Raw genomic sequence first — 144,179 nt, forward strand, 5'->3', positions numbered from 1 at the left:
TGAAAGGACGGTGACGGACTATCCACTGAAGAAACGTGGGAGGCCTGGTCACTTGCTGTCTCAGCATGGTTATTCAGAACCTACCTCTCAGTGCAGACAGGTTGTGACATGTTGAGTCTAACAACCCGCGTTCGCAGGGACTCTCAAGGAATGCACACACTGTGTGAGAGTGGGCACAGGCACCAGTGACCATCATGCAAATCCAACTGAGAAGTTCCTTAAGCAAGTGGGATAACTATATCTGTTAAGGGTGTAGGCATGTTGACAGTGGGCAAGCATCTAAGTACACATTTAAAACAGTAAGCCATTTATCTAGCATTGCTCGGCATTAGACATCATTTATATGTTTTTGTAATAATCCAATTTCTTAGAAAACTCCTCAAGAGTACGTATTCATGAGTTAGAAAAGTAGAATTATCTGACCTGTCACAAATTGGAAAAAGTATTCCAAGATTCATGTTTTGGAAACTACAGTCCCTGGCTTCTGAGTTCAGAGTGCCTTTAACTGAATAAAAATCAGGAGCATCACTGGATAAAATTGATTGCTCCTGAATCCTGCCTGTGGTAGAGGGAGGGACGCAGGTGTGGAAGGCTCGGTCAGGTTGAAGGAACAATGTCAGCACACACTGAGCAGTCAGGCTGTACTCTGACCGCAGTGGAGCAAACATGGCCTGCTCCACAGCACCCAGCGAGGGGTCATTTCATTAAGGCAAGAAAGTCAATACTGGCTTGTGAGACAAATCACAGAAATGACTCACTCAAAGATGCTGCTCACTGGTGCTCACTGGACACAGCTGCCTGCAGTGGGGGAGGGTCTGGGAAGTGAACCCGGGTCCTGTGAATGTTAGAGAAACACTCCACCACTGAGCTATGGCCTCAACCCTGAGCCTCATCTTTAATTCATTTCCTACTATGCTGTCCCTTCACACAATCCCAAACCCAGAAAGTCCTTTCTAGCATCAGAACCTCTGTGTGTGCCTTCCTCACTGCCTAGAACTTTGCTCCTGATGCGTGTGTGGCCCGTGTTTGTAGTCTCTTGGGTTCTGGGTTCCAATGACCTTGGGCAGTGAGCATGACCACACGGTGTAAATTGCAACCACACACTACCCTGTCTCCTCTCCTCTTGACTTCTCTATTTTCTCTGCAGCAGTTATCACTGCAGCAGCTATAATGTCTATACATATACACACATATATACACACACAAACACATTATATACAACATATGATGTACGCACATATATACATTCATATACGTATGTTCTATACATGTATGGTACACACACACATATACATTATATAATACACAATATGTACATATATGTAAATACTATTTACCCATATAAAATACATGCAATATATGCATAAATTATATACGTACACATACATGTTTGTGCGTGTGTACACATGTTTTGGTGAAATTTGTGACCTCTGAGCTGGCAGGGAGCTTTGACTTCCCTGCTGCAGGGGTAAAACAGCATGGTTGACACAACTTAAAGAAGAAATTATTTTGCGTCATGGTTCCAGACGGTCAGAGTCCATGATAGTAGGGACAACATGTCAGCTGGTGATGGGAGAGCTCACGTCCTCAGCTGACAGCACAAATCAGAAAGAGATCACACTTCCTCCAGGATGGCCACACCTCCTAGCCCTCCCAGAACAGCACCGCCAAGTGGAGAGAAATCGCTCAGATGCCTGACCCCACGGGGCTACAGGGCCCCGGATGTTTGTTCACTGAATGAATGCTGCCCGGCCCGATGCTAACTGTGCGGGATACAGCTCTTCCTTCAAGTTTCCATGGAAATACCGTGTATATTCAGTTAAACAAATATTGACCCCATAATGCACATGATAGTACAGCCCTCGGTGCCAGCACAGCACTGAAGATGAAAACCAAGTCCTTTCAAGGAAAGTAAACAGCCTATCACAGCACAGGGCAGCAGGAGGATTCAATCCAAGGTGTGTGTGTGTGTGTGTGTGTGTGTGTACGCAATATAAGATGAGCACTTACACTTAACATAAGTGCAATGTGTGAGCACTTACACTTACATGGTCCGGATCATGAGGTGTGATCGGCAGGTGTGAGCTAACCAAGTAAAGTGAAGAGGGTAGTGCACTGCAAATGTGTATGACCAAAACATAACGAAGAATCATTATTAACAAGCAGATCACTTTCTATGCAACACAGACATTGATGTTTTTGGCAACTCACCATGGATACATGTTAGAAACAGATTTTCCGTGTATCTGACACTGACCATCGATTTGGCAAATGCCACTGTTCTGGTTGTCAAGGGTGATCATGACCATGACTCCTGATCTTACCCGTGTGCCATTAGCTGAGAGATGTACCCATATTTTATGATGCACAGAGAAGAATATCTGGAAATGAATGCTTTAAAAACAGAATTTCTAATTTGTATGTATGAAGGGGTTCTAGTGAAAGTGTTTAAACTTGCCTTTATTGATCATCCCTTAAGGTCTGACTTAAACTCTACCTCTAGATTACTGTTTAGCTCCTTACTCTGCACAGTGACTTTCTGCGAAGGATAGGGTGTAGGAGCTAAGGTCACAGTGTCTCCATCTCAGTGCTATTGGTGTCTAACTTTTGAGATATTGTTTTTTGCACCCTTGGCCTCCAGCCAGTAGGTGGCAGCACAGTTCCATAGTTGCGGCATTAGACTCTTCAGACCCTCAGCAGGGAGAGTCACCATTATGACGGAAGCCCTGGGTTAGAGGTCTGGTTAATTGATGGATGAAGGGCTTCTTAGCGCATCCACGGCTCTAATCTCGCAGTGGGTCGGCAGAGAAGGGTTTATGTAATCGACACAAGTGTGTCTTGGTATAGATTTCACCCGTGAAGAAGGGGCAGAGGGGAACTATGAATCATGCCGGCAGATGGGGGAATAAATAGATGGCATTGCTAACACTTCCCCGCTGGACTTATGCAACATGCGAGTTCATGAATTTTTCATTAATATCGGAGTTCCAAAAAGGGTTTCATGACACTCTGACTTCTAAGTAGGCTACTGTGACAAAATGGAAGTAACTATCAAAGGTCAGCATTCTTGTCAGCGGGAAAAGTCAATGATTCATACTCATCCGATTCTGTGCTCGTTCACAGAACTCGGAATGCATCAGCAGGCAAGCATTCATACAGCCAGGAGGGGCACAGGCTCCAGGACGAATGTATGCTGGTGACCTTGCTGACGCAATATGCTGGGGAGTGGGATATCCTCATACTATTGCCTTAGTTTTAAGTTTTTCTTTTTTATATATTTAAAACAGTCTAAGGTGAGAGAAGAGAGTAGATATAATTAGAGGTGATAATAGTATGGACTAATACCGAAGGTGAAACTATCCCCAAGCTAGCAATTAAGATCTGGGCCTCTGGAGGAAGAAAAAGAAAGTCACCTGTCAGGAAGATGCACACTTGTCTGTCCTGTTATTTGTTTATACATCGGCTCTTTCCTGACATCTGCTTCACTTGTTTCGATATGCTTTCGTTATACTTGAGATAGCTTTGATTTAGAAACATTGAATATGCTTACTCGTCGCCCAACTACGCGCATTCTAGTAACTGACTGTGGGGCTGCCTCTGTGATTTGGGTTCCCACAGGATCTAGCTCCCGTGCTTAGAGAATTATGAATGGCGAGTTGCTGTATGGACACGTTTAAGATCTAAGCTAGCTAAGGTGACCAGACCCAAGCCACGGTAGACTCCACTTTTGATTTGTATGGTTGTAGGCTACAGTGGTGATATCGGGTCCCTACGAGCATCATTGTTGGTTTACAATCCTTTAGGACATTACTTCTTCCTCTTGCTCTCCGCCCATTGCCAGCAAGTCACCTTCTGTGTGGACATTTTCCACGGACCTTCAACTGTGCATGGGATACTTTTTGAGGAAGCCGGGTTCATGCAGTACACTCTTACCTTAATGTCCACCACATCAGGCCCACTAGTGCAGCCTCCAGCTGCAGGCTCCCCATCGCCAGGGGGCAGCACACTCTGGATAGAAAGCAGTACACCTTTTGTCTCTGTATTAAGAAACGGTTTACTTTCTACCCACAGCGCACTAGTTCCAATACTCTGTATGAAGCCTCTCTAGAAATGTACCCCAAACTTGTCTCAGAAATAACCGGGCATACCTTATGTACCCCCACAACACTTTAGGGTTTATATGTATCTGTTTCCCTGTGTTTTCCTAACTGATGATGAAACCCATCGGATCAAGGCTCTTTCTTGTATCTTCAAAACTCACGTTGCACCTGGCTCATCATTTCTTAGTGAATGGATAATCAATGAATGAGCCTTCTTGTAGTCTGTCTCCATGCCTCTGCTCTCTCTGTTTAAGAAGTTCACATAGTTACTACATTTTTTTGTTCATTCCTTGCTTTTAAAAATTGTTTCGTTTCTTTGAGACAGGGTCTCGTGGAGGCCAGGCAGGTCTCAAACTCCCTCTGAAGAAAATGGCCTTGAACTTTCAATTCTGCTTCCATGTTTCCAGGTCTGGGATAGGATGTGGGAGCTAAGCTCATTACTAGCAGCTGACGTCACTTCTTGCTAGGAGCACTATTTGGAAGCAATCTGTCCTTTGCTGTTGTGGCAATAAATGACTCTAAATTCATATCATTCTTGCCCTTTATGTAGCATTCTACAGAAAGAATGGAATTTCTCCTCCCCACAACACACACATACACACACACAAACATGCGTACACACACGCACATACACATATGCAGTGCCTCAGTTATCTGTATAGAAGTTAGGTGCCCAGTAAATGCTTTGATCAAACAGAAAAATAGAGTAATCTTCAGGCATCTTTCTAGGATCAAAGTCTAAACTTCAATATCTATAGTGTTAGCTTGTTTCTGTCCCAACTATCTTTTCTCCCATCTCTAAATGTCTTCATTTTGTTAGGAGCAAAACTTGTAGTGACAATAATAGGAGTTAACTGAGTGCATAGTTATTTTCAAGCATTGACAATACATGCGTTTCACATGTACTAGAGTATTCCAGCCACCCAGTAAAGAGCCACTATTAAAAAACTGTAAGCCAGACACACTGAAGGGGAAGAAAAAGATATTTAATGAGAATGGAATAAAAATACATGTAGAAATTCCTACTATACTTGTATTCAATAAAAACAAGTGTTATGTAAAAACTATAGAAAGAGACATAATGCATCATTCTATGATGATTAAGGCTGCCTTCGCTGGAGAAATATAATAACTGCAACTATATATGTGTCCAGCATTGGGTCATTTAATGTTCAAACTGCACTGACAGATCTGAGGAGATCCTGGTGTACTACCATGGCTTCGGTACCCCATTTTTAACATCATCCAAACAGGAAGTCAGTAGGAAACTTTGGCCTTAAACTACACCTCAAGTAAAAATGGCATGAGGTGGATACACAGGACACTAGTCACCAAAGGGGGAATGTATATTCCTCCCAAAAGATCTGGAAGGCTCTCAAGGGCACAAAGAGTCTTGACAAATGTATATCAGGTGCTTCCCCACCACGGTAGGATGGAACGAGGACATGGAATTGTGGTGACTTGCTTCTAAAGAACCAGCAGGTGAAGAAGAAAGTTAAAGGTAAACCACAAAATGTGACGGGAGGTTCAACCCTGAAGACAAAATGTGCCAGTAAAAGTGTATCTAAGAGGCGAGTCACTGAAATAAAGAAGTGAACAGAAACCTCAAGTGAATAGGCAATCAGAAAAGTGCCCAAATAGTCTGATGAAAAATAGGCAGATGTCTTAAGTAGAGACATTTTGAAAAAGAACATATAAACTACTCATGTATACGACACATGAGTAGTGGATAGCGTGGGTGCAGAGAGGCACAGTGAGGTGATCATGACAACAATGACATAGCATGCATTTTGGAAAGTTGGAAGGGAAGAGAAAAAAGGATCCTGCCATAGAGATGTGGTCAGCATTTGAAGAGCCAGTCATATTTAGCCTGATTTAAACACCACATGACTTATACAAATACTGTAACATTACATGGCTCCTGATTAATACATACAAGGTGTATGTTTTTATGTAACAGTTAAAGTCAGCTAGAAATAAACTAAGCAATTGGGATAAAAAGCACAAATGCGTTCAAATTAATAATTATTAAAGAGCTCCAAGTCAAAGTCACAGTGAGAGTTTATCCCAGTTAGAATGATTATTATCAACAAGTCAAAAAACTAACCATTGTGGCTAAGAACACAGAAAAGTGGGAAATGTGTAGAAATAGATGCTAGCAAATCTCCATGGAAAACAGTGCAAGGGGTTCTCAGACCTCTGATCACACCACTACCACGTGACCCCAGTTATCAGCACAAAACAAAGACTGGCTGTAGCAATGGCCTGCCTGCTTTCCCACGTTTGTCCTAGCCACATCTGCAAGTCAGAGAACCACTACAGCACCCAGTGGGAAAGGAATAGACACAAGGTATTAATTTTACACAAAGGAATATTATTTAGCTGTGGGTAAGGATGAAATCCTGTCCTTTGTGGCAACATGGACGGTTATTATATTGAGTAATGTAAACCAGATGGAGAAAGATGACACTGCGTGTTCACAGTAACCTGCGGAGCCAAAATCACGCTTTCATTTCTCCATGCTGGAGCCTTCAGACCCTTCTCTTGCTGTTTTAAAGCATCTGGTTAGTTGTTGTAACTACAGTTATCATTCTAGGCAACAGGAAATTGGAACTGCCCCGGCCATGGGTGTTTCTGCACCTGCATCCCGCCTTCTCTCCGTTCCCATCCCCTGTACTCATCCTGCCCTCCAGGGCTTGATATTCTAATCTTGCCCATTAGACATAACATGTAATGGTGATATACAGTACACCAGAAAACTACTAAGAGAATAGATTTTAACTCTTACTGCAGGAAGAGTTAGGTGTTAGGTGATGCACATATCTATTGCCTGATCTAACCATATATCAAAACGTCCTGTCACTGTCTTAACTATACACAAAGCTTATTTGTTGAACAAAGTATTGTCGAAAGATCATGGACCCTGCAGAAGATTAAGAAACCTTGCTTTTAGTCATTTTGTAGGTTTAATTAGAGTCCTTTCTCTCCAGCTGTCCGGAGAATTGCTCACACATAGGTTTTGATTGGCGGGAGGGGTACAGATATTTTGAAGTTTGGAGAGGGACACACAATGGGATGACTTTGTACCAGAGTGGTTCACTGTAATGCAGAGCAAGGACCACTTGCAAGCTTAGAGAGGAAGCAGGCAGCGGCCAGCAACAAACTCCATCTCTGACCATCTCTAGATCAGCAAAGATTTAAGAACAGGTTTCTTCTGTGCTCTTGCCCCTTAAGCAATTCCATGAATCCACACTTCCCTGAGCTCCCTGCTTCATACTAAGGTGATCAGACATTGACTTAGGCTGTTTGGAAACCTACTCTCCCTTTGGTGAAAAAAAAAAAAAAAGTCTAATCATTACTATTTGGTTGGAGACAGAAGCATTGAGAGATACAGTTAGTATTTTAAGTAGTGTGGCAATAATCAAAATGTAAAAGTCAAGCTGGGACAAATTGAGGGTCTTTTGTTGTTGTTGTTGTTTTGTCTAATCCTTATTGTTGAAGAGAGATGCTCATCTCTCTCCAACATGATTTAAAATTCTAGGGAGACAGAGAGGACTCTTAATCCCTTGGTTAACAAACACAGCCACAGGACTTGGCAGGACATCAAGCAGAGACGAGCATACTGGTTACCATGTAACACGCGGAGAGGTAATCCACGCCAACTCTAAACGCACTCAGTTTCTGGCAGCTACTTCTGTTCTGGCAATGGGTACCAAGGTGAGGGAGATCTGAGTACCAATGAAGGGGGAGACTCTATCATAGGAGCAGAGATCATGGGCAGCAGTTTAGGAGCACATAGGCATCTATGACAGAGGTTGTAAGGCCTCAGTCAAAGATTTCATATTAAAAATTCTGCTTTACACAAGAGAGACAACCCAAGGAGATGTATTCAGCATTGACAAAGGGCTTTTATGCACTAGAAATTGCACCCTGGCTTCTCTTTATATACCTAACAGCAAAATAGAGAAAGGGGAAGGGTTTGGGGGTTTTACTGGTGAGAGCTGTGTAGCATCAGTCCTATTGAGGTTTTGTATTAATTTACTTACTACGTATGACAGAGAAATAAACATAAGGCAGCAGCAGCCCCAAAGCAGCATGGTCCTGTAACTCAGAAGCTAGAAACACGGGCTTGGATTGGAGCTGAGGAAACGCCTGAGCTACCAGGACTAACTGGATGGTAAAATCAGACACATAAATGGTTTAAAAAGTATTTAATCAGCTAACAGGCATAAGCATGTGCTTTTAAGAAGTCTTCGGATGTTATTCTTTCATGTCTGCCGTACGTGAGGAGACACTTTGTAAAAGGCTCCTTACCAGGAGGACTCTTCTGTTTTACTTGGCTTACCTTCCTTGACCAGATGAATTGAAACTGACCCTTCGTGCCCAACACCTGTCTGTCTGGTACTTCACTCAGTGTTACGGAAGTAGCCGCCACAGTCACTGTTCAGGCCACTTAGTGAGCTGACTGCTTTATTTACTCTTTGGTAGAAACAAATCCAATTTCAAGCACAACAATGAGCTACATGGTCTAAAGATGAGTGAAATCCTTGAGAGAAATGTAACAGCACCATATCAATGCCCGTCTCTGTCATCTATCTCCCTACCTGCCTATCACCTACCTACTATCTACATGCCCATATCTACATCTATCTATCTATCTATCTATCTATCTATCTATCTATCTATCGATCTATCTATCATCTTTAGATTCCTTCCTTCCAAATAATACTTAAAACACCATGAATTCCTGACTCCAATCCTGCCTGAAATTCAACCACTGCTATAAAGAAAAAAATTCAATCAAAATCAGTTTTCCAAATGTTCAACAGAAGGAGTTGCCTGTCTTGGGCGCTAAATACCAGGCAAGGCTTAGTGGAGATTGCTGGATTTTGGAGCCTAAGCATCCCCCAAAGGACACTGTCAAGGGCTGATTTCCAGAGAGTTCCATTGGAAAGCAGTGGGACCTTTAATATGTGTTGCATAGGGGGAGGTCTTCACATTATAAGGCCATGTCCCCCAGAGGAACTTTGGGTTCCTGTGTCTCTTCCTCTGGCTTCCTGACCATGTGTGAGTGGCTTTGCTCTTTGCTAATGTGCTCACTTATCACAGGCCCAAAGCAATGGAGGCTTTCTGATCTCAAGTTGAGACCTTGTAATTCTGCACCAAAATAAACTACTTTTAAAATGTGTGTGTGTGTGTGTGTGTGTGTGTGTGTGTGTGTGTGTGTCCCCAAGATGTGCATGCACACTTGCCTCCAGAGACCAGAAGAGAGTATCAGATCCCCCTGGAGCTGGAGTTACAGGCATTTATGAGCTGCTCCCTGTGGGTACTGGGAACTGAACTTGGTAGAGCAGCTATGGACCTAAACAGCTGAGCCGTCTCTCTTCAGTCTCACAGACCATTTCTTAACAAGTTGTTCCATGTGTTTCTTAACAGTTACAGGAATCACATCAGCCCAGGGCCACACGAAGGGTTTGCCAAGCTTGTTCTTCTTGACTTTGTCCACTCAGGTCTCAGAACTAATTGTCACATGAAGACTGTACATTCCTTACCCACCTGTCTGTCTTTCACACTGGTGCAGTTTTTCCCATGGTTCCTTTTGTTTCTAGTTGCTGGCTGATTGGTTTGGAGTCCCCTGCTGTGCTAACAGGGCAGGTGAATAGGACCAGAAGGGACTCTGAGCTGTTTTGAATCTCATTCCTGGTATGTTTTCTTTGGTTTTTGTTTGTTTGTTTGTTTTGTTTTCCAGGTAGAGCCCAGCCAAAGCAAAGAGGAGACTCTTTGAGAGCATCTGTCCAGTGAGTCAGTGGGAAGGGAGCTTCCAGTCGGGGGCAAACCCCTCCCTCACATCTTCCTTATGCCACTTGAGCTCTGGCACTCGGCCACAGTCTCCTGTTCTATTCTCAGCCTTGCGCGTCACCACATCAGCCTTCTCTCTTCTTTCAGGGTTTGTTGTGGTCTTGCCTTTCATCATGGAGTCTATAAACTGTTGCCCCAGGGTGTGGAATCCTACTGGGTAGAATCGAAAACTCTCGAGGGCTAGGGAGTGGCTCAACTTGGAAGTGCTTTCCTGGCATGCCCAGGACTGGATTCCGTGCCCAGCTCCACATAAAGGGAGCATGGTGACACACACCTGTAATCCCAGAACTGGGGAGGTAGACATAGGAAGATCAGGAGCTCAAATAGCGAGGTCTGCATGTGGCACTGTCTCAAAACAACCCAAAACAAGAAAATCCCAACTCCCTTTTTAAAATCTGATAACAGCATCTGAGCCATCTGGTTACCCCACCAACACCTTTTGTACACAGTTTATTAATAGTTGACTTTGTGGGACCTTAATTAACTGGTGGGGAGCTGTTTTATGATAGACACACAAACATCCTAAACATCACCTACAAAATTACCCTGACAAAGTTCACCAGCTTAATAGATTCTGCAGTGCAAGATGGATGAATATAAACATTAAAGGTAACTAACTTGTTCTAGCCTCTGTCAGTCACAGGACAGAGTATTTCTTTCTTTCTTTTCTGTTTTTTGACACAGGGTTTCTCTGTGTTATCTTGGCCATCCTGGACTCACTTTGTAGACCAGGCTGTCCTCGAACTCACAGAGATCTGCCTGCCTCTGCCTCCCTACTGCTGGGATTAAAGGCGTGCGCCACCACGCCCAGCTCAGGATGGCGTATTTCACATTGAAGACTCCTAAGACCCCCTTTCCTAGCACCTGGAGGAAGAATCAATACAGTAACACCACAGATGACTGCCTGTGACCCGAACACAACTTGAAATGTTAACTCGTGTTTTGTTGTGTTTTGCTTTTCCACATGCAAATGCTTTTTATCTGAACTAGGCCTGTTCTCAGGACCGACTCATTTGAAATTCAAAGCAATGTTCTGAGAATGACACTGGGGCTGTGCTCATCTCACAGAAGTGAACAGGTCGTTCAGCAGTGAGCAGCACAGCTGGGCCACAAGGAGTATGCCATGCTGCTCCGAGGAATGAATATGTATTACACTGGAATGTTTACATTCTTTTTTTTTTTTTTTCCTTTCTCGAAATTCCTCTTCATCTGTAAAGAGGGTTTTAGTAGGGAGAAAAGGAAAAGGGGATCTGACAATTTAAACAGAAAGGCAATGTGCTGAGGAGATGTTGACCCAGTGGAGAAGAGTCTTCCAAGGACTGAATTTGGAAGTTGAAGTTTTTCCTTTATCTGTTTAATTTGGCAACATTATTATCCTCTTTAATTTTCATATTTAGCGGAAATACAGTTTTATATGATAAAAATTTCTCAAAACACCGCAAGCGGTTCTATAACAGGAACAAAGGACCAAGTTTACTGTACACCCTTCCATTCGTCTCCTTATTGTCAAGCACAAATGCTTTGTCTAAACAAAGGACTGATAGTATTTAAATAAATATTCAGTTTATTAACTGTTTCCCACCCAGTGTCTGATGAAAGTCCTCAGCTGCATGGAGGATTTGGGGTACAACATAAATATCCTGTTAATAGCAGGTGTGTTGGGAACCTTGAATTTACCCCTAACATTGACTCCAATTTTATTTCTAGGACAAACGTCTTTTCTGGTGATAAGGTGGAGACCTTGATCCTAATCCTAAGGGAGAAGTTTTATTCCCGCTGCCTGTTCAAGCTGTACAGGAACACATTTAAGGGACAGTGAGACACGATGCCAGTAAGCCAAGAAATTCATTATTGAAGTCTATGTCCTACTTCGCTTTCCATTGATGTGGAAAGAATGACCAAAGGCAACTCAGGGAACAAGAGTTTCGTTCCATTTATAGTTAAGCCCATTATGAAGAGAAGTCAAGGCACGAACCTGAAGCCGAGACCTTGAATCAGAGACCTTGAAGGGGTTACTGCTTCCTAGCTTGTTCCATGTGGCTTGGTCAGTCTGCTCTCTTCTGCAACCCAGAACCACCCACAGTGGGCTGGAATCTCACACATCAATCATCCACCAAGAAAATGCGCAAAGCCCTACCCACAGGCCAGTGTGATGGAGGCAAAACTGTAACCAAGGTTCCCTCTTTCCTGGTAACTGTAGCTTGTGTCAAGCTGACAAAGTAACCCTGGCAGCCCACTACACTCAGCTGCTCTGTGGGCTACTCTTGTCACCTCACTTTCTAAGAGTACTGAGGGAAATATTTTGACTTCTTAGAACAAAAGTTGCCTCATATGGTGCTTCAGGTGTAAGTGTGGGTGAACAAAGCACACATTTGTATGCAGCATATGCATGCAACCAAGGCCAGAAGAGGGCACCAGAACCCCTAAAACTAGAATTACAGGTGGTTGTGAGTCACCTGGCTGGTACTGGGAACCAAATCCAGGTCAGCTGCAAGCACAGCCAGTGTTCATAGCCACAGAACCATCTCTCCAGTCGCATGATACAGAATTTTATCAGTATTGATTTAGTCCATATTCTTTGTTGAAATAATTCTAATCACTGCTGCCATATTTCACAAACACTTCAAGGGCAAATCAACAGAGAAGGGGCCTCTTAAAATTTGGTTCTGCAAGGTATAACATTTTTATTATTTGAGAATTCCAGACGTGTATACACTATATTTTGAGACTGTCACATCTGTCTTATGTAATGCTAGATATAGCACTCAGGACTTTGCATTCTAGGTAAGCACATTACTGGTTCAACTATAGCCCCAGCCCTCAAAGTTAAAATAAATTCTTAATCTGGGTATGGCTGTACCTATAATAATCCTAGCATTTGGAATGTGGACATAAAAGGATAGGTGGTCAAGGCCATCCTCAACTACATAGTTAAGGCTAGTCTGGTCTATAAGAGACCCTGTCTCAAAACAAACAAAAAACCAAAACACCTATTACACAGACAATTTGTGGGGTTTTATAATTTAAAGGCATTGTACTTATTTTAATTGTACTTATTGATAATTGTACATATCAATGCTTTTCCATAAAGTAGATACATGGCTTACTTTTTCATGTGTTACATAGTAGAATAATTCAATATTTTATAGTATTTTTATCTCCCTCTCCCCATTTCTTTCTTGGGATAGTTTGGCTATATCATCCAGGCTGCCCTCCAGTGTGCACTCTTCTTGCCTCTACCTACCAAGTGCTCGGATTCCGGGCCTGCACCACCAACCACATCGGTAGCACATGCATGTTGAGGGCTAACACTGTAGCTCAGTGGTAAACATGTGCATAGCACGCTCAGGAACCTGGGTCCCACTCACTGAAGGTTTTAAAATTATGAAATGAATTCACTCTCAGAGGACATTTGAGTGGCATTAAAATATACTTTTTATGCCCCAAGTAATTTAACTATTCCATTATCAATGGACAGTTAAGGTTGCTTCTGTATTTCTGACAATAAGAAAGATTATCACAGCAGACACTTTTGCACGCATAGGTTAGAACACTTAGGGAGCCTGAGAGGTGCGTGTTAATGTTCAGTACAGCCAGCGTGTATCTTCAGTAGTTTCTGCTCCTTTGTCTCTCAGATGTTTTGGTTCTGTTGTAAATCCTGTTACTGTCTATGCATCTGTCTATAGCATCAAGGCGTACATATTTTCCCTCTGTCTTTCATTGCTGAGCACAAGCTGATATTCAGAACAAATCATGGTGTGGATATTTTTAGCACTTACTCTCCAGAGATGGACGCTCACATGCAAAACACCACCATCTCTTCTGGCCTGGAGGCTTGGAGAAAACACCACAGGAAAGCATCTCCAGGCTTTCCAAAGAGCAGGGCACAGTCCCTGGTGAGAACTGGCTGGTTGTTCTCCCATTGTTTCATTTTTCAAAGAAAAAAAAAAATCACCCTTTTTTTTTTTTCCTAGTGAAAGTCCTGATTTCTACTCGTCCAGCCACCACTACCACACAACCTTGTCAGGTGACGTGAGATTGCCTCAGCTAATCCTAGCCACAGACGTACAGGACAGCACCGTCATTGTTCTCATTCTGTTAAGTGACTTGCCTGCAGTCACACAACACAACTAAATCTGGAGTCTAGGTTGAGACCATCTGCCTTCAACGATACAGGTGCTCACCCTCCCGTCTGATTGGCTTGGTGTGTGGGAAATGTTGCTGCTCATCGGGTCTGGCTCTCTCTTTCCCCTCTGTATACTTGTCTGGTCAGATCCCTTTCAGTCAAAAGTGACAGAAGAAAATCAAATCAAACTGGATAAGGACAAAGACTGGAAGACTAACTCAGGACCGGGCGGCAGGCAATCCCATCTTACTGTGGGACTCAAGCAGCTACATGAGAAACCTGACTTACTCAAAAAGCCACCTGTGATGAACAGACTTTATTATTCTCAGGCCGTACATGATGGCCCAAGGGCTACAGCGACGCACGTCCACTTGTGAAGAGGGCTCTATTTTCAGAAAGCTCTTAGTTGCTGATTTGAGACCAGTTGTGGGCAGAATGATAGAAAGATGAATTCCCAAAGGAAATTCAGCACTGTTACTGGAAGAGCAGCGGTAGCTACTATTACAGTCCTCACCAGCGTTTCAACCCTAACCCTGGCTTAGTGGTTACACACTTCCCAGGGGCCTCGCTTTCATTCCCCAACGGTGCAAGACATCAACAAAGGACTCTTGGTTTGTCTTGCTTCCTCCACATTTATGCTAGTTTGATTGTTCACGTGGGCAATTGTGCTGCCTAGCTTTAGGCCAACTTGACACAAAAGCTATAGTCACCTGAGAGGAAAGAACCTCAACTGAGAAAAATGAACCCATAAGGTCATGTGTGCAGGGCATTTTCTTAATTAGTGATTGACATTGACAGGAGAGAACCCAGCCCATTGTAGGTAGTGTCATCTGTTGGCTAGTCAAACCAGCTCAGGCGACAGGCTCCCTTTGTAAACTTTGTATACTTTGAAGGAAAGTGTCCAGGTCCCAACCTGAGGAGCTCTAGCAGCCAGGTGTGTGTATGTGTGTGTGTGTGTGTGTGTGTGTGTGTGTGTGTGTGTTTAATCTTTTCCAGGGTGTCCCCTCTTCAGGTCTTTAGCTCCCCTGCTGACCTCAGGACAGCAATACCTCAAGACTTCAGAGTCTATCTCCACAGTCCTGGGATCTGAGAAAAGAAGGGAAGAAGAGAAGTGGGTTGGTGCTGAGGCTCCTGAGCTCCTCGGCTCAGCTTGGGATACCCTCTCCTGGGAGCTGCCTTGCCTCTGCTGAGGAGGCCTCCTCTCAGAGCTGTGTGGCTCCTGGGACCAAGTGTTTCAGAATGCCCTTCCATTGGGACCCTTCCCACCTCAGAGCTGTGTGGTTTCTGGGCTCCCGAGTCTCAGGACACCTTCCCATTGGAGCATGAAGACCAACATGATTCTTGGGCTGGTGGTCCTGGCTTCTATAAGAAAGGAGGCCAAGCAAGCCAGTAGGAAGCAAGCCAGTAAGCAGCACCCCTCCATGGCCTCTGCATCAGCTCCTGCCTCCAGGTTCCTGCCCTGCTTTAGTTCCCACCTTCACTGCATTTGAAGATGAATTGTTATATAGAACTATGAATGAAATAAACCCTTTTCTTCTCAAGTTGCTGTTGGTCATGGTCTTTCATTATAGCAATAGTCACCCTAACAAAGACGGTGACCATCTAATAACATAGTTTTATGCCCACTGACCTCATAGATGTAAGTGACTATCCACCTTCACCTAACCCAAACTGTTAAGGATATGAACACCAGCCTTTCCTACCAGATCAGGGCCTTCTTGAGATAGGGATTCAATATGTGCCTCCTCACATGGTACCTAATGCAGAGCAGCATCACAATAAACACACACTTGCTACAAATGTGCTAACTCCATAGACCTTTCAGAGCAACTTGTCACCTTAGGATTGTAGCAAAGAAGACAGACTGTTGGGCTGAAACTGACAATGCAAGCTAGTTTTGTCAATTTCAGGGGATTTAACTGAAAAAAAAGTTGTATCGCCACCTTATTAGTGAGATCGAAGCAAATGGAGGGACGGGAAGACAGCCTCAAGAAATGGTAGTGGAGGAACTCAGGTTGTGGTGAACTGGAAGGGGAGGTCCATTCAGAGCTACAAGTGCAAGGAAAGAAGCTGGTTGTTAGAAAGGTCACAGTTTAAAGTCCAAAGAGAATGCCAGGCCAGACGGTGATGAAGTTCATGCTGCCATGGCTGGAAATGAAGAAACAATTTCAACAGAGGGTGAAGGCCATGAGAGGAAAGGAGAGTTCCGGTGTCAAAGCACCTGCCTTTGAAATCAGATGGACTTGAGTCATCTGCTTAGCACGTCTGCAAATACCAAAATGAAAAAAAAATCAATTTATCATTAAAAAATATGTATGTGGGGATAACATTTACTGGCAAGGTTCTTTAAATATTGACACTAGGCTATGAGTCCAGTTAAAAAAAAAAAAAACTTAGTTATCATTACCATAGAGACTGAAGAGCTACGAGACCAGAGTCCTCAAGGCGCAGGTAGGTCTCCTTAGAAGATGATGGAAGATGCTAGGCTGGAGAGAAACCGAGCCCAAAGCAAAGGCTCCCACTGATCACAGAGAGATGACCTAGAGAAGAGGGAAAGGCAATGGGCCTGCCACAGGGAAAGGCGTAAAGCTGGGAGGAGGTATCTTGTTAAATGAAGGGCCAAACTCTCAGGTCTCCTGCCTCTGCTGACCAGCAGAGAGCTACTGAAAACATGACTGTTCTTCTTTGTTGGAAAGTCCACAAACCATACTTGCCAGTATTAAGTAGACATCTGCACAGAAAACCCTTTTCCACATTTAAACCTCACCTCACAAATTTTGCACAACAAAAACTACTCATTCTATGAAATTATACATTTTAGTCAGATATTTGCTGTGAAAGCCACGTGATGCCGGATATGCTGCCAGTACTGTGATGGTAGGCACACAGTTGGCCCTCCCTTGATCTTACAGTTGAGAAAAAACACCCTGAGAGGTTACGTACTCCATCTGAGGAGAAACCCTGGGGAAATGTAGATTCAGAATTCTAACCCATGCCTTTCTTTTTTGCTAGTACTATGTTGCTCACAACTGGCATATTAATGATTTTTTCCCTAGAAATAAACGCATGTTGTTACATCAAACATGTTTTACATTTTCTTAGGCGAGAGCTGGTCAACTAAGAAGAGCAATGGCCAGGTGTTTACAGCAGGTGACAATCTTCCCACTATGATGAAATAATTCAGGAAAACGTGCTATGCCTTGTTTCCAAACAACTCCTTTCCAAGCTGGTACAGAATGAGAATGATATGTCTGAGAATTAATAACCTGATTTAAAAATTAGACTCCAACTAGATGCCATTAAAGAGGCAGGAAACCATGGCTTCTGGGCCTCCGACTACTTTTCTCCAAGACTGGGGTGGACTAACAAGGACTTTAAAAAACCAGGCACTTCATACAAATCTTCTCATGGTCCCTGGGGGTCGTGATTTCTAACCCCCCTTCTTGTCCCACAGCCTCTTCTGATCCCTCGCACCAATATGCTGTACACCCTTCAATCTTACCTCATTGCTGCAGGGTGTTCACCATCACTGTCAGGGTCCCTCCGCCACACCCAGCACTCTGGAGCTTCAAACGTAACTTTGAATGTGGAATTTGAAATGGAGATTCTGCACAAAACAACCCTGGGCTTCGCAACTTTAGGCTAGCCTATACCCAAGAAGTCAACCCTGCTGGTTTCAAGTATAGTTAAAGTTAACACTCACTGTGGAGAAATGGACCAGTTCGAATCAACCTAAGATGCTATTTTTTCCACACTCAGATTAATAGTGACACGGATTCTTTTCATACCTATACTTAATTCTCAGAATTAAAATTTATATAAAGGAACTCAAAGTTAGTTCTAAAACTAATACATTATCGGCTCTATTGCTATGGTTGTCCCTGAGTGAGGACACCTGCACCAACTGTAGGGGTCTCTGCCACCTACTGTGTCTTCTTGTAGGTCCAGTGACACGAAGGCACTGAATCTCGTAGGTTTTCCCTCCCTCATGGTTCTGGCCACACAGGGAAATTTTATTAGCTCTTAAATTGGTAATTTTTTGGCATAAAGTTAGAAGTTGTCATAAACTACTGAAAAATGATGTGAACTTAAAACACGTTTTGGCCTAGAATTACTAGAGGGAAATAAGATATTTTCCATTCACCATTTTATCTGTACAGAAACCCTTGAGCTTTTACTACCTGGGGACCGAGTAAGACATTTTATGACCTGAATTTGCTGCTTCGGGTTGAACAGAGAAGATCAGTTGGTGTCAGCAATGGACAGAGTGGAAAGAAGATGAAAGGTAAGGGCGCTGTTTCACAGACAGTGGCGGGTGTAAGGGAGGATGGATTGAAGGCTGGGGTTGAATGTATCACTGAGAATGGAGCCAGCCAGTCCTCTTCTGTGTCTGAACTACTGCAGCCCTGTGCACCTTTGAGATCTTTATTGTTTAATCTTCAAAAATCTGCCAAAATCTCATCTAACTTGTTTTGAAAGAATGAGAACACTAAAGTAACATTTGAAATATTCTTAAGTTTTTCTTGTGTGTCTTCTAGACTTCCTTTGCACACAGTGTGTTTTTCAGAGATGTCCATGTAAATATTTCCCAACTCACTATGGGCTCATCTTATCTGATCTTTCATTTCCTGTTATGAGATGGCATCTATGCCCTTTCCTTTTTGAAACTGTCATCACCCCGTATAGACATAGCTGTATGTGACAGACAAGAGCAGAGACAGCCTACTCTTGCCTCTCTCCAAACACACTTGCTCCAGACACCCAGATTTTGCTCTGTGAGAAAGCGCACCTTGCGTGCATAGACCTTCTTCTATGCATGGTATTGGCTGGCAGACCAGCTGAGGTCCTGGCCAGCATGCCGTTATCTGTTAGTTACACGGGCAAGGAAGCTTGTGAGATGGCACCGATGGCCATCTCCATCACCCTATGACATCATAGACATCCACAGACTGAGACCTGCTTAGCTGTGCCAAGTCAGTCCCTAGGAATTGGAGAGAAAACAAATGGCTGTTGTAGTTTTATGCTGTTGTGTTTAGAGTGACTTATGCAAAATTTTACAAGTAGACCCAGTCAAACGAAAGCTGCAAAAATAAAAGAGAATATTTTAATTATAGAAAAGGCATCCTTTATTGAAAATAAAATAGAAGGATACATATTTTTGTTTTTGTCTTTGTTTTTTGAGATAGGGTTTCTCTATGTTATCTTGGCCATCCTGGACTTGCTTTGTAGACCAGGCTGGCCTCGAACTCACAGCGATCCGCCTGCCTCTGCCTCCCAAGTGCTGGGATTAAAGGCATGCGCCACCATGCCTGGCTGAAGGATACACATTATGTCAAAATAAAGAGCATTTTAAAATGAAGGCTGCTGTCTTTATCTTCCCATTAGCTTCTTTTTTAAAAAATTAAAATTATTTTATTATTTTGTGTATGTCAGTGTCATGTAGATAGTGCCCTTGGAGGCCAGAAGAGGGTGTCCTATCCCCTTAAGCTGGAGTTACAGCTAGCTATGGCACCATGTGCATGCTGGGAATGAAACCTGGGTCTTCTCCAAGGGCACCAAGTGCTCTTAGCTGCCATTGCTGCAGCTCCCCCCTCCCCCCATGAACTTCCTTTATGTAAATATGCAGGACAGAGGATCATCTGCTTCTACCAGCACATCACCACTAGAGGTCCTTCTTGTGCGTTTGTACACCTAAGCTTTGGTTCAAAGCAGGACAGCACACTTCCTGCTTTCCCTGCATGCATGTTGCTGGAGCTAATACAAGGAAGCTTCTTTCCCCTTATTTCATTTTCCAAAAAATCCCAGTTTGGACAGTAGATCGCATGGTCATTATGGTCCAAGATAAGTGACCAAGCACATGGCCACATAGCTCGTTGCTCCCGAATATCTTCATTTAAATTGAAATGACACTTTTAAAAAACTGCCTTGTGTTGATTAGCCTGGTGAGATCCCACACAGGAGTTGTGTCTCTAAGGGGAGGTTGGTGACTAATCTTGACTGTCAGCTTGACAGGGTCTACACTCACCTAGAAGATGTTTGGGCATGTCTGTGAGGTTGTTTCTAGACTGGGTAAACTGAGGTAGGAAGAGCTGTCCTAAATGTGGTGGCGCCATTCATGGGCTGTGGTCCTGGAATGGATGAAGTGGAGAACCAGAGCTGGACACCCTCATTCATCTCTTCCGGCTTCTTGACTACAGAGAGAGTGTTGCTTCCGGTTCCTGCCATGGCTCCTTCCTGCCACAACGGACTGTAAATACTCTCAAATTTTGAACACTACTAAGCCCTGCCTTTCTTAAGCTACTTTTTAAGTTATTTTGTCATGGCACTGAGAAAAGTAACACACTCCGCTTCTACACACCCTGGTTAGGGAGCCCATGAGCTTTTAGCTTCCACAGCCGCCCGTCACCATGGTGACCACAAAGAGTCCATATCCATCCTGATGTTACAGTCTAAACAAGCACAAGTGGACACAATCAAAAAGTACCAACAGCAGGGGACAAGGTTCGTCTATTCTTCGAACACGGTGTAACACAGCTCCCTTCCGTGAGACGTCGTGACTCATCTTAGGCTAGGCAGCAAAGAAATAGGAGACACAGTCTGCAGCACTAAAGCCCTGGAGTTGTCATTTACTACGTACGGGGGTTTGCCTTGCTACGGAGAAAGGGAAATAAAAAAAGTCGAAATGCAAGACAGCTTGTGGGGTGCCAGGACTAATCCTGCAAGCTTAGACAATTTGTACCACAGCGAAATGAGCAGGCATCTCAGAAGTTGTGCAGACTAATACCCTCTGCTCCGGAAGGGGTCCAGATGGCTCTTCGTTCTGCTTTTAAAAGCATCCAGGGATGGAAATTCTACTGTGGCCTTCATCTTGGTGATGTGTTCCAAGCTCTTCAAATTTTTACAATCAGGAAAGTTCTGTTTAGGCACATACAGTTCTTCTTCTTCTTCTTTTATTTTTAAAAGCAATTTCATATACATTCTCTCTAGCATTGGGGAGATAAAAGAAGCTGAAATTTTTAGTCAAAGTACATACTGGAATTGTATAATAACCCTAGCTGCTTTTAGAATTCATGAGATTGCAGTCTCTCTCTTTCATAACTTTTTTTTTTTTTTTTTTTTTTTTTTTTTTTTTTTTGCATTTTGGAAAAATTTTTCATTCTGATACTTTCCTCAGCCCTCTGCTTCCTTTTGGCAAAATACCCAGAAGACTTTGCCTATGCACTTAAATTTTTTATTTATTTTGTGTGTATGGGTATTTTGCTGTATATATGTCTATGTACCACATGTATCCAGGCATGCAAGACCATAAGAGGGTGTTGGATCCCTGGGAACTGGAGTTTTAGATAGTTGTGAGCCATCATGTGGAGTCTAGGAATAGAGGCTGGGTCTTAACCACTAAGCCACCTCTCCAGGACCTGCTCAGTTTTTAGCAAGCACTATAACTCATTATTTTAATTGTTTTTTAATGTATACACTTTTGTGTGGATGTGAATGCATGTGACAGGGCACGCATGTGCTATGGCACATGTTTGGGGGGGGCCGAGGTCAGCCTTCAGGAGTCAGTTCTTTTCTTCTGCTATTTGTTGTCAGACAGGCTTGGCATCAAGTGCCCTTTCCCCCGGAGCCACATCACCAGCTCCAACTATTTGAACTTAATACAATGGCCCACTGTCATAGGCAGGCAAAACATCTTGTAACATCTTGTAATACGTTCATGTGAACATATTCACCAACTCAGCCGTAGAGAAGGGCTCCGATTCATGAGTGACCACATAAAAACTATGTTCTCTGGTTCAAATACGTAGCTAACCATTTGATGGCTTTAAAAATGATTTTTTTAGCCTTATTTTTCTGAAAAAGTTCTCAAAAAATCCTAAAATATGCTTTGAAGGTATACACACGCCAGGCATACACAACTCAGTTGTGCACATATCTGAAGAGCTGGCTGATGCAGGAAGAACGCGAAATGAGGGAATCCAGTTATTGCAGAAAGCAAAATGCAGCACATTTCCAATAGCTGCATCTTCTTGAAAAAGAACATTCGGGGCTGGAGAGACAACAGCTCAGTGGTTGAGAGAGCTTACTGCAGCTTTGAGTCACAGCCGCCATGTGACACGCTAACATCTGCCTGCAGCTCCAGCTCCAGGGGATCTGATCTCCACCTGTTCCCATGCTCAAGTGACGCAGAACTCACAGAGCATATGCATATAACACAAACAGGATAAAGAGCGAGCAGATCTTTGAAAAATCACAAAGCCAATTAGTACAGAATCTTTACTGGTAAGTGCTGGTCCACAATTTCCCGGATCTATAAACATCAAATACAGACTCGTGGCCATGTTAGCTAAAAGTTATGTTAGAGAGTCAAGTTCTTATCTTTAGCTTCTCGTTCATTTTTTTAAAAAATAATTCTAACAATATTGAATACATGGTACTCTCTCTAACATAGTTCTTAGGCTAAGGTACACTAATCTTCTTTTAGTTTTTTTTTTTTTTTAATGCTAGTGGAGAATAATAACCACTATGGCACAGGCCGTGTGCAGTGTGAATAGTCAACAGCCTGCTGTTGGCAGCTGCGGTGATTTATTTCTTATTGTTAAACATTACCGTGGAAATCTGTCAACCAGCTTAAAGGTCAACCATTAGAGTGTCAATAAATATGAAACCTGGACCTCATGCTGGAGAACGGCAGAGGGTCATCTCAAAAACATTCACTTCCTTAGCAGAGATAATGAGGCACTTACGGGGGCCTAATAGTCTCACCTGGTTTTCCTTTATGCCTTCAAGTTCAAGGATAAGACTTTTTCTCACTGTGGGAATAATAAAGCTTTATAATAACTTTTGCCTTCAGACTACATAATAGGATTAAAGAGATGGGAAATGTGTCTGTTTGAGCAGCGTGCCCTGAGTCTGTACATGAGGAGAGACCTTTTGTATGAGGCTGGAAGCGTTTGCTTAAGTGAGAAGACCAAGAAAGGGAAGAACCAAGCAGAAAACAGAAGATCAGAGCTTGTCCTGAAGTTCAACGGAGTTGGAGGGCTGGGGAGACCTTCTAACAGAGCCCAGACCCAGACCTTCCTCTGTCTTCTTTTTGTTCTGCTTTGTGTCACTTCCAACTTCAAAGGCATCTCCATTTCCTGACTACCTGCTCTCACTCCCTCTTTCTTAGCCTTTGTAGGTGACCAGAGTCAAGGCCAGACACACAAAGATAACATGAAGCTGCATTATAAATGTTCATCAGACACCATGAATGCGGGTCCTAGCAGAGGGAGGCAACGTGGTGTCAGTTTCCGAGGTTTGTAAGGCTTTTCACAATTAAAAAAAAAAAAAAAAAAAAAAGGATGCAGATGAGGATTATTGATTTTTAGTCTTTGTCACCCAAAGTTTGGGTTTTGAAACATATCACCAACACAGATCCATCCTTCTTTTAGGGAAAAATTAAGATTTATTAAGATTTATTTGTTTTTATTTTATGTGTGACTTTGGCTTACATGTATGTATGTGAACTACATGTGTGCAGAACCTAAAGAGGCCAGGAGAGGGCATCAGATCCCCTAGGACCAGAGTAACAGATGGTTGTGAGTTGCCAAGTAGGTGTCGGGGACCCCAAACTGGGTTCTCTGCCAAAGCAGACAGTGCTCTTACTCACTGAGCCATCTCTCCAGCCTCCATCTTTTAACGTGAACTGTTTTATACAAACCTCAGGAAGGTGTTTCTAAGTGTCAGTCACTAGGTACTTAGGAGACATATATAATGTGACTGGACACAGGAGACTATGGAGTAGAAATGGCTGTGGCCTGTTCCATCTTCTTCTACCATAGAAATCCCCAACACATGGGCTGCTGTGGGGGCTGCTCTGGTGGCCCGAAAGAGTAATCTTACTCTGTGTTAGAATAAGATTCCTACTTATGAAGAAGTCTTAGACTTCTTTGTGGCTCCCACTAGTTCAGCACAACGTTTAGTTCTCCATAGGAAAGCATGTCCCTTCAATGCCACAGTAGGAAGTCAGGCTTCCAGGACAACAGTGCTGGGAAGTGTAAACTAGGGGTTGACATGAAAGACCAGTTTTTGAGGTCAGATGCTAGGGTTGAAACGTTTATGGAGGCCGTCTGGGCCCTCTTGCTGAACAGCAAAGGCCTCCCTCAGGCCTCCCAGCTGAGGGCCATAACTCATTCTGAGGTCTGATAGAACATGTGGGCCCTTGCTGCTGACACATGTGGATATAACAAGGAATTGACAGTTGCTGTATTTGAACCCACACTGTTGTTACCGATCCATTACTCCTTCATCCACCCATTCATGCAACAGACATTTACTGAGTACCTGCTCTTCATGTCTCAGGAAGTGGCTAGGTCCCTGGAAGACATTTTGAACCCCTGGTTTCATAGGATTTATATTTTATTCATATTGCTAGATTTCCCTCAGGGACAAATATAATGTTATGAAAATAACTAACTGTTGAAACATACCACCCTTGCCAAGCTGTGAACTATAAAAATAAGAGCGATGTCATCATTCTGTAGGGCTCTTGGATGAAGCCAAAGAGCCATCTGCTCAGTCTAATTGTGCCTTGTCACACTTGCTCTGTCGGAAGCAGGCACACCGAGATTGCTGTGACGAGACTGATGACATACAGGGCTACTGTGAGCACTAAATGGTGGGTGCTGGAGAGATGGCTCAGCTGGGAAAGTGTTTGTTTGCTTTGCAAACACAACAACCTGAGTTCAAAACCCAGAACCCAGCCGGGTGTGGTGGTGTAGGCCTTTAATTCCAGCACTCGGGAGGCAGAGGCAGGCAGATCACTGTGAGTGCGAGGCCAGCCTGGTCTACAAAATGAGTCTAGGACAGCCAAGGCTACACAGAGAAACCCTGTCTCGAAAAACAAAACAAAATGAAAAAACAAAACAAAACAAAACAAACAAACCAACCCAGAATCCATATTTAAAAACAGATGCCAGGAATGTATGCTTGTAACCCCAGCTGTGAGGACATTCCTAGGAGCCCCATGGCCAGTCAGTCTGGGTGAATCAATGAGACCCTGCCTCAGAACAGCACCAGAGAAAGAGCAGCTAAGGTTGAAATGTTCTGAACACTTGGCCAGCTAAATTACCATGTCCCAACCCTGTTGGGTTGTGAATTCTCTTTCACTATGAACTGACATATTTGAAATTAAATACAACTCGAGATAAGTAGATTGAATCAATAAAAATAAGGAACATTTTTGTGTATATACATATTATAGTTACGCTTTTAAAAGTCCATGATTTTTCCTGTGACAGAAGAAATCTAGTTTACAAATGTTTTCTCACCTGCTTTAATTCTGCCCCAATTCTGTAGGGCTTACCCACACCAAACACGCTCTAATGATTTATTCTTTCTATCCAGAGAACCTCCATGAAGGGACATAAAAACAACCTTAGAATAGATTGAGTTGACATGCCTTAATCGTCAATTAATCCCTCAGCTGCAGTTAACTGATTCTCGAACATGCTCCTGCCTGTTGACTTGAGAGTCTCAGGTCTCTAAATCTGGAGAGAAATTCTGGTGCTTTGGGAGCACTGTATCTGTTGAGCCCACATCCTTCCAGCTGATGAAGTAGTCATGAGATGCCCTTTGCCCCATCTTTCTACTATCTCTCTATCCTTTTCAGGTTTTACTCTATTGGAACGCGGCAGCAGTTCATGTTCTCACTGCAAGCAGTTCAAGGGGCTCGTCCCATCAAGGCTGGGAAGGCATGGAGGCGGAAAAGAAAGGCCAGATAATTACATGTTGGTACCCAGGCAGGAAAGACTGAGCAGGAACTGTGGGCTATAAAAACTCAAGACCGACTCCTTGCCACCTGCTTCCTCCAGCAAGGCTGCCTCTGACAGGCTCCGCAGCATCCCCAGAGAGCTCCAACAACTGGGGAGCAACTGTTCACACAGCTGTGGAGCCTGTGGGGGACACTTCACAGGAAAAACACAACACACGGCCTGTTGGAACAAGGTCACTTCAACACAATGCGTAGCTAAACTGCATTTGCTGAAGAGCAAACAGCTCAGTGACAACTTTTTCTCATTATTTACCATAATCAAACTGTGAGATCTGATATTAGAATACAATTTGAAATAAATTAATTTCCTGACACTGAATAACATAGGGGCTGGGTTCCACAGTCTGATATCTTTCCTTGATCTATAATTTGGTATAAAATCCCTTTTCCCCTTTCAACCCCGCAATTGGCCTTGATTTTATAATATGATATTCTGTTGTTTAAATAGCATATTATATAGTATATTGACTCACCTCCGTCAGCATTAATACTAGATGAGTGCCTCACCCAACTTAAATTTTAGTGACCTGTGAAGGGTTCAGATTAGAGGTATAAGTCGTTAAGGGTGCACGACCTCCCAACTTCTGCCTAATGCAATAGGGCCTCGTGTTGAACAGCTGGAGAGACTCACAGGAACAAGAGCACTTGGCTTTGCTTCTGTTTTGAGTGAGGCCATTCCAGAAAGCTCATGGTTTGAAAGCATAGCTCTCAATAGGAAGGAACCCAAAGGAGGAAGAAAAAAATTCACCCAGGGAAGGGGAAGCCGTGAAATCAGACAATGCAAACCCTCTAATATGGACATACGTAGAATCACGCTGCTTAAGTTTTGCCTTTACAGACTGCCCAAGGCATAGCTGACTGACTGGCAGGCATCAGGTTGGCAGCCAGCTCTGCTCCTCTGAGACCAGCCTGTGGCACCACTGGGCTCCAAGTCCAAGGTTGAGGCCACACAGAGGCTTTCTCACATCAAAGCTAATGGTTCGAAGCGGGGTTTTGATCATTTGAAACAATGTTCACGGTCTTTATTTCCTTTCTTTTTGCTATGATTAAAAACACTGACAAAAGCGATAACAGAACCTAGATTCACTTGGGAGACTGGGCTCCAAAGTGTCTATGAGGGGGTTTTAAGTTGGGTTGAGAGCACAAGGCCCACTTTAGATGTGGGTATCACACGACATGGCTAGGGTCCTGGGATGGGTAAGGCTGAGCACTGGTATTGGCTGCTTCCTGTTTTCTGACTGCAGACTCCACATGATAGGATGGATGCCCGGTGACCTGAGGCCCTGTCTTCCTCCTGTGAGCCACAATGAACTCCTCCATCTTGCTTTAACTTGCTTTTTTTTTTGATATTTTTAATCACAGCAACAGGAAGAGAAACCTAGGCACCAGCACAACCTACTTTTTGACGAACGGCTGCGCTTGCCCAGTATGCCTCCTTAGGACTTCCAGATTTTACCTGGCCTCAAGATTGGAAACAAGGCAGTTCTGCAAGGTCACTGTAAATATCCTGTGATCCCAGCATCTTCCTGTCTTCCCATACACCACACTGAAGCATGGCTCCTGACTTCCCGTTGGGATCACCTCCCCCGTCCATCCACAGTCACATAGCTCAGTGCTTTCTTTACTCCTCACAGAACAAATAAAGGTGGTAAAGGTAGTGGGGGCATTTAGACAATGTGGTGACAAGACGGATAGCGAGACAATGCTAAAAATCCCTAATACCAGACACCTGGGGGACTGTTCGCTAAAGACGGCTGATACTGGATATGTGGGGAACCTAGAGCAAGCAACAATAGACTCCATTATACATTTCAGAAAATGACACCTTTGCGGGATTCCATATAAGTACCCACACTATTTGAACCAGAAAGAACACATGTGTGTGCCTGTGTATGCCTATGTGCCGGCCTGCCTTTATCTACAGAGAATAAAGCATGTCACATCTGCCTACAACCCCTCAAAAGTCCCTTAACTGCCCAACTTCCCTCAGCCCTTTCCTCCCCAGGCTCAGAGCTCAGACCACACCCACGGGACACATAAGAGTCTGTGCTTGGCCGTTTTGTCTGTCACTGCATCATAAAGTTGAAAACCTGCATTTAAAGCAACATATTATATAAATTCAGAAAAGTGTTCTACATTTTCTGGAAGGTTTGTAGTCTATGCTGAGTCATGGCAAGTGCAAGGATTCTGGCAGAGGACACTCTGTCCTCAGATGCCTGAACAGAACCTTCCAAGGAGTCATCAGTCGCCTTTTCAGAAAGGCCCCTCTTCACTTCTTCATCCCCACTCTGTCCTTGCTACTCTATGCAACCCCAGTCAGCATCATTTCTGATCATGGTACATGTTAAAGCAGGATGCGTATTCAGTGTTTTCTTGTTATATCCTGTTGTTTCTTTCTTTCTTTCTAGTATTTATTGAATGCTTTTTTCTTCCTTCCTGTTCCCTGCATCCTTCCCTCTCCCTTCTTTCCTTCCTTCCTTCCTTCCTTCCTTCTTTCCTTCCTTCCTTCCTTCCTCCTTTCTTTCTCTCCTTCCTTCTGTCCTTCCTTCCTCCCTAATCCCACCTAACTCTCAGTCTGGACTTGGAACTTGAAATGCATCCAAGGATGACCTTGGACTTCTGAGCATCTTACTCCACTTTGCAAACGCTGGGATTTCAGACGCAGGATTCCATGTGTAGTTTATGTAGTGCTATGGGCTGAACCCAGAGTGTCATTCATGCAGAGCAAACACTCTGCCAGCTCAGCTATACCTCCAGCCTTGCTTGAGTCTATGTCAACAAATACCCCTTTGATATACTGAAGACTAAGTAGGTGACACCACACACACTCAGATAAGGACTGGAGAGAATTAAGCAAGAATGAAGCTGCCCATGTAGACTTTATTACCTATAACAAGGTTTCCTGATCACCATGACTTAAAGGTGCAAAGTTTATACTAAATGCTGTAATGTAGTGAAAGTTTGGCATGTACCAAGCCCAGTGGGAAGAGGCTTGTTGCTCAAATAACACCCAAGACAGCCCAATGAAAGAATGGGTGTGAGTGAATTTTCACATCTGGCAGATGAGGATCCAAGCCTTAAATAATGCTCTGCAGCCTGTTCAAGGTCATCTGATAGGAGCAGGATTCACCCCCCACCCCTGTGGCTGGCTCCCATCTATTGCTGACCTACATGTACCTCTGCCCACGCTGAAGAGTTAGCACAAAATCCTAAACTTTCTGGGGGCTGGGGGGGGGGCCTTGAATAAAAGCGCTCAAGAAAGGGACTTGTTCAGACATTCTTCCTCAAGGTTTGCCCCTCGGCGATTTCCATGCTCCACGCCTATGTCTGCAGAGAGAAATTTGAGCCCTGAGCTTTGTGCCGCTTCTTTCTGAGAGACTCTCAGAAAAGTAGTTTCCCCAAGGACAGCATTAAGGTGCTTCAGACAAAGGATGATGTTAACAGAAGTAGAAAGGACTGCCATTCATCTTACATCTCAGTTTCATGCTAATTGCCTGATCTGCTCCATCCAATAGCTAACCTAAAACCTCTTCTCTCCCATCTCATGTCTGTCACAAAGACAACAAGCCTCACTCCAGACTGTCAAAGTTCTATAAAAAGTACCGCTTTGGAGAATCTTAGGTTGGGAGGTAGCATTGAACAGAATAAATAAAAGATACACTCTGAACTTGATCAATTAGTGACTGTTAGGGGCTCTTATCCATGAACTGAATTTGGATAGGGTCACTGGCTTTTAAAGTGCTTTTGAAAAATGGAAAAATACATCAGGAGACAGTAATATGGAAAAATGCCTTCAGGGAAAAATACAAATGGCAAATTTAGTGCATCTGTGTGATTCCAAAAGAAGCTAGGACTAAATGGGAATTTAAAGGTGCTTTCCATTATTGTATTGTATTTATTTATTTATTTATTTATTTATTTATTTATTTATTTGTGTGTGTGTGTTGTGTGTTTGTACACATATGTAGCAGGTGTGCATGTGGAGGTCAGAGGACTACTGCAGGATCCAATTTCTCTCCATCTGCCCTGTGGGTCCTGAGGATTGAACACAGATCACCAGGTTTGGTGGCAGGCGCCCCTACTTGCTGAGACCTGCCTCTGGCCCTCATTAAGGTATTTTTACAAAACATATTTTACTTTTTGTGTTCTTAATAGATAATGTTTGTCAAGGGGGGTTTTCTTGCCTGCCGCATCATACATTCTGTGTGTGTCCTGTCTGTTTATAGCTTGTCTGGAGGTTTGAAATGCTGTTTATGAAGGAGGCTAGAGGAAAACTCATAAATATTTGGCCTAATTTTCAGTGAAGATTAAGGTCTAACAAAAGATAGAGGCTATACATGAATATATTTGCATTGTTTGTATGTACATCTGTGTATTTATGGATTAAAGAGCAGTTGCTCTTTAGCAATACCACGAAGTATCTCCACAACTTGGCTACAAATGAGATAACATCTCTGGAAACACCCTTGATGGGACTAACACAATCATAAATGACTGCTGGTGATAACTTGGATTTCTTCCTTTACTTGATATTTTGCTGTGCTATGCCTATACAAAAAGCTTTCATTAAATATATCATGAAATCAACATCCTGTGTGTGAGATGGAGTAGAAACGATTCAATAACTGAGGTAGGGGCCAGAGAGATGACTCAGAGACCAAGGGTGCTTGGGGCTCTTGTATAAGACCAGAATTCAGCCCTCAGCACCTGTCAGGGGCCTCAAAACTGCTCCTAACTCCAACTCCTGGGGATCTTGTGCCCTCTTCTGGCCTTCATAAGCACTGCATGTACATGGTGTACATAAACACACACAGGCACAATGCACATAAATTTTAAAAAACTTCAAACATTTTATGTTTAAATATCTTTTTCATATATTCACTGCTTTTGTGTTGATGCTTTTTTGTTTCCATATTAATTTTGCTTCTTTATTTCTCCCTTTCTCTCTTTCTCTCCCTCCCTCCCTCCCTCTCTCCTTCCCTCTTTCCTTCCCTCCTTCCCTCCCTTCCTTTCTTTTTCTTTTGAGACAGGGTCTCTCTGTGTAGCCTTTGTTGTCCTGGAACTCACTCTATAGCCCAGTCTGTCCTCAAACTCAGAGATCTGCCTGCCTCTGCCTCCCGAGCAGTGGGATTAAAGATGGGCACTATCACCACTGGCCCTTGCTTCCAGTTTTAAATCAGTGACTCGTACCCCGTAGTGTGGATTCTCTATGCAGACTCATTTGCTGCTTTTCTAAGGAAAATCTATGGAACTGGGTATATTGAGATCCAGAATCCATGCACTGGGAACTTTAACAAATGCCACAAAATTCCTCTCCACAGTGGCTGCAATATTTCTTACCAGCAATTTGGGGTAGGTTTCCCCCTCTCTTGGGGGCAGTGATCAAACCCTTTCCTAATTGGTTTGCTTATGAAAGTGGCATCTCACTTACAATCTTATTTACTCCATGACAAGTAAGCTTGGCTGCCTTTCCTGTCCACTGGCTCTTAAGAAAATTGTGTGTGTGTGCTTGTGTGTGCATGTGTGTGTGTGTGCCTCTGTGTGTGTATGTGTGCCTGTGTGTGTACCTGTGCATATGCATGTGTGCATGCGTGTGTGTATGTGTGTGTGTGTGTGTGTGTGTGTGTGTGTCCGAATTCTTTCCTATATGCCTGTATACCTATGGATGTAGCAAAAGCATGTGGAGGTCAGTTTGGGGAGATAGTTGTCTCCTATTTTTTTTTTTTCAAAATTTCAGTTTTCTAATAGGAATGTTGCTTTTTCTTTGTCTATTTTGCTGGCCTTTCCCTTCTATGTTTCTGGCTTCTCTCTAGGTTTGAGATGTAGGTCTTTAGTTCTTTTCTTCTTCACCTGTTTGTTTTCATCTTTGTTGAGGTCTTTGATAACTTTTTCATGTGAACTTTTAATTTCTGTAAATTTAACTTATCTTTATTAACGTGCATAAAGGTTTGGCCTGTGTGTATCGATTGCTCCATGTTTGTACATGGTGCCTGCAGAGGCCGGAGGGTGTGGGACCTGTGGAAACAGCGGTGGTTATGAGCTACTGCATGGGTGTTGGGCACTGACTCTGGGTCCTCTGCAGGAACAGCAAGTGCTCTTAACCACCGAGCCTCATGCCAGCCCCTGGACTTGTGAATTCTTATTACTCACTGTTAGCCTGTTTGGGTAACTCTGAATGAGAAGTTGGCCTGTGACCCTCTGAAGGAGTCACACTGCCTTCCTTTGTCACTTCTCCTGTTACTCTGCTGTGGCCTGTGCATCTGTCAGCTTGGCTCTCCCCTCCAGTTTTATAGTGGGGGTCTTCTCAATGATCAGCCAAATCTTTTTATTTGTTTTTCACTAAGCACAGAGAGGATGAGCTTCATTATGTGATTTTCACGTACATTTGCCCTTCTGCTTTGTCTCACCCCTTCCACAAGCTCCCCACGCCTTATGGTTGGTAGCCTTCCCCAGACAAAGTAGTTCTCTCTTCTGCTTTCCTGCCTTGTTCGTTTTGCCACACTTCCCTTTCAAGTCACCCTCAGCCTTAGTATCTCTTTTTGCCTTCTTTTGATGCTTTTCTACCTGTATCACTTAGGTGTGTGTAGGAGAGAGAGGGATGCACACACACACACTTACACAGTCACACACCCATATACACACATTCACACACATACATGCATGCATGCCTGCACACACACATACCCTCACACACCCAAACACTTACACATTCACACTCACACATAGATGCACACATGCTCACACACTCATACACACATGTACAACAAACACACACTCACATGCACACACATACCACACACACACACACACACACACACACACACACACACACACACACACAGAGACCTGGGTCCCTCAAATAAAAGGAAACATGATTGCACTGTGTGTCTATGTAGCACATTTTCTTTATCCATTCATCTGTCTATGGACATCTAGGCTGATTCTACTTCCTTCCCATTTTGACTAGAGCAGCCATAGGCACATCCACTGTGTCCTGGGCCCTGTCGGACCGTGCACAGACAGACATGAGGAAGCAGCGTAGATGGTTCTGCTCCAACAAAAGAGAGGGTGAGGAATGAGAGAACAGTGAAAAGGTAGCAGGCACTCGAGAGGCACCTCCTACAGTTGGCACAGAAGGGAATCAGGATGCGAAGTCAAGCTTCACTAGGACTCAAGCCAAGAGCAGAGATGCTAGCCACCCGCTCAGCCCTCGCGTCTGGCACCACCATCTGCTTAGAGCCAAACTCACAGTGGGACATGGAGTTGGGACAGCTCTGTGTATGCACCTGTCCGTCCACGGTGACCAAAAAGGAATTAGAGGCAGAAGGCAAGATACTGAATTCTAGTTACCATATGAAGCAAACTTATGCCAAATCTCTGGACAGAAATAAATCTTGAAGGGGTGAAGGACAATTGGTTCAAGTCACTACTCAGAAGGAGCCAGGGTTCCCACCTCAAGAGGAGCCTGGTTCCCCCGACCCCTCAGGCAGGGCCATGTTGAAGGGCTGTGTTGGATTCCTAGAGCTGCACACAGTGAAATAACTGTCCTTCCACAGGGAGGGCCAACTTCTTGTTTAGAAGCTGTGTGTTGGCAGGGTGCTGGGGTAGGGAGGGGCCTGGGGATGCAGAAGGGTGGGTCAGTGGGGAAACGGGTCTGCAGGTGAGGTTTGGGATTTCTGCAGTTTGAGGTTCTAGCCACTGTATAATGGCTTAAAGATTTGACGCTCCTTATCATGCCTGCATGTACTCAATTGGGGTTTTCTTCCTGGTATTTTCACTTATTTTTATGTTTCAGTCCTTCTACACTAAATATGTTTTAATTAAAAAAAATAAACAATGGGCCAAGTGTGGTATATACAGACACAGAAGGGTCTCTGAGTTCAGGGTAAACTGGGATATATTGCAAGTTCCAGGCCAGCCAGGGCCACATAGTGAGATCCTGTTCCAAAGTAAGCAAGCAAATAAATGCATGAATAAATAAACAGTCAACGACCCACCCAAATAGCTTATACTAAATGGTAGTGGTAAAGGATAAGAAAAAAATTCCAGAAGACTCAAACTCGGGAAAAAAACCAAAGCAAGTAATCATATCTTTTAAACTTTAGAGAAAGGCTGAAGGTTTCACCCCATCTCCACATCCCACCCCTCACCCTGTCCACATCCACCCCTCACCCTGTCCACACATCCCACCCCTCACCCTGTCCACATCCACCCCTCACCCTGTCCACACATGCCACCCCTCACCCTGTCCACACATCCCACCCCTCACCCTGTCCACACATCCCACCCCTCACCCTGTCCACATCCACCCCTCACCCTGTCCACACATCCCACCCCTCACCCTGTCCACATCCCACCCCTCACCCTGTCCACATCCACCCCTCACCCTGTCCACATCCACCCCTCACCCTGTCCACACACCCCACCCCTCACCCTGTCCACACATCCCACCCCTCACCCTGTCCACACATCCCACCCCTCACCCTGTCCACATCCACCCCTCACCCTGTCCACACATCCCACCCCTCACCCTGTCCACATCCACCCCTCACCCTGTCCACACATCCCATCCCTTACCCTGTCCACATCCCACCCCTTACCCTGTCCATATTTGTCCCTGTGAGATAGAGTGCAAAGCTAGCAACATCAGAATAGGGAAGCTAGTACAGTGCTTTCACATTGAGTTGCTATGAGATTTGTATTTGAACGTCTTCACACAGTTTTACCATTCTCTCCTATGCCGCAGCTTTGAGTCACATCAAAACCTGATTATCTTCTCGAACAGGTGAGGAGCTGGGCTTGCTGAGAGCCTGGACCAAGCCACAGCAGGAAGATGGAGGCTCCCTGCTGTTGAAGGCCAGTGTGCGCATGGTGCTGCAGATGTGTTGTTATTCCTTACTGTGTCTGAAAAGCCTGTCTTCACGGTTGTATATTGCAAATGCTTGTTCATTTTCTGGTGATTCGAAGCAATAAAAGATGTTGATAGAAACATACTTTTGTTTTTTCCTTTTTAAAAAAAAAACACATCAACAAAACCTAATCTCTGTAAAATTTAACTAAATGGTAGTGGTAAAGGATAAGAAAAAAATTCCAGAATTTTGTGTCTTTTTTGCTGTTGTTGTTGTTGGATATTACACATGCATACTTCTTATTTGAAATGAAAAGAGAATTTTTTCTATGACATACACAGTACTAGGTTTTAATGGCTGGTTTGATTGAAGTTCCTTCAGAAACGCAACATCATCCTTGCTGGGAATTAGCAAATAGATGAAGCCATTAAAAATCTTCCATTAAGTGGAGGGAAATCATTTCTCTTTTGTAAAGTAGCAGCAAGCAGAAGTCATTGTGCCCTCAGCCATGTTTGGCAACAGGAGAGAAAATTCAGTGCATTCTCCCTGCTTTTTGAGCTACTGTCAGGGCTTGCAGCCTTCCATCTCTGTTAATACATTATGGTCCCCCTTCCAAGGAATAGTTCTGTCTATATTATTCCGAGAGATTCAGAGTGGAAGGGGGAGCCTGGGGAATTTCCTAGAGATGAAGCCAGCGCAGATGCATTCTGATGGAAAACTCATTTGCTTCTTCAGAAGCACGTCCTGTCCTGTTCCCTCTTGACCGCTGGGCGCCAGTGGGCGATTCTTAGCAAAAGACAAACTAGTAGGTGGATAAGCAAAGCCAGAGCAGGACAATCCATGCATTAATGCATCGCTTTGATCTTGCTTTTCAAGTGTTTTCCCATCCCAGTAACTCATTCCTCCAGATAATTGGAAAAAGCGCTTCCACTGGCTTCCGGCCCAGGGCCTGCTCCCCTTCAAGGAAGCCGTCTCCAGAACACACCTGTGCTCTACTAAATACTCTTCTTCCCTGGAACACAGAGGAAGTAGAAAGGCATTCTGAACCACCCCAAACTGCTTGGAGTACCACCTACCAGCAGCGCTTCTCATGGGTTTGATCACTCTCATCACAGTGTCTTGTCAACGCCTTCTGAACTTTAGAGACAAGGTGTCTCTGAACCTTTAGTTGGGGGAATCATGACAGCAACAGCTTTTGGCTCCATCATTAAAACTATAGGATCATCACCGGCATGATAAGTTTTATCATCAGTTGTTGCAGGATGTTTGATCCCATGTGAACCCTGAGATGCGAATTTGTTTGGTGTGGTTCAGCCCCAACACCTTTTTTTTTTTTTTAGAGTAAAAGTGAGTTTTATTCTTTTTTTTTTTATTAATTTATTCATATTACATCTCGATTGTTAGCCCTTCCCCTGTTTCCTCCCATTCTTCCCTCTCTCCCATTTCTCCCCTTCTCCCCTCCCCTATGTCTGTGACTGAGGGAGACCTCCTCCCCCTTTATATGCTCTCAGAATATCAAGTCTCTTCTTGGTAACTAGCTGTCCTTCCTCTGAGTGCCACCAGGTCTCCCCATCCGGGGGACATGGTCAGAAAAGGGGCACCGGAGTTTGTGTGAGAGTCAGATCTCACTCTCCACTCAACGGTGGAGAATATCATGTTCGTCGGCTAGGTCCTGGCAGGGGTTTGAAGCTTACTGCCTATATTCTCCTTGGCTGGTGCCTTAGTTTGAGGAGGACCCCAGGATCCAGATCTGCCTGTCATAAAGTTCTTCTTATAGGTTTCCAGGACCCTGTGGGTCCTACTATTTCCTCCTTCTTCCATGCTACTCTTGCCTAAAGTCTCAATCGGATATCCTCTCCTCTGACCCACTTTCTTGGTAAGTAAAGATTTTTATGGTACGTATCCCTTGGACTAGTGTTTTGATATAAGTGAGTATATACATATGGAGAAATAAAAAACCCAGAATAGCAAAAACAATCCTATACAACAAAAGATCCTCCGGAGGAATCTCCATACCTGATCTCAAGCTGTACTACAGAGCAACAGTAATTAAAACAGCATGGTACTGGCAAAGCAATAGACTGGTGGATCAATGGAATCAAATCGAAGACCCAGAGATGAATCCACACACATTTGCTCACTTGATTTTTGACAAAGAAGCCAAATCTATTCAATGGAAAAAGGATAGCATCTTCAACAAATGGTGCTGGTCTAACTGGATGTCTACATGTAAAAAAATGCAATTAGACCCTTATTTGTCACCATGCACAAAACTCAAGTCCAAGTGGATTAAAGACCTCAACTTAAAACCAGAGACATTAATTCAGTTAGAGGAAAAAGTGGGGAAGAGCCTGGGATACATAGGCACAGGAAATAACTTCCTGAACAGTACACCAACAGCCCAGGCCTTAATGTCAACAATTAATAAATGAGACCTCATGAGGCTGAGACGCTTCTGTAAGGCAGGAGACACTGTCAAGAGAACAAAGCGACAGCCTACAGACTGGGAAAAGATCTTCACCAACTCTTCATCTGACAAAGGTTTAATATCCAAAATATATAAAGAACTCAAGAAATTAAACACCACAAAACCAAACAACCCAATTGCGAAATGGGGCTTGGAACTTAACAGAGAATTCTCAACAGAGGAATACCAAATGGCTGAGAAACATTTAAAGAAATGCTCATCCTCGTTAGTCATCAGAGAAATGCAAATCAAAACGACACTGAGATTCCATCTTACACCCATCAGAATGGCTAAGATCAAAAACTCAAATGACACCACATGTTGGCGAGGATGTGGAGAAAGAGGAACACTCCTTCATTGCTGGTGGGAATGCAAACTAGTACAACCACTTTGGAAAGCTATCTGGCACTTTCTCAGAAAAATGGGAATAGGGCTTCCTCAAGACCCAGCCATCCCACTCCTTGGAATATACCCAGAAAATGCCCTACCACATAACAGGGACATATGCTCAACCATGTTCATAGCTGCTCTATACATAATAGCCAGAACATGGAAACAGCCTAAGTATCCCTCAGTAGAAGAATGGACTAAGAAACTGTGGTATATTTACATGATGGAATACTACTCAGCTATTAAAAACGAGGAATTCCCGAAATTTGTGGACAAATGGATTGATCTAGAAATTATCATAATGAGTGAGTTCACCCAGAAGCAAAAAGAGACAAACAGTATATACTCACTTATATCCAACACACACCTTTATTTCAAGAGCTTTCCGTTTATTGTAAACAGGAGCTTGTGGTGTGGCTCGGCCCTAGCACACACCTTTAATCTAAGAGCTTTCTGTACACAGGATTTAATAAAAGTAACCCTAGGCCAAGAGGCAGGGTAAGAAACCAGCTGACAGGGATTAAGTAGATTAAATAAAAAGGAGAGACTTTGCAAGAAGAGCAGGCAGGACAGTGGGGAAGAAGGAGCCCTCTGGTCCTTAGCTCTTGGCTTTTTCCTCCTGGGTTGTTGGGTGAGCTAGCAAGCTTTTGGCCTTGGGCTTTTTGGGCTTTTGGCTTAGGCTTTTGACTTCAGGGCATAAACTAGGGAGGAAGGTCATCTGGATGCTTTCTCTGCCTCTGTGAGCCAGCATTTTTTACCCCAGCATCTGGCTCCTGAGTCTTCACTGATAAAATTGAAGGCTTGGGATTTTTCTTTCTCTATAACAACAATCAATAACAAAGTGGATTTGGGGTGGGGGGATTGGGTAAATACAGGAAATTGCTTTCATATTTATATGAGAAATAGGATCAAAACAAGCAGAGATTTACAAAGCATTTTTTTTTTTTTTTTTTTTTTGGATTGCTGAATTTTTAGCTTTGGTTACAAAGGCCATGAGAAGCAAACCCAGGCCAAAGTAAGAGAGCACCCTAACCAAGAAACAGGACAAAGTGTCTAGTGCAGGAAACAGTGTGGAAACAGTGTGAAGCGCCTGAGCTTTCACTCTATTTACAGCTAACTTTATGGGTACCGGTAGCGGACAAGAGTGCTAGGCCAGAGGCAAAGGACAACTTGTGTCGTCAACAGCAGGAACCACTGTCAAAATAGGACCTGCACTGGAGGAATGGTAAGCTTTGGACCACGGATCTTAAGAAAGAGCAGCAAGGATGCTTTGGTTTGCTCTTGAGTGAGAAGCGAAGAACAAAGTTTTAGAAAGACAAGTTGTAGAAATGCAGAGGGAAGGGTCCAAAGTAGCAGTCCTCAACCTGTGGGTCGTGACCATCAGAAAACCTATTTCTGACGGTCTTAGGAACTGAAATACGGTACATAGGTCTCTTTTCTCAGAGAACTTTTGTCAGGAGGGGGTCATGGGGAAAAAAAAAAGGCTTTTCTCTAGTTTGAGCCTTCAAGCCAGGGTCTACATGCCAAGTGCAAGTCCTTGGCTGACAGTGGACAGTGTCAATGAACTCTAAATAAGTACGTGAAAGGCCGGGCTGGTGGAGGATGGGCCTGTGCAGATTCAGTGAGGAACGTCAGTGAGCATTGATTCAATGTCATCTTCCCCACGAAGTTCAAGTGCAATGACCTGTTTTTCAGTCTAGCTTTTGCACTGGGTTTTATTCCTTTCACTTCTGGTTTGCTGGGTGGTTAGTTGGCTAGCTGGTTAGTATTTTCCTGTTTGTTTGTTTGTTTGTTTCCAGCACTTGTGACTGAACCCTGGCTTCATTAGGCAGATGATTTATCCCCGAGCTAAGCCCCAAACCTCCTTTGGCTACTTGGGGCAGTGCTCTGGAATATACCACAGACTACAACAACTCTGGGAGTCCAGCTCTGGGCTTCGCCTGATCTTTTAGAGTCTAACCTTGTCCCATCTCCAATCCCTGGCACACACGTAACATCTCTGACCATTCAGCACAGCTGTATCTGGAAGGCTGCTCGATCTCGGCACCACCACAAGGCATCATGGACTCGCAGAGTACAGTCCTTAGGGCATTCTCGTCACTAAGACCACAAAGTGGAATTACACAATCTGCCTTGACAACCACACATGCCGATGACATCTACCCCACCGGCACTGCTCTATAGCCTCTGGATGCTACTGTTAAGGGTGCAGTGTGACAGTGTGGACACTGGGGACTCGAGCCTCACCTACGGCCACTGGGCAGCTACACTCTGTTTTCCACCCTTGATGACCTTCCAACTTCTCAGGCATGGCACGTCACATGTTCACAGCCCTTGGCTTTACTCCATCCATTCTAGAAGCTTCTTTTTCCGGAGACACTTCCCTGATCACTTCCCTGTCTTCCAAGTCCTAGCTCTAGGCTGGTCATTGTTTTCTGGCCCCATATTCCCTGCATCATAGGTTCTTCCATCATGGTGATTTGATTTGTCCTCTGAATCAATACATGACATACATGGCAGATGTTCTGGTTTGGATTTTGATTGTCACCCAAAGGCCTGGCTTTTAAGGCTCTTCTACAGGGTGGTACTGGTGGGAGGTACCTGGATCTTTAGGAGGTGTGGCTTAAGGGTTGCTTTTTAGGTAACTAGCGGGATGTCCCTGAAGGGACTGTGGAGTCCCAGCCTCTTTCTGTCTTACTTTACCACATGTACAGGCCCAAAGCAACAGGACTAGTCAATCATAGACTGTAATTACAAAAGTAGGAATGAAAACAAACCTCTCTCTTTGTAAGCTGATTGTCTCGGGCACTTTGTTACAGTAACAGAAGCTGTGGTGATGGTGACTGTACTAGTTACTTTTTTCATCGCTTTGACAAAACACCTGATGGAAACATCTTAAGGAAGGGAGGGTCTTGGCTGGCTCACAGTGTGAGGGTGGTGTCCCTCAAGGTGAGGGAGGAGTGGCTGCAAATCAGGAACCAGGGAGTAACTTCTTAGACAGCCAATGGGATGATGCCAACTCATATTTGGGGTGGGGCTTCCCATCTTTGTTCCCTCTACCTATAAACTCCATGACAGTCTTGCCAGAGAGGTTTTGCTTTTAAGTGATTCTAGATCCTGCCAGGTGGACAACTGATACCACCGTCCCCAGTACTATTTCCGTTTTATTCCGTGACATTGTTGTTCCTGCCACAAGACTGAGTGAATGCCTGAGAATAGTGTTTGAGCCCAAATCCTGGAATCTGCTGACTCTCCCAACACAGGCTTCACTCCTGTTTAAGGTCGCGAACTTTGGTGCCCCATATTTGAACACTTCCCCGTGAGGGGGAGGCCTGGTGGCACTCAGAGAAAGAATAAGCAGGCTACCAAGACGAGACTTGATAGCCTATGACCATAAAGTGGGGGAAGAGGTCCCCCTCTGTCACAGACCTAGGGCAGGGGAATAGGGGGAAAGCGAGAGGGAGGGAGGAACGGGAGGATACAAGGGATGGGAAAGCAATTGAGATGTAATCAAAATAAATTAAAAAAAAAAAAAAGACAGCCCCTTGCTCTGAGGTTTGCTGCTGGGGTCAGATGAGATAATGAAGGCAGAAGCAATCTGTAAGCTCTGCAGATGTCGTTACTCAGCGTCTCAGCCCTGTGTGCGCCACTTGCCATCTGTTCATTCCGTTGCACTCTGTGACGCTTGAATATCTTTCATATGCAGATTTTGTGATCATGAAAATTGTAAGTTAATTTTTTTCCTCTTGCAATGTTCCCTCACTTCCTGTTATCCAAAAGAAAGTTAAAGAAAGTTTAGGGGTAGCAGCTTTGTCACATACTGATTGGTTTAGTTTCATGATTTCTAGCACCAAGCAGTCATCTAGCAAGCAGTCTTGCTATTCTTTTGTGTATGCATGTGTGTATGTATGGTATGCATATATTTGTGTGTGTTTGGCACACATGTGTGAGTGTGTGTGTGGAGACCAGAGATTAACTTCTCAAGCCACTCCAGGTATTGTTCATGCTTTCCCCCCCTTTCTTATTCAGAGTCTTTTATTGTTTTGAAACTTGTCAGTTGGGCCATATGTCTCTATGATCTAACTAAAAACAATGGAAATTACTAGATATGGGTATGTTATAGTTTTCATGCATGTTAACAAAATGTTTTCTTTTACAAGCTGAATTAAAATTTATTTTACCTCTTTTAAATAATGCTCAAAAATTTAAGTGTGTGTGTGTGTGTGTGTGTGTGCACGCACGCACGCATGTGTGTCTACTCACCCATGTACATGTGTGTGCCTGTGTTAGTCTATGTGCATCATGTGGAGCCAGGCTCCTGCAGAGGCCAGAGGACATTGGATCCCGCAGAACTGGAGTCACAGGAAACTTTAAGCCACCTGATTTGAGTGGTAAGAACTAAGCCAGGTTGTCTGCCACAGCATAGGCACTCTTAATCACTGAGCCATCTCTGCAGCCTCCGGGAAATAGATCCATAAGAAATATCCACGTGGCCTCATCCAGAGAAACATGAAGAGAGGAGGCAAGTGGGCATGGGTCTAACATACATAATCAAATATAAATGTAGCCGCACAAACAATGGAAGGGAGAGAAACTTGCTAAAAATATTCTAAATCTGATTATAAATGTCAAGAATGTTCAAGAAGCTCTATGACTTCCATAAAGAATAAAAGAAGAGAAACACACCAGGCGCACGCATGCTTTTATGTCATTAACAAAGGAATTCATAAAAAACCCAAAGTAAAGCAAAGATGCATTGTTTGAAGAATAAAACAAGGACGAAGAATTGCAGTCTTGGAAGTCAAAGCTGAAGACAAAGGAAATATGGTTTTAAATTCTTAGACAAATGACTCTGCCCAAGAATACACTCCCCAAAGTGATAGAGAAGTCTCAGAAACAAAGGACCTTGCTGGGATATGTTAGATGTGCAGTCTACAGTCACATGCTGGAAGAAACCACAGCAAGGTCTCCATAGAAGGCAAACAGCTCAGGCGATGAGGGAAGGGAAGAGGCATGGATGATGCCTTGTGCTGGCTGAGGGCGGAGATGCACAGACAGGGAGCATCAAGATGCCTCCCAGACATCTTGGCTGACCTGGCCATTCACAAGCATCTTGGTGCATTAGCAGCCGTGAACTCTGAGTTGTCGCCTTCATGCCGTGGGACTTCAACACAGCCGAGCAACCAAAGCTGCTTGGGATTTTCACCACCTGGACCACTCTTGTTCATCTCTGACTGCCTTCTTAGCATGCAATAGCCTGAGCCTTGGCAAGTGCCCTGCAGGGAGAGTTTGTGCGGATATTGGGGTGCCCTGAAGGGAGATTTTTGTGCAGATATTGGGGCTCCATCTCTTCTAGTCCTGGTCATCATGGGTGTTCACCCTCTCAGATCAACTAGCTTGCCGTGACCGCTGGCTGCTGCTTCCTGCCCATTCCAAATTCTGCATCCTTCCTGTGGACCACTGGGTTATCTAATACGAGGAAAGAGCTGTGGGTCTGCACCGTGTACTTCAGCGTCTTCTCTTTCTCCCGCACCCTCTCTCTGCTTACTAATGCTGTACTATAGCTCAACATCAGGCGCTATAGGATTTTTTTCCTTTCTTGAATTTTACCTAACTTCTACGTCACTTTTGACAGAGGTCTGACAGACGTCTGACTCAACATACTCTCACCATCCCAAACCTGGAGTCCACTCAATACACTCTGTCTTCTAAAGCACCATTAAGAGTGCGTGATAAATGTTTAATTAAGAAGTAAGTCCAGGGGCTGGAGAGATGGTTTAGTGGCTAAGGGCACTTGCTGCTCTTCCCAAGGTCAGCTCCCCGCCCCAGCCTCGGGAGGCTCCCAGCCACTTGTGACTCCAGTTCCAGAGGATGCAGGACCTGTTTTGGTTTCCAGGTGCCCATACACACGTAGCATATTCTCTCTCTCTCTCTCTCTCTCTCTCTCTCTCTCTCTCTCTCTCTCTCTCTCCCTCCCTCCCCCCTCTTATTTTCTCCCTTATGCGTGCACGCGCGCGCACACACACACACACACACACACAGAGTATTTCTGCAGACACAGGAAGGATTCCCACATGGGAACAGTGTCGACTCATCAGGAAGACAGAACACACTGAGGCTGGTAGCTGGACCACGCCACCCCCATCTTCCTCTCCATGTAATGGAAATACACGGCTATAGAACTCTACTAGAAAGAACACATATGGCACCATATGTTGATTTGTAATAGTGTTTTTTTAAAGTTATAAAAATTTGTCATGTACATACCAGAGAAAATTCAGCACTCCCCCCCCCCCCAAAAGTCCTTTAGGAAAATTTGATAACTGAAAAAAAAAAAAAAAAAAAAAAAAAAAAAAAAAAAAAAAACAAGTTGAAAGTAGGCAAAGAATTTGTAATAAAAATATTCATTAAATGTATTCATTGAAATATGCAAAATTTCACTATCACATATCTTGCTTTGTATGACTCAGTGTCTATTTCCTATCAATCAGATTCAATTGCTTTCATCTGTTTTAGAATATTTACTTCTTTTTAAAATCGAATTCTGAGCTATAAATAGGTACCTGCATATCCACAAGTAAGATATCCTGCTTTTTTTTCCCCTCAAAATTTCTGGACTATACAACTAAACCTGGACTTCAGATAGGAATTCAAGCCCGTGGTTATGTACCTCAGCAGCAGGCTTGGGAGGACTTCCACAGTGTGGCCGGGAGCTCCTCACTCACCGTATTCTTAGACCTGAAATCATGCAGAGTCCCCTCACTTCCCTCAGTTCCCACGCTGGACCCTCGCTCTGACCTTGGTCACGGTGCCATCTGCGTGTTCTGCACTCACGTACTGACTTTGAAATCTGTGCTTTACAAGCGGAGGGAAACCCAGCACAGAGGAAAACAGAGTGAGGCATGGGGTGGCACCAACGGCGCCCTTCTACGCTTGTTTTCCACACTGGATTGCAGCCCTCCATCGAGGCCTCCTCGTATATTGGTTTCTAGTGCGTCACGAAGCATCACTCGGTTCCCTGGCTGCGGAGACCAGAACAGCCGCGAAGTATGGAAGGTGCCGGCTTCTCCTCTCTCTGCTCTCCCCCTACAACGCCAACATCAAGGACCGGCAGGCACAAGCGTCCATCTTCTCCACTATCATCTGTCACCGTTTGTCAACAACAGAAGGCGGACCCTCTTTGCAAAGTCGGGCGAGCACAGCTTTGACGTCTGCTAGGGTGATACCCTGTAAACCAGAAGGATTTCCAGTTTCCTAGTGTGGTCACCACCTTGCTTTCCGGGATCGCTTCTTCCCAGTGTTTGCCGAGTTTAACTTGAGCTCTGTCGCAGGTGACTTCAGCTCCTACCTTGTAGTGGAATTTCAGTGGCCAGAACCCTTAGAGCTGGAAGAACAGACTTTTTTTTTTTTTGCTTTTCGAGACAGGGTTTTTCTGTGTAGCCTTGGCTGTCCTGGACCTGCTTTGTAGACCAAGCTGGCTTCGAACTCACAGCGATCCACCTGCCTCTGCCTCTTGAGTGCTGGGATTATAGGTGTGTGCCACCACTCCCAGCAGAAGAACGGACTTTTTAAAGTGGGGTTTTCCATATCCAGCATTCCTCCCATTTCCCCTGAAAGGTGAAGCAGAGGAAGGGAAGCGCGGGTGGGCAGGCACTGTAGCGTGTGAGGAAGGTGTGTGATGGCTGTTCGTGTTTACGGGAAGGCGGGTGGAGGATGAGAGTCATCGGCATCTCATAAAGGATGTCTGCTAAGCATCTATGTCCAGAGGGGCTCGACACAACTTGGCAGAGGCTATCCAATAGACTTCTCCGGCTCACCTGGCTCTCACAAGCCTATTGCCCAGGTCAAACACCACCAGCATACAGAGCTCAGACCCGCAGCCTGGGCTCACCGAGCCACAAGCAAGCTCACTACTAAATATATTTTATCGGCATATTCATCAGAGAAATCAGCATAAATATTTAACACAACACAAAAACTTTGACAACCTTAAAGAGAGCCATATGGAGGCTTCTTTCCTAACACACAGATCACTGGCATTTTTCCCATTGTATGTAGCACTCTTCCTTTTACATGCCTACCTTTTCCATCCAACCTAAAGATTTTTTTTTTTTTTTTTTTTTTTGTCAACTGTAGTTTAGTGGCTGGCGATCAGTTTGTGTTGGTGTCACGGCATGCTTCCATCTCTGAGCTGTGTCACAGTGACCAGAAGATCAGACGACTGCCCTCCTGTGCAACCTGTGCTCTCTGGCTCAGCTCCTGCTGCTGGTCAGAAAAGATGGCCATCCACCTAACTCACTTTATAGGTGGCCGTTCTGAGTGCCGGATTCTACGGGAAGGGATGGGAGGGGAGTTTGAACAAGCTTAGGAGTGAAGAAGTGGCTACTGAACGAATTCATTGAATCAGGAATAAAAATCTGCTGTCATAATCCTCCTAATTATCTCTGTATACCCCATGTCCAAAGTACCAATTCCATTAAACCTGAGGGGTTTGCTAGACGCCTCATCCACTCACAGCTGCCTTTGGTGTCTAGTCTGTTTCCCTCTCCACAGCTCTATCCCAATAATTAAGAGTATTAAGCCCTGATGCATCAGGGGGGAAAAAGCAGGCTACCCCTCTCACAGACTGTACTGTGAATAGGAGTAGCCAGACTGAGACTCCAGATCTAGGCTTTTATTTAGACTTTTTTACTGTGATACCTAAAATCTAAGCTGTAGCACAAAGTGTGCCAAAATGATGCACAGATCAAATATCAATTCAGCAGCCACTTTAGAGAATGCACTGCTACTAAGCTATTTAGACATTTTAACAGTATACTGTTCTAATGTTCTTTTCATGAAGTAAAGCTATTTGTTGTAGTGTGTATATAGGTTTCTACATGTATGTTAAAATAATACATAATAGTAACATTGCAGAGCAGCCTTCCAGCTATACACTGAGAACACATAGAATCCTGCTGTCAATACCTTCCTCCTTTTACTCTACCCGGCCGGAACACACACAAGCCAGGTAGTTACAGGGTTGTGATGGTTTGAACCAGAGCAAATGGCCCAACACTTGATCTCCAGCAGGTGGCGCTGTTCTGGGAGGCTGTGAAGCTCAGGAGGAGGGATGGGGTGTGCTGGCGGAAGTCACTGGGACACACTTCCTTTCTTTCTGCTTCCTACCTACTGCTGGGCTATGAGGTATTGGGCACCATGCAGATGACAAGCCTTGCCCTGGGCCCAAAGAGATAGAACCAGTCCACCACAGACAGAAACCCAGCAACCCAGCACTAAGCTCCCGTTCTTTCTGAGCTTGCTGTCGGGTCTTTGGTCACAATGGAGGAAAAGTAATAAAAATGGGAAATTAGTTCCCCAGATTTATTGCTGCAACTAGATATCCCCTCACAAGGTTCACTTTTGTCGAGGAAATTGTAACTGAAGTGGAGGGTGAATGCTTCTCTCTTTTTCAGCAGGAGGCTAGATCAGCTCCCTCACACTCTAACAAGGCGCCGCAGCACACACAATGGAGGCTTAAACTGAGCTTGCTGCCCAGGGGCCTCTTCTCTGCCACTAACCTCAGAGTCACAGGTTGCGGACTAGGAACATGGTTCCTAAATGAGATAAAGTCACCTGCAGTAACACAGAGTTGCACTGTTATGTACTGCTGTCATGACTTTACATTGAAACCATCTATTCTTGATAACACGTGTCATAGAAGAAAGCAGGAGGCATAAGCATGATCAGCTTTTGACAATAAAATAATATAATAAGCAAACACCAGAAACGGCACCATTGCTCTATATTACAGGCAAAGCCCCTTCCTGGAACCACACAGTAAGTGAGATAGATTCAGGCTGCAAAGCCAAAGCCAAGGAGAATCAGAATAAACGCAGGGGATCCATAGGGTTCAGGCTACTGTAGCCCGAAGACACTGTGCACCAGGAAATAGGAGCACCAAGGGCAACCTGAGAAAACATGAGGGACACCGAAAATCACTTGTCATCCATTTCTGCAGGCTCAGCATGTTAGGATTAATCTAAGCCCAACTCAAAATGTTCATCAGATGGCATCTGAAATGAGCATGTAACACGTTCACATGTCCTTAGTCTCTAAGCCATGAAGAACAGCACTTATTTGCGTGTGTGTGTGTGTGTGTGTGTGTGTGTGTGTGTGTGTGTGTGTATGAAAGCCTATACTCTAGAGGGTCTCTCTCTCTTTCTGAGACAGGGTTTCTCTGTGTAGCCTTGATTCTCCTGGACTCATTTTGTAGACCAGGCTGGCCTTGAACTCACAGAGATCTGCCTGCCTCTGTCTTCCTGAGTGCTAGACTACAGGCATGCGCCACCACACCTGGTTTTCTAGAGGGCTTCTCTACTTGGCTAGTCCCCGAATAACTGGGAAAGACACCTCTTGGATTCATAAAAGCACAGTAATTAAGCTAGTTTGCTATTTCCCAAGTACACACCCCTATGTTCCTTGCCTTAACCCTTCCTATCTGGGCTGCTTCCGTTCCATCAGGCCATCCCCCATGGCCACGTGCTCACTGTCAGTACTCCCCCATGGCGGCTGACTTCCTCCTCTCCAGCTTTCTTTCCTCCCTACTACATCTCAGCTTCCTCTCTCTCCTTTTCCCTTGTGGTCCCTCTCTGACCCCAAACCCAGGAATTTAAGCTCCGCCTACTCCTCTTCTGCCCAATCACAGGCTTCAGCAACTTTATTTACCAATTAACTTTAAATTAGATAGAGCAATGTTTGCACAACAAAGACCAGTATTTGTGAGAATGTGCTCATCTAGACAGCAACAAGACCACAGGGTGGGGGGAGGTTGTGGGGGTGGAGGAGTGGGGGGTGGGGGGGAGGGGGGGCAGTAATTAGCATTAGAATACACACCTGCTCAACCCCCAACTGGATTAATCCAGGGATGCCTGTTTTCTAGGAGGATGTGCAGTTTGTACTTCTGTGCTTCAGGAGGCCCACAGCATCCACAGATTGGGTCTCCCGTGTGTGTGTGTGTGGGGGGGGGCACTGACTGAACCAGCTCGCTATGGACACTGAGGACGGACTGTATCTAGAACAGAAAGATATTAGAGGTGGTAGAGACTTGGGGGAAGCTCGTGTGGAACTGATAGGAAGAATTCTCTCAGGAGGCAGGAGTGGAGAGTCAGCAGCTGACAAGAGGCAAGAGTTTTGTTACCTCTGCTAGGAAGGAAAAAAAGAAGGTGGGAGAAGGGGAAAGAATAAAGAATGGGGGAATGAGGAAAAGAAAGAAAGAGGGCAGAAGAGAGGGAGGGAGGGGAAGAAGGAAGGAGGGAAGGAGGGAGGAGGGAGGGAGGGAGGGAGGGAGGGAGGGAGGGGTGAAGCCAGTGCTAGGCATGGTAAGAGATGAGACTAGAAGGTTTTTTTGGAACTCCACTCATTTTGTGCTAAGGGAGGAGGCGTGAGCTTTGAGATGCAAGAAGCACAGTGAATGGTGATAAGCGAGGGGGAGAACAGAGAACCGGGTGTGTACGAGTCTCTGTGATGTGTGCTTGAGTGCCTGAGACCTGCACTCTTGTGGGTATTAAATGTTGTTGAGATTACTGAGGTGGCTCAGCTCATCACAGGCTGAGGGCCTCTTTAGCTAGGCAGTATGCTGGATCATCCACAGGCTACTTGTAAACAAAGAATCACAATTTTTGGGTGAAGCTTAAAATATTTTGCACAAAATACCTGGCATCATGTATGTGTCTATGTGTATACATACAAGCATATAAACATACACATATGAATACATTAAGACATATATACATATGTACATATAATGATATTTTTGCCTTCAAGGGTACATTAAATATAACTGAAATAGGGATGGAGACACGGCTCAGTGGTTCAGGGTACTGTTCTTACAGAAGACCTGAGTTTAGTTCCCAGTACCCACAACAGGAGGCTTACACCTGCCTGCAACTCCAGTTCTCGAACAGCTGGTACCCACTTCTGGACTCTATAGCTATTTGTATCAACACATCTACATACCCTACACCCTGCATACAAAATGTATAAATAAAATAAATTTTATTTATTTATTTATTTTTTAGGATAGGATCTCACTATGTAGCCATGGCTGTCCTGGAACTCACTATGTAGACCAGATTACCCTCAAATTCATTACGCAGATTCACTTGTCTCTGCCTCCCAAATGCTAGGATTAAAGGCGTGTGCCACTATGCCCAGTTAAAAGTAGGATAAATCTTTAAAATAACTGAAAGAATGTTTTATCTTAAGATGTTCACTATTTTTACAACATTCGTATTTTGTGTATTTAGCTTGCTATTTCAAAGTAATAAATTATATCTTTGTTTGTGTAGGAGGTTTTTCATTTTTTAAAGCCATTTTAGCTTCGCTGGCTTTAAAAATATTATGAGTTGTGAGTACAGTGAGATCTATTGATATGATCCATAATTATAATGGATAAATACGAAGACACTAGTTTGCTATATCCCTGCAGTAATTGAATCAGGGCATTGGAGGGACTGACATTAAAATGACTAACTGCGAGTTTCCAACTCTCCTTATTGTTAGTAAGAGCCAAAGGCATCTCATAAACTGGGTGGAGGGAGGAGCTGTGGACAGGAATCTAGTTAAAATCGGTTGTAAATCTCTCAGTCAGCACATCGGCTGACAACCGGTTGGAGGAATAGGAATTACTTTGGTAATTTTAAGTGAAAAGTTGTTTACTGTGGAGAATTAGATACACACACACTGCAAATCTTGAAAATGTGCTAAGTTAACTTGAGGCTCCTCAAAAACCTTCCTAGAATAAAATAATTGAGCTGCTCATGACTCTCTTCACTGCCATCAGGGCGTGGGGCTGGGGAAGGATGGCAAGAGTGGCTGGGTTCAGGGGTGACTGGCTGCAGTTTTGTTCCCAGCTTCTTACTGCACCCCTCCTGTGCTTAAACAAACCAGAGGGCAGTCTTATGCAAGTTGAAAAGAAAAACAGATTAGGTGAAAATCCCCAAGGCCACCCAGAGCACAGGTCGAGGACAACTCCTGTGGTTTAGGTTAGGCAAGGACCAGAAACAGGGAGCTTAATAAGAAAAGGAAAGCTCAGCCTGGAGATACACATAGCATTTAGGGGATCTTTGCTCATCTTCCAGAGGTCCCACAGTCTGTTCCCAGCACTCATGTTGGACGGCTGACAGCAGCCTGTATGTAAGCCAGCTCCAGAAGATCTCATACCCTTTTCTGGATTCCACCAGTACCTATATGCACAGATACATAGACATACAAATACACATAGACGCAAAATGCATACACACACTAAATTGTTTTTATTATTATTTAAAAGAATGAACAAGGCACTCCCAAGAACAGAAGTGGGCTAGTGAGCTGGAGAAAGGGCCCAGCACCCTTGACAGCAACACAGTTGGCAGCTGAATGCTAAAAGGCTGATGCCACTCATGACCAATGCTACCACACCCACAGAGCTGCCAAGGGGACACCAGCATGTCTTTACAGGAAGGCTGTGTCTCTGCACTTTGCTTGCCTGTTGCAACCCACCCGAGCCTGTTTCATTTCTGTCTTCACAACTCTCACGACTGGATCAGCCAGCACAAGCAAAACCACAGATCTCACTTGTCCATGTGTAACATCAGTGTCACACTAGCAGAGAGCACCACAGAATAGACCAGTCTTCCGTATCCATCCCAGCAGGAGCCCCAAACCACAGCGCGAGAGTCCCTAATAGGAAGTCATCTGTGGGAAACCACAGACTCACTCATAGAAATGGGAAGTTGGTTTGTGCTGCCTGGGGTTGGGTGTGGTGAGATGACGAAGGGCGCTTTCATGCCATTTGAGGAAGTTCAGTGTGAATACAGTTAACAAGACCATAATTCACACATGGAATCTGTTTGAAAGGGTCCATTTACCTTATCTTTCTTTTATAATAGTAAAAAATAGTTAAAAATGAGCAGAGCTGTACAAAGGGCTTCCCACTGGGAGCACAAGGGTGTGGCATGCAAAGACTCAGGCATGCAAAGTCACTTGTTAGCCATTTTCGTAACACACACACACACACACACACACACACACACACTTGTTTGGGGGACTAGTTTGTAGTCTGTTTTATTTATTTATGAGGGTAAGGTTAAAACCAGCTTAAAGCAGCTGTGCTTACCATCTTTCTGTTGCTAATGCAAATCTTTAAGGTAATTTATAAAAAGTAGGATGTTATCTTGGGTTCACACTTGTGCGGGATTCTATCCATGGCAAAGGAGTGTAGGTAAGTAGCCCACTGTGGTGAGGTCACACTGTGGAGCCAACTGCTCATTTCATGGTGGGGTCGGGGGAGAAGGGGGACATAGGGAGCCCACAATCTCTACCATGGGCGCACCCCTCAATGATCTAAAGCCCTTATAGTCAGCCCAGCCTTTCAAAGGACCCATGACCTCCTTGTAGGGTCCTGTTGGAAACCAAGCCTGTAATGCATGACCAAGTCCATGGCCTAGAGAAGATTTCTAGTCCACGTCATAAGAGACAGATCTACCTATAAAAAGCAAGAAATGTTTCTTTTATACTAGTAGCTGCCCTGAGGTTAGAGGACACATACCAGAGAAGCGCTGTGTGCAAACACAACCCCGGAGTTGAACTCAGAGACATCTTATTAAACTAATCTGTCCACAGAGAACCTAGAATATCATCTCCAATGGCAGAACCATAGAATTCAACGCCTTTAGGACACCCACCCAGCTCATTAACTCTCATGAACTACCTGTGTTGCTCTCGTCCCTTCTGTCACCCTTGCATTTGCTCCCTCCTGTTCTCACACACTCTCTCACAGTTGCTTTTCTCTCTCCATGGACAATTTCTCGCTAAATTGTGCAGATGGACCCCAAACTCACAGCCATCCTGCCTCAGTCTCCCCAACTCTGAGATTATAGATGCCTCACTTAGTTTTCTTCAGTTGATGTTTGACAAACTGATCTGAAAATTTAAGATACACAGAGAACAAGAAGGATTATGACAGGAAAACTGAATTTGATCTTTTGGCTAAAATATATGTATTTGTAGGTAAAGCATAGCACACCCTAAGACTAAAACCCAATCCTCTGGAGATTGTAAACAGCCACAACGCCCACATCCTCAGCCGGCAGCAGCAAACCCACAACGATACAAATCTCTTGTGTGCTTCAGATCAAGAACTGCTTTCATATTTCTTTCTTTCTTTTTTGAGACAGGGTTTCTCTGTGTAGCCTTGGCTGTCCTGGACTCACTTTGTAGACCAGGATGGCCTGGGACTCACAAAGAATCGCCTGCCTCTGCCTCTGGAGTGCTGGGATTAAAGGCATGGGCCACTACTGCCTGGATCCTATTTCTTAAGATCCATGTCTGTATGTGTGTATGCTGATTTCTGCAGGGAGAAAAATATATGAAAAGTATTTGGCTACATTATTGTTGTGAAACAACAAAATTTAAGGGACTGACTTGATTGGATACTCCCAAGTTCAGGATCAAAAGCACGCAGACACATCTTTGGATTGTCTGTCTTCAACTTGTGAATATTTTTACTTGGAATTTCTAGATCTTATGCTGTCTGGAATATAATTTTTACTTCTCAGAGATGGACGTGGCATCTTTGGAAAAGCCAACTAGACATGACCCATGTCTTATATCCATAATTGATATTTCCCTTGGGCATTCAAGAATGTAGTATTCTACTGTGTTTCATTCCATCCAGCTTTCTCCTTTTTTTCCCCAGAGGATGTAGCTAACAGCCTTTGAAGAGGAAACTTCTCCCCCTACCTCTGAATGCAAGCATATTACAGAGGAAGCCATGACTTCACCACCATCCCCCAGAGTATATCTCTTAACAAAAGGCATTTTGGTACACAGATGGGTCTTTGTGCATGTTTCTTATCTCAACCCAATGTCAGGGTCAGTTCATCGCGAACTTTTTACCCACCCTGGATTCCTTCACCTTCACGTCTGTTTTAGTCTTCTTTATAGATAGAATGATGGTTCCCAGAGCTTATCCTGATAATACCAAAGCTGTAGAATCACAGGAAACCTCGGATGGAAAATGCAGCCTATTCTTTGGTCTCCGGATGTCTGTACACTTGGTGTGGGGAGGGCAACACATCTGGATGGTGCTACATTTGCCAGAATCGTGGGTGGGAGCAGGGGTCCAGAGAGAGAGAGAGAGAGAGAGAGAGAGAGAGAGAGAGAGAGAGAGAGAGAGAGAGAGAGAGAGAGAGAAAAGAACCTGGGCTAATAGAAGGAGGGGAGTCCGGGATGAGGAAATGGTGGGAGGACCAGCAGACCACACACAGGAAATTCCCAGAGAATCCAGGGCCCAGAGAAGAGGTAGTGTGTGGAATATGGAGGGTCACAGCGAGGCTGGCATATGACACTAGGGTTGGGCTTGCTGAGGTGAAGACTAGATACCTCTAATGCTATCGGGCACACAGGATCTTCAAGCTCCTTTAACCAGTGAAAACCAGCAAAGGAAATTCCATCACTGCCGTCCTGTGATGGTAAGATGCTGCATATATCCCTGACTTTCAACTCGAGACATTTTGTCCAGTTATTTATGCAAATGAATGGCGGGGGGTATTGAAAGGAAGAGATGACAAAGGAGCCACAGAGTAGGGAGTCGCAGTATTGCAGATTAAATCTGGATGTTCCAATTACTATCTCCCAGTGGAGTGTGGCAAGGCAAGTCACTAACAGAATCTGTATTTCAGGTAGGTCCAGTGCCACTGCATGCCCCCAGAAGCATCCTATTTTCTGAGGCAGACTATAAAGAAGTAACTGTTTCTTCCTGACGTGTTCAGGAGGATTTATCTGTGCAAGCTGTGGAGCTGCTGTTGTCTGCTTACGATGAATATTAATAGTGACTCAACTGCTCTCTCTCTCTCTCTCTCTCTCTCTCTCTCTCTCTCTCTGTGTGTGTGTGTGTGTGTGTGTGTGTGTGTGTGTGCGCGTGTGTGTTTTCTTTCTCTTTCTTTTTCTCTATGTCCTTGATGTCCAGGAACCCACTTGCTATACCAGATCCACCTGCCTCTGCCTCTTTAGTGGTGGGATTACAGGAGTGAGCCCCAATGCCTGGTGATTCAATTTCTTTATTTGCTATATTCAGCTGTATATGAAGTAGTGCCCTTGGTTTTGTTTTGTTTTGCTTTGTTTTGTTTTATATTTTATTTCAAAAAGTCAGTCCACTTAGTGGAAATTAACTTTCTGTGTGTGTGTGTGGGGGGGGATTGGGAGGACTTTCTTTATGGCCAGCCCAAGGATAAGAAGTGATGAACTCTCTTCTAGAGATATTGACTGCATAGACCCCTGTACTCATTCCTGTGACAGCTTAGAGCAGGAAGGGCTCATTCTAGCTCACAGTGTGAGGAAGCCATGCATCATGGTAGCCGAAGCCTGCCAGTGACAGTGGCTCTACCCACAACGTCAGGAGCATGAGGTGGCTGGTCACACTTGACCTGCAGTCAGGGAGCAGATGCAGTTGCATGCTGGCTCTCAGTCTCTTCTTTCCTTTTTATTCAGTTTGAGGCTCCACTGCAAAGGAAGGTGCCACCCACATCATGGAGGGTCTTCCTCCCCCAGTTACAGCTGCTTGGCATGCCCTCCAGACTTACCCAGAGGTATGTCTCTAGATGATGCTAAGTTCAGTCAAGTCGGTGGTGGAGGTTGACACTACAGGCATAATCTCTCTTTCTTCTTGGTAACTCTACTTGGAGCTTTGTTGTTCACAATGGGATTTTCACAGAACCAGCATTTGGTTAATTTTGCTCCCTAATTCTTTTCCTGTTTTGAAGCTCACTGATTTCAGCTCCATTTTTTTTTCTTGTCTCCTATTCCTATCAGATGGTGGAGTCCTTCTCTGTAAAGTTCTAGGGTGCCATCTGAGCCTGATTTAGGATGCTCTTTTCTGACATGGGTGTCAATGCGGGGAAATCCCCTCTGCCCAGGCTCACTTTGCCAAACTCGGATGCTATACTCTCACTTCCAGTTGGTTAAAATATTCAAAAAATTTTCAGATTTTTTTCTATGAGCTACTTAAACCAGCTAAAGTTGTAAAGTAGGATATTTAATACTTCTAAGCTTTTTTCCTTGCTGTGCCCCACCCATTTCCTTGTAGCCTTCACAGATAGCATAGAACGGTACAATTTCCTTACTAAAAATTGTGTGTTCTCTACTCCTTCTCCTTCTAGCTCCAATATAAGTTCTCAAGGACAAAGTGCAGGAAGCTTTGTCAGTTTCGATTGCTAATATAGTGCAAATATTTATATTGGTGCCAGTTCCAAGTAGGACTTAGTACTTCTGATTGAAATGTCTACGGCACGAACAGCGACAGGAAGCGGCACCTTTAAACCAAGCCTTTGAAACTTTATGTGATTTCTTTTTGAAATGCTGATTTCAAATTTAAGGTGTGGGTTCTTGTTTCAGTGGATTCTGCTCCACGTGATGTCAGAGTGAAGAGCCTGTGTCTGCTTGGTACCATCTTCAATAGAGATCGGGCATATCTCTACATCTCTAAAGTCTAACTCACCACAAACTCCACAACTCTGAATCAGAGACGAATGATTTCCACTCAAATCAAAGAATTACTTATACTGTAAACCATGGCACAATAAATCATGTTTTATGCCCATGTAGGAAAGGGAATTTAATATTGTGTGATGATAGGTGTAGGTTTTCTCCATCTTCAGGCACAAATATATGACATGGATTTTCTCAGACACCGTGGATGAGCAAACTAATTAGGATATGTGAAATCCGCTTAAATCTTAAGTCTTTGGAACTTGAAGCCAACCAAGGCTTATACTTCATGAAAAGTAAGAAAATCTCATAATAGTAGAAGATCTGGACATATTTGCCCTGACTTTAACATTGGACAAAGCATATACGTACTGACATGTCACATGGTATGCCATAAATATGTACTTCTTCACGTATCAGTTGAATTAAAAAATACTACTAGAGAAAGAGCTCAGTGGTTAAGAACACCAACTGCTCTTATAGAGGACCAGGGTTCGGTTCCTACCACCCACACGGCAGCTCACAAATGACTCCAATCGCAGGGGAATTGGCATCCTGTTGTGGTCTCTATGGGTACTGCAGGCACTCAGTGCACTTAAAGGCCATTAAAACACTCAAACATAAAATAAAAAGAAATAAAACTTACAATATACTATTACCTTTTCTGAGTTGCAAAGGATTGTCAGGCTATGTAAGATTTGTTGATTGGTCACATTAGTTATTTCCTAAGTTAAAAAATGTCAGCTGATAGCTTTCATGTGCTTCAGTTACTTGCTGCAAAACTCCTTAAGAGTATGCTTTAGGGGCCCAAGACACAGTCGTCCCAAAGATGCTGAGCTAAGGCTGGGCGCTGTGACACTGATAAGGGTTGCCCTGATTTCTTGTGGTATAGACGCCTTTAAAAAATCCATTGCCTGAAAAATATCCAGGCATTGCGTGCTTCCCCACAGGCCAGTCAACTCTTCTGGTGACCTCACTCCCGCCTTTCTCCAGGTGCAGGATATGGTCAGAGAGTTGGAGTAAGGCATGTCTATAGCCAATCACAGCCCACTGTAGCTTCACTTCCTCAACACTGCCTCATCAATATCTCTGCAGATCACGCCAGACTCTGGCCAGATAACTGCCACACCCCAAGCTTCAAGTCTCTTCCTTTCCACTTTGCTCTTTCAGCTCCTAAACCTCACTTCTTTTTTCCCCATTTTTATTATTTATTACAATGCATTCATATTACATCTCTATTGTTATCCCCTCGCTTGTGTTCCCTAGACCTCTGATGGGGGGTGGGGACCTCCCCAATCATATGGCCACAGCCTATCAGGTCTCCTCAGGATAGCCTGCATCCCTTTCTTCTGTGTGCCCACAGGGCCTCCCTGCCAAGGGAAAGTGATCAAATCCGGGGCACCAGAGTTCACATCAGAGGCACTCCCTGCTCCCCTCACCCCCAAGCATGGCGAATGAGCTGTCCATTGGTTATATCTGAACAGGGGGGTCTAGTTCTCTGTATGCATCTCCTTGGTTGGTGCATCAATTGTGCAGCTCTCCCCTCCTCCCCACCCCCCAACCCCCATCCAGATCCACTGGCCTTGATGGTCTCCTTATGGAACTCCTGATTCCTCCGGTCCTTCCATTTCCCCATTCTCCCATTCAACTCTCAGTCCTCCACCCAGAGTCTGGCTGTGAGTCCCAGCATCTGTCCCAATAGATTCTGGCTATTATGAATAAGGATGCTCTGAACATAGTTGAGCGACTGTCCTTGTTTTATGGTGGAGCATCTTTTGGGTATATGCCCAGGAGTGGTATAGCTGGGTCTTGGGGGTAGCAATATTCCCAATTTTCTGAGAAAGCGCTAGATTGATTTCCAAAGTGGTTGTACAAGTTTGCGCTCCTACCAGCAATAGAGGAGTGCTCCCCTTTCTCCACATCCTCGCCAGCATGTGCTGCCACTTGAGTTTTTGATCTGAGCCATTCTGATAGGAGTAAGATGGAATCTCAAAGTCATTTAGATTTGCATTTCCCTGATGCCTAGGGACGTTGAGCATTTCTCTAAGTGTTTCTCAGCCATCCCATATTCCTCTGATGAGAATTCTGTTTAGCTTTTTATCCCATTTTTTTTTAATTGGATAATTTGGTTTGGTGGTGTTTAATTTCTTGAGTTCTTCATATATTTTGGATTAGCCCTTTGTCGGGTGTAGGGTTGGTGAGGAACTTTTCCCAGTCTGTAGGCTGCCATTTTGTTCTGTTGATAGTGTCCGTCATGAAATTGAAAAGCTGTAAAGCAAAGGACACTAAACCTCACATCTAACCTCTTCCCATCACTCAGTCTTTTCTGTTCAATAAACCTAAAGTGAATTCCCTTTGCTCACAGGTCTAGATTTAACATATGGCCCCAAACAGAATCCTGGAAACAGACCTTGAATGTTTCTAATCTGAGGTTTATCTTGGCAAGAGGAAGCCTCTGTCATGGAAAAGCAAGACATTAGCAATCCATGGCTTGTGGCCCAGGAATAAGCTATCCCTTAAATGTGAGTTCATAGAGGAGGGGGAAGTATCCATTGTAACCAGGTTAAAAGTGAGTATTATGAAGACTCCGGGTGACACTGCTACTGCCTCCTGTGTCTGGAACATTCCAGAGAGAAAATGAGAAACGAAAGGAAAGTTAGACTTTCAGTTCCGTGCTTAGTCTGAGAACCAGAGACACCTGCTGATGAGCTAGAAGGAATCTACCTGGATCGAGGTGTCTGAGGAGACCTAGAATTCCTTCTGTGTGACATGGGACCGCAGTGTAACTGCACTGTTTTATTGGGCATTTTAGGTACAAATCAAGACATTAGCAGGTAAGGAATGAGAATCCAAGAACTGAAATAGGGACACTTGAATGAACTCAGCTGAGTCCACAAAATGTGGGTCACTAAAGTCTCCCAAACATCCTTCGCTTACAGAAGTTCCTCTCTCTTGCCTGAAAATCCTGCCCTTCTCTGCTCAGTTACCACAGAATTCAGGTGTCTCTGAGAGATGGTTCTTTCCCTTAGGAGTCCACTGACTTGTAACCTCGCCTCCCGTTTGATCAACAAAGACCTGCCACCTGGGCAGGGCTGGAAGAAGGTAGGCGTGGTAATGGTTTGCGGGCTTTAGGAGTGAAGGATCCTGGGAAGGAGAGAGTCAGTTATTGGGGAAGGAAAGAGGCCGCTGCCATGGGTTAAGTGGAGAAAGAAACACATGGCCAGCATGAATGGAGGATTTTGCCCAGATGAAGAACATAAGCAAGTATTTGGGATTCTGGGTGGGAAGTAGCTTGATAGAAGTTATAAGAAGCAGATGGGTTGGGATTGGGGCAGGGAGATATGGGAGATAGTTTAGGGATTAATATCTGCCCTGTCCCAGGTAAAGTAAGGCTATTTTAAAATATAACAGGTGTATGTGTTTTTATTGATTGATAGTGGGTTAGAAAATACTACTGTAATCATTATAGGGCTGATAATAAACATTATTATATTGTAGCTTTAAAAATGCCACAACATTTTAGGAAAAAACAGTAACTAGAGAACATGCATGGGAATGGCTTTGATGCCCCCAAAGAACAAATGCAGTGAGGAGCCTGTTAATTTGGGGTAATGGGATCCTGTGGCTGGGTCAGAGGTCAGAGCTCAGCAGAAGGCTTTACTTAGTATTAGGGGCATTTGGGAGCGGGAATAGAGTGCCAGTCAACTTCAGTTATGGAGAGTCTGAGACCTGATTTTTCCACAAAGTTCTTTTTTTTTTTTTTTTTTAAAGATTTATTTATTTTATTTATTGCATATGAGCGCTTTATCTGCAGAAGAGGGCATCAGATCACATTATAGATGGTTGTGAGCCACCATGTGGTTGCTGGGAATTGAACTCAGGACCTCTGGAAGAGCAGGTGGTGCTCTTAACCACTGAGCCATCATCTCTCCAGCCCCACAAAGTTCTTATATATAAAATATATTGACAGTTTACTATATCACAGTAAATGTTTAGAGCTGGGGTGAAAAGCCTGACATGTGTGAATAAAAAAGAGATTTTTAACACGAGGTACCCAGTTTTCTGGGATCCAGGGATGAGTGAAGTTTGCAAACCCTCCCTTCACGGACTCTTGACTCTGGCATCAGAATGGCTGGAAGACAGAGGAGCACCTAGAGGGGTTACTTAGGGGCCGAGCATCCTTGGCTTTGAACAGCTACTGATCTCAGATCACATCATGATCCGGCTAAACGCTCACAGAACATCTGCTGTGAAGAGACACCATGACCTAAACAACTCTCAAAAAAGGATGTGTTTGACTGGGACTTGGTGGCAGTTTCAGAGGCTTAGTCCACAGCATGGCAGCAGGCAGCAGCTAGAATGCTGGAGAAGTAGCTGGGAGCTGCAGCCTGATTCACAGGCAGAGCGCCAGACTGGGCATGGCATGAGCTTTTGACACCTCAAAGCCCACCCCCTGTGACACACTTCCTCCAACAAGGCCACACCTCCTAATCCTTCCAATCCTATCAAAGAGTTCTACTAAGCATTCCAATGGATGAGCCTGTGGAGGCCCGTCTGGTTACATCACACTGGCAGGCGCCCCACGGAGGTTAGAAGTCTAGGGACTCAGATAGAGATCCATTTCCTGTGCTGATGGAGAGAATAAAAACGCAAGCAAAGCAAGACCTTGGCCGCAGGCAGTTAAGTTTCACGAAAGAAAGACACACAGTGAGATCAGAGGTTGGACAATTTAAAGAAAGGGGAGCTGGTTAGGTTCGACCACGGAACACTCCTCCCACCCTCCCTCTGGCCAAATAGTTCCAAAAACCAAACCGCCATGTTTTGTCTTGAAGAAGAAACAGGAAGGTGTCACCTTGGATGTCTGTGTGGAAAGCTCATGAGTCTAGCTAGAGCCTCTCGAACCTGGATCTGTATGACTCCCGGCCTTTCACACAACCTCACTTGTTTTTGTTTCTCTGACACATATGTGAGGTGACGTTTCTGGCAGCAAGCAGAGTTCTCAGCATGGATTCTGTGGGTTGGGGGTCACTGCATACGTTAGACCCAGTGGCTGCTCTTAGGACTTCTCTAGGCTGAACTGTGAGTTACCATCTCATCTACAGGGGAAAGTGGAGGTTAACTTCATTGTCCAAACCCAGAAAATGGCAGGGATCGGATTCTCATCCCTGTCTAGTTGCTATTGCATCTGCAAAGACAGGAAGGTGAAAAAGTGTGCTTAGTAAATACAATCGGTAAACATTCCAGTTATAAAGGCAACACAGGATGGAACCAGCTCATCTACTCGGCCTTTTACGCAAGTGTTGACATTGTTGTCCCCTCAGTGTCCCAAAGACACAAGCCAGTCGGGTTCTGCAGTGGGTCTAACCTGTGGCCCGTGTGGCTGAGGATAGCTATGAATGAGCCCTGGGGAAAACATTATGGTGGTGGAGGCGGGGGTGGCGGCGGGGGTGGAGGCGGGGAGAAGGGATGGGAGGGGCAGTTCTTTTGGATTTGTTTTGTTTGTTTGTAGCGGGATCATACCGCACAGTTTACAAACTTCACAGATGATTACATCACTTTGCCTCACAAAGCATTCGTTCATAAAGTGTGGTCCCTGGACAAATGACATCAATATTGATATCGAAGCAGGAGCTGAGTCTGTCCTTGCTCACAGTGCTGCAAAAGTAACTGATGCTGCTTGGTGGTGGCACTGAGTGCCTGTCCATTCATGTCTCTGCGTTTCCAGTAAGTATTCATTAGTTATACAATTATTTTCAACATAAACAATAAACGTTTTATAGGAAACACTCAGGACATCGTCTGTCCCACCCATTAGCTGGGAAACAGCAATGTTCTCCAAGTTGATTGTGCTTATTGACTGGAAATAAAACATGATGTTCTTTTCCAAAATCATAGAAAAGTTAATAATATAGAGTATTATTTATTTCATCTGTAGTTTTTTTTTTTTCTGAAATCTCAGAGTCTAGCTGCCTTAATTCCACAGCTTGCGGAAGGCCGGAAGGCTCATTAATTTCTCAAAATACATGTACCTCAGGTCCTATCTAGAACTTCAGAATGTGAGCATATTTTTTGAGCATAAAATATTTTCCTACTTTATATCATGTCCCCATCTACTACATCACCGCTTCCCGATGCTCTATGGCGATTCTGTCCTGTTCAAACTGTTATTCAGTCTCCTCAGCACATGTAATGACACTCAGAAAGCAAATTTCACATTCCTTTGTGGCTATAATTATTGGAATTATCACTGCTTGGGAGAATCTCAGAGCACTATTAAATGGTGGTATCCCCCTAAGATTCATTTCATCTGTTCATTACAAGTCCTTCTAGGGCCCATATTTTTCCTGTGTCTTCCCTGTAGAAACATCACGGTGTCAGCTTGGGCATGACACTGCCTGACTTTCGGTTTCCTTTTTGGTTCTGTGACCTGACCTAAACACCTCTGTCTCTAATGTGCACAGTGCAGCAGCTGATGGGCCCAACTCACAGGTCGTGAGTATCAAACAGGATAACCCACATTCATAGCCCTCAGTCAGGGCCTGATGCTTTATCACTATAAGAGACGTAGAGTGAGGTGCATGAGCAAGTCTGAATAGATTAAAGTGTTCTTTGAAGATACATTTGTTGGCTAAGTGTGGTGGTGCATGCCTGTAATCTCAGCCCTGGGGAAATGAGGGCAGAAGAATCAGGAGTTTACGGCCAGCCTCAGCTATACAGTGAGTTCAAGACCAGGGTAGGCTACAAACATTAATTAAAAAAAAAAAAAAAAAATAGGTTGGCTTAAAAATGGGCCTAAACTTAGTGAGGCCAAATTTCCAAAAACTTCTGTTCTGATGACTTGAGGATTACTGAATGTCATTGTGTCTCCCTGTAACCACACAGCTTGTAAACCGAGATGGTCTAATGCTATTCTCTGGGACGCTGAGCTTTGACGCCTCACCTAGACCTCCCCTGAGCTGTGTGGAGGACTCCTCCACAGAATGAGAAAATGGCCATTAAATTGTATGTGGCCTCATGTCCCCACTGTCTCCCAGGCCACCTCTTTGCACTGATGACTGTGCCCAACTTACAGGAAGCTACTCAGCTCATTGCAGTCATTGGATCCTTTACTTGGCTGTATCCTTCCAGCTGCTCGCTGGTGCTCTCAGCCCATAGCCATAACACACGCTGGCGCTGGCGCTGTCCTGTAAGAACTGCATCATTCTCATGTTTTAATTTATTGTTTTTATCCTCAACAAACCGGTGCTCTTCCCTCTGCTAGTAAAACTAAAAAGCCATGGGCTACTGAAACAAAGAGTGCCCAGGGAAATGGTCTATCAGGGATCTGACACCGGTCAGTGCTGAAGGCAGCTTAAAGGCAACATGTACACATAGCATTAAGGGTTGAATTTTACAGCCCCTCCCACTTCACCCCACAGAAAGGTCAATGTGTTGTACATTTTAATAAGGAGGGAGTGTGTGGGGTGTTCCATCACATTTAAAGAGTCTGCGGTTTAACCTGAATCGCTTCTTTCTGGCTTCTGGGAAAAGGACTCGGAGACAGGCTAACTGTTGAAGCTATTTTGAAAAATGACCTTGCCTCTGTCTCTCCTGGGGATGTTTTGTTCTGGGACATCATGATCAAGCCCGTGGTGGGTACTCCAGGAAAAACAAAACAAAACAAAACAAAAACAAAAACAAAGCAAAAATCCCGTCAAACAAACAATAGCTCCCACTTTCCCAGAAAATAAGGCCTAAGCAGAAATAAAGTTTTATGAGAGGAAAGTCTTCACCGAACTTCGATGCAGCAATGGTAAAACAAAAACAAAAACAAACAAACAAAAAAAGAGAAACAAAACAAAACTCCATGATTAACTTCGTTCTTGCCCTCCATCCCTATGTTGGCTCTATCAGGGGAGGGTTTTGATCTGGTCAGCTCCATCTGAGGGCTTGTGCGACATCAGTTTCACCTCATCGTAGGCTTCTGTGTATGATTAGTACGGAGTTCCCTAAAGCTGAGCTAAAGCTACCTTTCCTGCCCAACATATCGGGTGCATACAAGCCCGTGGGGGCTGACTTGAATGCGGAAGCTGGATACATAAGGATCAGTTTGACTGTCTGTCTCTTCCAGGTGCTTCAGCCGCAGGCAGGCTGGAGGCCCGAGGACCTCACAGGCCCTGAGGTCCATGTGGCTAATCATAGGGGCTTGGATATAGATCTGGGGGCGGCCCTTGAGTGACAGTAAAAGTTGAGTCTATCTATCAGGGATACTTAGTCGATTGGGGCAATGTTACCTTTGGAGTATGAAATGTCTCTCAGGCTGGTGTGTTGAATGCTCCCTTCCCAGATGGAGGTACCTTTTGGCGGGTTGTAGAACCTTTAGGAGGTGAGGCCTTGCTGGGAGAAGTGGGACCCTGGGGAATGGGATCTCGAGAGTCATGAGGCTGGGCTCTATTTCCTGTTTCCTGTTTTGCCAAGGTGTGAACAAGCAGCCACACAATCCTACAGCTACAACCTAAAGCTCTCCCCACTGTCACGCCTTCCTCTCATGACTGACAGTATCCTTAAGCCACTCCCACTGCCACGCCTTCCTCTCCTTGGTAGACAGTATCCTCAAGCCAATCCCACTGCCAGGCCTTATCCCCCCATGGCTGATAGTATCCTCAAGTCACACCCACTGCCACGCCTTCCTCTTCCTGACAGAAGGTATCCTCAAGCCAGGAACCTGAATAAACCCTTCCTCTCTTGGCACTGTTTTGCCTACAGTGGTGGGGAGTGTAATGAATGCAGGCAGGAAATCCTGAGTGAGGTTTTCAATGTTGAATGAGAATTTTCTGAAGCCATCATCAGGAACTATAAACTGACTCCTCACAGGAGACTAAAAGCAAAGAAAATGATTTTTGAAGGTAATGGAGTAATTGCACAAACGTTCTGAAAAGCACCAGATAAATTAAAACATATAGCAAGCATTTTATTCTTAGACCACAATGACAAGAGAAAACAAAACAAACAAACAAACAAACAAAAAACCCAAAAAACAAAACACCTCAGATGTATGACATTAGGGAATGATAACAGGACCATAGAGTGTTCTAGATGAGCTGCAGTCATTATATTAATGATAGTAATAGTTATAATAATCCTACATCAGTGTTTCCAGGCTTGTGCTCTGCTGGATCTATATGCTTATTAGGGCATATAAGCATCAAGAGCAAACTTTAAGACCATGGAAAACTCTAGGACGAGGGTATCACTGTGACTTCTGTTTTCATGATGTGTTTTGCAGGAAAGAATTCTTTCCTGGAATTTTAAGATTATGTGCTTTTAAGAGGAGGTCATTTCAAAAGAATTTTTTTAATATATACCACAGAATCAAGTTTTAAGATCAGGAACAATAAACTTAAATGATAAGTTAGACCAATTTCAACTAGACCACTAAAAAAACTGTTCAAGTTATGATTCCTATTCTAAACTGTATGGAATGTTCTGAATTTATAAAAGCTCCTGGTGATAATTAAATTGATTTATTCTTCCAGTTAGAATAATTTTGCTTCTTGTATTGGTTAGTGGAGAAGGAGAGATGAGAGACAATTAACACCAAGGCTGTTTGATGGAGCCTCGTTATCTTATATTTACCTAAAATTATAACCAACACACCCACACACACACACACACACACACACACACACACACACACACACATATATATTGACATCAATGGGCATGTTAATGTGGGGGGAAAGAATTTTGAGTGGCCCCACACATAGACAAAGGACTATAAGCAATTAATGAGGCTGGGAGAAGGAGAGCTAGCTTCTCCCGGAGAGGAGCACTTATTGGTCATTCTTGAAACCACATATACACAAGTAACAAAACAGACTCAGTAGGTTCTTGTTGCTATTAAATACACTAAAATCCCAACAATCCAATATTACCAATAAAGACACAAGAGCCTACTAGCGTAGAGAGGCAGAGAAAGCACCCAGCTGACCTTTCTACCCAGGTCATGTCCCAGAAGGAAAAGCCTCCTTCTCCTTCACTGTGCTGTCTTAAATACCTTTCTCTCCATGTCCCTCCATTCTGTTTAAACCCAGCTACCTGGTTGTTTGCTCTCCACCTCTCCATCGAGGGTTAACTTTATTTAATGCTGTTTACAGAAAGCTCTTGGATTAAAGGTGTGTGTTAGGGCTGTGCCATGCCACAAGTATTGTTTACAGTAAACAGAAAGCTCTAGGACTAAAGACTGAGCCATACCACAATTAGAAGCAGGCTATTACAGTTCACAATCTTGGGGTTCACAATGGGATCAAATGCCCTGCAACAATAACCAGTACAGACAAACAAATGCATGTGTGTAACAATAATGATGAAAGAAAAAAAGACTGTTAACTTGAGAGTTGGGGGCATGGGAGGGGTTTAAGGAAGAGTAGCTTGGAGGAACTGAAAAGAGGAGGGGGGGGGCAAGTGATGTGCTCTGTTCCATCCCTTTCTATTTCTATTTTATTCTACCTCTAAGAACATGAGAGAAGTAAAACCATCCACCATAACTGAAGGAGAAAGAAAAGCTTTCAATGACATAAACAGTCTAGAAAATTATGCCCAACAAACTAAACATAAAAAAGGAGGGAATATTTTGAGCTGAAGAGAGGAATCGATGTAGCAGAGAAATAAATACTGAATCATTAATTATAAAACACAAAGCACCACTGGGAACACATCACCAACAAAATCAACTACACACTAGTTAGAAGTCAGACACACATTTCAATAAAAAAACTTTAAGTATAAAGGACCTCAAATTCTGCAATTAAAAGACACATGCTGACTGAATGGAATAAGAAGCAAAATCCATCTACCTGTTGTCCACAAAAATCACAGCTTGCCTTTAGAGACAGATACCACATTAGAGTGCAAGGATGGAGAAAAACGCTCCAATCAAATGGGATCAGCAAAGAAGCAGGTGTCGCTATCCTAACATCTGGTAAAATAGACTTCAATCTAAAACGAATGAGAAGAATAAAGAGGGACACTTCATTCTGATCAAGGGAAGAGTTAAACAAGAAGGTATTACTATCCTAAGCACATATGCACCAAACTCTGGGACACATAATTTCATTTTAAAATGTACTACTGGATTAAAGACACAGATTAACATCAATCCATTAATAGAAGGTGACTTTACTACCCCATTTTCTCTAAGAGACATGTCATCTGGACAAAAACAAAACAAAAAACCCAGAGAAACATCAGAATTAACTGACATCATATATCAAACAGATGTATGTATCTACAGAATATTCCACTTAAATACTAAAGAAAACATCTTCTATTCAGCAACACATGGACTGCATCCTGAGACACAAAGCAAGTCTTTACAAGTTCAGAAAGATTGGAATAGCTCCTTGTGTTCTAACCGACCACAATGCAATCAAACTTTAAATTGACAGCAGAGAAAAGTCTAATAAATATGCAAAATTATGGTGATTAAACAATCCATTACTTAATAATGCTCAATGGATCAAAGGAAGAAGTCAAGAAATGAATAAAAATTTTCTGAAACTAAAAGAAAATGAAGGCACAGCAAAACTTTGGGGATACCTTGGAAGCAGTCTTACAAAGAAGATTTATAGCTCTAACTGCCTACATTAAAAAATCAGAAAGAGGCTGGGCATGGTGGCACACACCTTTAATCCCAGCACGTGGGAAGCAGAGGCAGGTGGATCTCTGTGAGTTCCAGGCCAGCCTGGCCTACAAGGCGAGTCCAGAACTGTCAAGGCAACACAGATGAACCTTGTCTTGAAAAAAACAAACAAAACAAAAAACCCAGAAAGCATACAAATAAATGGCTTAATAATGCAACTAGAAAATATAGAAAAACAAGAACAAAATCAAATCCAAACCCAGTCAACATCAAGAAAGAAGAAAAAGCATAACAGAAGTCCATGAGATATAAACAACATCACCGTACAAAAAATCAATGAACTGAAGAGCCGGTTCTTTGAGAAGATAAATAAGATTGATTGACCATTGACCTAACTAACTAAAAGATATTGAGGGAGGGAGGGGGGAGAGAGGGAGGGAGGGAGGGAAGGATGGAGGAGGGGGGAGAGAGGGAGAGAGACGGGGGGGGGGGGGGAGGAGAGGGGAGAGAGAGAGGAGAGAGAGAGAGAGAGAGAGAGAGAGAGAGAGAGAGAGAGAGAGAGAGAACCCACGTTAAAAGAATCAGAATCAAATAGGGAAAACATTACAACAGACACCAAAGGAGCTTAGACTATATTATAAGGGAATCCTTCATAAATCTGTACTCAATTAGACTGGAAAACCTAAAATTCTACCAGAAAAGTTCTAGAAATGCAAACTGACACAACTTTGAGATTCCTCCTTTGCCCAGACAGAATGGCAAACACTAACAAAACAATTCACAGAGAACATGAGAGGCATGAGCAGGAAAGGGAACCCCACTCACTGTTGGTGGGATTGCAAACTGATGCAGCCATTATAGAAATCGGTATGGAGAATCCCCACAGAGCTAAAAAGAAATCCACCATATAACCCAGCTGCACCACTCCTTGGCATATGCCCAAAGGACTTAACATCCTACTCCACAGATACTTTTTCAGCCATGGTTTCTTTTCTTCCTTCCTTCCTTTCTTTCTTTCTTTCTTTCTTTCTTTCTTTCTTTCTTTCTTTTTTCTTCCTGCATTCACAATATCTAGGAAATGGGATCAATCTAAATATTTTCAACCAATGAATAGATAATAAAAATGTGCTACAAAACCACCATGGACTTCTATTCACTTGTAAAGAAAAACTGAATCTAGAACTGGAAAAAGACATACTAAGTGATGTCACTGAGACCAAGAAAGACAAATGTCACATGAGCTCTTTAATTTGAAGCTCCTAACTCTAAATCTTCAGGTGTGAGTCCATATCCTGGAGTAATTTCAGAAACTAGGAAAGTAGGGGTGGGGGATGGGAGAACAAGAGAGGAAAATAGCAAGGACACGTGATCTGATCAAAGAAATGGAAAGGAGAGGCTCTAACGAGGGAGGGGAGGGAGACAAATATAAAAGGAGAAAAGAGGGTAAAATAACAGTAAGGATCTCTGACAATTCATAAGGAATCATTGTATTAACTATTTACCTAAAATAAAAACCTGTAGTACGTATAAATCTGTGTACACACACACACACACACACACACACACACACACACACACACAGCTTAAATAACAATTTCTCATCTGGGCTGCCTAGCAAAAACATCAACATCAGGCAGGAGAAGCTCTCTTATGAATTGTTGGTCAGAGCTCTCCAAGAGACTTCCACAACATAACAGACTACTGCTAGTGCCCTTAGCCAACCCCCAACCCACCCAGTGGTGGAAGGTAAGTCCCTTTGCTAAAGACACCATACACTTCAGACACAGGGGCCAGAGGTCCCCAACTAGACCTGACCTGAAGGGCTAGCTTTCATGGTATCAGAAGGCACCATGCAAGCTTCAATAACCCCTCCCAGCTATGTTCCCTATAACGCACAAAAGTGACCAGCACATCATGATAGCCCTAAGGATGCAGTAATGGCAAGGAAATTTGGAGGTAACCAATAGTTCTCTAATTGGACTTAAGCCACACTCAACAAGGAGGAAACTATGCCTGGTACTGGAAACTCAAGACTTAGTGAAGTTATGAATCTTGGAGAAACTACAACCATCACTGTAGCAAACCAGAACAATTGCTAACTACACCCCAAACATTTGTCTGTATGTCCACAGAGAACTATACTCCTTACTATGCACCAGGGAGATTTCTCTTTGTAATAGACGGAGGCAACCACAGAAAACTAGAACCAATCAGAAGAGAGTCTCGGAGCCCAGTCCCAATGGATACATCTAAATCAACTCCCACACCTAAGGCTTGGGGAGCACTGAGGAAGAGAGAAAGCCTGTAAGAGCCAGAGCATCAGAGAGTTTGTTGTGACACTGTCTCCTAATGATGTCAGAAGCTAAACCCATGAGGTCTATACAACATGGCTGTCTATGTGGATGAACAAGGATGGCATCAATAGAGAAGCCAAAGAGATGGAAGAAAGCCTGTGAGGACTCAACCCTCCAGAAAGAACTACAGGCAGCTAAGCCATGCTTGCTGGTTATTCAAAAGTGTTAGCTCTGAAAGCATGCATACGAGTAACACTTTACAGACTAAGGAGGTTATAATTAAGGAAAACGTATGTATATACATATATGTATGTGCAACAATAATTAATGAAAAAAGTATATGAAAGAGAGCAAGGGGTGTATGGAACAGTTTGGAGGGAGGGGAAGGAAGGGGAGGGATATAATCTCAAAATAAAAGAATAAAAACATTTTTTTAAAAAAAGAACATTTTTGTGTTTGCTTTTAAGTAGTGGGTGGTTACCATCGCCGCATTTTTGCTTTACAATCTGCCTGTGAGACACAGAGAGAAGTAGCTAGGGAAATTACATAGGTGAAAAAGTTAAAGCTCAAAACAACCAGTGACTTTCCCAGAGCCTCCTAGCTTGTTGGTGAAACACAGGGCTGAGTCATAACTAGTCATCTTTTCTGCTTGTCCCACTTATATATTACATTATGGACTTTATGTCTTTTCAACTGTCTGCCAAACAGAATGAAGGATCGAGGGAGCTCTGGGTCCATTACATTTGGGAACTTGAGTTTGAAGAGACCCAGAAACTAATAACTGAAGCACACAAGAAGCAGAGCTAGGGTCGGGCCTGTGTAGTTGTAAATATGCCTGCGTCTGGGCACGTGGGAAGAAGACTGAACAAAGATAAGCAAGGGGTCTGTATCCGACCCCGCAGAGGGGAGCTGCAGTCCCCATACGGTCTTTTGTGTAAAACCGTTTCAGCAAAGCTCCACATTTCTTGTGAGTTAGTCATCGCAGGATGTATTTCTAGAGTTCACAACTAAAGGCCACCAGGGTAGGGAAGAGTTTAAAAAGCAGAACAGGGAGGGCAGTCCTAGCTGGGATCCTTTCCCATCATCTCCAGAAACATAAACAGTGAAAATCCACATTTGTACGCTGAGAAGCTAGGGGGAAATGTGTTATTATGAAATTAACTCATTAAGAATTTTACCTATCTTGGGGAGGCAGAGAGGCAGGTGGATCTCTGTGAGTTCGAGACCTTGGACAAAATGAGTCCAAGAGAGCCATGGCTACACAGAGAAACCCTAGTGTCTAGAAAAAAAATAGCAGTGTCTTCTTAATTCCTTAGAGTGATGTTTGTTTTGTCTAAATTTGATACAGAGATGACATCACTACAATGATGTCATCTTTCAGATACCAAGTGCTCACACTGAAGACTGTGACCACAATGGCCCTGGAGCAGAGCAGATGCCCAGCCATTGGAAGAGGGTGCTGCAGGCCCTGGCCCTTTCCCTCAAGAAGTCTGCTTTCATACCTGAAAGCCTGAGGAACATGGAGGACGTGATTTATCCGGTTCTTTTCAAAGGCTAACCCTTCCAGAACAACAGGAATGTTGCCTCATTTCATGTTTGCACTGCTTCCCACACATCTCAAATGATTTCAGAGTCAGGGGAATTCATGGCATTGAAAATTGTAGTTCAGAAAGGCCAACTTCAGTACTGAGTCATAGCAACTTCCCAGGGCACCTTGGCAGGAATTTGCTGCCTTTTGTGGTCCCTTGGTAGGCTTTCCTCTCAACATCAGTACCAAGTGTGCGGGTGTCTTTAGTCCTTCCTGTTTGCGTTCCCCCTAACTTGGTCTTTGTAGGTTCCCAGGCCTGCAAATGGGACCGGACACAGCATGGAGCAATGTGCCTGAAGAGTTGTGAAGATGGACTGAGGCAAATGCCAGGAGTAGAAACTTCAAACAGGATTATCTCAGTGTCTACAACTGCTGTTTCACAACCAGCATCACACAGGCAGGAGAAATGCAGGTGCTCTGCTGCCTGCAGGTGAGACAGCGGCTCAGATTCAACTGGGGTGGCATGGAGGTCTTCAAAGATGTTGTCTTCAAAGATGCTGCAGAAAAAAGTATTTCTCTGAGCTATACAGCAGTGTGTTAACTGGGTGGAGTCACAGCCACCATTCTGTCACATTTAACCCTTTCTACAGAATCAAGGCTATGGCTCAGTTAGCCAAGTGCTCAGCATGCAGGCATGAGGCTGGGAGTTCATCTGTAGCTTGAAATACCAGTGCTCAGGAGGCAGAGACAGCATGACCCCTAGCTTGCTGGCCTGCTAGCTTAGCATAGCCAGGAGTCACAGGCCTAACAAGAGATCTCTTGCACCAAAAACCAAACCAAATCACCCCCAACAAAGACAAAACAAACAAACAAAAAACCAAGGCAGGAGCTGGCTGACATGGCTCAGCAGCGAGGGAGACCCTCTGCCAAGTTAAGAGCACTTGTTCTTGCAGAGGGCCAGGCACACACATGGCGGTTCACAACCCTCTGTGACTCTAGTTCCAAGGGAGCCATCATTCTCTTCTGGCCCTCAAAGGACACTGTACACACATGTTGTGCATCCATAAAGCAGGCAAAACAATTCACACACATAAAATAAAATAAAATAGATCTTAAATGGTATTTTAATTACCTTTTCTATGCATTGCTTATATATAGAATAGAGTCAATAGAATATTGAGTCAATGTTCTGTAAATTTACTATTTGTTTATTACTTCTAGATACTTCTAGCATCTTTTCTATAGCTTTTAAATGTATAATTATTCTTTCTGAAGAGGGAGAATTTTACACTTTCTTTCCTAATTGCCAAGCCTCTGAGCATGCCTGTGAGGGAGCTTACAGACCAACTTAAACAATGTCAGGAGAACCACCCTAAATGGCAGTGCTCTTCCATGGGACATAATCCTAGTAAAAAGGAGAAAAGAGCTGAGCACCAATGTTTATCTCTCTCACCTCCTGGTGGCTGGTACAGCATGACCAGCCGCCTCACACTTCTACCACGACTCCCCACTAAATAAAATGCAACCTCGTATGGCAAACCAAAATCAACACTTCAGATGGCCTTTTCCAGATATTTTGCCACAGCAATGAGAAAAATAAGGATACATTATGCATTATTTCCTTTTGAGTTCTGTTGCACCAGCACACACCAAGTCTCAGACACCAATGACAAGACAGAGCCACTGCTCCTAGGTTCCATGGGACCACACTTTGTTATTCGCACTGATGTCAGTGCAAACTGGAGGCATTTCATAGAATCTTTCCAGCAAATTGAGATAACTCCCTTGAATCCAGGCTTTGTGAGACCTTGACACTTTGCTTCGGTGGGTCCAGACTCTGGTTCCTGCTATTGTCTGAGGATCGTGTGGCTGACGTAAGGCTATAAAGCTTTCTCTCTCTGGCTGTGGGAGCACAAGTTATTCTCACTTCTGGGTGGGAACATGAATCACTTCACCCTTTCATTTGTTTTTTCCCTGCCTGGGGGAATCTCCTGTCAGCTCGCTCACCTAAGCACTTGAAGGGCTTGATCTGCAGACCTCAGTTGGCACTCTCTGGTTAGTGATGTCATCCCCATGAGTTCTATTAACCCTGGGGCTCTCTATATCTAAACCCCAGGCTGATCTGGTTCCTCAGGTTGTCAGATTTGCCAGGCTCTCCTTGGGCTTCTTCTGCCAGAGGGGCTGACGAGGAAGCAGCCATGCACAGCCAGCTGGACCAATACTAGGGTATTTCTTTTTGCTGCTTAATGAGCCATGACCCCACACTGCCTGTTGTCTAACCAGTGAAATTGTTACATATTCTTTTCCTGAGTCACGAGCTTATGAAAATCCATCTGTTGCTCCAGCATGGTCAGAAGTCCGTCTGATCCAATTTTAAGATACAATTAGAGCAACAGCCTAGAGATTTAATCTTCTATGCATGTTTGCTGCTCTTATGATAGCCGATGTGTGGACACCATTTTCCTGGGCATTATCAATCCAAAGTTGATAGACGGACTGACTAATCCTTTGATCTGTGAAAATGGACGTAAGCTTTGAACATAGAAGAAGAATTTATACTTCTTTATCTACCGTCCCAGACTATGTAGGGTAACTGCCAAATATGAAAAGGAACTGAGCTTGATTTTGTATATTTGCATTACCATAAGGAGGGACCCACTGCTGGGGATGGGTCTGGCCTCTCAGTCACAGTTTGTATTGGTTTAGTGACAGCATTAGCCTGGCTGGACAAGAGAGCTCTCCGGCTAGATTTTGAACTTTTTGAATGCATGTAAGTCTAACAACTATTCTTTGTGGTGAGACATGAGAACTATAAAAGTGGCTTGTTTTCTGTTTTTATTCATTTACTTTTAACCTATGAACTATATTCCTAGGAAATATTAATAGAAAAACATCACATCTGACAATTTTACAGTTGACTAAGTTGGTTAATTATTCTTTTATAAAGAAATGAAACTATCTTTTTATTGCTGCATTTATACAGGGTCTTTGTTTCAGGGTTTTTTAACGTTTAAATTAAGGTGTGCGTGTGTGTGTGTGTGTGTATGTGTGTGTGTGTGTGATGGGGTGGAGGTGTGTATGTGTGTCTGTGTATGTGTGGTGGAGGTGGAGGTGTGTCTGTCTGTGTATATGTGTGTGGTGGAGGTGGAGGGGTGTGTATGTGTGTGTGGTGGGGGTGGAGGGGTGTGTGTGGTGTGTGTGTATGTGGGTGTTGTGTGTGTGTATGTGTGTGTGGTGGGGGTGGAGGGGTGTGTATGTGTGTGTGGTGGGGGTGGAGGGGTGTGTGTGGTGTGTGTGTATGTGTGTATATCTGTGTGTGCTGGAGGTGTGTGTGTGTGTGTGGTGTGTGTGTATGCGTGTGTGCTGGAGGTGTGTGTGTGTGGTGGGAGTAGAGGTATGTGTGTGTGTATGTGTGTGTAGTGGGGGTGGAGGTGTGTGTGTGTGTGTGTGTGTGTGTGTGTGTGTGGTGTACAGCTCCTGTGTGTGGAGGCAGAGGTGTTGGATGCTTCTGAGCTGGCATTAGAGGACAATGAGCTGCCTGATGTGGCTCTGGGGAGCAAACTTGGATCCTCCATGAGGGTGGTGCACACTCTTAACTGTTGAGCGATCTCCTCAGCTAGATGGGGGTCTTGTGCATTCCAGGCTGCTCTCAAACTCACTGTGTAGCAAGGATGACCTAGAACCTCAGATCCTCTTGCCTTATCTCCTGGGTGCTGAGACCACAGGAGGTACCAGCATAGCTGGTCTATCTGCTGTGGGAAGAGAACACAGGGCACTGCACACTAGGCAAGCACTCTACTAGCCTGTGGGAAGAGAACACAGGGCACTGCACACTAGGCGAGCACTCTACTAGCCTGTGGGAAGAGAACACAGGGCACTGCACACTAGGCGAGAATTCTACTAGCCTCCGCTTCAAAACACTATGGTAACTATTACTGTAAAAGTAACTCTTATTTGCCCTATTTAATTGTCATCTCAAGGCATACTGCCTCCAGCTGTTAATCTAGGCATAGTCCTGGAAGTTTCTAGCCTTTGTACAATCTAATCTAGGCCTAGAAACTTACTGTCAAATAAACTCACCCTTTTTAGCTCTTTCTGAACTCTGGCTGGCTGGCTCAACTCAGCTGTTCTGGCTCAAACTCCTCTGCGAGATAACTGATTCCATCTGGCTTCTCTGAGCTCCTGACCGAATTGCTCTGCTCTGTCTCAAGCTAACTCTAGCAATCTGTTCTAATCTTCTTGCTCCTCCGGCTCGTTCTGTCTTCACCTGTGTCTGGCTTGTTCTCTCTTCAACCTGTCTCTGTAAAACTCTCCTGGTAAAACTGCCTCTGAATTCTATGAACTGCCACGAACTCAACCCGACTGTACTGCCTCTCAACTCAATGACTCAATCAAACTGTCTAGAACTCAGAGATCTGCAGGCCTCTGTCTCCTGAGCGCTAGGATTGAAGTTATGAATCACCACCTGGCGCTCCAGTGCAAAAGACAAAGCATAAGGTAGGAGGCTTGGCAGGAAGAGGAAGATGGCAGGGAGGGCATGGCTTCCAAACAGCAAGGTGGACACTAAGGGATGATACTTAAATCTGACTCTTGTGGTTGGAACTGTGTCCTCCACCCAAGTCTACAGATGTTCCAACTCTAGCTGTGATTGTGAGCTTGCTGTGGCTGTTCTAACCCTAGCTGTGATTGTGAGCCTACTGCGGGGTCTTTGGAAATACAGGACTTGAAAGGAAGCCACACTTTCTGTCCCCGATCTTACTGAGGAGGAGTATCTAGTCACGAGGCTGATTCGTCATTCACCTACAAAACACCAGCCTGACTCCAAGTCCTCAGCATTGCAGTCCTTGAGGTCTATGTTATGCCTATTTTAAAGGAACAGTCACTTCCATTCTTTTTCTTCTTTGAAGCTATTACCTGACATTTATTAGACACTTAGGATTTGCTGGACCTGATGAACCTCAGTTTAAATCTGACTGATGATGTCCATATAAGAACAGACTAGGCTCAGGAAGAACGGGTGGAGGATGGCACAGTGAGGCATCGACCAACAAGAAACGCCCATGATTCACAGTTACCCCAGCCACTAGGGAGAGGCTGGGAGAGACCCTCCTAGAGCCTCCTGAGGTCCTGCTGACTGACTCATCGACTTTGAATTTATGACCTCTTAACTCCGCCAAAGCCCTGCTGTATAAGCCACCAAGCTTGGGGTAGGGGTGGGGGGCTGTTACAGCAGCACTAGAAAACTAGTGTAATGACCTGAACTTAAACTTGACTGAGCTTCTTACTAGTTTGATATCTTGAGGAATTATTACTGAGTTTGTGGAAGAGTAAGAGCACAATAAGAGGAAATCCCATGAATCCCATAAAATTAGGTCCCTCACTGATTCTCATGAGAAGTACCTAATAGATGTTAGTTAATCAGACGCCTCAAAGGAAAGAATACAGGTGAATGTTACCTCAAAATATACCTAATAATTAATTGTGAGATCCAGAGTCACAATGCTTAAGGCATATTATAGATCAGTGGTTCCCAACCTTCCTAATGCTGTGCCCCTTTAATACCGTTCCTTAAAAAAAGTTAAAAAAAAAAAAAAACCCGTTTCTTGTGTTGTAGTGACCCCCAACCATAAAATGATTTTCACTGCTACTTTATAACTATAATTTTGCTACCCTTGTGAATCATAATATAAATATTTTTGAAGATAGAGGTTGACCGAAAGGGTTAAAGCTCACAGGTTGAGAACTGCTGCTGTAAACAGACAGTACACAATGCTCTTTTTTTTCTTTTTATAATTTATTTTTTAAAATTTATTTACTTTACATCCTGATTGTATTCCCCCTTCCTTGTCTCCTCCCATTCCCATCCTCTCTTCCTCTTCCCCCTCCCCCTCCCCTAGTCCTCAGAAAGGAGGAGCCCTCCTCCTCTACCATCTGACCTCAGCCTATCAAGTCTCATCTGGACTGCTTACATCCTCTCCCTCTGTAGCCTGGCAAGGCTGCCCCGCCAGGGGTAAGTAATCAATGAGTGGGCAACAGAGTCCATATCAGAGGCAGCCCCTGCTCCCTTACTAGGGGACCCACTTGGAGACTGATCTGCCTATTGTCTACATCTGAACAGGGGGTCTAGGCCCTCTCCATGCATGGCCCTTGGTGGTGCATCAGTCTCTGCAGCCCACAACCCCCCACCCCTGGGCCCAGATTCTACAACAAGTTCAGAGATGTAACACAGTCCACCTGTGTACTCCTCTATTCATCCCTCTACCTCTCTATTCTTTACGTGTCTGTGGGGCAGCGGCTACCGAGGCCAGAAGGCTGTGAGCCACCTTCTATGGGTTCTGGGAACAGAACTCATGTCCTCTGGAACAACAATAAATGTGCTTTAACCCCTGAGTCCCCCGTTCAGCCCATAATTCATCTATCTTAAGGCTTTGACCAAACCAATGACACTGATGGCATCCAGAATGGGAACTAACCCAGTACAACCATTTACTAGTGAGTGTGTTGTTGTTGCTGCTGCTGTGGCTGTTGTTGTTTGTTGTTTTGCACTTTTTCTTTGTTTTTCTGTTTTGTTATGTTTGCACGGAAGATTCAAACCCCAATTCTGTGTTAATTCCTTATGGATCTGATGCTGTTCATGCCAAAACATTCCATGGGTCCCTTTTAAAATTGCAGGAAATGTCTTGCTCAAATTACTTATGACTTTATGTCTACTCTTGGAACAAGTCTGGACGTACCAGGAATAACGATAACACACATAATTCTGAGCTCTCAGATGAACTTTATATAAAGAGAACCTGTGGAGAAATACAAGGTCTATCTTCTTTATATATTTTTATATCAGGCCTGACATCTAAAATGAACTGAGATGTGCACCGAGAACTGTCAGGTATGATGGCATAGGAGTCGTCAGGATGGGAGATCCTGCGATTCATATGCTGCAAGGAAGTGTCACTATTAGAACCCTCCAGTGATCCGTGCCCTGGCTGAGCTGCCATTCTGTGTACACACACCTGTGTGCTCACGTATGTGAATTCCACCACAATTCATAACTGCAGGTCATCATGTTATGAGAAAGCAACAGGTGATGGATGTGAAGAAAAGATAAGTGAACAGAACCTACAAGTAAACAGTAAAATCAGCAGCAACCAGAAGCCTACCAGGGAACACACTAGGCAAAACAGAAAAGGAGAGACTTCCAAAGATTAAAAATCATGATGTGTACATCATTGTAATTTGCTTTGCTTTGGTTTTGGTGGGAGGGATTTAGAGGGGTCTCTCTACATGGTCTTGGATGGGTTGGCACTTACTATGTATCCCAGGCTGGCCAAGAATTCATGACAATCCTTTTGACTCAGTCTCCTGAGTCCAGAAATTTGATGTTTCTGACAGTCATAAAAGCCCCAGGTCTGATTCTGTGCTACACACCCACATGCTTTTACAACCACTGCTACTCAGACAATGATTTCCCCTAATGATCTAATTTTTTAGTTTAATCAACAGCTTCAGTGTCCACCAACAAAACACTTAACTTTGGCCCACTAGTTGCCACCATTTTTAGCCAGAGAATCTATTCTTTGTTTTCCGTGTGCCCACAAGTTCACTGCAGTTAGTTTTCATATTATGTATTATTAGCAGTAATGATTACATCTTTCCTCTTCAGTAAAACCCTGGTGACTGTAAAAGGAGGTACCTTTTAAGAAACCGACGCATTGCTTAGCTATTCATCGAGCTACGCAGCTGTCACACAGGAGGGGAATGGATGCCAGCATGCATAGTTTAAAGAGTGTGGAGTCTGATAACTGCATAGATAAAACAGTCACAATACTGGATGCGGTGGTGCATGGCTGTAATCCCAGCACTGGGGAGGCAGAGGCAGGTGGATCTCTGTGAGATCGAGGCCATCCTGGTCTACACAGTGAGTCCAGGACAGCCAGCGCTACATAAAGAAACCCTGCCTTGGAAAACAAACTGAACAACAACAAAACAGTTAAGACAGAAGATGGTAAACACGTTCCTGACTAGTTATAGTAAGTGCGTCTTCTTGTGCTTCGAAGCGTAAAGGCCGAGCAAGTGAGCCAAGGCCTCCTATAGCCACACTGCAGAGCCAGTGCCACACAGAATGCTCCTGGGAAGAATAACTTGCAGATCATCAAAAAGTCTAGTGGATGAATTTTTCTTGTATAAGAAAATAACATGTGGGGCCTGGAGAGACAGCTCAGTGGTTGAGAGCAATTGCTGCGCTTGCAGTGGATCCAAGTTTGGTTCCAGTAACTGCCGGGTGGGATCTGACAACTTCTTCTGTCCCTCTCAGGCACCCACATGCATGTGTAAACTAATAATGAATCATGCGTGCATACACACTAATAAAAACAAATTTAAAAGAAAAGCTACTTATTTAAGAAGCACGTAGTATCTTGGAATTGACAGAAGTTGGTTAAGTCTGAGGAAGGGAGCTAGACTGAAAGCCATGTTCAGCAAATGAACAAATGCTACTAGGAATCCACCCTCATTGAGAAGCCAGAATTCTAGCTGAGTAGTTAGAACCTGCTGAATAGTTGTGAGTAAGAGACATTGTGTGTCCTGGCTGTTTAAGGATGATTTGTTGTCCTATGGGGAACAACCAAGGAAGCCTTAGAGTAGAGCGAGAGGATATGGGATGGGGGGGAGGGTGATGCTTGAGGGAAGAGCCCGGCTTGAGTTAGCGAACTGTGGGTCACAGTGGCCATGGGAGGCTTTGAGCAACATTTAGGGTGCAATATTAACTGGACTTGATGGCAGCATATATAGAAACTGAGGCATCAGATCTGGAGATAAGCTTAGCCTTAGACAGGACTGCCCACAGTTGCAACTTAGCACATAGGGCGGGTGTGCACTGAAGTAAGTTTGCAGGCAACTGGAAGTTAGATAGGTTTTCTTCGTAAAGCCCTGCTTGCCTCCTCCTGACACCTATGAGACAATGGCTCTTAACTACCCACCTTTCCATATGGCTAACCACAAAGCACTGCTCTTCCTAAGGATGAATGCACTGGTGATGTTAGAATGTTAAAATCTAATTGTTGAGATGGATTGGCTTCTGTTTCTTTTGGAAAGGAGACAATGCCATTGGCTAAGAATAAAAAGTTGTTGAATCTGGGACTTAGTGGGTATCTTAGTGTGGGCTCCCATTGCTGTGATGAGGCACCATAACCAAAAAAAAAAAAAAAAAAAAAAAAAAAAAAAAAAAAAAAGTGGGAAGGAAAGAGTTTATTCAGCTTAGGCTTCCACATCACAGTTCCTCATGAAAGGAAGTCAGGACAGGATTTCCAGGAGGGCAGCGACCTGGAGGCAGGAGCTGAGGCAGAGGCCATGGAGGAGTGCTGCTTTACTGGATTTCTCCCCATGGCTCTCTCAGCCTGCTCTCTTATAGAACCCAGGACCCCCAGTTCAGGGATGACTCCACCCACAGTGGGCTGGGCCCTGCCCCACCAATGCCTTACAGGTTGCTCAGTGCTAGATCTTATGGAGACATTTTAACTGAGGTACTCTCCTCCCAGATGACTTTGGCTTGCATCAAGTTGACAGTGCATAAAACCCAAAACTGGAAAACTTGACATGGAAGAACTTTAACAAAAACAATTTGGGCTGAATGCCATCAACTATGGCAGCACCAGCATATGTGCTTTTCTGTTTGGTGCTGAGCTTGTTAGCCACACGTGGGCATGTTAGCTGCCTGTAGGCACAGAAGTATGGAAGAGGCAGACAAGCTGATTCCGTCAGACTTTCGGGTTTTCATAATGGGCATGTGGGATACTCCAGCAAAAGGCCACGACTCCTGTAAACAAGGAGACATCAACGAATGTCGACGGAGCAGGAATGAAGACAAGAGGGCACATACGTGCCAAGTGACCGCATTTCCCTCACACAGACCCCAAAACGCCCTCAGAAATATTTACAGACAAGCACAGAGACATGGTGGCATAATGAAGAGCCTGCGGTGATGATCATAGACCTAAACCCTCGCCAGTGAGAAGGGCCACACACAGCATGGCCCACAGACTTCCATGACGTAAAGGTCCAAGGAACGAACTCAGAGAGTTGGATGAGCCGAGAGTGAAGCTGACGTTGTTGAAACAGCAGCGGGACATGGAGGTGGAGGAGAGACCACGAGACCAGAGTTAGTGCGTGCACAGGAAGAGGGTGCTGAGGGTTGGGGCTGAGGGTTTGTAAGGCAAGTGACAGGGACCTTAGGTCAATCTATTGTCAGCAACAGAACATTCTGAACACTGCAACAGAAAACAAGGGAACCATGGGTATGTGATGAAACAGTTTGCTATGGGTTCTAACACATGCATTTCACTGACCATGCACCAAGTTGTTTCCTCTACTTCCTGCTTCCCACTATTTAGTGTAAATGTTAACATCTTTCAGCTTTGCCCATAGACCTACATATTTATGCCAAGATTTTCATAATTGTCTCATTTCTATGAGCAGAGCACCAGGAATCAGCAATAAGATGTCAAAAATGAACGTCTCATCACACCCCAGGAAGGTTATGGACTCTTCTGTCAACCCACTGAAATCCCTTGTGGTCATGGCGAAGCTAGCAGAAGAAGGAAAACTGGTGGTTTTAGAAAGTTATCCTGAATAAAATAGACAAGATTCAAAAGACATGGCTGTAAAATATTTTTTTCAAGCTACTGAAAAATTTTAATCATCCAGATTATTGTGCCAAGTGCATCCTTTCTGAGATAAAGAAAACTCTCAAGGGAAACATTTTCTTTGTGAGAATTATTTTTATTTTTATGTTTGTGCATATATGTGTGTGCCTGCCTTTCTGTTTGTGTACCATGTGCACATGCAGTATTCAGAAAAGCCGGGGGGGGGGGGAAGCCCAATACCCTGGAACTGGAATTATAGGTGATTGTGAGCCTCTATGTGCATCCTAGGAATCAAACTCTGGTCCTTTGGAAGAACAGCAAGTGTTCTTTACCACCGAGACATCTCTCCAGTTCTGGAAACATTTTTTTCTAATATATGCTGATTACGGTTTTTCTCCCTCTACTCCCAACTCCTTGCCACTTCCTTCCTATCTGGATCCACTCCCTGTCTGTGACCAGAAAAGAATGGGCTTCTACAGGAAAAAAAAAAAAAGCCAAACATAACAAAATAAAATGTAATAAGACAAAACCCCTCACATTGGAGTTGGGCAAGGCAAACCACGTGAAGGGAAAGATCCCCAAGAAAAGTCAAAAGACTCAGAGACTCCTCATCCACACATTAATGGGTCCCATAAGGACACTAAGCTGAAAGCTACAGTATAAGCAAAGGACCTTGCGCAGCCCTGTGTCAGCCCTGTGCTTGCAGCTTCAGTCTCTGTGAGTTCATTCGAACTTTGCTCAGTTGTTAATAAAAGTATCAAAGTCCACACTGTGTATTTTGGCTTTACTTCATAGGTGTTGAGGAACCGCAAATCTTAGAGTATTTATTCCAAAATAAATGAAAGTCACAGATGACAAAGTCTGTTCCAAAATGTGTGAGGTGCACCGCTAAGTAGACGCCGAGTGAGGCTGGATCCCTTTTCATCCCTGTGGGTGGACATTCTCAGTACTGGCAGGAGTCCCACAATCTTAGCTGCTCATTGCTTCCCTCCCAAGGGTTTCCTTTGAAAACGGACACCAGGCAAACAAAACCATCCTGTCTTAAAACATGGTACCCTCACCAAGCATGGTGGCCCATTACTGTGGTCCCAGCACTGCAAGAAGATCATGGGATTAAGGCCAGCTTGGTTTATGCAGTAAGTTTTAGGCTGGCTTGGGTTACATTTCAAAATTCTGCTTCTGATAAAACACCTCAAAACAGAACAATTAACCCAAACTATTGTCTTCCTTCATTCTTCCCCACCAACTCATTCTCCACTTAAAAGCCTTTCTTCACAGGGGGTTGCACATTGGGTGCTCCAGGCTCACTCCCTCTAGCTCTCTGGCTGTGTCTTTTCAGGCCTCTGCTCACAGTGACATGTGGTGTTACCACAGTTCAGTTCTCCTTTTATTTATGCCAATGGCACACACACTATCTAATACATTGCTGTGCTGTAACCTTTTGAAGGCATTGTTTTAGATTCTGCCTATATGTCTCTATGTGCACAACATGCAAGTATTGACAACAGAGGGCAGAGAGGGCATTAGGACCCCGGGAGCTGGAGTTACAGATGGGGTTGTGTGTAATTGGATGCAGGTCCTCTGCAGGAGCAGCAAAAGCCCTTGCTGCTGATCCGTTTTTGCAGCCCTCTATAATGTTGTTGTTATGTATTATTCTGCCAGAGAATAATCACATTATTATTTCGTTATAGTTTCATTATGTAGGTTTTCCCACCAAATTACTTCCTCAGCGGGATGGAAATATCTTTTATCTTCATATTTTCAACTTCCAATTCAGAACTTGACACTCCGTAGGCATTCGTATCACAGTGGCCCCTTTGCGACAATTTGTCATTGCAGAGGATGGAGCGCTTTGCTCTGGCTCACTCTGCTAACCTCCTTACATTGCAGGAGCGGAACTGTCACCAGACACAGCAGCACAGATGCCCCTTGGCTGTGCACATCCATTCCTGTAGTCCAGTAGAGACAACACGCTCATCGCGACTCTAGATTTGAGAGTTTCTGGTTCTCTTAATCCATTTTTTTGTTTGTCTTTGTTTTTGCTGCTGTAATGAACACCTAAGACTGTATCTGTGAACATAAAAACCTTGTTTTGAATGACTGTTCTAGGAATTGCCAAGTTCAAGGGCAGACTTGCCAGCCTCTGGTTTCTGGTGAAGCTCTCCTGCTGCTAAACTCACGGCAGGCCCAACCTCCCTGTCCTGCCTCATTGGAAATCAGTTCTTGATACCTGAACTCCGACAAAGCACGAAGAGCACGGTGCAGCTCACCTGCCAGAGAGCACCTCGATACAGACAGAGCAAGTCTGTCGTGGGTCTCCAAAGTGTACACTTTATAAACACGCAGGTCAGGCTTGCAAAAATGGACACATCTTGGGACTTTTAAAACACATACAAGTAGACACTAAACATTCTAGTACAAAGTTAAATTATCAGAGGAGGTTAAGGAAAGCAGAGAAAGAGGAGCATCAGGGAAAACAGTACAGGTTCGCCAGCATGGCCAGACGTGTCTAATCTGACACCACAGCCGGATGGCACTGAGGAGCCACTTAAGTTTTTCGAGGCAGGAAAATTAGATCCCTGTGGATTTCATCTCTAAGGTCTTACAGCTTGTCAGCTCTTGAAGGAGGGTGGAGAGTTGCAGGATGCAGTTAAAGCTATTGGGATGTGTTTCTAACAGCAGGTTTCTCCTTCAGAGAAGACAGGTGTGCTGCCCTCTTCATGAAGGCAATGGAGAAATTACACAGGGCCCTCATGGCGATGGCTAAACACAAGAATAGCTCAGTGTGTTTCAAAAAAGGCTAGAAGGTGTTGCTGAGTTACCTACTAGATATTTAATTTTATTATTGAAAAATGTTTACAGATGCTATTTTCTTGCTTACTGTCATTTGACACATAAGTATTGGAAATATATAGAAATGTGTGCAGGGAAATGATTAACTGTAGGGTAGTTACTAAATTGTACGTCACCTGCCACTTCAGCAAAGGAAGAGTGAGATTTGGACAAAATTGCTGACACCTGATACACACAGTGACATGAGGGTGTTAATGGCGCTACACGCTGTCAATTACTTCCAGTCCCAGACTTCTTATAAACCAACAGAAGTTAATTCAAATACTTGAATTTTTATAAAAATAAGGACCACACAAGTTACAGAAGAAGTTAACACATACTATTTTAGAAACTATTTGCCAATTTCCTGGCAAAAACGTAGGTAGCAACTGACCATTGGTGCCCAACCTCAAGGACACATGCACACTGCGGAAGTGGCAGGGAATGGAAAGACAGCACATGCCAGGGGACCAGGAAGTCGGCTGTGACATAGTGTCTACTGTATATGACAAGGACACTGCACCCACAAAATCTCAAAATGATGGCTGCCTAAATAAGACCTGGACAACCACGGTCTTTGGCATGCCAGTATGGATGAGGGAACTCTCACGAGGCCCCGCCCATAGATGAAGAGCTACAGGTAACTAATGGCTGCTGAAAAAGGGAGAATCAGTTTTTCTCCAACTATGAGGCCCCGAATAGGTTACCAGTCCCAAGTGGTCAGCCATAAACACACACGCATGAGTAACAGTAAACGGATTCGGCAGGCTTTTATATACACATGTGTGTGTGCATGTGTTACAGATATATATTTTTATACATAACTAAAGAAGTCATAAAGTCAAAAGAAAGAAAGTGAGGGTGACGTGGGGGCTAAGGGGGGATGGAAATGACATAAACATAGTATTCATGTATAAAAATCTTTAATTTTACTTTTAAATCTGAAATATACAAAATGGAGAACTCAACAACTACAAGTATTCTTTCCTAGTTTTCAAAGGACTGAAAATCTAAATAAAACAAATGCATTCTTAAGTCAGACTCAGCGTTCTGGGAAACCCCTGGCGAGTGACATAATCTGCATGACCCCAAATAAGGTTTGTCATGAAAAGCATGACAGGAAAGGAAAACATGTGTTCAGAGTGTCAGTCCTATTTTGGAGAAAGGCCACCTTTCTATGGTGCAAGTGCTACCATATACACCCTCTGGTATATTGTCACTTGGTTGCTAGGTAACTGTCTCTTGCCTATGACCTATGCGTGCTACTCTGTGGCTATAGGTTCAAGAGCAGAGTAACTTTCATGGGTGATCAGTTTTGTGCATGTTGCTTTAATTTTGTCTTGTTGTGTGCAGTCCTGGGATCAACTTTAAGGTCTTGAACATGCTAAACATTTCCCCCCCTGGCCACACCTCCACCCTGCAGCTCAGCCCCAGTGAGTCAGGTCTGATTTTTGAGGACATAGTCTACTGAAATTGCCCATTTTTATTCATTCTGTGCCTGTTCTGAGGAGGAAATCCACAGACTAGCCTCACCTCCCATTCTCCGCTTTCTGATCTTGCTCTTTCTGGACCTTGAACATCCATCCAATTCACTGAGCTGATTTTCTTTGACTCGGCCTCGATTATCTCTTGTCTCTAGGCACCTCTCTCATGGAGCAAAAGGCACAACCAAGGACGCTGCTCGAATCCTAGCCACCATTTCCCATCATGCATTTCTGAAAGGGTAACTGGGGCAAGTTTGTACTGCTGCAGCTTTCCATACTGGACAGTGCTTGCTAATCTATTGTGTGGTACAAGAACAGAGCTCTATATTCCAATTTTTGGTGACAAGGAACCTTCTGGTCTGCATTAAGGGAGAAGGGGCAATTTAGTGGGAGGAGAAACCTTAATACTTTGAGCCAGCTGTTCATCCAAATAGCTTTTAATTCCTGTCACCGCCAGTCCCACGTGCATCATGTATATCTGCTGATGGAGTTTCTCTGTGAACACCGCACAATACCTCAGTCAACTTGTGAGATTATCCCAAACTCTCTGGACTTTATGCTCAGACTCACCTTTAAGAATTCACACGGAATCTCTAACGTCTTTCTGATATACACTTTTAAGGAACCATTAGATTCTGCTTTGATCCCCTGCTGGGTGGAGTCTTTCAGAGGACAGCTATGGTAGGCTCCTGCCCTGTTCCCTCTCTTCAATTGCTTCCAGTGTCTGTTCTAGTTGCCCTTCTGAATGAGCATTAAGTTTCCTCCCTAGGCTCCTCCTTGTTACTTAGCTTCTTTAGGTCTGTTTATTGTAATATGGTTATCCTGCATTATATGGCTAATATCCGCTTATAAGTAACTATATACTATGCGTGTCCTTCTGGGTCTGGGTTACCTCACTCAGGACGTTATTTTCTAGCTCTATCATGCAGATGTCATGATGTCCTTGTTTTTGGTAGCTGAATAGTATTCCATTTTGTATATGTACCACAGTTTGTATATCCATACTTCAGTTGAGGAACATCTAGGTTATGTCCAGTTTCTGGCTATTAAGAATAACACCACTATTAACATAGTTGAGCAAATGTCCTTGTTGCATGGTTGAGCATCTTTTGGGTATATAGCCAGGAGTGGTACCGCTGGGTCTTGAGGTAGAGCCGTTCCTAGTTTTCTAAGAAACCTCCAGATTGATTTCCAAAGTGTTTTACTACTAGTTTGCACTCCCACCAGCAGTGGAGGAGCGCTCCCCTTTCTCCACATCCTTGCCAGCATGTGCTATCACTTGAGTTTTTGGTCTTAGCCATTCTGACAGTTGTATGATGAAATCTTGCAGTTTGTTTTGATGTGCATTTCCCTGATGGCTAAGGACGCTGAGCATTTCTTTAACTGCATCTTGGCCATTCAGTATTCTGCTCTTGAAAATTCTCTGTTCAGCTCTGTGCCCCATTTTTTTCATTTGATTATTTGGTTTGTTGGTGCTTAATTTCTTGAGTTTTATATATATATATTAGCCCTCTGTGAGATGTAGGGTTGGTGAGATCTTTTCCCAGTCCGTAGGCTGTCACTTTGTTTTACTGATGGTGTCCTTTGCTTTATGGAGGCTTTTCAATGGGCAATCCAAAGGGAGTCCTATGGATAAATTAGAACCTAGGACCGGGAGGGGTCAAGGAGCTCCCCAAGGAGAACAACGGGGCCAACATATCTGGGCGCAGGGGGCCGGGGGAGACTATTGCAGCAAACGAGGACCATGTGCTGAGAAGACCTAGGCCCTCCCACTCAGATGTAGACAATAGGCAGCTCAGTCTCTATATGGGTCCCCTATTAAAGGAGGTAGGGGCTGTCCATGCCATGGACTCTGTTGCCTGCTGTTTGGTCACTTCCCACTGGTGGACAGCCTTACCAGGCCACAGACAAAGAGGATGCAGGCAGCCCTGATGAGACTTGATAGGGTAGAGTCAGTTGGTAAGGGAGAAGGGCTCCCCTTCTTGGAGGACTAGGGGAGGGGAGGAGGGAGCTGAGAGATGGAGGGTGGGACCAGGAAGAGACATGGGAGAGGGGCTACAGTTGGGATGTAAAATGAATAAAATTTTAAAAAATAAATTAAAGTTAGAAAAAAACTTATTATGCTATACATACTTAACACATGTATACTGAAATAAAGATAGTTTTAGTGTTACTCTTTAAAAAAAAAAAAAAAGAACCATTAGCTTTGCTGAGCTATAAGGCTGGAGCAGCTGAGCAGTTGGAGTGGCAGCCTGGAGCCCTGTAGAGCTTCTGTTGCTCCTGTGCTACGCTCAGACCTGGAAAGATCCACTTTGGTGAGAATTCTGGAAGAGGACATTAGATGTATCAGCTTGTCCTCAGCCTCGGGAGAGATGCCTTGATCCTTTCCAGGCCACTATAGACATCCCACCAAGGCACTGGCCACAGCAGTTTTGTGTTTTCCCCTACAATCTCATAGAATCCTGTGGACTAGGTCCCATTTGCACAATATCCTCACCATACTGGATAGTTGTGATAACCCTGTGGAATGGTGTGGTGATTTTCAAGATGCCAACCCTGTGGTTTGAAAAATATGTTTCTATCCACTACAAATTTTAAATACATCCAAAAGCCTTTAAAACAGCTGTAGCTATAATGGAGTCTTATGATATAAAAATTACAAAAATGGTAAGTTTGGACAGAGACATAAAAAAAAAAGGGGGGGGAGAGGATGTGATTATAGGTTTTTGCTGTTGTTATTGGTTTGTAATTCAAGTTGTTATTACTTTAAAACTTCCTATTTTAAGTTTAAGGTGTTATATAGAAACTTCATAGTAACCACAAAACAAAAATCTATAGTAGATGTATAAAGTATTACAAAAGAATTCAAAGAAGACTACCATACAAAAGCAAAGGAAGACAGAAAACTAAGTGAAAAAGAAACAAAAGATTTAAAAAGTCAGAAAGAAAATTACACATTGCATTGAGACAGTCTTAGGTGTTTTCCATGTTGCCTTTCTACTATATAAACTCAATCAATTGCTAACAAGCCCACTGTGGTGATCCTGTTAATCACTGTGGTGACCTGAGTTCAAATACCCCACATCCACATACAGCTGGATATGACATCACACACCGATGATTCCAGTGCCCCTACAGAGAGAGAGACAGACACAGGCCAATCTCCAGAAGCTTTCAGGCCAGCTAAGCCAGCATACACACACACACACACACACACACACACACACACACACACACACAGTGTACAAAAACACTCTGCCTCCAAGCAAGATGGAAGGCAAGCATTCTGTGCCTCAGTGAGCCCGCTCTCTAAGGAGGAAACACTATACAGTTTCCTGAATAGCAACAGCAGTGTCCACACATGTGTTCAAGCAGAGAAGAGAAGTCCCCTCCTGGATGTGTGTGCTCACGTTTCCTTGTATTCACTCCTGAGGTCTTATTACTAAAGAGGAAGGATTTTTTTTTTTTTTTTTTTTACTTAGATGGCATCACAAACTTGAGACTGGCCACTGTGGAAAGCCTCATGAGAAACTATAACTATTTCTCTCTTAAAGTTCTGTTTGCTGGGTTAGGGATGTGACTGTGTACAAGGCCCTAAAATTGACCCCCAACATGAAAAAAAAGTTGCTAAATATTTTAGCAATTAGTTCTATTCTACAATTTAGGGTGTCTATATTTTGTAACTGTGAACAATATTCTTTACTGTATCTCATCATGCATGCTCACAGCGTATCTTCTTAAGAATTTAAAAGGATGATTGATGATGATGGTGATGATGGTGATGAGGAGGAGGAGGAGGAGTATAGCATGTATGCGTGTGTGCACAAGCATCCCACAGTGCTCCTGTGGAGGTTAGAACAAAGCTATTGGTAGTCACTGTCTCCTTCTATTTTGTGTGGGTTCTAGAATGTGAACTGAGGTCAGTAGGCTCCTACTGCAAGCACTTTTACCCACCAAGCCATCTCACACACATCTTTAACTGTGAATCTACAGCATGGGTTGGCCCTTAGATACAAATAATTTCACCTTCACAAATGATTTTCAACTCCAAACTTAGGCAAGCGCAAAGAAAGAAGTAGATTTCCCATTCCATCCAAGCTTTACTGACTTTTGCATCTGGGAAGGCAACCATCCTGTTGGAACAATTAGGAATTCAAACTTACTAAGGAGTGTTCATGTTAGATGAAGCAATACAGGGGAAATGGCCTGCAGGGTGCAGACAGAGGATGCAGAAACAGGCCACTTGGAAGGCAGGGAGGGCATGTCCCCGGCTCTGATTGTGGCTTCCCGTTCTGTTCCTTCTACAGACACTTTAAAGGCAAACCGAGGAAGCTGCATGCTCTCTGTGGAGGCTGCCAGAGAGGAGCCACAGTGAAGTGATCTCATGTTAAGAAAATGAGTCAATAATGATGGATCTTTCAAAGAATGGTTTTGTCAACAGGAAACCTGAGTCATAAATAATTATCTAATTATTAATCATGTTTCAAGCAGTCAGATTTTTTTTCTTGGGGCGGTTGAACACTCTCAGCAGTTTGCTGAATTCTAAGCTAATTTTTCAATTAGCAACTTTTAATTCAAAACTAAAGTGGCAAAAACACAGAATTTAGATAAATATATTTGCATGCATGCCTCGAGAGTTTGAATAAGTGGACTGACAATCTTTAGTGAGTATTCAATTCAAGAAATGTATAGTTTTACAATCAGCAAAAGATAATTTTATAACATTTCTATCATGCAAAACTATTCATCTCGCCTGTTTGTTAGCAACCTCTGTTTTCACACTGGATACCAGGTATGCTTTCTCAATATCATTCCTTTTGATAGCTCAGTAATATTCCATTGCTGGGCCATACCACATTTTCTTTATCTATGCATCCACTGATGGATACTTTGCTTGTTTCTACATTTTTGAAAATGTGTAAACACTACTGCTATAGACACTGCTGTACTCAGTGTGAACACATTTTCATTTTTACAGCTGTGAAGATTGATGGGTCAGACACTTGCCATCTACTTAGGCTTCTAGGAAGAGACATGTCACATCACAGAAACTCCGTCTCGCTCTGCAGCTTGAGTCCCCTTAGGATAGGAATGACTTCAGCATCTTCTGTTTTCCTCTTGCTGTTGACTTAGAGGCTTGACAGCCTTCTGTCTATGCGTCAGTCTCTTCAAGGCCTCCTATTTGGGTTTTGCAGCCTTTCTTGGACCTTATTTGCCAGATGTGTTTTTTGTTGTATTTGGGGAGTCTTCAGCAAGTCGTTTCTAACTCCAGCTCCATTGGACATGCTGTTTTCTGTGCTCTGTCAGCCTCCGAGGCTGTGTTTGTTTTATTTCCCTTTCTCTTACCTAACCCCCCTGCTATCCGCCTGTCCTCCTTTTCTCCTCAGAAAAAGAAAGCCTCCCGTAGATATCAATCTGACTGGAAACATCAAGTTGTAGTGGGCCTAGGCACATCTTCTCCTACTGTGGGTAGGCAAGGCAGCCCAGTCAGCTGACAGGGATCCCAAGGCGGCCAACAGAATCAGATACAGCTCCTGTTGCTGCTGTTAGAAGTCCCACAGGAAGACTGAGCTGCACCACTGCCACATATGTGCTGATGACCTAGGTCCATCCCAAGTATGCCCTCTGTTTGGTGGCTCAGTCTCTGTGGGCCCATATGGGCCCATGTTAGTTGGTTCTTTATGTATTCTTGTGATTGACTTCTGTGGCTCTTTCAAACCCTTATCTACCTCTTCCATAGAATCCCCCAAACTCTACTTAATGTTTGGCTGTGGGTCTCTGCATCTGTTTCCATCAGTTGCTGGGAGAAGCGTCTCAGATGACTGCTATGCCAGGAGCCGGTCTGTAAGTATAGCAGTGTATCATCAATGGTGTCAAAGGTGGGCGCCCTCTCTCATGGCATAGGTCTCAAGCTAGGCCAGTCATCGGTTGGTTATTCCCTCAGTTTCTGCCCTATTTTTCCCCTGTAGGCAGGAGGAATTGTGGGTCTAATATTTTGTGCCTGGATGGGTGTCCCAATCCCTCCGTTGGGAGACTTTTATGGTTACAGGAAATGGCCAGTTCAGGCTCCCTATCCCCCATTGCTAGGAATCTTAGTTAGCATCACCGTCATGGATTCCTGGGAGTTTCCATTGTCTTAGCTTTCTAGTTCCTTCCAGAGATACACATCCTCACTGACTTCAGTTCTCTCTCCCCATCCTCTCCCTCCATCCTCCCCTCACTTGATCTCTCCTGCTTACCTCCCCACCCCCTCACCCACTCACTTCCCTCTCTTCATCCATCCCAATGTCTACTCTATCTCCCTTTCTCAGTGAGACTCAAACAGCCCCCATGGCCTCTCCTTTTTACTTGGCTTCTTTGGGTCTGTGATGGTAGCAAGGCTATCCTGTACTTTATGGCTAATACCCATTTATAAGTGAGTACAGACCATGCGTGTATTTCTGGGTCTGGTTACCTCACTCAGGATAACCTTTTCTAGTTCCATCCATTTGCCTGAAATTTTTCATGATTTTCTTGTTTTTAATAGCTGATTAGTATTCAATTGTGTAAAATGTATCAAGTTTTTTCTATCCATTCTTCAGTTGAGGGACATCTAGGTTGTTTCCAAGTTTTGGTTATTACAAATAAAACTATGTGAACACAGTTGAGGGAGTATCTTTATTGTATGGTGGGGCATCTTTTGGGTATATGCTTAGGAGTGGTATAGCTGGGTCTTGAGGTAGAGCTCCTCTCAGTTTTCTGAGAAACCACCAGATTGATTTCCAAAGTAGTTGTACAAGTTTGCACTTTCACCAGCAAACGAGGAGTGTTCCCCTTTATCTACACTGTCGTCAACAAGCACCGTCACTTGTGTTTTTGATCTTGTCCATTCTGATGGGTGTAAGATGGCATCTCAGAGTTGTTTTGGTTTGCATTTCCCTGGTGACTAAGGACATTGAGCATTTCTTTAAGTGATTCTCAGCCATTAGAGATCCCTCTGTTCTATATTTGTATCTGTATCCTATTTTGTATTTGGGTAATGTAGTTTGTTGGTGTATAGCTCCTTGAGTTCTTTATATCGTTTATATATCAGCCCTCTTTTGGATGTAGGTTTGGTGAAGATTTTTTTCCCATTCTATAGGCTGCCATTTGGTTCCTTTTGATGGTGTCCTTTTTCAGTTTCATGAAGTCCCATTTATTAATTGTTGATCTTAGTGCCTCAGCTGTTAGAGTTCTGTTGAGGAAGTTGTCGCCTGTGCCAATGTGTTCAAGGATATTTTCCACTTTCTCTTCTATCAGATTTAGTGTATCCAGCTTTCTGTTGAGGTCTTTGACGCACTTGGACTTGAGTTTTGTGCAGGGTGATAAATACAACAACTCTTGGGATTTCTTCCCATCTGTCCAATTCTTTAGTTTCCTGAGTCTTGTCCACATTGTCTCTTTTCTTTTGTCATGATTCTGTTAAAACCTGGAGACTTCAGACACTACATCCATGTTCTTTTTGTTGTTGTTGTTGGTTTCTAATGCAGAAAATAATTCTGTCTTGCTTGCTTCTCTCTTTCTTTTAGGTAAGAAGACTATAGCATAGATGGACATTAACTGGCAATTGACACTCAAGGATACCTTTAACAAAACAGTCTTTCCCTGTTGAGCCTGCCATGTGCTCTATACAGGTCTCATTTCTATGCGTTCCTAGCCCCTTTTGGTGTTTTTCAGATACACATGAGGTTTTTAAATTTCCACATATGAATGCATCCTTAAAATAGATATACTTTAGTTTCTAAGTATCTAAAATACCTATTAGGATAATGTAGCCATCTGAACTGTTTTTCCTAACAAAACCTAAAAATGATTCAAAATGTATCTCTGTCAATAAGTTGGTAAGTTGTTTACCAATAAGTAGTATTTTACAACTTACCTGTCTAGTCATCTTATGGCCAATGTGGTTATTTCTATGTTTTTGCAATTAGTACTATGCTACAAATTTTTTTTTGTCTCTATTTATATGGACACGCAGACAAATCTTTAATGGGTAAATCTAAAGTACTGCTTAGTCAACAGGAATGAACAACTTTAACTTTGCAAGTAAATTTCATGCAGTTCTTTGTTGTTTTTATTGCTTGAGTTGCAAGGGTTACTAATTTATTGTTATACTGCTTCTAGATGGTTTGAGTTTCTCGGCACATGGAATTATGTTGAATTCTTGGGAGAGAACTGAGAACAACGAAGCTGGACTCAAGCTGGTGCAGATGGCGAGAGAAAGCAAGGCCTCTTCACGGTTCTCTATGGACACAGAGGTCTGTCCTGAAGGCAGTTGACAACACTATGAAAACCTTTTGATATTCTTGTTTGACTTTGTATCATAGGAAATGTATCCCTCAGCAGTCATCCTGAGCTGGGAGTGGACTGAGGCAGAGGGCTGCAAGAGGAGACCTGAACTAAGGAGAGTAATGGCCCAGCTCCGCAGTCACATTTGTGTTCACTTTCACCAGCATCAAGGCAGAGAAAGCACCCTGACTTCTGAGTCCACCTTCTAGTTCCACAAGCTTGGCAATAGCTCCCACTAATTCCTTTAGATGCTACAAGGGTGATGCCAGAGCTTTAAGTTTCAAGGCTGATATTAAGTTTCCATTTAGGCTGATGTTTGAACCGCGCTAAGATTAGAAGGCATTAAGCAATTAGAAGAAAGTCTAAATTATATCTTACCAGCAATGCAAGAAACCAGATCATTAGAAGGTCAGCAGGAAAGTGGAAGGCACACAGCACAACCTATCTTCAGTCACCAGAAACCCTGGGGGTACAGTGGGGTGTTCCCCTCTGGGGAAGGTGGGTGAAGACTGAGACCAAGACACTTTCCGAAAGTCTCAGCTTCCTTCAGCCTTCTGTAAACACTGGAGGAGCCATCAACTATAAAACAAAAGAAAACAAAAACAACAAAAAGCTTTTCCTTTTATTGTCAACTTTTGCCCTTTATACAACATTTGGCATTTGTGCCTTTTGTAATCAATACACACACATCTATGCTGGGTGGGAGAAGGAAAGAGGACGGAGGGAAGATGAGAGAGATGGAGAAGGGGGAAGGGAGAGAAATCAATAGACCAACTGATTGATCATCTGATGATTGGTTGTGTGACTCAAGGAGTAGATGGGCAAATCCAAAGTCTGTCACACAATCCTTAAGGATGGAAATAGAAGCGAGAGCCAATGTTGCAGGCTTCAGGAAAGTTCTGCATGTCATCAAGCCAGAAAAGTCAGGTAAGGGTTTTATGTGATGGTCGTGAAAAGTCTTCCTCTAGGCAAACTTGGTCTTTGCCAAAACATCGCGAACTAATGGCATGAGGCCATCCAACGAGATCCAACTTAAGTTTGCTCATAATCACATCTTTAAAAAAAATACCTCTACCATAACATTTAGAGGCTGCTTGTCTGAGCCACTTGGAACCAGCCTTGATAAAATGACTCATAAAAGTAGTCACTGAGGCTTCCATTTCATCATCAATGTGTTAACCCCACAGTCTCATCAGCTCATGCTCAAAGTGATTAAAACAGACATCTCTTCCCCTCGGGTCCTCTCCACTTCCCAGTTCACCTCCACATCGGGGATTCCCAAAATCCTAAAGTCCTTCTCCTTGGAGCTTCGGCATGATGCCGAGCAGATCGTCCAGCCAACCACTTCCCACAGGCTCCTGTCTCCTCTGTCACTGTGCCTATATGTTGTTGAGCTTTCCCACATGGCCAGTGGACTCTCCGCTGCCACATCATAGCTGGGAAACGTGCATTCCTCTTAATCTAATTCTCTCCCCTTGCAGATCCATTTGCATTATATCTATGCCAATTTCCAGCTCACATTTCCACATATTTACACCATCGATCATCAGATGAAATTATGTTGTCTCTCTTTGTTTCATAAATGTTGACTTTATTATCTTGGTCAAATCACAAGGCATTAGACTTAGGAACAGTGTCACTTAGGGGTTACATGAGGGACATATTTGGCCAATAGGTAGAACTAGGAATTTGAGGTCTGTCTGAGCTACATAAATAGCAAGACCTTGTCTCAAAACCACAAAGATGAACAAATTAACAAGAAAAGCCAACTGCCCTATGACATTTTGTAACTCTAATTTAAAAGATACATGAAAATCACTAAAGTACAAAGCTTCACCCAAGACTCACCTTCACCCAACTGAAGCAGAATCTCAGGGGACAAGTCATGCAACAAACCAGTCACCTCATCTGGCACTCTCTACCTACACACTTTCTGTATGTGTGGATTTGTGTGGGTGTGGGGTGGGCTTGCCCGTGCACATTGAGGCCAGAGGTCAATGCCCTACATCTTCTTCCACTACTCTTAACCACACTTGCAGAGTAGAGTCTCTAGATGAACCTGGAACACTGAGAACTATCCTGGTGGGCCACGCAGCCCCCAGGGACCTGCTCCCTTCTAACTCCCAAGTGCTGGGTTGTAGACACATGCTACCACACCCAGCGTTTACATGGGTTTGGGGGCGGGGTCTGAACTCAGGCCATCAGGTCCTCGGGCCCTCATACTTGTGAAGCAAGCACTTCATCCATGTAGCTCATCTCCCCCAAAGTCTGTTTTTAAAACAAGCTCCACATGCGATTCTTTTATGAATCTGAACATTGATTCTCTGTAGTTACGACAAACCGATGCATCTTCCTGTTCTAACATCCTCATATTTTCAAGAGTTCAGAGCATTTTCCTTCTCTACTTTAAGAGATTGATTATCCCTGTGCTCTCTTCTCTGGAGGAGTTTCTTCTCATCCTTTTTGTCCTTGCTCCTTGGCAGTATCTTACATGTCTTCCAGGCCTCCCTTAAGGAACCCCTCCGCTATTGCTTCCATATTGCAGTCTGTGTTCGGGCTTTGGATCTGCGGGGTTAACTGGGCTGTTCAGGTGTAGTGTACCTTTTCTGTTTTCTCTTGTTCAGGATGATGCTCAGATTCTTGCCATGGCTTGCAACATGGGTCAGGGCCTACTGCTTGCCTGCATCATAGCCTAGGCTTCTTCCACTGCCCTTTCCATACTGAACAGCTGCCTCAAAGCAGCCCCATCTCCCCGTGGTGCTTTGTTTCTGCTTTGTCCTTCCCTGCCACGACAACACTTACTGAGCTGACACTATATAGGCCAGGCGTTTGAGACACTACGGACCCACTATTGAAGTTACACATGCTCTCTTCTTTGGAACCTAATAATCTAACAGGGAGCCTGGAAAAATCTCTAAGGACAGTTTCTTTGGCGTGGTAATTCAGTATGTGGCAGAACTGGACTAGGAACTTTTCACGGACTATCTTTACAACCATATCATTCGGCGCAGGGTCACTGGGATCTAGAGAGCACAGGGGGCGCTTTTTTCACTGAAGTGGTGAAGAATCGAATGAAGCAAGGATCGGTTACAAGAAACCTTGCTAATTACTCATGGCACAACTTCCTGAAGACAGTTAGGAGAGACGTGACAAACGCTTCCTTCCACCCTTCCTCGTGCTGTGCTGGGATCTGATACTGTTCCATATATGTGTGGGAGGGAGAAAGAGGGAAGAGGGAGTGAGAGGAAGGGGAAAGATAAGAGGGAGGAGGAGGAGAGACAGACGGAACAGACAGACAGACTGCACAGTAGTGTGCGGGTGCCAGCAGAAGCGCACAGAGAGTTTTGGGTCCCTTGGATCTGGAAGTCCAGGTGGCTGTGAGCCAAGCCACCTGGTGCTAGTGCTGGAAGCTGAACTCTGGTGCTCTGCAAGAGCAGCAGTTGCAAGCACTCCCTAACCACTGAGCTACCTCTCCAGCTCATGCGTGTGCTTATGTCCAAAGCAACAGAAATGAACAACCGTGTGGCAGAACAGAATAAGTCAGGGTCACTCCAGCAGCTCTCATCAACACTAAGGAGTTGAAATTTTGCCTCTGGGCTTTCGCTTAGCTCTGGCTCCTGGAAGAGTTTTACCATGACCCCAATCGCAATTCCCTGACCTGTAAAATGGAAAAATGCAACAACCTGTATGCCAAAGCTAAGGCTTAATGAAATGATTTAAGGAGGAAAATGACACACGCAGGTTTGTATTCTAAGGTAATTCATGCCAGCGAGCAGCTGTGTGCAGTCGCCGAAGGCAGCACGTGTTGACGATATAGATAGCAGCACTAGCAGAAGATATGTGGGGAAGGTCCTCCTGCGTGTGTGAGTTCCATAGTCTCACCAGCTCATGGTGGAAGAAGGGAGGATTGCTCAGCATGGCTCTGCTCAATTATGTTGACTTTGACATACACCCTTAAGTGTCAGGCCTATTCCCAATTATAATTCTCAATTAATTTTAATCCCTTTCTCAGTTTCAATGTACTGGATGGGTGGTTTATACTAAGTAAAAACAATTTCCTGTAAAAGAGTGCACAATTCTGAAAACTGTGGCTATTTACTAGAACAGTATTTAAATTATAGCATAAAACTTTATAATCCTCGGGCCTGAGGAGATGGCTCAGGTGGTCAAGTGCTTGGCATGCAAGGAAGAGGCCTGGGTCCATCCCCAGAATGCATGGAAACATCTGGGTTCAGTGGTGCATGTCAGCAGGCCGAGCACTGAGAAGGCAAACAGAAGCAGATTCCTGGGGCTCACCCGTCAGCCAGCCCAGCAGGTTCAGTGAGCGTCCTTGTCTCAAAAAGTAAAGAAGAGACTAAAGAGGACATTTATCATCAATATCTGGCTTCTACATACACCATGGGCATGCACATATGCATGAACACATGGGCACATGAGCACACACACACACACACACACACACACATACACACTTGTAATCCTGATATATGTATGGGTGAAGGAGTTTACACAGTCCCAACTAAACCTTTTAAAATGGAGATCTATGGCAGAATCTGGGTTTGAATAAATGCAAACCAGAAGCGCATGTGTTGTATCGGCACCATGGTGGTGACTTGCAGATGTAAACAGATGTGACCCAAGAGTGCTGCTGAGGACTAGCTTTAGAAAACTCCTGAATCTCTATGAGCAAGGATGCTGGTGCTGAAGAGCTAGGGCTTCTGCGTTTTTATCAAGCTGGCTCAACATGTTCAGTAGAGTGCCTGGGAGACATAGCCTACCAGGAAATGCCTATGCACCTGTGAGGAAGGCTCCCCCTCCACACAAGGGTCTGTGGTGATCATTCAGACCATCCACTGCCTACTCCTCTAGGTGTGGAGTGAACCTGGAAGGGTGGGGCCTAAAAATGAGGTGGACTAAGGTCTCAGGCAATAGCCAATTTTATTCAGAGCATCAGACAATTTATATCCAAGGGTTACCAAGAGTAGCTTGAGTAAAGTGTACAGTCACAAAGACAAGCCACACGTAGCAAAATATGTTTTTTCCAAAGAGGCATATAAACAAATAACAATAGCCACTTGCAATGAACGATCTGAGGTAATCTCACTCCTCTATCCCCTACACCTGGGAGGGGCCTGAATGCATGATCCAAGAACATTTCCTGTTCTGAAGAAACTGAGGTCAAAAGACTTGTGTCTTGTGTTCTTGGAGTTTTCTCAGAGGCACTCAGAATTCTCCTCACACAACTCTATTTTGGATCATGTTCTGGCAGTCAACCTGATAGATTTAGGATCAGGAGACACACCTTTGGGTGTGACTGTGAGGCTGTTTCCAGAGAAGATGAACTGAGGTGGGCAGAACCATCCTGAACAAGGGAGGTGATCTGAACCCCAGCGTTCACCTCCCTCAGCTTCGTGACGGACCATGGGCACAATGCCCACCAGCTGCCATGCTGAACCAAAGTGAATCCTTGCTTCCTTAAGCTGGCTTCACCAGGCATTGTGTCTCAGCAAAGATTAAAGTTACTAACACAGTTCTGAACCTTGCAGGATGGCTGAGGGGACCCATCCCATGCTGGAACTCTGCCATCCTAAGCAGGCAAACACGATCAAAACTTGTAGAGTTCTAAAAGCTAGATCTTGACATAAAAGTCTAATACTCATTAAAAGAACATTCTGATACAACCATTAAAATAGTCTAAAAGGAGGCACTTAAGACGATGAGTATGGCTTAATAGTCTCTCAAGATTAAATTGGCTTGGTTTTGTAATTTAATGCTATTTTTGAAATGTAATTTTCAGTAGACAAAAATCCCATATGCTTTACATTGAATATTGAGCTCCTCTCTTCAGTGAAATTACTGTGCTTAATTATTCTGTTACAAACTGACACAGTCTGCTAATTTATCAAGCTAATGAGAAATTAGTAAATATTAATCAATAACACAAACAGCAAGAGAATGTATGACGTCAAGCAAGCGAAAGCCTAGAGTGTTATGAGCACAACTAGGGATGTGTGATGAAACTGACGTGTCCTCTGACTAATGCAATGGGATGCTGTATTCATACGTCTTAATGTCATTGTGGCTCATCGTCTGATCAGTGATATAATTTACAGAAGGTTGCTAGAGCGATGTCCTAAAGGGAGACACGGAAACACTCTTCTGTGTGGATCCTACTGACAGCCTGAAATTGAGGCTGGGGCTGTGGGAAATTCTCAGAGGATTTTCACTAGACCGAGAGTAGCTTGCTTTAGCAGAACAACGGTTTTGACCTTCAGCCAACCAGTGTTCGTGGCACCTCTCCTGCCTTCTTGGTCTAGCGCTCATCTTGCTCACAGATAAAATTATCTTATTATTTGTGTGTGTGTGTGTGTGTGTGTGTGTGGTGTGTGTGGTGTCTGTGTGTGACTGTCATGTGCATGTATGCTTTAGTGTCTACGAAGGCTAGAAGGCTTCATCACACATAACTCACATTTAACATACTGCTGCCTGGTCACATTGACTCAAGAGGCAGGGAAGGTGTGGACTCCCTTTGCAAACTTTGTATACTTTGTACATATTGTAAGCCCTCAAGGAAGGAAAGTGGCTAGGCCTCTGCCTGAGGCGCTCCTGTAGCTAGGCTCCGCCCACCAGACTTCCCTAAGGGCTGTTTTCTAATGGCTGTCACTGTTATTCCTAGCTCTGGAGGAGGGAGGACAGTACCCAGACTCCACCCTACAAGAAAAGTCCCCACCAATCCCTGAACAGGAAAACCCACCAATCCCTGAATTTCTCCAAGCTCAGGACTTGAAATCTCACCAATCCTCACCCTGGAAGTCTCTGCCATGAAAAATCTCCAACCTCTAAGAAATCCTATATAAGTCCTGTCTATGGTTTTTTTTTTTTTTAGTTCCCTGCTGTCTTCCCCTGGGAACAGAGGCAACCAACCCTGGATTTGTCCTTCTAAACCCAAGAATAGTCCCTCCTAAAACATCCATTCATAGTCTCTCTCTCTCTCTCTCTCTCTCTCTCTGTGTGTGTGTGTGTGTGTGTGTGTGTGTGTGTGTGTGTGTGTGTTTCCAGACATGGTTTCTCCATGTAGGCTTCTCTTTCTTGGACTCTATTTGTAGATCAGGCTGGTCTTCAACTCACAGAGATTTGCCTGCCTCTGCTTCCTAGAGGGCTGGGATTGTATAAATGTGCACTACCATGCCGGGTCTGGCTCCAATAAATTTCTTTTATGAGATTTGCTGCCCCATGTGACTCTCTCATCAGAGGAAGCCAAGAAACAAAGAAGCTAGGAAGGAAAGAAGCAAAGAAGTGGACAGAGGCTGAGGCTCCTGAGCTCAGCATGGGATACCCTCCCGTGGGAGCTGCAAGGGGTGGCTATTACACTGTAGCACTCCAGCTCAGCTAGGGATACCCTCCCTTTAGGCTGAAACCCCTCCACTGAGGATGCTGTCTCTCAGCACTGTGTGGTTCCTGGGCTCCTGAGAGTCCCAGGATACTTTTTCATGCTATCAGGAACAACAGCACATAGGCCTTGAAGACTCATGTGTCTTTAGATTTGTTACAGATGAAATGCAAGGGTCTGTGTATGAGTGTCTGTTATGTGGAAGCAATAGTGGGTGGAAAGCATGCTCTGTCATTCTTGATAGTTCCTAAAACACACATTAATACCATGTAGAATCTATATTACAGCCAGTAAAATGTAGTACATCAAACTTGGTAGATCATATGAGAGATAATCTAAGACAAAATAGAAGCAAAAATGGACTGACTAGGTCACCATGAACTTAAAACAATCAAGCTTGATAAAATAATACATCTAAAACTCCAGAACTTACGGATCAGATATTAGGTTTAGAGAAATAAATAATATGAAAACAAAGGGAATTGAAACAGGAGCTAATACCACGAGAACTAAATTGTCACAAAAAGTGTCAAATAAGGTCCAACCAATCTATGCAGGGCTGAATTTGTCCATGTGATGTGAGGTTATTAAAGAATTCCCAGAATTCTCTTGTGCTATGTGTCAGTAAGTGTTAGCATAGGGTGGCCTGGGAAAGCCTTCATGGGGGACTCCTTCAGACTATGAGCCCTAAGGAGGCAGAGGGCCAGGCTGGCAGACACCAGGTGCAAGCACTTACCTGGTGGAGCCAACACCCACTGGAGACTCTGCAGTTGTAGCCTAACATTCCGGAGACTCCAGGGAGCAGGCAACTAAGAGGAGAGACAGGGAGAAAGGTGTGATTGAGGCGGCAAGACCTAAATTTGGGGGGGGGGGTGCTTGTGATCTAATCTGGTGCTTTAGTTTTAAATCTGGGTGTAAGGTGAGGGGAGATAAGTACTTGACCTCTTTAGTAGGGTCACCTGGCAATTGTGTTGGGAGTATGTGGTACTGAGGGCTTGAGCAGGGGAGAAGCCAGAAGAGTACCTAGGGGGCAGGGCCAGAGGCCGGGACTCTTGCGTTCACAGTGCAGGTGGTAAGAAGTGGTTAAGACCACCATGGCAGTAAATTAAATAAAATTGATATTCTAACCGAATATGAGATAAGAAAGAGAAAAGTCAACAACGACTACAAAGATTTTGGCCTGAGCTACTGGGAAAATGTCCTGAGAAAGATGTAAGGGAAGGTGAGGAACCCGGGATAACACTGTATGAGATGGGAGGCCGAGTTCTGGGGCACATCAGGTCTGAGATGCCTGTTAGTCAACCAAGTGAAAATGCTAAGCAGGGAGTAAAAGTCCTGTGCTGGAATAATAAATAGTATGTGGTAATAAAGAATTCAAATGCTGCACATTCAGTTTAAGATTGCTTTTATCCACCTTTATTTTATTTCCTAATCTATAAATAAACAAATTTAAAATCTAATATTCTCTTGGTCGAGCACCTTTAACTGTAATCATGCTAGATTCAGCTCACTCAGTTGGTCCTCCCAAGTATTATGACCTCTTCATAGCATTTCCTAGATGCAGGACTCAGTTTCAGCAACAAATGTAGAGCCTCAAGCTTTAGACACATAACGAATGCATATATATTGGTTATTGTAACATTGCTGAGGCAAAAGGGCATAAAAATATTTTAGATGCAGTCTCTTGACTTCAATCTCCTTTTCTCATATATATGAAAAAAATCTTATAAATAAAAAGAAATGGTTTCCTTCCCAAGTCCTGGAGTGTGGTGCTGACTCATGTCATAAAAGCATTTATTGGGCCTTGAAAATGGAAGCAGTTTCCTGCCAGAATTGGGTTTTATGTAGCTGAGTTTCCAGTGTTGTTTTGGGTGGTTTCTCCTCCTCATAAGAGACATTAATGATTCCATCTCAAGTCCCAGTAACGCTGCCAGTAGTTTTCTTTTTCCCTTAGATTTTAATTTCAGTTGTACTTTCCTAATTGACTGGCAGAATATCATTTCTTGAAATAATCCGTGGGCTGATAGGTCCACAAATTTGCTGTCCCCACTCATTTTGGATCATGTATTTCTTCAAAGTATGGAAGAAGAAGAAGAAGAAGTGGTTTATAGCTCATGGATGTGAACCTACTGAACAGATACTGTGAGTGACAAGTGACAGTGACAGCAGGGAGCCGAAGATCAAAGGGCTGCTGTGTGTCATGCTGAGGCCAGCTGTTGAGTTCTGAGCAGAGTCAGGAGGTGGATTTATTTTAGTCTGAGCAGCTAACTGGTCCAGAAGCCACTTGGGGCTTTGAAAATTCAGATTTCATTCCTCATCTACTTTGGAAAAACAAACTATTAAGATGCTAACAGTTCATCATCCTCTTGTGAAATATTGGAGCCAGAATATTCTATGTTCATTTCCTAGATAGAAATGGTGAGCTATGGACAGGCTAAGCTGTGAGTTAATAAGAGTCCTATTCTGCCATTGGCTTTTGGACCTTTGCTTCTGAGTCTACAGAGATGATTTCTAAAAACAGACTTTTTTAAAAGGATGTTTTGCTTGAGGACACAGTGATAGTTCCCTTTTCTTTCACGTGCTGGCATTCCAACAAAGTGACTTCAGCTCTGTCTGCTGTTTAGGGACCACTTGTTGACATATTTTCTAGCTTGAGACAGTCATTTTCTGAACCGAAATAGAATAAAATTGGACATGGACATTGCATATACTTATGTGTGTAAGTAACATTTTGCAGTCCTTTGCAAAGGACTATTTTTAAATCTTCAGCAAGGACTCACGGTGATCAGGTGGTACCGTCACAGGGATCACTGAGAGGCACAGAGATCAGATCACGATAGTGGGGACAGGTAAAACAGATATTGGTTAAAGCTAGGAAAACCAACCAAATGTCTTTCCAGCATAGACTCCTGCAATGTGGGTCTGGGCAAAATTTCTCTGCTTTAGACAAATACTAAAACTCTATGAGATCTTCAAAACAAGACAAAACAACAATGAAACAGAAAAATAAAACCCACTAGTGCCTGTCCCGCATCATGGCCTGAATAAATAAATCAAAGTGGAGGTGTGACTCGGGCACAAGGGCACAGGTGTGTCTTCTTAACCCCACAGGTGATTCAGAGGAGCTGCCAGGAATGAGGGCTACCAGATCTGAGCAATAAACTGAGCAGAAAAATGCAAGGGCTTGGGATGAAAGAGCAACTCCCTCCTGGGGCCGGAGGATAGCGAGCCTTCCTCTGAAAGAATGGAATTCTTCTCTTGCTTTTACAGGAACTATTACTTTTCCCTACCATGCAGTAAAGCCTGGGTTGTCAGCACCCGAACAGGCGCCTGGCGGGTGCAAAGGGACATTGAATTCTTTATCGCTTGCAGAAATCCTGCCATCTCATCTCACTCCCTCACTATATCATAGCTCATCTCTCTTTCTAGTACTTTCCCCCTCTAGCCATTTTCCCACAAAGGCAACAGATAATTCCTCCAGTCTTCATAAAGGACCTCATCCACAAATGGCTGTGTAGTTAGCCAGCTGCAGTAGTGCCTGAAGAAAATGATCACTCTTTTGTAAACCGGCTGTGGAGCGGCTCCTAGCTAGGGCCAGGCACTGTCTAGACATTACAGCCTGTTTGGTTTTTCTTTCTAAAAATCTAGAAACTTTTAACTTTGGTGTTTGATCAGGAGTTGTTCCCTGGATGAAGTCCCAGCAAGAGTGACTCTCATGTCTCCCTTGTTGGTCTGCGGATCAGGTGGAGAGGGGACTCTTCCTGAGGGGACATATGACTGATGTTCAGAGACCTCAGCTCTAGGCAACACTAAAACTCTCCAAGATCTTCAAAGCAAAACAAAACAACAACGAAACAGAAAAATAACCATAACGCCCCCTACATCATGGCCCGAATAGATCAAAGTGGAGGTGTGGCATGGGCACAAGGGCATCAGTGTGACTTTTTAATTCCACAGGTGATTCAGACAAGCTGAGTGATGAGCAGATACCCTGAAGACAATTGTCATTACCCCGTGACTTCACAGCAGGGAGCAGCGGAGAACACGTAAAATAGCCCAAAGCCTTGTCTTTTAAATTCATAGAACTATTAACATTAAAAATCGAGCAGACATCTCCTAATGAATGGGCATGTGTGCATTTTAGTCCTAGAGGGGGAGAGGCTATGGGTAGAAATGGGAGACAGTGAGGGTGGCAAGCTGGTGTCACGCAACTCCAGCCATGTGGTAACAGAACAGGAGACACCACTCCTGTACAGGAGAGCTGTGCATAGGGTGCTCTCAAATGGAACAGGAGAGAACCAACAGTCACACACAGAGCGGGGACCCCATAGGCAGCACCTCATGAACTCAGAAGTCTCCATGACCTGGACCAAAAACAGGCTCTGTGCACTGAAGTGTTGCTTTTGTGGCCTGAAGAGGAGGCTGAACACAGCATGATGTGAGGTTCAAACTATGAAAAGCAGGAAGAGGGGTGCGAGAGAGAGAGAGAGAGAGAGAGAGAGAGAGAGAGAGAGAGAGAGAGAGAGAGAGAGAGAGGAGAGACTGAAAACCAGACCACTCTTTGTCAAGAATGACAGCCACCACCATAGTAACATGTAAGTATCTGAGGCAGGCTAGGCTCAGGATGACATGCCTAAAGCCCCTGGGACATATGATGACGGGGTAAGGAAGAGAAATGGAGAAGGAGTGAGAATAGGAGAGCCGGAGATAGACGTGGTCAGAGAACAGAAATACATTTTAAAGGAGACAGAAGGATCTTGGCCATATACCCTGCTGTATTAAATTGACTTTCCTTTGATAAATTCAACTTTAAGAAGCTAATAGTGTGCGGAGTTTAGTCCTTATACACAGGCTCAAAGCCAGAAGCCCTGAGGGACAGTTGAGATGTAAAAGTTCTCTCCCCAGCTCTTCCTTCACTCCAAGGGCGTGACTCTCTTCAGATGAGCATTTGTTAAGCTGCAGGCTAGGGAACACTCTAAGGATCATTCAAGGCAGAGCAATCTGGGAGTCTACTTAGCTTGAGTCACACGCATACCCCTTCCCGAAGAACAATGCATCCATCCGGCAACCTAGAGCTTCCAGCTCCGTCAGGCTGCATGCACACCTGCTTTATGAATTACTCCCCTTAGCATCCCTCAACAATGCAAATGATTCAGACACATCCAGGGATACCCTGAAACCAAGAGGTGAGCCAGGTCAGCCTAGGCTGGTTGGGACGCATGTGCAGATGCATTATGGGGAGGATGTGCACAATGAGGCAAAGGCTTCTGTAACCCAAGCCTGTCACTCAAGACAGACCATGCCCTAGTAAGCAAACTCTCTCTTTCCCCCGCCCCCCCCTCTAACTCCATAAAAGGAAACCCCAGAAAATGATCGGGGGGCCCTTGAGTTCTTTCATGCATGTGGCCCGCTGTCACCCTCGACTCGGTGTCCAACCTGCTTTGTTGCTTTTAATGAAGTCTTCCTGCTCCTTTGCAATGTATGTGAATATATTTCAGTTTATTCACTAAGATGCCACAACACCTGGTCCAGACCTTGAGCACCTGCATAGTCACTTACTATTGTTTTCCCAAGTGGAGGAAGTTCTCAATCTGCAGCAGAAAACTTGAGGGAGACGCCTGTGCTGGGTGATCTTGAGGATAGACTGCCACAAGCACAGGAGCATGCGCAGTAGAAGAGACGGTTTCTCTAGTTCAGCACGCCAGTTTTCTGCCTAAGTCAAATGGAGGCAGTTTTCAAATCTCTGCAGGTAATGTGCTTATGAAAAGTAGGGACGCCGTGTCTGAAATCAGGTTGATAAAAGATATTGTTTGGGTTTTATTTTTTCACCAATATACTTTAATCATATATCTTCCTCTCCCCCAACTCCTCTCAGAGTCTCCCCATCTCTCTGCCTACCTAACTCCATGTTTTCTTTCTCTTAACATGCACCCCTCCCCCCAAAAAAAACAAAGCCTCCAAAATGAAGACTCAAGCCAAACCACCCAAATAGACAAAAATACTGAAAAACTTTTTGTTTTTTCTATTTATTCTGTCTCAAAACTATTTGTCAATCTGCCTGCAGGAGACATGGGAGGGAAAGGAGAGAGGCTAACATTGCACCTATTGCCAAGAAACAAAACAGACAACAATAAACAACATCTGTTTATCCCAGATAGGGAGGGCACCAATGAAGGAGGAAGAAACGATCCCAAGTTCAGCCTGGGAAGCTGGTTAGGAGTCACTTACAGGAGCATGGGTGCGACAGCTTCTCCATGGAATAGTCTTGCTCCCAGAAACACCTACAGAAGGGTGGAGCCTCATAAGTCAGGCCCTCCTCTCCACGTTGCAGTGTTAAAGGGCCCAGTTATGTGCTGGTCTCTTGAGATAACCACAGCTGCTGCGAGTTGAAGACAGCAGCATCCCGAAGTGCTGGAGGACGGAGTCACCCGGTGTTCGGTGTTCAACTAATGTGAAGCTATGTGCTATGTCTTGAGTTAAAATACAAAGTCAAGGAAAGTTATCATCCAAACATGGCTCACTCCCATGGGGCAATGTATTTAAGACGCACAACAGCAACTTAAGGACTTTATACAACGAAATACCTATAAATGGAAAACATTGCCAAACAAGCCAAATACATGTCCTTGAAAGGTCTCTGTGAAAACAAGCTGTCTGAAACAGGACAGGTCTACCGAGGAAAAGCTACCCTGTGGCTCTTACTTTGAAGAGGTCAGGAGTCACAGATTAGCCAACCAGAGGGACATCTTTTCACAGAGACACGGGCAGATCCTCCTAGATTTGGAGGAATGTTGAAAGTAGACTGCAGTGACCCCCAAAGAGCAAGCAGCAGATCAAGCGAAGGACATGTGCCTGCCGACTTGTGTCCTAAGTTAAGGTAAATTCCAGATACTGTTTTATCATTTGAAAAGTAAAAGAAAGTTTTAAGCCGGAAAGGGCACCCTCATTCCTCAGGTCATGCCTGACTGCACGTTCTTTTGAAAGAAGACATCAGGCGTGGACATATTGCCATCAGCTCGCCCCAAATTGTATGTTCTCTTGCTTCTGTTGGCCGGGAGCTCCGCTTACTTGACAGAGAGCTGGTTCTGGATCCTGGTATTGCTTCAGGGCTGTTTGTCATCACAACCAGCCTTTTATTTCCTCCGTTTCCAAGAAACCATCTGTTATCACTGAGAAGGCCAACGGATCTCGTCCTGCCTGCTTCTGTGTGAATGAGCAGGAGGCATGGTTCCTCGGGTGCGGGGCCTGCGCTAGGCAGCCTCTCTGCTCTCTTGGCTGGATTCCCGCGGCAGAGATCAAGCCCTGTGCTTAGGGATATCACTTCGCTGGGGCTCCAGTGGTGGAGATCTCATCTTCCGAAGAGAAGGCTGGGGAAGCAGAGAGCAAGGACCTGACGCTGGAGCTGGATTTAGACCCTGGGTAGAGGAGCCATTAAAGCTGGCACAGGCCGCCTGTATCTCTCAGGGCTGTTAAGCAGCCACTGGAGACTCCAATCACCTCCCTGGCCTTCATAATCACCTGTGAGCAAGAGATTTGGATCACGTGGTTCTAAAAGATTATTCCGGCTCTTTAAAGGCCGTGGCCTTATTAGCCAGAAACTGTCCAGAAAACCGTCCTCTGCAACCTCAGCCATGACTTTCCAGCTGTGACTCCCACAGGAAGGAGAGGAAGATATAGCAAGTGAGGACTCAGGCTCTGATGCAATTTATTTCAAAAGGGATCAATTTGCTTTGCTTTCCAAGGAAACCAGGTTATAGGAGTTTCAGATATCATCAAGGGGCCCTGTCTGTTCACAACGTCTCCATCAGAATCACACACTTTACCTGACAGCCCAGTTATTGTTATTGTCGAGAATATCATCGAGAAAAGTAGCAGGTTTTTAGAAAGTCTGTCAAATATTTAAGGAAAAACATTTGTTTAGTTAAACAGCAGCTGAGCTCACTGCAAATGATGTCACTAATTATGGTGGTCTAGGAAACAGGTTTGCTGATTCCTCTACCCTCCTTCCTTCCTTCCTTCCTTCCTTCCTTCCCTCCCTCCCTTCTTTCTTTCCTTCTGTCCTTCCTTCTGTAATTTAAAATGAGCTGGTATGCAAAATGTAATACAAGGAACCAGGACACGTCAGAGTGGGAAAGGAAAGGCGGTGTTGCCCTGCTTCTGTGGAGGCCATGAAATGGCCCGACAGGAACCCACTTGTGATCACAGACCTTAGTTAGTTTGAGGTTTTTCCTGTGAGCCCAGCCAAATGCACTCAGACATCTGCACCATGCCTCTCCAGAAAAGCAGGAGCAGAGTGTCCCTCTACGTCATACAGGTCCACACAAAAAGACGGTTACAAAACGAGCCAATAGTGACCGATGAAAAGAAGCCGGGGAGAACAGACATTGAGGCCCATCCAGAGGCAAACTCCTCCATGCCTGCTTAGATGAAGCCATCTGATGTCCATGTCCAGAGTTCATAGCTATGGAGGGTCCGGCCCATGGCTTCCCCAGGGACAGTCAGCTTCGGGCTTCTCAGTCCACAGCTGATGTATCCTGGCCCCTTCCCTTTGATTATATTTACTAGTACATTTCAGGAAAATCAAGGAAAAAGAAACTTGGAAAATTCTTTTTATGTTTTCGATTTTGAGACAGGATCTCGTGTAGCCTGGGCTGACCCCAAACTCATCATGTAGCCAAGCATGAACTGGGAACTCCTGAATTTGTTGCCCCTGTTTCCCAAGAGCCTAGACTATAGGCTTTCATTATCACATTTAACAGATGCAAGACTTGACATCTTACTGAATTTAAATTATTCGAAATAGTTAATTTGCTGTAATGAATGGACTATGAAAACAAAGCTATAAACAGCATACAGTCCTGCTTCCTCTATCACCTGCAAACCTCCTTCTTAGACCTCCTGATGGGGGAACTCCTCGCACTAAATAGCCTTTTACTTTTTAACAGAAGAAACACATTTTTGTGTTATTTCTATAAATGTGAAACCTAAGATAATCCACTAAAATTACTAAAAAAAAAAAAATAGGCTATCTACAGACTGAATTAATATGCAGAAGTCAAATGGTCTTATTTATAAACAGTAAACAACAAAAATGAGCTAGAAATTTTGTAATAAGCCATGGAAGACAAAAGAAAACAAAACATAAATAAGCTTATCAAGCAGTTCATCGACCCCATGAAGACTGTTTAAAACCCCGAGATGTCAGAGGTTTCAAGAAATTAAAAAACAGTGCCTTAACTCTTTTTTTCCTTTTTCTTTTTTGGTGTTTTTTGAGAAGGGTTTCTCTGTGTAGCCTTGACTATCCTAGACTTGGTTTGTAGACCAGGCTGGCCTCCACCTCACAGCAATCTGCCTGCCTCTGCCTCCAGAGTGCTGGGATTAAAGGCGTGTGCCACCACACCCAGCCTACCAGTGCCTTACTCTTAGGAACACCTTGTATTTGAAATCTATCTAAGATATAAACTATGTACTTTATAGGATCCCAACAAAAGTAGCAAGAATTCAATATCTACTTTTGAAACCAAGTTAATTGATTGAAAAGTTTACAGTAACTGGGGCTGGGGACACAGACCAATGCTTAGTATGGATTACGGCTGGCAAAGGAAGGAGTGGACGGCCATAGGCAAACCCAGGTTATAGCTCTCTATACTGTAACATTGCCTCAAAGTCAGAAGTGAACTCTATCTGCTGACCTTTGGAGTCTGGGCTTTCCAGTAATTTATTCTCACTGAAATATAAGAGAGACTTTAAACTGGCTTGAAATGAAATTCAAGGAAAAGCTCTAACAGAGAACTTGATGATACCCCCGGGTCAGTGAGAGCAAGGGAAACTTTTCCCTTCTTGAGAGAATGTAGTTCCTTTTTCTCAGAGCCCTGTTGAGCAAACACAAAGAAGGAAGATGAGCTGTAAATGCATATATCACTTAGTAACAGACTTCCCGCGTGACTCATTGTCAAAGAGCTGAGGAGAGTTAGCTAGGACCGTGATGGAACAAAGCCAGAGAAAGGAAGGCATTACCAGACCACTATACGGGGTTTAATATATTTTCAAATAAATCCAAGACCATCTGATAATATTTATCTAATGCTTGGTCCGTACTTCAGAATGCACATTAACTAGTAGGTTCTCTTTATATAAAATATGGCACATTTTTCTGTAATTCATGAAGGAATAAAAGAGAAAACGACCTTGGGATGGAAGACCACATTACTATTTGGTCCTATATAACTGGGCACAGGAGCACAGAGGACCATCAGTTTGGTTCAGCGTCCATGAAACCTCTAGGAGAAAGAAAACGGAATCCTTTATGCAAGCCTAGACTCCTTATTCAGAAAGAGCACTGGCACCAGTGCAGGGTGACCCTCCTGCCAGAGGACAGAGGTTCTGGGATGTCAGTGTTCTTCATGCCAGTGGCCTGGAACACTCCTTCTGAGAACAAGATGGCAGCCTGTGTTCCAAGACTCACATACACGCAAACAGAAGCCCATGTAAGAGTTGAAGAGTGTAGACGCTGCTGTTGGATGAGGTGAGGCTGAATGCAGCTGAGGCGTGAAATACTTTTGTAGTCTATCACCAGTCCGACGGAGTCCAGGCAGCACGTGAAGTCTGTCCTCCCAGATGATGTCCACTTGAGGGATGGCTACGATGAGAGTAATCTTTTCCTTTCCTCACTGGGGCACCTGAGATTGACTTGCTTAGAGTGGACCATACAAAGAAGCAACCCCATAGCACACAATACACAAAACATGCATCTGGCCCACAAAACTCAACATTTCAGCAAGAAAACAACGTATTTCTCAATTCTTCTCAACAGCATAAAAGAAGAAGAAAACACATGAAAGGTAAACACCCTCCAGAGTCAATCTGCGGGTGGCGTGTATAGACGCGTGGGTGCTGTTTTCTATGCCATCTTCACTGTCAGGACCTCCTACTGTATGCAGCTTTCAGCCTTAGTTTTAAGACTATGGGGGCGGAGTACTGAGGGAAGGGAGGGAGAAGGAAGAGAGTGCAAAGCTGAAGCGCCATAGTGTGTGTTTATAACTTTGGACACTGCTTCTTGGGAGAAATGGCTGCTTCTAGACCCAAGCTGGTGAGATGCTCCCTGGAGGATGTGATGATGCCAGAAAGCAGGAAATCTTCCAAAAGAAACAAAAGCACATGCACATGTGTACACACACACACACACACACACACACACACACACACACACACACAGCACTTGAAATGAAAGCAGAATTCAAGCCAGAGCAAAAGTCAAGGCTGGGGCCAGGACACCATGCCCAAAGACCTCTTCCTCTTGGCTTTGCCCACTCTTGTCAGCAATGGCACAGTGCAACTGATGCCGTTTCTCTGGTGGCTTTGAGGTGTAGTCTCAAATGCAGCATAGCCGGGCCTCAACCTCAGGGTCTTCCCTCCTCAGCCAGCACGCTAGAACTACTCCATTTGGGTGATGACATTTTTCCTCATTTTTTCTAAATAGTTTTTCCTAAATAGTTTTTGTTTTGTTTTGTTTGTTGCTTGTTTGTTTAGATCCATTGACGTTTAACTTTCTTTGTAGCTTGATTTTGGGTGTTGTGCCTTGTCTTGTCTTTTCCTTGGTTGGTAGAGAGGGTTGGCTGCAGTCATAAGGAAATGACAAAGGCCACTTTTCTCAGGCAAACGGAAGTAGCAGAGCCATGGAGAAGGAAGGGCTCTTGGGCTGAGTTTATCCAGAGTTCCTCTTAAACTTTTCAAGAATGTTGAACCTTTTTTTTTTTCCAGTACTGGGTAGAGGAGCATTTTGGTTTGTTTTTGTTTGGTCCAGACACTTATTTTTAACAGTGTTTTAGCACTTACCATGGCTGTTGGCGTGTTACAACTGGCTGCCAGCCTCACTCCTGGGAGTGCTTGGTTGGCTCCTCTGAATTGTGAGTCCAAGTCTTACCTCACCACACTTAGAGAAAAGAGTGGACTTTCCTCTTTCCTCCTAACACTGGGAATCTGAAGACCCTTAGCTAATGTTTGGACCAATGTCATACAGATAGAAGGTGTTATTTATTCTCCTAGTGCTTTTCAGTGTGGATGGTTCAATAATATGGGGAGCCAGGGCATCCCTGCAGGTGCCGCAGAATCCTGGCCTCATCACTCTGAGCCTCTAACCCTGGTCTAACCAGGAAACACATGATCAACGGCATTCTTAGATGGTTTTTCCAAACTGAAACTGAGCCTCTTCAGGGGGCCTCATTTTCTTTGCATGCATTTTTGTATTACATCTTTAAACCAAGATGAACAGCATCAGACAGGGTTATGCATTGCATCAGGGTTTATGCAAGAAAGCATGAAACCAAGAGACACTCATTGAAGGTGCCACACTTATTTTAAAGATCCATCTCAGACTTGCCTGTGCTTTAATTAGAATATCCTAGAGAGTTTTAAAAATACCCACATCAAGTCTCCTCCCCTGGAGAAATTATACCAAAGGCTCTGGGAATAAGATTCAGGCTTCTGTACTTAGTGAAGCTCCCAGGCAAACAGCCGCACAGTGAGAAATAAGGTCTACCCGCACAGTGTGTGACGTTCAGTGCTTCTACTGTTCTCACAAAGCTGGGTGGGAAACCGCAGTGGGGAATGGGGGAGCAGGGTGGTGGGGGTGGAGTGAGGAGAGGGGGAGTGGGGGAGCAGGGTGGGGGTGGAGTGAGGAAAGGGGGAGTGGGGGAGCAGGGTGGGGGTGGAGTGAGGAAAGGGGGAATGGGGGAGCAGGTGGAGGGGGCAGGGTCAGAGACAAAACAGCAATGATCAAAGGACATGTAGCAGATACAACAGGTGAATAAAGAAAGCCATGTTCTGAATATCTTTGCACACTGCGTATAGTCAGTATTAAAGACTCCATTAAAAGAATAGAGTTGGGTGTGGTAGTGCACACATCTGTCATCCTGGCACTTGGGAGATGAAGGCAGGAGTGTCAGGAATTCAAGGTCACTTTCTACCATATAGGGAATTTAAGGCCAGCCTAGACTACATGAGACTCTGTTTCAAGAAAAAAAAAAAAAAAAAAAAAAAAGACTTAGATTCCATCTAAGAAATAACACTTCTTAAATGCTCTCTGGTGCCAGACTCTGTTCTTTGATACTAAAATGTCTCTCTTCTTTCCCCCTGTAATATCTAGTCCCTCAGCATTTAGTTCTGTGGCTGAGTTTTAATTTGGTTAAGGAAGTCTTCTTCAGGAAGTCTACTGGACTTTGCTACACTGCATCCCCTTATTTTTGGTAATTGCAAATGCATAGTGGTAATAGGTTTGTGGTTTGTTTTTTGTTTTTTTAAATACACTCGTGTGGCTAGAGAGATGGCTCAGTGATTAAGAGCAATGGCTGCTTTTGCAGAGGACCTGGATTCAGTTCCCAGAACCCTTTGTCCATAATCTTTCCTCCGAATATGCCTGTTTTGGAAACAAAATGGAGGCTTTAAAATGCCTCAAAACAAAAGATAACTGTTTCCAACAAGGATACTGTATCAGCCAGCTTTTCACCATTGTGAGGAAATACCAGAGAAATGCACTGTAAAGGAGATGGGATATGTTTGGATCCTGCTTTTTCACCTTATGTTGGTCAGAAAGTGAAGGAAAAAGAGAGGGGGAAAGGGAGAATATTCCACTAAGGAAAAAATTATACAAAACGCACACTTCAAGGAAAGGCATGCCTGACTGACCTATGTCCATCAGCGAGGGGCCACCTTCTAAAGTGTCCTCCATGTCCTAGTAACACTCACCTCTGGACCCATGACTACAGGACTCAATTGATGAAGCCACATCCTGTGAGGTCAAAACAAGAAAAATATACCTTGAAGGTTAAGGGATCTGTTTGGCTGTCCTGTGTTTGTTTAGCCCATCTATCTGCAGAGGAGGTGCTTGATCACACGTGGGCAGGAGGCACTCAGGGAGGAAATATGTCAGGAGGCTCACTTGCCCCTGATTGGATCTGATGAGAAATGTGGTGAATTGTGGATTTTGGCTTTTCAAGCCTCTGCAAAACAAGACTCACAGCTATCACCCGGGGAACCCAGGGGTGGGCCTGGTCGGAATCCATCTACCTGGCCAGTATTAAATTAAACCTTGTTTCAAATTTGGCTTTAAATGGTGGTAGTGGCCTTATCCTCAACTGGTCGGGATTAATAATGTCTTTCATGATACAATCACCTCTCAGAGTCTGCAGCTCAAAACACTGAGGCTTTGGGGAACCAAGTCTTCAACAGGAGTTCAGAGTCAGGCCATGACAAAGACCTGTGGCTTTCTCTAGTCCCTTCTCTCTGTCATGTCTCTATACACAAAGCACATTATCAAACTGTCCAGTGAACTCAGTCCATATGGACAGACCTGGGCCACTAATTCAAAGTCATATTAACAGTTCTTCAAGGAGGCATTCCTTGTGTTTACAGAGTGCTCAGTAGTCATTCGTAGGACATTTTCTATCCAACTGGCTTGTGTTTTCTTCATTTTAGTTTGCTCATGTAAAATTGTCTTCTTTCAAAAACAATAAAGTTGTTTTTTAAAAAAACCTTTACTATATTTTTATTGTCTTGTTTCCTTTTTTTAATTTAAAACGTATTTGATCATTTTGTGTATATGAGTGGTTTGCTTGCAAGTATGTATGTTAGCCTAGTGCCCATGGAGTTCAGATATGGGTGTCAGACTCCTTGGTCCTGATGTTACAGATGGTTGTGAGACACCATGTGGGTGCTGAGAATCGAACCCTGGTCCTCTATAAGAGCAGCCAGTGCCCTTAACCACTGAGCCATTTCTCAAAACAATAACAACGACAACAACATAACTTCTTTTAGTTTGTTTTACTTGCTTATTTAACAATTGTATGCTATTCTATTCCAAGGACTATAAACCTTCTATTTCTAATTATATTCCCTATATGTATTCCATTAAAAACCAATTTTAGCCAACGTGGGTAGGAGTCAATGACCAGCAAGGAGGAGGGATATGAGCTGCATGGGGCTTGAATGACCTGCATCATAGTCCTAACTTCACCCCAACATGCTACCCTTCAGATTATCTGTCTATTGATTAAGTGTGAATATTGATTATTAAATAACTTTTATCACAAGATTCTGCTGGCACAATTTTTAGTAGGTATGCACCATGTTTTTGTTAAAAAGATAAAATTTGCAACAAAAAGGCGACAGCCATTACACCTAAGTGTTCCTGAGAGGAAAGCCTGTATTGCTGTGGTTTGATTGAGAGGTAATTGTAGAGTTCTGCACTTCAGCTCAACCGCGGGGGGGGGGGGGGGGAAGCTTTATTAAAGAGAGGAACTTCCATGAAATTGTCCATTAATTTTACATGTTCACTTTTCACTCGGCCTCTGTGCATATTTCAGGCAGTTTTGATTCTACCAAGAACTCAAGTGAAAAAAGGTCGTCAATAACGGTGTGGTATGGGCTCACTGGGTTACACCACACAGGACAGGCTTTTTCTGGTGCCCAAACAGTGATGACTGTGGAATTAAGTTACCAACAGCAAGGAATTCAAAAGGTGACGTTGGAAGCAGTTTCTTACCTTGACAGCAGTTCAAGTGGTCTTTGTTTGTTTGTTTGTTTGTTTGTTCATTTTTAAAAAACTTCTCTGAACATACCTGTTTAGACTTTTTTTCCCTTGAGAACTTTATGAAGCGAGCCTGCCTGGCCACAGGCTTGGAATATGCTTTCCTGAAAAAAAACAGACAGGAGACTATTTCCTGCCCTAGGTTGACCTGGCCCTGGGAGGAAACACCAGTAGCAATCGTCCCCAAGGCAGATGGGCATCAGCTCAGCGGCTGTTTCAATGTTGCCTCTGTGCTCATTATCTGACTAATAAAACGAACTCTGTGCAGCCATTGACAGGGGACAATGTAGCCCTGAACCACAATAGCTGTTCTGAAATCCAAATGATTCTCCCACCCCTAGCAGCTGCTGCCCTCTCGGCTATCTCAGACAGGCATGGGCTTGGAAAGGATGTTTCCTATCACAGATAGAAAATTGCCTCTCAACAATAACAGTTTATAAAACTGTTCATAGAGCCAGTGCCTTAGGTCTCTTGTGGAAGAGCACAGCTGTTGAGCTCACATATAAATAATGTGGTATGCGGGGAGCTGCTCACAGCCTACATCCCGTCCCCATTTGACCCCTGCTACTGGCTGGATGTTAGCTGGCACACAGACATGCTCTCTGAGCAGGAGACTGAGCCTTTTTTTTTTTTTTCCCCCTGTGAGTTGCTCTGGATGTGATTTTTAAAATTTTTCTTAGCGATCAAACAGTAGTATACATCTCTTTATCATGTTTAGAAATACCATGTATCACAATGTGCATCTCCTTTGAAAATAAACATTTATACTTAGGTGCTATTTTTTTTTTTTTTTTTTTTTTTTTAGCAGCACAAATGTTCTTCATGAGATGAGAATTGTGAGAGAAAGGGACAGATACCACAGTGAAGAATGAGTTTGCTGCAAAACATCAACAAATGGAAGCAGAGAACAGAAAACGCCCCTGGGCTTTTGAACCACAGAACTGTGAGTCTGTCTCCACCTTCTACACCCTCATCATGCTTCTGCTCACTTCAATTATTCTCCACCTCCTCCTTCTCCTCTCTCTGTGCAGTCAAATGCCGTTGGCTGCTTTTAGCCATAATTTGGGGACTTGTTTATAGAAGTAGAATTGTCAAGGGTGCCATCTGTAACTCAGCAGTAAAGTGTTGGCCTCCCATGCACGAGACTCCAGGTACATCCCTCGACACTGCCAATGAGGAGATGCCAATGTACTCAGATTTCCAGTAAATGATGTCTCTGTCCCATGTGGCAGCTTCTATGCCTACCTTGTCAGTCATGAACCCACACAGAAAAGCAGGAGATCCTTTCTCTGTGGTATGTCTGTTAGTAATATAGAGAGCTGCTGGATGTCTCACATGGCTAATGGCATTACGACAATGCAGATGCCCCTGGGTGTACTTTTAATCCAAGACTGTTTCCAGCTGAGGTAAGATAACAGTACTTAATGAAGGCTTGGTATGGTGGTACACACCTATAACCTAAACACTCAAGCAGCTGAGAGAGTGGATGAGTCTGAGGCCAACTTGGACCATAGAATGAGACTTTGTTTGAAAAGTAAAAACAAATGGTGGTGAGAAAAACCACAATACAGGGGCTGGAGTGGCGGGTCAGTCGTTAAAACCACTGTCTGCTTCTTTTTCCAGAGGACCTGAGTTTGATTCCCTGTACCTACGTGTCAGCTCACAGAAGTCTATCACTTGAGTTCCAGGAGATCGGATGGTGTCTTCTGGCTCCACAGGGCACCAGGCACACACACAGTAACTCCAGCTCCAGGAGATCCAATGTCTTTGGCCTCCACAGGCCTCATGTGGAGAGACCACTTCTGCAGATAATAAACGAACAGCTGTACATAGACACGAATGAAAGTATGATCCTGACCCAAGATAGGGCAAAATGAGGCTAATGGATGCTTGGCTATTTTATGGAGAAAAAGTCCTAGTTAACTTTTAATTGTTACTGTTGAACTGCAAAATTGAGTATAGCTAAGTGTGGAATAGTAAAATCATCCCTACTGCCCCTGCACTGCACCAGAGCAGAACACCCTGACCTAGATTCAATGCCACTTCTCTTCCTGGAGCAACTTCTGGAAGGAATGGCTCAAAGCCTTTAACTTAAAAGTCCCCCGCTCCAATCTTTTCGCTCTTCCCAGTCTTTGCTGCAAAGCACCCAGCGTTACTCTTCTGTAAGTGTTACCTCTTGCCTGTCTCTTCAGCGTTCATTTCTCCAATCACTACCCACACGAAGACATCACAGGGACAAACGCTACCCCATGCAGCAGAGTCCCATTTCCTGTAGACACACAAAGACTACAAAAATATCAGTAAATGTGGAATTGCCCTGGAAAACTTAAATAAATGTATGAACCTGTCTAGATTAGACACTGGCTCAGGAAAAAAAAAAAAAAAAACATTTAAGATCAGTCAAAGCAGGGATGGAGAGATGGTGCCTCGGTTAGGATCATGCTCTGCTCCTGCAGAGAACCTGAGTTAAGTTCACCCATGTCAGGCAGCTAACAATTGCCTCTAACTCCAGCTCCAGGAGATCCAATGTCTTTGGCCTCTACAGGAACATACACTGCCTTCCCACAACATACACACATAACTTAAGTTTTCAGAAATAAAACTTTTTTAAAAAGAGTAGTCAAACTATTTAAAACACTGAGGACAGCAGCAACAATGGTGAACTTTACAGGAGAACCACCACGAAGCAGCTTGGGCTCCTGTTCACTTTCACACAATAAATGAGAGTCTAATATTAAATAAAAGATGTAAACCCCTGTAGGCATGATGTTGTTGCACAGTTCAAGTGTTGATTTCGGTATCTCCATATCATATTCGGAGACCCTCCTGTCTCAGTATTTGTAAACACTGCTCCCCATTTGTCCCTTGATATACCAAGAAAGCAGCTTACAGCCAATCACTGAGCAGGGGAGAGAAGAGGGCGGGACTTCCTGCCAGGCAGGGGAGGAGGAGCTAGAGGAGGAAGGAAGAGGATGTAGCCAAGAGCAGAGGTGCAGGAGAGATGAAGATTCAGCTGGAGCAAAGAAAGAACTAAAAAGCAAGTAACTTGGGGATTTTGGCAAGGATGGAGTCCAGCTAACATAGAAGTTTAAGAACAGGCTTAAACTGCTCAAGATTGTGTTGTAAAGCCTTATGAAGAAATATAAAAGAGTCTCAATTATTTGTGTGATAGCTGAGCTAACAGAGAAACTAAAAGAAACAAACACAGGTTTTGTAAAAATAAATTAAATAAATAACCTTAACAAATGGCATACTGTGCCAGGTGTGGTGGTGCACACCTTTAATCCCAGCACTCGGGAGGCAGAGGCTGGCAGATCAATGAGAGTTCGAGGCCAGCCTGGTCAATGAAGTGAGTCCAGGAGAGCCAAAGCGACACAGAGAAACCCTGTCTCAAAAAACAAAAAACAAACAAACAAATGGCAAAGCAAGTGGGCCTGAACTTACATAGGAAGTAAAACTACAGAGCCTTTTCTTAGTTCATTAATTAAGACAGCAACTGTAGAGGTCATAGCTTCCGGATTAGCCAGACCCCAGCAGAGCAGCAAGGCCTCCAGCAGGCTGCAGAAAAACAAAAACTGATAACTAAAAACCACAGGGAGAGCCGGGCGTGGTGGCACACACCTTTAATCCCAGCACTTGGGAGGCAGAGGCAGGCGGATCGCTGTGAGTTCAAGGCCAGCCTGGTCTACAAAGTGAGTCCAGGATGGCCAAGGCTACACAGAGAAACCCTGTCTCGAAAAACCAAAAACAAAAAACACGGGGAGGCAGTTTTCTAATGTGGGGGGTGGGGAAGTGGCTCTTAGACACCAGTAAGCTTTTGGAAGCCAGCCTTTCCTAGGGGAGGCTGGAAACTGAACCCCTCAGGGAAAGGGCTCTTGGTGGCCTGAATCCTGCGGGCCAGAGGGGCAAACACTTGTGGGCTGGAATCAATTCCCAGAGTTGGGCAGGGGTCAAGATACAGTGAGGGAGACAGAAAAAAAAAAAAAAAAAAAAAAAAACAAACAAATAAACAAAAAACTCCTTTCCCTAGAAGCAAGAGACAGAGACAGACAGAACTGTCTCAAGCATCTGAACTGGTCAGGTCTTAAAGGGAAACTGGGTATAAGAAACTAAAGTCCTTAGGGAGAGGTTTTGAGACTAAGAATTATTTTCTCTATTGAAAGAGGAGGAAGTCACAGTGACACAGTACTTCCGTATTACATTTGAGTCTGTTTCTCTTAGCTTACAAATAATTTTTAAGTGACTATTTCAGTTTTGTATATCCTGTTTGGGAGAGGCCAAGATAAGACAGACTTGGAGAAAGAGAGAGAATGAGAAATTAGATGCCAAATTAAAGGCCATAGAACAGAGGTTGGACGAATCTTTGCATCAGAATATGGAAACTTCAGAGAAGTCCACTATGGAATTTAGAACCCAAAGGGGCACTCCACCCAGTTACTGGGTGAACATCTGTCTATGCTAAAGTAAAAATGCACGTTCTGTTTGGGGTTGTCTTGGAACAAGGTCATATAATGGCTTCTGCGCTCCATTTTGCAGAGTTTGGAGAACTGAAATATATGCACAATGCCATAGGTGAATATTCAGAATTCCACTGGGCTTTTGCTTTAAATTATGGAGAGCATGATTCTAAGGTTAGACACTTGTTAGAGAAATTAACTGTCTTGGAGATTCCTTTGAAGATTGGAATTGGTGATACATCAGCATATATATATATATATATATATATATATATATATATATATATATTGGAATACAACAATTTTTTAGACATTATGGCATGAAACCTGTTACAGATATAACTTATAATCTTATATGTTAAACAATTATGAAAAAATCTTACAGTAATTTTAAAAGGGGATCATAAAACAAAAGGGAAATATAATATCTCACTCAAATAGATTAAATAATGATTTATTGATTTTAAATTTTTCAAATGAGACAAATATCACACCTGCTAAGAGACAATCAATTTTTTTTTTAAAGGCCTTTCAAAATGGAAGGCAGGAAATGTGTTCCATTGGGGAGAGAAATATGCTCTTCTTTCAACAGGAAACAAAAAGTTATATATTCCATCCAAACTGATGGAAATCAGATTTGACAGAGGGGGACTGCCTAAAGATCTTGGCTGCAGACAAAAGGAAAGAAATCAAGAAGACCAAACAGGACAGATAACATAATTTGCTGATCCATCCACATGGGAATAGGTCTGAGATGACTGAGGCATGAAAGCCTATCCTAAGAACAGGTAGATTAGGAGCAATCCACTTGAAATACATGAAATATTTTCTGTGCTCCATAATTTATATGCAAGACATTTAGTCAACAGGTTGAAAGAGGCCAGTGTAATGGAGGACAAAAACTTCGTTTTTTCACATTTAGGGTCTTCTCTCTTCCTGTTTCATTCTCATCTTATTTCTCATGGTAAATATCTCAAATAAATATCCAGAACACACACACACACACACACACACACACACACACACACACACACACACCATTTTTCTGGTGACAGTAAGTCTTATCAGTTTGTTCTCTGTTGCTCTGATAAATCTGTGACCAAAGGTAAGTGTTAAGAGGAAAGGGTTTACCTGGCTTACATTTCCAGACCACAGTCCATCCATGGGCAGGAATCTGAAGGCAGAACCTGAAATACAAACCATGGATGCACTCCGTGTTAGATGGCTTCTGGCGTGTTCAGCCAGCTTTCTTACGTAGCTCAGGCCCACCTAGCTAGGGACGGCACTCCTGCCCTTACAGCGCTCTGTGCCCGGCTATCACTTAGTAATCAAACACACACCTCATCAGCCAATCTGATGGGGACGATTCTTCAGTTGAAGTTCCCCTTTTGAGGTGACTCTGGGTTTGTCCAGGGCTCACAGCTGAAGTTCCGGTGACCTGAGTAGTTAGCATTTTGGAGCAACTGCTCTAAGGGGGCTAAAGTTGAGCCCTAGTCCTCCTTACAGCTGAATCACCATCAGGGAGATGAGCCCACAGCAACAAAATATCCAGAACGGCCAACAGGGTGGAAACAAATTCATCATCACCACTGGTCTTGCTTGCCTTGGGTCTGCATGCCAGTTCCTTTTATACACTGAATTAATTTGAGAAAGCCTCCGGCACATCCAGGGTGTTTACGTTTCACTTCTGAAATGGTGAAACAGCTTTCCTGAAATTCCTTCCTTGACTGGAGTGAGGACTGTCCCTCTGTGACAGTGGCATCAACCTCTCTGCACTTACAGTTGTCCACCCTAAGGCTGCGGTGGATAAGCGGGGCACCAGTTCGCCTGCACAGCCCTTTGCTGCAGAGCATGCTACTTGACTGCTACTAGTGGCTTAGCTTGCAGCACCCTGCGTGCCCAGGTGGCCTAGAAACGGAGATTGTCAGTCAAAACAGAAACACAAGGCAAAAAAAAAAAAAAAAAAAAAAAAACATTACAGCGAAGAAAAGAAAAGCAAGCCCAAGAATTTTGTATCCTTTCCAAGTTCATTTGCTGAGTTTGAAAACTTTGAGCTTCAAATTTTGTTCCACGGTATAGAAAATTATAATCTTTTGTCACATTAATGTAAAGGCAGTTATAAGACCCCATTACTGGTCACCATTTTAAAATGTGCGTTGAAAATCCGAAAGAAAAAAAAAAAAAAAAAAAAGAAAGGAAAATATATTCCAAGTGTAGCAGCAGAAGAAAGGAAGGGCATACAAGGAAAGAAAAGCAAGAGACAGGGTGGAAAGATACAGAAGTTTCTCTCCAACGCATCACGCTAAGGCTGTGGATTATGGAGTAAAGCGCCTGCTTCATGTGAGGACCAGACTGTGCTGCAGTCAACTGCACCTTAGCACTGGGCAGGAAGCTCCTGTATGGTCAGGGAGTGACAAGCCTTCTTATTTAGACCCCACTTTCTTAAAGTTTACGTTGCAACACCCTAGGGGTGTGACAGTAACCAAAACTTAATTCAAAGTCAATTTCGCACTGGCCTTGACACTTTTGGGTAGCACTCATGCATGCTGCACTGAGCGAATTTCCCGAAGCCTCAGCCCTATGTGTGCACTGTACACGCCTCCAAGGCATGCAACACAGGTGAATGCTGGCTCAGACACCTCAGCTCAGAGCCCAGAGTATTTTCACTCTGCCTATGACACTCCTTTCCCTTAGTGAAACAAAGATTTCTAGTATTTTCCTGTATCATTCTTTAGTATTAAGTGGCATCTCTTTGAATTTTATTCTGTCAGAATGTTTGATTTTAAAAATTGTGGTTTTTTGCATTGCTGATTTAAGTTTCATTTAAATAATATTTAAATGAGTTTTGATTTGGGATTAGAACAGAATAGTCAACAATTTCTGAAATGTCCTTAAACATATGCCTGCCATTTTGTATTACGCATTTAGGTAAAGCAGTGTGCTAGTGTGGATGGTTATAAATTCAAAGTATTAGTCAATTCTAAAAAAATCAAAGATACTGTATACCCTGCATTATCACAGTTTCAACCAATGATTATTTTGTATTTTTATGTTTCTGTGTATGTGCATATATGTGTGTCTTCATGTGTGAGTGCATCAGTGCGCATGTGTGTGAAGGTCAAGGGTCCCTCTTTGGTGTCATTCCTTAGGACCTATCTATGATCATGTGTTTTCAGATAGGCCTCTCACTGGGAAAAGGTTGGCCAGGAAGCTGCCAGGAAGCCCTTTTCAGAGCTGGGACTGCAATCTCATGCTACCATGCCTGACTTCTTAAATGACTCAGGTCCTCATGCCTGAGCCACAGAAACTTTGCCTACTGAACTATCTCTCCAGCCCCTGAGTTAATTCCTCTGTACAATGCAACAAGCATATTGGTCTCATTAAAATATGATTTTCTTTCATCTTTAATAAATAGTAAAACTATTTGTATGCCAGAGAATTGTCTTAAAATGAATTTCTTTATGATTTATTATCAATAAACGTTTGATTTGTACAGCTGTTTGAAGTACCTATATATTTGATAGACTTGAGTTCACTTAAACATTTTGTGAGCAAAAATGAATTGAGGGTAAAGAAAGTTGACACAATTTTAGACAGGCTGTAATCAAGGAAGAAGGAATGGAATCCCCACAGATCCATTTGTGGTCATTTTAACCTGCTCCTGTCACCTCGGACATAAAACAGGAAGCTGTGAGCGCTTACTCTAAAAACACAAATAACTTAAGGTAACAAAAGTTTTCCCTGATACATAACTGATAAGTAATATTGAGAGGTCAACAGACATTTGGAGATACTCAGTAAGCATTTCCTGGCAAGTGTTACTAATCTGTAGTGTAGAAAGAACTCATTAGCTCCCTACAGACATAAAATTATACAGAGTGAAGCCATTAGGTGGAATTCAAGACATTAGGCAAGATTTTGAAATGGCTTTTTAAATGTGCACGAATAGCAGTTTGGGGTTATGTGAGGTAGCTTGGTAGAACAGCTTTTTGCCGACTCTTGGGGGATCTGGGACAGAATGGGGCCACGGGGGTGGTGGGGATTGTATTACTACCTCTAAACGCAGTTACTGGTCCAAAACAATGGATTTGAAAAAACCCACCCCTTGCAGGTCCCAAGTTAGGGGGTGTAGGCGGTAGTTGACTTCCCATTTTCATTTTGTGCCAAATGCCTCAGTTCGATTGGATCAAAATAGCAGGGAACTTCATTTGAGTGATAAGAGGTTCATTTGGGGATGAAGGAGGCAGGAAAGGATAGAGGTGCCATCCAGCCGGTGCAGCTTTGCTTGTATTTTGCTGGGAAATGCAGGCGGCAAAGTCTGTGATTCTGACTAAGTGTTTCACACTGGATTTTACCAGTACTGATGGAGGCACTTAGACATCTGGGCTCTGACTGACTTCCTGTAGCACAGCTTCAAAGGCAGTAGATGATGTCACCAGGTATGGGCACTTCGTCATCTAGACCAGCGCTTCTCAACCTTCCTAGTGCTGCGACCCTTTAGTGCAGTTCCTCATGTCGTGGTGACCTCCAGCTATAAAATTATTTCCGTAGCTTCTTCACAACTGTAATTTTGCTACTGCTAGGAATTGTGATGTGATCTCCTTGGAGATCGATGTTTGCTGAGGGGGTCATAGCCCTCAGGTTGAGAACCACTGGTTCAGGAGATGCCCTTGTTGGAGGCAGTGGGTTAAATGCTCACTGTGTTGATCTGATTGCAGTGGTGGCCTTAGTTTTAGTCTTAAATTCTTGGGCACCACAGTCAGCCTTCCCACATGACCCACTGTAAGCAGCTCACCAACCACATCACAGCAAAGAAGCTGGGGTGGTTTGGTGTGCTTTTAACTGCAGGGATATTGTCCATTTGAAGTTCAGTGGGAAACCATTTATCATGAGGCTTTATCCACTGTGGTCTAATCCTGTGTGGCTTATTTTCCATAGCAGTACTGAAAAGATTCCCTGGAGAGCTCATGCAGATTACAGAGATGGTGTTCCCCAGAAAACAAAATATTCCATTGGAGCTTACACTGTGCTGCCATATTCCCTAAGGACTACCTTTTTTTTTTTTTTTTAACCCAATGAGGCATATATGAGGTTATGAGATTCAGAAGAAAGCTTTCCTGCCTCCCTAAAATGTCACATACCATGAAGGACACTTCCTAGTGCTACAGCAGAGCAAGGACTGCTGGTGGAAAGCAATCACCTTTTTAAAAAATTAATTTATTTATTCATTCACTTTATATCCCAACCATAGCCCCCTGCCTCTTCTCCTCCTGGTCCCACCCTCCCTCTTCTTTCTCCACCCCCTCCTCTGTTCCTTAGAGAAAGGGTGCCCCACCATCAGGACTAAGCACACTCTCTTCCCTTGTGGTCTGGCAAGGCAGCACCAGCAGAGGGAAGTGATCAAAAAGTAGGCAACAGAATCCATGTCAGAGACAGCTCCTGCCCCCCTTACTAGGGGACCCACATGAAGCCTGAGCTGCCTATTGGCTACATCTATGTAAGGGGCCCTAGGTCCATTCTATTCATGGTCCTTGCTTGGTGCTTCAGTCTCAGCAAGCCCTTCTGATCCCTGGTTAGTTGGTTCGTTGGTCTGCTTGTGGAGCTCCTGTCACTTCCAGGCCCTTCTATCTGTCCCCCCACTTTTCCACAAGACTCTCTACGATTCGTCTAATGTTTGGCTGTGAGTCTTAGCATCTGTTTCGAGCCACTGCTGCGTGGAGCCTCTCTGGAGATAGTTATGCTAGGCGCCTGACTGCAAGCATAGCAGAGTATTGTTAACAGTGTCAGTGTTGGCTCTCTCCCTTGGGATGGGTCTTAGGTTGGGCCAGGCACTGGTCGGACATTCCCTCAATCTCTGCTCCATCTTTATCCCTGCATATCTATCTTATAGGCAGGGTAAATTTTGGGTTGATGTTCTTGTGGGTGGGTTGGTGTTCCCTTCCCTCCACTAGGAGTGCTTTCTAGCTAGGAGTTCCCTAAAAGGAAAATAATCATTCAGAGAGAGCCACTGTGGACTAAATACACACAGCTCATAGCGTAGCCATTTCTGCAAAATTAAAGAGCAAGTGCTAAGTGACTTTTAAATTCATCTGGAGAAGTCACATCCCTCCAGGATGTGAGATATGGTGTCTGGCACATTTGACACAGTGTTGACAAGGTAATCTAGGAGTGGCAGGTGTTCTTGGATTGCTCAAAAGCCCAGGCTGGCAAGAGAACAGCAACAGGAAGGGCTGCAGTGGCAGCTGAGCAGGGCACAGGTGAGTGTAGGTGGCCCTGGGAGCCTCTTTGCTTCATTTACAGACACAGGATAGAGCACAAATGTGACAAGAATTTCATTAGTTACACAACCGGGCAACCATCTGTGACTAGTGTGATGGTGGAGACTATAGGGCTATACAGTGTAGCGCTGTCGAGCATGGCTATGGAGAGAGCCTCACAGGCAGGATTCATGTTTAAAACTTTAATTTCAACGATACCAAGTGGCAGGCATGTTACTTTTATTTATTATGCGGTATAAAAATTGCTAATATTATGGGTTTTGTGCTATGAACCTCCTATGAGGAGTCAAAGCATATGAAAGGATAATTTTAACCTTTTAGTTTCTCTTACATATTGGGCAAGTTTTGTTTCACCAAATAATTTTGGGGGCTTATTATCATGTTTGTTCATTTTATTAATGCAAAACAGACAGGTTGGACAAAGATACTTAGACCTGTTTGCTGGCCGGAACAAAACTGAATCTCTCTCTCTCTCCTCCTCCTCCTCTTCCTCCTCCTCCCCCTCCTCCTTCTATTTATTTCTCTCTTTCTCTCAATATAGAAAACTGATGTAGCAGAGAAGATCAAGATATGTCCACATGTACTGACAAGTAAGAAGAAGAAAAACAAGGAAGTTGTGACAAGCCAAAGAATTGAAGAGCTCTGGGTTGGTGGCACGTGTCTTTAATTCTAGCATGTGAGAGGTCAAAGCAGAAGAACCATCGTCAATTTCAAGCTAACAGCCTACAGAGTGAAACCTTGCCTCCAACTTTGTGGAGGAAAAGGGTGAATTTTGGTGCATAAAAAGGATACAGTACATTTGTGAGTGTGGGAGATGTTTCCTGAGAGGGTGGAGGAGCCAAACGGATTTTGAAAGGCATGGGTGTGCTTCACAAGGAAGGCAGGCCCCAAAGCCTGTCACTACATAAGGTGCATACCGCGGCAATCAGTGTTGCTTTTCTCCAAGATTTCATGTTGTATTAATATAGATTGAGTGTCTGGGAAACCTAGATGGAAGTCAATATGACCAACTCACTAGAACAATGGTTTAATCAAGCTGCCTTTGAAGATGTGCCTTAGATCAATGGAATTTTCACATAAGCGAAGGGGGTCACTGCAGAAATCAGAGTTCGCAAAGAATTTAAAGAGAGCTGAAGAGAGAGCTTAGAGGTCAAGACCCTTGCTGCTTTTCTAGAGTTTGCTTTCAGCATCTACATGAGGATGCTTACAATTGCCTGAATTCCAATCTAATGCTCTCTTCTGGTCTCTTCGGGCTGTCACATAGAGGTGGAATACACACACACACACACACACACACACACACACACACACACACACACCACACATACTTTAACAAAAAAGATTTTAGTCATAACCAAATGCAAAGAGTTGACCTATTTAGAAAAGGTTTATCCCTCTTTACCCCAAACTGGTGGCTGGTGGAAGTAATGGAATCAAATAGTATTTAAAATTGGCATTTATGGTTTATCTGGAAACCTTCATGAGCTTCATACTAGGAAAAAGTACTTAAATATCAGCACAGAAAGTAAGTGAAACAAAAAACATGAACTAGTGAAATGTTACTATGTCACCATTGTCATTCCTTCCCACTCCCAAGGCACTGTGACTCTGGGCCCAGGCTCATGAGCGACCCAGGCTCCTTAGCCACCTGGGCTTCTCTGAAATCTTGTTACCATAAGGTCACCTGAAGGTTAATGTCAGGAGAACCTAAGTGCTTTCCAGAGCAATGACAATAGGAACTCAAATTCCAGATGTTTCTGGAAAGCTATATAAAGATCACAGATTTTGTACTTCTGAAAATGTTGCTCAGCTTCTGGTTTTGTGTTTTGTCTGTAAGAAAAGAGCCGTCCATGTACTCAAGCCTAAAACTTTAGTAGCTGGCCCCCAACCAAAAGGAAATGCTTTCTTAAATATGTGTTTTCCATAAAGGCAAGATCAGACCTTCTCAGTGTTGTAGGAATTCCCATGGTGCCTAGGGGTTGACCCAGGACATAATGGGTTTCCAACCCATACCAGTAGCATATAATGGCAGGTTGTGTAGACTGATGGTCCTTGGTCCTTGGTCTTGCATCTGAGGACTCCACTTGGCTATGTGGCAGGGTGGTTACTATCTGCTGTGTGCTCTTCCCTCCGAGGGCTTGAACCGTAAGATGCATCATCTTCAAGTAGCAAAGATCCCCACAGACCTGGATCATAACTAATGTCTGTGACCCAGTTCAACCAAGTCCCTGTTTTGTGCCCTCCAGCTCACTAGACAGGTCACAGCAGAAGCAGTTTATAATCTCAGCCTTTACAATCTGCCAGAACACTCACTTTTCCTCCACTTGAGTTTTGCAATGTGCAAATTCCCTAACTTTTCTTACATTTGGATTTATGGATTTATTCTCTGACCAACAACTTCCTCCAGTTCAGGATTCCTCTGAGTATCTTGGGAAACTGCCTAGCTGTAAATGAGGGCATTTGTATTTACCATATAGTTGTTCTCAGGAGTGTTTAAGTTTATATACATATTTACTTCCTGGAGAGTGCTGTATATTATGTACATATAAAGTCTACAGAAAATATATATATATACATTATGATATACACACACACTGCATATGTGTTGTGTCTATTTTCGTAAAATTCTTGCTACTTGTATATTCAGGGGTGAGAATAATTTATTTATTTTTTTCCTTGCAGTTCTCTTGGGAACTTCTAGGAGCATGCCTTCAAACCCACTGTCCCCTTGGACTGGTCTAGTTGACCAGGTAGCCCATGAAATGCATTCTTCATTTTAGTTACACTGTTTTTCATATCTAGCTTTTCCTTTTTATCCTTGCTCAATTTCCATCTCTCTAAATGGGAAATAGTTTTATATACTTTTTCCACATCAGCTATTACATGTCAATCATAGTTATTTTATAGCCCTTGTCTGATGTTTTCAAAAGTTGTATTTTATATGAATCTCCAGCTGATTTTTTTTTCTTCCTATGTTTGTCCTTGTTTGTCTTGTACTTGCCTTTCATATTCAATATGATTTTAATGCTGACAAAGTTAAGGTAAACAGACCTGGCCTGCGGAGTGGGGTGGGGGTGAATCTGGCCAGCTTTGAAATGTTCCAGGTTTTTGTTTGTTTGTTTTCGTAGCTGTACTAAAGCCTAATACGTTCAACTCTTTCACTTGTGTTTTTGTTTTTCTTCCTCATTATCTTTAGATTTTGACATAAGTTCTTCTGTAAATGGAGATGGCTCCTTGCAGATATTTCACCTGCAATCTACCTGTTTTTAGTGTACTGTTTTGAGGAATCCCCATCACTGTGCTAGCAGTTTCTGGAAGAGGAGTGGTACCCTGTGTTTGTACCTTGTGACGAAGCCCTCATCTTTGGGTGAACCTGTATTGGTGTCATAGATGAGGGAGGGATGCTGGACAAGGCTGGGGCAGGGAACCTGCTCTCTCCACCCATCAAGTAAACTGCTAGGTAAGTTGTTTCCTGCTTTATAGCGCTTGATTGTGGTGAATGTTCCTGTCATAGTTCAAAAATGGTTAATGCTCTCTTGCCTTGCTAGAAACCCAGGGAGGTTTTCCTCAACTCTTTACCCTGAGAGGCTGACTACAGTTCCAGAGGTAAAACCTGGGGAAATGGGCTCGCCGATTGATCGCCTTCCAGGATTGATAAATGATCACATAAGCTTTCCCAGCAAGGACAGCTCTTTCAACTCTGCCCTCCACAGGCACACCCAGCTGTGCTTTTCTGTAGTCCCCATCCAGGCCCAGGGCTGACAGTGCCCTCCATGGTGTCAGTAGTCTGAAAGCTTTCTGCTCTCAGGCTCTGAACTTGTCAGCTGTCAGGACAGGTGTGATGACTCCTTCACTGTTTCCACGTCACGGTTTAGGCAGTGAGAACACACACACACACACACACACACACACACACACACACACACACACACACACACACCACTGAAATCTCATGTGGCCCCTCAGCCTCAGGCCACCATAGGCTTTTTAAGATCCCTCTTCAATAAAAGTGTCCTACGAGGTTTGATTCTGCCTGTGTTTTGGTACTGAATTCTGAATTTGGTAAATATTCAGTCAGTGTCTACTATATTCTAATCTCTGTTTCAGGTTCTGAGAAGCAGGAGTGACAAACAGGTGCTGTGGAGCTGGAGAGATGGCTCAGAAGTTAAGAGCACTTCTTGCTCTTTTGGAGAACTGGAGTCTGTTTCCCAGAGCCCACAGCAGGGAGCACACAAGCACCCATAACTCCTGACACGTGGGTTCCAACACCCCCTTCTGGACTCTGTGAGCACCTGGCACATGCACATAAGTATGCATGTATATATGCACACGTGTGTGCATGCACGCACATACACACACACACACATAAATAAATACTAAATTTAAGTGAGAAGCAGGTGTGATCACACTGTTGTATTTGAGACCCTGAGCCCTGCCCCTGTCATCTCCTTCAAGTTTAGAACTTCTCTATAATGTTCTAAATCTACCATCTCTGGACACTTTGGAGTTTCTTTCTTGTGTTTTCAAATCCTGCCTGGGCTTTGGGCTCAATTCAACGTTTCATATTTCAAAAAGATGCAAATCTTGAGTCTAGAGTGACTGTCTATCCCCTGGATTCTCATCGCCTTCTGTCTGGAATATTTGGGTAATACGGAAGGATGCCAGTGGCTTGAAAATAGGATGCCTTGAACCGGAAGACATTTTAGAAACATGGTGCACAAAGACTCCTATGCTGAGGGTTCTGCTCCTGACACGAACAAACCTGGAGAAGAAGAACCGGTTTGTCCTGACTCCTTGTCCATCATGGTGAGTAAGGTGTGGCAACAGGAACTTACAGGTCGCACCTCACCCACACTGAAAAGCAGAGAATGGCAAGCAAACCGTGCTTTGCTGTTATTCAGTCCAGGACCCCAAGCCTAAGGAAGAGTGCCACCAACTTTTAGCTGGTGACTTCTGATCCCAACCTCCAATAAGATAACAACTCAGAGGCAAAGCTAGACTCTATGTCCCACCCAGTGGGCATCACTTGTCATCACAGCCACAGCACATAGTTTGTCACAGAGCAAGGTGCAAGTGGCTGGTGGCCTCGTTCCTTGTTCCCTTATCCATGGAAAGTGTTGTAAAAACACCAAAGAATTCAGCCTCATCTGTAGTTAGAATTTGCGAAGAAGAGAAGAACTTGGTCCAACAGGTGCTCTTCCGGGATGAGACGCAGATAACTTTGGGAGCACATCGGCCTCTCTGCAAGCACTAGGCCCTCATGTTTCCTTAGATCAAGGTCTCTGCTTCTCAGATCGTTCCTGTGAGACCCCTGGCCCTCTGCCATGCCTAGGATGCACTTGACTCTGAAACAGCCAGATGATAACTGCAAATGTGGATTGTGTTAGGATCAGTCACTTTATTTGTAATACAATTATGCATCTGCTCTAAACGACTTCAAGTCTTTCTTGTTAAAAATAACTGCATGTTCCACAGACATTTCTATAAATATACCCAGCATTTCAGTACTTTCTATATATAACCTTTGTGGTTTCCACACCATCGACCATGCAGACTCACATGTGTCCAGCACTATTAGCTTAGCTTGCCAGGAAGAGCTCTTGATGAATGCGAGGAATGACTCCCCTTTTTTTCCAGAGTCAAACATATGGTTTTGGCACCCCTTTTCTGGCCAGCCCATGCTCAGCACAAAGATGGAATGTACTAGATTTGCTTGCGTAGAAGCAGCTCACGCAACCCACATTTCCAAATGCCACAGGCCATTACATCAAGACCAGTCCTTATTCTTCCTGCTCCATGTATTTGCTAGAGTCGCCATCCCATAGCCATCATGCCTCACAACTTCCTGTGTTACCGGGAAGAACTGGTTAATTTACCAGTGGGGCCAAACGAGGAGTGTCCATGTTGATAATCAAGAGACTTATTAGCAAACACTTTGAATGTAGCAGGAGGTGAGCTCAGTAGCTTTTGTCATTAGATTGTATTCAGATGTCAGAAAGGAAAAGGCAACTGGAGGTCTGTGTGTACCTATACTATTGTGTTGGGTAGTTTTGTGTCAACTTGACACAAGCTAGAGGCGTAAGAGAACAGGGAGCCTCAATGAGAAAATGTTTCCATGGTGGTGCATGCCCATAATCCCAGCACATGGGGAGGTGGAGGCAGGTGTATTGCTGAGTTCAAGGCCAGCCTGGTCTACAGAGTGAGTCTAGGATAGCCTAAGCGACACAGAGAAATCCTGTCTTGAAAAAAGAAAACAAACACACACACACACACACACACACACACACACAAAAAGCAAAAAAGAAAAGAAAGTACTTCCATAAGACAGGGCTCTAGGCAAGACTGTAGGGCATCTTCTTAATTAGATGGATGGAGAAAGGTCCAGACCATTGTAGGTGGTGCCATGCCTGGACTGCTGGTCCTGGCCTTCACAAGAAAGCAGGCCAAGCAAGCCGTGGAAAACAAGCTAATACACAGCATTCCTCTGTAGCCTCTGTGTCGGCTCCTGCCTCCAGGTTCCTACCCTGTTTGAGTTCCTGTCCTGACTTCCTTCAGCGATGAACTGTTGGTTTGGAAGTGTAAGCTGAATAAACCTTTTCCTCCCCAAGTTGCTTTGGTCACGGTGTTTCATCACAGCGATAGTGACCCTAATTAAGAGAAAGTCAAAACAAAACTAGAAATAACTCTCTTGTATCAAACATAATTGGAGCTATTAGTATCGAAATTGAGGTTCTGAGATAGACAGTCAGACCAATAGCTGGACACATGAGCGGTACATAACAGATAGATGGTAGGCAGGTAGCAAGCCTAAGTAGGACAAGAGTCAGCATGACAGAAGATTTCTCACTTGAGTGCTAGTGAAGTTAAACACGTGGGCTTAATATGGGAGTCTCTGGGAAGGAGCTTCTGCTACACATCATAGGTCTGCCATTGCCCTTACTGTCAATCTCTGTTTAAGTCTTAAGTAACCCAGTCCCTAAGGATACAGCTGTGACAAAGCTCATACAGACAAAGAGCCAAGATGGGTAAGGGATCATCCTTCTAAAGGAAGATATAAAATAAGGCAAACCAAATGAACTAAAGAGGAGAGGAGAGTGACAGACAAGATGGCAGCTTAACATAAGTCTGAATCAAATGAGCCAGTGGGCCAGCCGAACAAATATTTGAGAGGAACTTATCCCGGCTAAGAGAGGGAGCGTGCAGAATAATATGCTGACATCAAATGTCAGAGCTGGTTCGACCTCTTCCAAAGAGCCACGTAGGCACAGCCAAGCAATCAAGGACGGACATGCTAGGAAGTGAGATTAACGATAGAATAAGGGAGTGACCCTGTGCATCAACGAGAAGGCCTCAGATCTGCATCAGTCCCAGGGATGATTTCTAGGACGTTGACAGATGCATTCTTTCAGTCCGGCAGAGCAAAACTTAGTTGGCTTCATACTAAGTGTTTGTTGAATGAAGAAACAAAAGGATAAAAAAACCATCTACACAGTAAAGGACTTTAGAGTAAGACTGTTGGCTGGTCAAAGTGACTGGGACCATCCTATCGTGGTTGCTGCCGTGTTTTCTATGCATGGTCAGGAGGTTGAAGGAGAAGGATCTCAAATTGCTGGCCAACCTGAGCTAAATAGTGAGACTATATGTAAAAATAAACACAATGTAAGTAAGAAAGAGAAAACATGACTGTCCAGAAACTGCTACCCACAAAGAAAATGTGTTTCAAGATCACTTGTCTCAACAGTTTGACATCTCCCTTCTCCATTAGAGTATGTGCCAATTTTGACTCTAGCGCAAAGCAAACGTCCTCGTGCATGAAAAAGAAACAATGTCCAAAGGCAAAAAGAAGCACTGTAGAATGTGTCTCCGTAGCCTCAACCTCCTTTGCTTCCCGTTGGTCGCATCTGGGTTACATGTTCTCCCATAAACTCATGCACAGCAATGAGAAAGGGACACAGATGCATCCCAGGGTGTGGTTTCCTCCACTGAATTCTGTGAATAAAAGGTAGATGTCAGAACAGAACCTGAGATGTGACCTCAGGAAAGGACGAAGAGAGGTATGTGGACTCTAGGATGAACGGCATCTACTGTGGTGAACACCTAAGCTGAGCAACATGAGTTACATTATGCTACACACACACACACACACACACTCTGGGAACTCATTTTTGCTTGCTTTTACACTATCAACGTGGGCAATGGTCCCGTGCTGCTTTCCAATCTTTAGATATGTGCAAACCAACCCCATGTTTTTAAGCTCTCAAAGATGACCAAAAATTTCGAAGACCCTTCCCTCCTTTATATTCTGAGTATTCTGGGTGAAGAGAATCCATCATAGTCCATTGAGTTGAGTTGGAGTTTTACACTGGAACCAGGCCCCACCCTCTAGGATACCAGAAAAATGTGGCATGGTCAAGGTAGGAGGGAGAATTTGTTTTCAAGCTTGTCCTTCCTGACTCGCGATGATATTTCTGTTTCTTTCAGGGGAAGGAGACTGTTACATTTGTGTTTACTGGCTACAGCCACACAAATGCACCTTATCTTTCTCCTAGCTGTGTTTGGTTTTCATCTTGTTGGCATTTCCAATATGAGACGGGAGGGAAACAGCTGGGGCTGAGGTGGTATCCACAAGAATCACTTTCCAAGAAGTAGCTGAATTGTGAGGGCCACTGAAGAGTCACAGCCTCAAGGTCAGAATATTTTTCTGAGCTGAGAATTTGAATGGTATCATTAGCCTGGCCATGCAAGAGCTACAGGGTCACGCTTAGCAATGGTTCAAATGTCTCACTTTGGCATTTGCATTCTTGAATCCTTTCTTAAGTTATCAAATAGTGAAAAATTGTAAACAAGTAAGGTTGATTTTTCTGAAGCTAGAACAACCCAACTCCTGCTTAATTCACTGAGCTCCTTCTCCAGCCTGATAAGCCCATAGTGTCTTTAGTCATCACCAACCCTAATAGCTTCCTACTCCTCTTCCACCCCTCTGTGAGGTCTTGAAGTTTGCTCATGTGCTGAGACCTGGGTGAGGAAGGATAACCTCAATATCGACCCTGCATGTGAAAGGCATCAGGGGAGCCTGGTCCACTGGAAATCAGAGGCAGTCAGAAGCAGGCAACAGTTGTTGATAATACCTTGCCATATACATTCCAGGTTTACAACCACGTCTATGGTCTTAAGAGACAAGGTCTTTCACTTCAGGGCCCCAGGCAGTGTTCCGGATTGGTGGTGCTATTAATAGGTCATGGAGAAATAATTGGGACAGTGAATTTTGCATACATCACCAGGGTAAACACCCACGCAAACACACACACACACACACACACACACACACACACACACACACACACTACAAACAAATGAAAACAAAACAAATGAAGTAGGTAAACCCGTGGATAACACACGCCCTTGACATGGTGGCAGCAGCCAGAAGCAGGTCAGGGGAGCTGTTTGCCAAGAGGATTTTACAGGCAGAGCTGCATGGGCCCCGGCTGTGAAGCTGCATTGAAGTGTGGAGGACTCATCACAGTTGTGTTGCAGAAGAGAGATGATGGAGAAATCAGGAGAATAGAAATCCCCAAGAAAGGTGGGAGTAGCCAGGGCCACAGCACCCGAGTCTTTAAGCTGCTTGTGTTTGTACCACCTATGTGCCCCAGGCACAAGAAGCTTTAGAACTTCTTATGTGCTTGACATGCTGACTTGTGAATGCCAAGGAGACAGCTAGATTTGAGTAGATTTTACTTTCTCAAATATATACCTTTCAAAAAATACCAGACTGGCCCTCGATCCTGAAAAAAATTAAAAAAATATATTAATTATGTTATCTTCAGCTCTCCATGTGTCTTTCTGGTTGTGATCTGTTCCTTGCCTCACTACTTCTTCTAGTTCTTCTGGTTTACCAGCTTCGTTTATTTTGTTTTCATTTGTTTGGTGTGTGTCTGTTTGTGTGTGTGTGTGTGTGTGTGTGTGTGTGTGTGTGTGTGTGCGCGCGCGCGCGCGCGTGGGTGTTTACCCTGGTGATGTATGCAATTCACTGTCCCAATTATTTCTCCATGACCTATTAATAGCACCACCACTCCGGAACACTGCCTGGGGCCCTGAAGTAAAAGACCTTGTCCTGTGGCGCCCAAGGCACTATTCCTCTTCCAGCTCTCATGTACATGTCTTCCTCTGCTTTCAGTCATTGCCTAGGGCTGGGTCCTTACCTCTCACATATTCAATGTGATCATTGCTTTCTCTAAACTTATCTTCTGTTTCCATTTGTGGACCTGCTTTCTAATTGTAAGTATATTTGGGAGCGCTGTTTAAAAATGATTAGCCTCCACTGGCACTGCCATGCTCATTTGACTCTCTCCTGGGTTACTGCAGGAGACCTTTTATTGTCTACTTACTACAATTAGTGGCCCTGACTCCAATCAAGATGCTCATCTATGACCAGAGCAAGTGGTTTCAGAATCAAGGATGGACACATTAGCTACCTAATGACTCTCTAAATTTCTTAGCATAATTTCAAAGACCTTCAAAGTCCTTGGCTCTCTCCTTTTATGTTTGAAATCATCTCCTGCTATCACTCCTAACCTTCCACAATCTTTCCTGGGGACAAAACAGAGATATGATCAATAGCACACGTACCCTGGTTCTTAACATACAGATAGCTCATGTGGATGGACATTAGACATTGTCTTTGTAAGTGGCTTTAGAGCTCCTGTGCAAACAAACATGGTGGTGCCAGGACCCATGTCAACTGAAAACGAAAAGTCTATACTCAGTCATCTGCAGGCATCTCAAGTGTCCAGATGTTGAACATCCTGTTGACAAAACATCAGGATGATTGGGAAAGAGATTTTCACTCTTGCAGTTTGAATGTGTTTTGGTATCTAAAAGTCATCAAAGCAGCAAACATCCTCAAGTGGCTTAGTGGGGAAAATTACTTCCAGGTGAAATTGGAAATGCCAAAGCACTGAGGGGAAAGAGACCCCATTATCACTGGATGTGTAGGACTTCGGTTGTGTACAAATGAATCCAGTTACCTGGAAGCTCCAGCATTATGGTCAGAGTCGGAAGCCAACATTGCTGGACCTGGATCTCATAGCAAAGATAAGCCAAAGAGCTGAGGGAAGACAGGTCCAATGACAGGTACCTCCCCCCAACACAATAAAGCTAGAAGTCAATAATGTTGGTTTTAAGCAATCCAAAGAGGAAAAATAAATGGTGAGGTAACTTACCTATCAAATGTATAGGGAACCAAGAAGAAATGATCCCTGAGTGTTTTTAGGGAAGACAACAAAGCTAGAAGTTAGGCTTGTTGCACACAAGAAACTCACAAGTGAGAAGTCAACTTGTGAAGGCACATTGTAGGCTGTATGTCTGAATGTACTAGAAATGTAGTTTATTAAAAAGCAGGTTGGGACAGTTCACAACTGAAAGCCTTCAGTGTGCCGGGATATTTGCTCTTGGTTTAATGATCTGTGGGCAAACATTTACTGTAAAGGAGTCAGCTGTAACTATGCCTGGCTTGGAGAACCTTGGTGAAAATGACTGCTGCCCCACATGTGTGCTCTGCAGGCAGTGTGTATGTAATTACCCAACATGTAAAGCTTCCTTGCAACATGTATCACCAGCTCATTGAAGTTTATGGAGAACATATTTTTCAATGAGCAGAAAAATAATGGGAACATTTTCAAGGTAGGAGGCTAGCAACATACACAATAAGGTAGATTAGCAAACAGAAGCAAGGGAGCCTATGGTGCAGACATCAACAGTGACAACTCGGTGAACACTCCCCTCAGAGTAGGCCACATCTACACACGTGTGTCAGAGGAGGGTGTGTCTGCACACTTGTCTCAGAGGAGGGTGTGTCTGCACACTTGTCTCAGAGGAGGGTGTGTCTGCACACTTGTCTCAGGGGAGGTGCATCGCTAGGAGAAGTGACAGCTTGTTACTTTTCTTCTAGTCTACAAATAGCTTCTCCTGTTAAGTTCTATAGAAAACTTCATGAATATGGCATCTAAATGAATGGATTTATTGCTCAGGTAAAAAAAATATGCATCAAGTAAAAGTAGCATCGTGATCACTGCACAAACTGTTTGCACAGCTACGTAAGCCTTGCATGTCTTCAACTTTATCTGGCCAGAAATGAGAGGCCCAGATCAGAGACTCCTCAGATCCTCTCAGCTTCAGAACACCCTGGTTCTGGTGGGATCTGATGGTGCCCACGGGCTTCACGCGCAGGACAGGGCGGGGCTTTGTGGGACACAGTCGTCATTTGTCACATCAGAACAGCTCCAGCTTGTGAAGAATTTTGTGAATTCCAAAGAGTAACATGTGGCCCAGCTTCCATGAGCAGATGAAAGGACTTTATTAGTTTTCAAAAGAAATCAAAAGTTGAAAGCTTCCTGTGGGTATCAGTTATTTCTTGGAAATATGGATATAATCCGGAGCTCTGTTGAGGTTCATATCTGTATCTACCCTGTCTCTCCTGTCCACAAACATACATACATACATACATATGGGCAATTAAATTTTTGAGTGGAAAATTCTCTGTCACATGGAAAGTAAAGATGATGGTAAGGTCAAATATATGGAATTCATACTTGCACATTTGGTGATAATTAGCCCCAACTAATATACAGTAAAAATGCATTTGGAGAGTAGGGGTGCGTGCAAACAGAGCGCTCATAGTCCTTTAAAGCTCTGTTCTATTATTAAATTTCTGCTGCTTTCATATTAAACTTCAATTAAATAGTCTCATTGGTTCATTGGAGAAGGTTTCTGGTCGAAATGAACATCTGTCATCAGATGCCTTTTAAACAGCTGTGGTTTTCCCTGGGCACACAGGCTGCATTATCCAGACCATCTGGCCATTCTAGCATGGTGACTCTTACTGGGACTTTCACCTGACACAGTAATTTATGATCTTTAATTTGCTTGATTTCTTCAGAGAGGGCTTTCTCTTTCACACCTTGTGCAACTGAAGTGTTTGTTTGTTTTGTTTTCAACAGAAATTGAATAAATAAAAAGTTACAGGAAGTAAAGAGACCTTTCTAAAGGGTTCAAAATAGCCTGCCTACTGTGTGCTCATCGGGTTCAAAATAGGCTGCCTACTGTATGCTCATCTTTGTCTTTTGCTAACTGGACGCTGGTGAGAGAAAGGGGGCAACATTAAAATGGAGCAATGCCAAATCACTCTCTTTTTAACGAACTGGCCTCTCACTGCAGTTTCTGGGGTACATTTGTTTGATTTATTACCTTTGTTAATCTTAGAAACCCTGCCACTTCTCAGAGGATGAAGAAACAATAGCTTTGGTTTTTCCAGGCCTTGTCATGGTAACCATGCTTTGCCCATGAGCAGTTGCCACAGCATCATCAGGAAAAGGGGAGCATGTTTGCCTTGAAACCTCCATTCCTGAGTTGCACAGGAGCCTGAAAGTATATATTTAGCTAAATATAAACATCTATTATCTATAATATTAGAAAATATTTACCCTTCTTAGGGATAGGAATTAGAAAAAAAATGACAGATTACTGGAAGAATAATTGATGACACAGAAGGAACAAAGTAACAAACAAAATAATTAGGCAAAGTCTATGTAACTGTTCCTAGTACATATAAAATTATACATAATATAGAGATTCGTATAGCCAACTGCCATCATGTTACTCGCAGATTATTTTCATAAATTGCTATTTTTAAATCGTGTATTCAGCAAATACTTATGGAGGAAAAGATTTGTCCTAAGGGATAGAGGAGTACTGAAGCTATCAGCGTTCCCTGTAATAATTTAGGTACTGGGAAATTCTAGCATTTTCTGCTGAATCATCTATTCCATAAGAACTTATATACAACAACAGCCACAACTGGTTGCTAACATCGAGCACAGAGAGGCCTCTGCATATTGTGTCTTCTGGAAAAACAAAGCACCACCTGTAAAACCAGAATGACAATTGAATGTAACACTGATTAAGCCAGTTTGCCTGACTCCGTGTGTCTAAGAACTTGCCTGCAATGCAGAGGAAGGAATGCTAACACAGTGACACCTGGGCGTGGGAAACTATAACAGAGGACACAGTGTCTTCAACTGAATCAGGAGGTTCACAAAGGAACCCTCAGAGGATTAGCAAGAGTGAGGTCATGAAGGACGGCAGTTACTGACAGGCAGCACTGAAATACGGGAAAGCCTCCCGTGCCAGCAGCTCTTCACCTCTTCCTCCGGACCATTCCCTCTAACCACGCCTACTTCCGGAAACGTCAGAGAACCAGTAAGAAGATGGCCTAGATGTTCCTCATACACTTCCGGGATATTTCCATCTGGGCTCTGAAAGTTCCCTTGTGGTTCCTCTGTCCATCAATGGCACCCCAACTCTTTTAGTCCCACGGACTTGGAATTGGGTCACAGTGGCAATCAAGGTCCGTGCCCTGGGGACTCTTGTTAGAACAGTGCTTCCTACAGGGCTCTTTCTTTCCATTGTCCTTTTAATTTGTCTCCCAAATCTCATGTCTGGGTCCTGTTCGTTTGTTTGTTTTAATTGTGTGTACGTGTGTGTCTGTGAGTATGTTTGTACGTGTAAGTGCAAGTGGCCACTGAGGCGAGAGGTGATGGGTCCCCTCTACCCAGAACTGGAGTTACATAGGTGGTTGTGAGCCTCCTGAAATGGGAGCTGGGAACTGGGCTCCCAAGCTCTGGAAGAGCAGCAGGCGCTCTAACAGCCAAATCGTATCCCCAGCCCCCAGGTGCAGCCCCCAGGTGCTGCCTCTTGGCTGAATCCACATATTACCAACAGTGGAATTTCCCTAAGATGCCATGTGGACTCCTCATCCTATACGCCAGAAGCCCTCACTGTCCTTCTGTTGTTTGTTTCCATGCACCCCCCACATTCTAGCTTCTCCTCCTTTTGTCCCTAAGGAAGTCTATTGATTTTACATGAACTTCTCTGTGGACCCTATTTCCTGTATCTGTCCTTCTCCGCTCTTACCCTGAAGGCTACTTCACATGCCTCCCCGGTCATCTGCCTGTTGAGTATAGGACTTCTAGGAGAAATACATATTGTATTTTGAAGATTTTTGTCTTTAAAATAAAATGGGGGGAAAAGCCCAAACTAAACTCGTTGTCTGTCTTGACCAGCCCCAAGTAAGAAAGAACAACAAAGTCAGTCTCTTTCTTCCAAACCTCAAGTGCCCTTTAAAGCAATGTTCAGCTTTTGTCTTCATTCCTAAGATGTGCCTTACCGCTCTTGACAATTTCTACTTTCACAACATTCTTTCTTTCTTATAGGAAATGCGGTCTCCCCAGAGTTAGGTCAATGGGCCCCATCCACCCATAGGGCCTTTGACAATGAAATTCAACATCCCACCTTGTGGCAATATTTCAACTACCCTATAGTGGCTACTACTTTTCCATATGCTGGACATGTCCAGTGAAAGAACATATGTTTAAGACCCCTTGCTTTCCTTTTTCCCGTGGCCTGTCAGCCATGTTCCTTCCATCACCTAGGCTACCTCCTGAGGCTTCTGCCTGTCTTGTCTTAGCTCTGGCCTCTGCTCTTAGGACGCTTCTCACAATCAGAGGTCTATAGGATGTATAAGCCCAGGGCCTTGTTCCAGCTTCCAACACTGTTATTTATATTTCTAAACAGAAAAACACACATAGAGACCCCATGTATCT

This window comes from Acomys russatus, chromosome 6 (genome assembly GCF_903995435.1).
Source record: "Acomys russatus chromosome 6, mAcoRus1.1, whole genome shotgun sequence".
In the NCBI taxonomy this organism is placed as follows: Eukaryota; Metazoa; Chordata; class Mammalia; order Rodentia; family Muridae; genus Acomys; species Acomys russatus.